This window comes from Hydractinia symbiolongicarpus, chromosome 4 (genome assembly GCF_029227915.1).
Source record: "Hydractinia symbiolongicarpus strain clone_291-10 chromosome 4, HSymV2.1, whole genome shotgun sequence".
NCBI classification, from domain to species: Eukaryota; Metazoa; Cnidaria; class Hydrozoa; order Anthoathecata; family Hydractiniidae; genus Hydractinia; species Hydractinia symbiolongicarpus.
In genome coordinates, this window is record NC_079878.1 from 24,070,800 (window position 1) to 24,177,078 (window position 106,279).

Below are 106,279 nucleotides of genomic sequence, written 5' to 3' on the forward strand. Positions count from 1 at the left end.
ACAAACGAAACTTATGTGTATTAGAAGCTTTTGTTATGACATTGAATGTTTGTTATTATTTGCGTCGAGTTATTTTACATTCAGTTTATTTACTGCTTGTCTTTCAGGTTGCTAACTATGGTATGGGTGGCCATTATGAAACTCATTTCGACTTTGCAAGGGTATGTTTTAAATCGTACAAAACATTCGTTCTCAGAGCCACTGCTAGCTTTTTATCATCTTTATCTCATGTAAACTTGACTTCTAGGTTATTCCGTGGTAATAAAGAATTATTCCTTAATATAAATATAAACATTGATATAAAAGTTGTTTAAAAGTTCAATGAAATCAGGAGCAACAAATATCTTCACATTCATTTATGTATACATGTTTTGATGCGCACGCACATACACACGATCATGACATTAGCACGCAATTCTGGAAATAGGTGCTGTTTTCTGTTTTAGACTGTGCCGTTGCACCCTCCTCCCTGGAAAAATCGGAGTGATTACACGATGGTAAATCCAAATCAAAAATAATTCTGAGGCCACTCTCCTTTGCAGAAGTAATAACACAACGTTTTATAACAAAAATATGTTTTCTAGAGTTTTTTGCGTAGGAGAGTGTAGCGCATCGTGAGACGTAAAAATTCAATCCTGCAACTCATACGACGGAATCGATAAAACACCAATATTTTTAATTACCTCTGCGTTGGAGGGTGGCACTGTTTTCACCTTTTTTAAAATATATGGCCATACATATTTTATACAGACTTTTATTTAATCAAAATTCAAAACAACGAAAAAGTGATAAAGCATGCGTTTAGTTATTTGATTGACAGTTAATGGAAATTCTCACTGGACCAATCAGATTTTAGAAAGCTATGTCGTAAAAACGATTGTATTTTACCTATGGTTTTTTCTTCTCTTATAGCGAACAAAAGCAAAAGAGCGTGAAATGTTGAAAGAAAATGGTAACCGAATAGCAACAGTATTGTTTTATGTAAGTCGCCACTACACTGTTATTTTTGTTTTTATTTTTGTTGTTCTTAGTTCTATAAATGTACTTTAATTTCACTGTTTTACTTTCCTTTGACTTCGGGCAGTATATCATTTGCAATGAAAGGAAGTTGAAGTGACTGCAGCGAGGGGAGGGGGGATGTATACATTGTCTACTGAGAATGATTTACCCCAATCGGATTAAGTTAATAGTTAATTGAGGAGTGCTATTTTGTGCATTGCTAATATACCGCTTTGTGGACAGCGTAAGATACGACCTGGTGTAGAGCGGAATATACCGCCTGTTGGAGAACGGGATTCAATTTGTTGTCCTAAAATTGCAAGCTGCAAACAAACCCGCTATATCATTTTTTTATTTTTTTTTTTTTGTTTGTCTAAAAGACTTACAAAAATGATCTATTATATAATAAGTAGTCGATAAAGCCCGTGGAGAAATCCACTTAGGCAAAAACCTCAATAAATAAAGTTGTTTTAGACGTTTTTCTGACGTCAGCAGTGCAATTACAAAAAATTTTGACGAAATTCGTTTCGTTCGTTGGTTGTGCAGAGGTTAAAACGCTGATCAAGAAAATGTATATGATCATGTGCTTTTAATGAGCGGTTAATGGGATAAAAAAAAAATTGCTGACGTCAGCAATGGCCAGTCAAACCCCCAAAAAGTTTTTTATAGAAATTTATATACCTGTTGCCTTCCGTATAGGTCTTGAAACGCTGATCAAGAAAATGTATAGGATCATGCACAAACGGTTGCAGAGATATTGGGGTGGGAAGGTTTTTTGGTGACGTCATCGACCCGTCCATTCCGAAACGGATTTGGGGACCCAGGTTTTGGAAAATTACCCAAATTGGTCCTAAGTGACCCTTAGTTACCCACGCGGTGAAAAAAGATTGACGTCACCATCTCGTTTCCAAGTTATTTTACCCCCGGGGCTTATTTGTCAAAAAACAGCAAATTCATCTTAGAATACCGTGGCAAGTAGTGCTTATGACAAATTTTCAACCAACCGCAAATATAAGTACATAGCAACGCCCATAGCAACCATTTTCGCATTTTTACACAATTTTCTTGCCCCTCCGTTGATGTATAATTCCTTGCGATAGCTGATGATACTTTAGGGCCTCCTAGGACAATATATGACAGTTCTGAATATTAAATGTGGTGTTCCACAAACATTCAGAAAGCTGTCTTACGACGCACCCTCCGAAGTGAACTCGTCAGAGTTTACTCGTCATCAATTGGCACCCACGCTTTACAATTTCTTCTGTGGATGCAGGCATTAGTTATTTTGTCGAGATATTGTCTGTTTCGCCTTGTTTTAGCTTTTTCCAAAAAATACCGCATCAGTTCTCTGGAAGACCAGTCAGCCTTGCGAAAATGCGCTTTGTTCAATCCATACACGTGACCTTTGAGGAACAAAAGCGACCGAAAAGGCGCTCGAAATAACGCATGTTATTCAGTTATTTGGCAAGACGTCGAGCAGCAAAATCTCATATTTTGCCTATACTCCTGCTAGTAACTGGTAACCATGGCAACCAGTCAATGAAATTTTCGACTTAATTTTGTAGTACCGTCACATACTATGGTATCCTCATTAAGTATCTTCAGAAAAGACAATCCTCTATGATATGCTTTTTTTCTAGGGAAGCCGCCTTAACAGTTCCATGAGTGAATGAATGTGTAAAGTTTTTTAAATCACTTCTTCATTGACTTTCGATTACGACCAGTATAATGTGTGTATCAAAAGTCGGCGTAGCATACGTGCAGTAATATGACACGCAGAAATAGCTTACATGTTCTTTCTTATAAGCATGACATAAGCATTCGTAGGCTTAAACTCGGTCATTTTTTAAGCATATGCTAAGCATTATATGAAGCCTAAGAAAAGGTTGTGGAGTTTTCATGTTTTTTGTTTCGTCCGCAGTTTTTCTTTTTATTCTTTATGTCTGAATTAACCAGTATGTAGTGAGATTTAAGTTGTAATCACCGATATTCAACATTAAAATGCAATATATTTTTTTTAAATTAGCAAATTTTTGCCCCAATCTTTTTGCTAATCTAAATATTCTAAGAATTACCTAAGCATATTTTCTTTTATAAGCTTTATTTTGGAAGTTCATTTGCTTATAAAAAAACATGCATGTTGTGTAGGTCAAGATTTTATTCCATACATACTCTCTTTTGATGTTAAGACTGATTTAAAAAATCTTAATCGTGATGCGTGTTTGTTTAGATGAGTGACGTCGAACGTGGCGGTGCTACAGTGTTCACGAATATAGGTCAAGCAGTGAAGCCTAGTAAGGTAAGAGTTGAGTGTTATTGTTACGTGTCACCATACATGAAGTAGCATCCGATAACGCAGTTAAAGCAAAGCTGTTTGTTTTTCTTGTTTTGTTTTGGGCCTATCGTACCTGTAAAAACTTCATATCTTTTTCAGAGTTCATTTGGGCTGAAATTAATTCCGTTTTGCAGTAAAAAAGGTCTTCATTGGCGTTAGAGTCATGATTCGACATTTCGGCATTTTGCCGACAACTCTTGTACAACCACATGTCATAGATATTTCAAATGCTTCAGGAAAATTTTGCTTCACACTTATTTCATTCCTCGACAGAATCTTTTAATTTAGATCTTTTTTTTCTCCAGGGTGACGCGGTGTTTTGGTTCAACTTGCATCACGATGGCACTGGCGATTATGACACTCGTCATGCGGCTTGTCCGGTATTACTTGGCGAGAAATGGGGTAGGATATGTTTGCTCGCTTTGTTATTTCTTATGTAGGTCCTTGGTACTAGTTTCTAGACATCATCACCATCTTAGCAACTGTCTTAGCTAACTGTGTTCAGTTATTTTTTTCTATCACAATTTCCACAACATCGTAAGTTTTATTTGTCATTCTAACAAAAGAAATAATTTTGTTCTTTTAAGCATTTTTCCGCAAAATTAACGCCCAGGGTGACCGCTAATAAAATGAGAACAAAAGTAAGGAGACAATTGACATTTTTAAGGATGTTTTGCTGCGAACGAGAATAAAAAAAAAGGAGAAAACCAATTTTAGTTCTCTATCTTTTTGTGTTACATACTATGTTCTTTAAATTAAGGAGAATAGCTAAAATTTCAAATTTTTAAAGTATATTTTGTTGAAATGTAAACTTTATATATTTGCAGAGTTGCTTCGACTGCTCCAATAACTTTATGACTCTATGACTCTAAAATTTACAAGACGTTCTCCTATTTATATATTAAAGATAAGATACTTTAGAATGTTCTAGTATATTCCAGATGTTCTATATTTACTATTAGTAGTTTCTAGTATAGTTATCTTATTTCTGGAATATTCTCCAATGTCTCTTATATTTCTAGATAGTACACAAGGTTCTAGAATGTTCTTGCGGCAAGAGTGCCTATTTTCAACACTCCTCCTCACTCGCAGTCCGTAAGGTTCTTCAATCCGATCATCGTTCGCAACTTATCAAACTGTACTCGTCCGATTCCTTTCGTCATTATATCTGCGATCATATCTCCACTTTGACAGCACTTCAATTGGATTTGCTTTGATTTAACTTGCTCTCTTACGTAATGATATTTCATATCGATGTGTTTGGCTCGTCCGTGAAATTGAGGATTCTTTGTCATTGCGATGGCTGATTGATTATCTTCATTGATGATTGTTGCATTTGGCTGCTTTTCTCCCTAAAAGTCGTCGTAGCCAAATCGATTCCTGTGAGGCTTTTGATAATGCAATATATTCGGCTTCTGCAGTTGACAAAGCTACACATGTTTGTTTCTTGCTGTTCCAGCTGATTGCTGCTCCGCTCATCATGAATACGTATCCAGAAGTTGATTTACGATCATTCAAATCTCCAGCCCAATCTGCGTCAGAAAATCCTTCTATTGTTGAATTCTTTTCGTACAAAAGACCATAATCAATTGTTCCATTGAGATACCTCATGATCCTCTTAACGGCAATCCAGTGTTGTTGTGACGGTTTTGATGAAAATCTGGCAACATTGCTCAAAGCATAAGCGATATCTGGTCGTGTTCTCGTAGAAAGGTAAAGTAACTGTCCAACTACTGATTGATACATCTCTGGATCAACGAGTTTATCTGTTTCATTTGATTTGATGAGTTTGCGTCCAATCTCTACAGGTGTTGCCACAGGTTTGGAATTCTCCATTGAAAACTTCTTGAGTAGATTTCTTGTGTAACTTGGTTGTCCAATCCAAATTCTTCCTGCACTAAAATATTCTATCTTGACTCCTAGAAAATGGTTCATCTTCCCCATGTCTCTGATGTCGAATCTATCTCCAATCATCTTGATAAATTCATCAATACGTTTATGATTGTTTCCGGCCAGTATGATATCATCAACATATACAGCGATTATGAATGTTTCTTCATCTGTTTCAAGCGTGTATATACAAGGATCGTTGTTTGATTGTTTGAAGCCCATACTCTTTAGATGTTTGTCAAGTGCTTCGTTCCAACATCTAGATGATTGCTTCAATCCATAGATACTTTTCTTGAGTTTACAAACCAAGTGTTCCTTTCCTAGAATTTCAAATCCCTCTGGTTGTTTCATATATATGGTTTCGTTAAGTTCACCGTTCAAAAATGCAGTTCCAACGTCGAGTTGATGCAGGAGAAGTTCTTTCTTGACTGCCAATCCAATCAACGTTCGTATTGATTCGAATCTAACTACCGGAGAAGTTGTTTCGTCATAATCTTCTCCATATCTTTGATTGTATCCTTGTGCAACCAATCTTGCTTTGTATCGTTCCACATTCCCATCAGAGTCTTGTTTCTTTTTGTATACCCATTTGCTGCCAACAACTTTTCTGTTTGGAGGTAATTCAGTCAATTCCCATACTTCGTTTTTGTGTAGAGAATCCAATTCGGCTTCCATTGCTTGCATCCACTTGTCTGCATCATGTCCTTTGATTGCTTTAGAAAATGTATTTGGATCTTCTTCTTGAGTGATGTATACCCATTCTCCGTAACGATCAGGAGGCCGTCGTTCTCTTACTTGTCGCTCTTGCTCCTCCTGTATTTGATTATCTGTGTTTTCTTCACGAGGTTGTAATTCGATCTCTACTTTTGGTTTGTCTATGTCACGGTCGTCTTTCAATTCACCACAGATTTCATTGAATGTCACATTTCGGCTGTAAAAGACTCTCTTCTTGTCGTTGTCATATAGACGATATCCCTTGATTCCATCACCGTATCCAAGAAATACACTCTTCTTGGTTTTTGAATCAAGTTTCTTTCTTTCATCTTTTGGTACGTGAGCATACGCATCACATCCGAAAATTCGTAGATTTTCGACATTTGGTTTCTTTCCAGTTAATACTTCAAAGGGTGTCTTCCCTTTAACTGCTGTCGTTGGACATCGGTTACGAAGGTACGTTGCTGTAGCCAAGGCTTCGGCCCAAAATCGTTTTGGTAACTTTGAATCTGCTAACATTGATCTTACAGATTCCATGAGTGTTCTGTTCATCCTCTCTGCAACTCCATTTTGTTGCGGTGTTTTCGGAATTGTCAACTCATGATGAATACCTTCCTTCTTCAAATAGTCTTCGAACTCTTTGGATGTATATTCTCCACCATTGTCAGTTCTAAACGTTTTTATCTGAATTCCAGTCGATTTTTCCACAGTTGCTTTCCATTCTTTAAAATTCTCAAACACTTCACTTTTGTGTTTCATGACATATACCCATACGTATCTTGATTTATCGTCAATGAATGTAACAAAATATTCTGCACCACTAAGTGATTTTGTTTCTATCTTTCCACAAACGTCGCTATGGATTATACCAAGGAGATTTTTCGATCGATCTCCTCCTGTCTTCGGAAACGGTATTTTGCTTTGTTTCCCATCAATGCACGGTTCACAAAATGTCGGTTTCTTTGTTGCATCATAATCAAACCCTTTAACAAGTTTGTCCCTTGCCAATCGTTTAAGATTCTGCACACCGAGATGACCGTATCTTCTATGCCAAATTTCTTCCTTTGTTGTAGCGTTATTATCACATTTCATAACTGTGTGATTCTTCGTATTTCTCAATCCATTACAGTTGAGATGGTAAAGGTTGCCATGCTTTGTTGCTGTACCAATGATTCCGTGTTTCGCATCCACGATATCACATTTGAAATCTTCAAACTGAAACTTCTTTCCATTTGTTGCAGCTTTTGATACACTAAGTAAATTGTACGAAAGTTGTGGTACAAATAAGACATCAGATAACTTGCATACAACGTTTCTGTTTTCTGAAATGTTCATTTCCAAGGTTACTGTTCCTTTTCCAATTGCTTGTACTGAATATCCATCACCGACAGTGATATCTTGTGGTATTTCAAGTGACGAAATTTCTTCGAACAATTCCTCTTCGTTACACATGTGACATGTTGCGCCTGAATCAACTATCCAGTTACTTTTTCCTTTGACTGCCAAAGTATTTTCAGCAACTAAACTGATGATTTCTTCGTCATCATCTTCTTCTTCTTCAGCCGTACACACATTTTGCGGCTTCATTCGATTTTTACCGTACGTCGAAGGAGTCTGTCTCTCGAACTTCTTCGTTAATTCTTTGCAATATCGTTTCACATGACCAATCTTTCCACAGTGATAACATCTGGGTCCCTTTCTTGGCTTTCCATGATTCGATGTCATTGCTTTGACATTCGTTTCCAAAGTGTCCTTATCTTTCCGCTTGCTTTCCTCGTGTAACAATCGTTCAGTTACGACTTCAAGCTTCGGTACTTCAGCACTAGCCTCCAGAGCTGTAACTAGCATATCATACGAGTCTGGTAAGCTTGCTAACAAATGAACAACTTTACTTTCATCATCCAACGGGTCTCCAATAATTGCAAGTTCATCGAAAATTTCTGTCAAAGCTTTAACGTGCTTTTGAACAGATTGCTCATCTTTCAACTTCAAGTCATACAACTTCCTGCGTAGTGTCAATTTATTACTCCATGTCTTCTTTTGGAACTGGTCTGCCAACTTCTTCCAAACCTCAGTAGGATCTTCTGGATCTGGTCCAAGCAGGTATAACAGCGTTGGTTCCACCGACAAAACAATCGTTGCTAACGCACGATCTCTACGCAAATTAAATTTCGGAATTTCTCTCTCTTCAGTTGGAGCATTTTCTCTTCCATCAACAATTCCCCAAAGTCCATCTTTGATTAACGCCATTCTACACTGTACCTTCCAGGTAGCATAGTTTGTTCCATTCAATGGTTTTATCAATACTTTGGTGCTTTCCATCGCCATTTGTTCCGTATTCAACTAATCCGGATAATCCGTTTCAGGTTTCCACAATACGATTTTTCGTGCGAACTTTACACCAATCCAAACCAAAATCAAAACAAACTCGTCGGACACACAAGATGGCTTCTTCTTCTTGAATATTATTTCTGTAAATATTCAATCTTCTTGGGCATAGACTGGGCCCATAACCTGTTGAAATGTAAACTTTATATATTTGCAGAGTTGCTTCGACTGCTCCAATAACTTTATGACTCTATGACTCTAAAATTTACAAGACGTTCTCCTATTTATATATTAAAGATAAGATACTTTAGAATGTTCTAGTATATTCCAGATGTTCTATATTTACTATTAGTAGTTTCTAGTATAGTTATCTTATTTCTGGAATATTCTCCAATGTCTCTTATATTTCTAGATAGTACACAAGGTTCTAGAATGTTCTTGCGGCAAGAGTGCCTATTTTCAACATATTTAAGTACTTTTAAGAAGATTTTCTTTTTCTAAGGTTATTTAAGTAATTTAAGGAGGAGTGGTCACCCTGACGCCGGAACTACTGCGCTAACTTATTGAAGGTGTTTCTAAAAATGTGTTTGTCACACTTTCTAAGACAAAAAAAAATTCCCGTCGTTTTTAAAAAAAATTATAGACTGGTTTAAAAATAGCCGACAATGAACTACCAACATGATTTTTTTTCTTCTTTATAGTGAGTAATCGTTGGATCCACGAACATGGTCAAGAGTTCAGAAGGCCGTGTAAATTGAACTTAGACGACAATAATTGAATTCATCAATAGACAAAACCGCAAAAATATAAACCTCTTTTTTACATATTTATTTTTGTTAATAGTAGTTATAGAACTTTTAATATTTTTAAACCTTTTTTTAAACATTTTTATCCGTAGCATGTAAATATTATAAGATATTGTCATTCATTAAGTCAGTTTATATATATTTTTAATAATTTCTTTTTCAAAATTTCTTTTTCTTTTGCATGGTGTGTGTATAGTTAGCGTGTGTAGTTGCTGATGGAAGATTTTATAGATTGCTTTGTTTACGTTTTAGCACTTGATGTTTTTCCCAAAATTTATAGTGTACTTTTCAATTTTTTAATTTACCAACACTTGATATACCTTAAAAATATTTCCAAGAACAAAAAAATGGTTGTTTTAATAAACAGTGATGATGCTTACAAACATAAAAGTACTCAGCATTGCGCATTTTTAGAAGGGTTTTTTTGCCAGCTCTGTTTGTTTCAAAATCGCAATTGCATTACCATAGTTTCAACCAATAAATTTGCTTCAATCGCTGCGATTTTTGTGTGCGCCTGTTGTCTGTTACCAAAGCACATTGTGCTGCCCGGATCTACGTTTTGCTCAATGATCGTAGTAGTGGATTTTCATCCCCTGGGGTTAGTTACATGATGTTAATGCCGCTAGCGCTTACCTCGACGGCTGCTCGATGTCAAAGGAACAAGAAACCCCCTACCACAGTAAGACTTTTGCTTTTTTGGTACGATGTTTCCGTTAGATCAAATAGAATAATTTCACGCTTCCATAAAATCATGTCTGCTTCAAAAGTCTGCGATATACAGGTTTTTCTTATGACAGTTTGACTGTGATTCGGTAGGTTGTCTACCAAGTGTCCTATATTATTTAGAGCCTGTCACGGTTGCCGGGAAATATGGTTTCGTCAGACTTCATTGTCAGTTCTTCGCTGTAAGGCAACAACTGACAATGAACTTTTACGCCTTGTTCCCACTGGTGACGTAAGCGTAAGCAACTCGAATGCGCAGTACACGAATATGTAAAGTGGCAAATATACATAACGCATTCCCACCTATAACATAAACATTACATTCAGCAAGAGATGAGAGAAGACTTTGGGGGGGGGGCTATTTTGGCATTGTTATTGCTCAAAAAAAAGTTTATTAGAAAAATTAATAATAAAAAACAACAACATTGGGACAATATTTAAATAATCGGTCAAGTAATAAGTTTGTGAGTTTCATTTAGCTAATTGCGAATCTTATTTTAAAAGACATTTTGAAGTATTTCTTCACAGGAATCACTTTCTGATAAAGTCGCATTTGTTTAATATATCCCGCCCACGACGATGTATTACTTAAAATCAATTGACGATTTGTTAACGTTTTTGAACGATCCTTGAAATGATTGTGTTTATTTTTATCTGGTTCCCACTCCAGAGAATGTCTGTGGATTTTCTTATGCTTGTGTTTATGCTTATGCTCGTGTCACCAGTGTGGGAACCAAACTTAAAAGAAGCTTCTGTTTTTTGGAAAGAAAAGTCCTGGAAACGAGATTGTCCGTTGAAAAAGTCTTTAGGTTTCCGTAAATTTTTTATTAAAAATGGTACCGGTAACGACACGTTCCTTATGTTCAAAACAAAGCTGAGTGTAGTTTAGTCAACCTATCATTTCCAAAAGCTCTCAAAATTATACGTTATATTTTTGATTATGGTACCTGCGAGTAAACAGAATCTACTAAAGTTAAAAACAAAACGGCTTGCTTTTAAAATTAAAAATGGAGATGATGCCAGTGCTAGAGAGTCTTGGCACGGCACACCACACAGTTGTTTGTCTGTTTGTCTTTAGATTGGTCCGCAGATACGACACAATTTTGTTGATTAATTTGCAGTGCTTTGATCGGAGAATTGTACTTGATATTTTTTGCTTCTTAGCAGGGCTTTTAACTAATCATTCTTCTGAATCTTCCCAAATTTCCCGTTACAGTCCCGGAAAACTGCAGTATTAGCTAAAATGGCACTCGTAAGTGGATCCATCTATTTTATATAATTAAAAAATTTGAAAGCAGGAATAACTTCAGAAAACCACCTGCTGCGATAAACTAACACAATAATGGAGCCTACGTGGCCTACAAAGATGACATTATATGCTAAGATTATTTATCCAACGAAGACATGCCTCTAATAATATTGATCTGATTTTATTTTAGATCTTTTAAAAGGATTTTCACTTACATCAACCCAAAGTAATCTATGTTTCCATATATACCTTTTTGAATATTTACATTTTCCGCAGTAAAGCCTTTCGGCTTTAACAGTTACGTGGCAAGCAAGAAGATGCGAGCGCTAAGTCATTACCACTTTATATAGATGTGCAATTTTTACATGGCTAGCCTCACAAAAATCCAGGGATACACTCTGTCTATTATTTCCAGTAGGGGACTTGGCTTAGATGGAGAGTCCTAGAGTATTTAATGCTCATTTTGAGCTATGCAGACCCAATTAGGGCCCACGCTCTACCAGACAATTCCCGGGAACATCCAACGGCCCACACAGTTTGCCATCTCCACAAATTCCCTCACATGGCTTGGGTTAACCTGGTGCTATGGTAACATTTACTTGCCTATGTTGAATCGCCGTCAAGAGGAATCAAACCCTGGTCTCCTGCACAGAGTACGAGAGCTATAACCACTAATCTACGGCGCCATCAAAATATGTCAATCAGAAGTTATCAGTCTACACTTAATAATAGTTTAAAGCCTCAAAAATGTTTCCATAGAAAGAAATGGGCTGAAAAAGACCTTTCTTCAGCAAGCTTCCGCATCTTTCTGCCTGCCACACAGTTGTTAAAGCCAGAAGGGCTTAGCACGGAAAATGTAAAAATTCAAAAATCACAAATCTTCTGTGACAGCAATGTATATATATATATATAAGATTTTTTCCCATGTTTTTTATAATTTTATTATTCATTTTTACCCTCACAATCACAATGCAGTCCTGGTCATGTTATTTGCATTTTTATTAAAGGACTGTTTCAAAATTTCAGTATGTAGGTCGTATAATTCGTATCAAAACAAACAACTGGTTGGGTCGGCAAAAAATTGTTGACGTAATTTTGTTGCGAATTTTTAAATAGCAATAATATTTTGGTTTTGTTTCAGCTTCTTTCACTTACTATAAAAAATAATTAGATGAGATTTTCAGTAATTTAGGCCATTATAGGTTGGCCTTAAAAACGGTCAGCGTTATTATGAAGAACGTTAAGATATAGAGAACATTAAAGTCGACCCCTTTCCTTCATGCTGACATTCTTATATTTGGCTGGTGCATTACACTTAGACTCGAACGAAAGACAGGAGACAATTTGGAACCATGCCACAAGTCAGTCCAACCTTCATTGTCACAGAGAATACTTTGAGAAGAGTGCACACCCATGCAACTTAAATATAACGAGAACATGGGAGAGGTTAGGTGTCCTGTACCTTAATACAGAAAAAACATGTTGAATAAAGTTTAAAAAATATTTTTAAAAGGGGAAAGAGAAATCATGTATTTTCAGTAATAATAATCAAAAAAATTGTATATTGTATTACCGTAAAGTTCAAGTCAATAATGGCACACGAATTCAAATTTGAAAAGAACAACAGGTGTTATTACGCAATGCAACGTATTGAATTTCTATGAATTCGTGTATGTTTTTCATTCAAATTCTGAACTTATATAAGTCCACTTTTTCTTTGCTTATTAGTATAGTAAATAATTACTTTATATTTTATTTTACTTTATATTTTTATTTATTACTTTATATTTTACTTTATATATTATATATATTTTATATTACTTTATATTTTGGAGCAGAAATAAGAAAGGGGAGAGATTTCTTGAGTTTGGAATGGCAACGGACATGGTGGTTTGCAACACATCATTCAGTAAAAGACAGAGTAGGCTGTTAACATATAAGTCAGGTGGTTGTAAGACACAGATAGATTACTTCCTGGTTAGAAAGTCAAACAAGAAAGTGGTGAAGGACGTGAAAGTTATATCGGGGGAAGAGTGTGTTTCCCAGCATAGGTTGCTGGTTTGTGATATTATCTTGAAGAGTGTTAAAGAAGCCAAGGGAACAGGCCTATCGATAAGAAAATAACACCAGAGCAATAAATCGCTCCCCCAAGGTTACAATAATTTAAACTGGGCGAGCAATCTGAATAAATAGAATAAGTTTAAAAACACAAAGTCTTTTTTTATCTATTTTATTTTATTTTTTTTTATCTATTTTTGTTCTTTTTTACTGTAAATAATAAGAAAAGGAAACATTGATTTCCATGTGAGACGAATTGATATTGCTCAGCCAGAAAAACTATTTTTGGAATTGGGGGAGCAATTCATGGCTCAGCTAGTTTCTCATTTCTCAGAATTGGGCGAGCCTTTGCGTGAGCAAGAGCAATTGCTCTCCCCTTATTGATAGGCCTGAGGGAAAGTACAGGCCCCGTCGAAAAGTTTGGAAACTGAAGGAAGAGATTGTAGCCAGACAATTTAGTGCAAAAGTTCAGCAGTTAGCCTACAATAGTCAATGTGATAGTGACAATGTTGAAAGTACTTGGACTACTTTAAAGAACTGTCTTCTAGAAGCTTCTGATGATACCTGTGGGTGGACGAAAGGACCATCTAGACATAGACAGACCTGGTGGTGGAATAATGAGGTTGACCAGTGTAAAAAGGAAAAGAGGAAACTTTGGAAAGAGTGGAAGTCAGGTGTTAGTAAAAATATTTACTTAGAAGCTAAGCGTCGCGCTTGTACAGCAGTGTATAAGGCAAAATCAGAAGCAGAGAGAAACAGATTTGCAGATGTGTTAAGAAGGGAAGACCAGCGCAATGAGGTATTCAAGATAGCAAAGCAAATGAAGAAGACTAATCAAGATATTGTAGGTGAGAAGTGTATACGTAATGATGAAGGTGTTTTGGCTAGCATAGAGGAGGAGAAAAGGGTAGCTTGGAAGAATCATTATCAAAGGTTGCTTAACACTGAGTTTGATTGGGACGAGGATAATTTGTCTGATGATGATGTTGTAGAAGGGCCAGCTATGCAGATCAAGACAGAATGGGTAGTGGAGGCTATTAGGAAATTGAAGATTGGCAAGGCTGCAGGAGTATCAGGTATTGTTGCAGAGATGGTAAAAGCATCTGGATATATTGGAGTTGAGCTTATTACAAGTCTTGCTAACTAGATTATAAAGGATGGTGCTATTCCGAGTGAGTGGCAGTCAAGTGTAATAGTGAATTGTTTTAAGGGCAAGGGTGAGGCATTAGAAAGGGGTAACTATAGAGGTTTGAAGTTGGTTGATCAAGTAATGAAAGTTATTGAAAGAGTGATTGATAAGTTACTTAGAGAAAGAATTGATATAGATAAGATGCAATTTGTTTTTGTTCCAGGCCGTGGCACTACAGATGCAATATTTTTACTCAGACATCTTCAGGAAAAGTATTTAGGAAAAAAAAAGAATCTCTATTTTGCCTTTGTAGATTTAGAGAAAGCTTTTGATAGAGTGCCACGTAAAGTTATTTGGTGGGCTATGAGAAAATTAGGTGTGGATGAGTGGCTAGTTACGATGGTACAGTCTATGTACAGCAATGCTAGAAGTCGTGTCAGGATTACGATTCACTTAGTGATGAATTTAGTGTAAATGTTGGTGTACATCAGGGTTCTGTACTTAGTCCTTTGTTGTTTATTCTAGTCTTAGAAGCACTGTCGATGGAGTTCAGAACAGGTTGTCCATGGGAGTTTTTGGTATGCAGATGATTTGGTGCTCATAGTCGATGGAAGAATTAGTTAAAAAGTTTGAGAAGTGGAAGAAAAGACTAGAAGAGAAAGGGCTAAAGGTAAACACAGCAAAGTCTAAAGTCATGATTAGTAGCATTGCAGCCAAGTGTGACCTTGTAGTTGGAAAGTGGCCTTGTGGAGTTTGCAGGAAAGGGGTTGGTAGTAACTCAATTTTTTGTCAGACTTGCAAGCATTGGGTACATAAAAAGTGCAGTAGTATTAGTGGAAGGTTAAGAGCTGACATACAGTTTGTATGCAAGCGTTGCAAAGGTGAGATTATAGAGAATGAAGTATTTCCAGCTTTAATGATGTACAACAGTGGCTCGTTAGAGATAGTTGGGAACTTCTGTTACTTAGGTGATATGTTGGGCAGTGAAGGGGGTGTTGGAAGAAGTGTTACTTGCAGGATAGGTTCTGCTTGGAAAAAGTTCAGAGAGTTACTTCCTTTGTTGACTAGCAGAGTCCTGTCAATTGAGGTAAAAGGTAGGTTGTATGAGGCCTGTGTAAGAAGTGTTATGTTGTACGGTAGTGAGACATGGGCAGTGAAGCAGGAAGATCTTGACCGTTTAGAAAGGAATGATATGAGAATGGTTAGGTGGATGTGTAACGCCAGTCTGAGAGACAGAAAGAGTTCAGATGAGCTAAGAAGCAGGCTAAGTCTCCGTAGAATTAAAGATGTTATCCAGATAAGAAGATTGAACTGGCTGGGGCACTTGGAAAGAATGGAGGAGGATAATTGGGTAAGAAAGTGTAGAGACTTGATAGTTCCTGGGGCAAAGCCCAGAGGCAGGCCGAGAAAGACTTGGCAGTAGGTTATAAGGACAGACTTGATACAGAGAAAGTTGAGTTTAGATCTAACACAGTGTAGATCAGATTGGAAGAGGGTCATTAATATACCCCGTCCAACCCATGCTAGCATGGAAAACGGACGTTAAGCCGAGATTGATGATGATGATGATGATGATGAGATGATGATGATGATGATGATGATGATGATGATGATGATGATGATGATGATGATGATGATGATGATGATGATGATGATGATGATGATGATGATGATGATGATGATGATGATGATGATGATGATGATGATGATGATGATGATGATGATGATGATGATGATGATGATGATGATGATGATGATGATGATGATGATGATGATGATGATGATGATGATGATGATGATGATGATGATGATGATGATGATGATGATGATGATGATGATGATGATGATGATGATGATGATGATGATGATGATGATGATGATGATGATGATGATGATGATGATGATGATGATGATGATGATGATGATGATGATGATGATGATGATGATGATGATGATGATGATGATGATGATGATGATGATGATGATGATGATGATGATGATGATGATGATGATGATGATGATGATGATGATGATGATGATGATGATGATGATGATGATGATGATGATGATGATGATGATGATGATGATGATGATGATGATGATGATGATGATGATGATGATGATGATGATGATGATGATGATGATGATGATGATGATGATGATGATGATGATGATGATGATGATGATGATGATGATGATGATGATGATGATGATGATGATGATGATGATGATGATGATGATGATGATGATGATGATGATGATGATGATGATGATGATGATGATGATGATGATGATGATGATGATGATGATGATGATGATGATGATGATGATGATGATGATGATGATGATGATGATGATGATGATGATGATGATGATGATGATGATGATGATGATGATGATGATGATGATGATGATGATGATGATGATGATGATGATGATGATGATGATGATGATGATGATGATGATGATGATGATGATGATGATGATGATGATGATGATGATGATGATGATGATGATGATGATGATGATGATGATGATGATGATGATGATGATGATGATGATGATGATGATGATGATGATGATGATGATGATGATGATGATGATGATGATGATGATGATGATGATGATGATGATGATGATGATGATGATGATGATGATGATGATGATGATATAAAAGGCATTTCAGGTGCGCATTATTGAAGTGACTAAAATGTTTTGGGTGAGTGATTGAAACCACAGCCCCATTGTTGCAGGAGTGTGCAGAGGTGCGGGGCACCATCGCATACCTCAAAAGACCAGGACTTTAATGTATATATATATATATATAATAAAACGAGTAGCAGTAATAAGGAGGATATATATAGTTGCATGTTAATTTTTAACTTTTTCAATTAAAAAGAAAAAAAAATATCATCCAATTTTTTGTTTAAGTGTTATTGGTGTCATCTATTTTCAGCATAAGTAAAAAAATAAAAACAATATAAAAAAATTATATATTAGTGATGGTATTAAGGAAATTAAAATTGTCCTGACAATTTTCTTAAAAGTCTCCTGGAGGATCCCCATTGACATTTCAGACAAGTAACTAGATCATATTTGTCACAAAAGATTTGACAGAAAACAAAAATTCAGTGCTTGATTGTAATTAGGCCACTTGCAGTTGATTCTTTGTTCATAGTAATTTTTTGCGATGAAACTAAAATGCGCAATGCGCTCATAACAAAAGTTTAAATTTTTATGTGAGTTAAAGCAAAAGTTATTTTGCTAAATTAGTTATAATACAAGTGAAAAACATGACAGATTATTGTTGTAACACCCTCCTTTGTTATGATTATTATATATATTTGAAAATATGCTAGCAGTATATAACACTGCAAGACTTTTAGTCAATACCATTGACTAATAACAAAAAAGTAGAATACACTTGTCATAACACCCTTCATCACCCCATCCATTCCGAAAACGGATTAAGGGACCCAGGTTTGGGAAACTTACCCAAATTGGCCCTAGGTGGTCCCTAGTTACACACGCAGTGAAAAATAATTGACGTCACCACCCAAGTTATTTGGCCTCAAAGTTTTAGGTGCACTATAATGGCTTCATTAATTTAATATAGGATATTGACATTAAAGTAGTGTTATTGACGTCGCGCTGTAACGTCAGAAAATTTAACATATTAGACATAAGTTTTTCGGCGACATCAAAGGAAAATGGCGATATCCACTTTGCCTGTTACAAACAGACACAGTCTCTGTATTATTATAAGAGTTTTAATTTTAATGCTGTGAAAGACTTAAAATATTGTCAACTAAAATATAGATAAATACTAAAATATTATTTTTGTTTGCAACAACAAAAATATTAACTGCATGCGTGATGCGAAAATGCATCGGCTATTATGCTTGTCATAACACTCTCTTCCGTTGTAGAAGCAGTAAATGGAGAATTAAAAATCGCACAAGTTTATTTCGAACAAAGGAACACTTTTAAATACATTTTTTCTGTATTCACAATTAATAGCAATACTTGTATCTGAATTGTATTTAACTTCTTTCACATTATTTTCATAAAATTTAGAACAAGTTTTAAAAAAATAATATCACAGTTTTTGAAAAAATGACCAGATATTTTTTAAGTTTGTTAAAAATTTTTGACCAACAATCTCAAAAATGGTTGGATATGTCCAATGTCCAACAATTTACTTGCACGCATACACTACACACTTAAATCGATCACATCTTCTTTATAAAAGTGATCAATGATAAAATGTAAGAGTTACAACTCTTACGTTTCATCATTGATCACTTTCCTTTTGCCTAAAAAGGCAAAAACGGAATGAAGAAAAAACTTCTTTAATTTTATGTTGGAAACAATTATTGTTAATTATTGTTTTGTTACTTTTAGGTATACAACTACACCATATAAAAAATAAAAAAATATATCTTTGGAATATTTATGTTCAGATTGGAATTAGAGGGTGCATTATCACGTTGTTATAGTAATTTTTAGCTCCTAACAAGTATATTTTTATATGTTAACATGCGGCTACGCGATGGGAAGCAATTAAGTGTTGAGCAAGTAGATGCAGACAGTGATAAAGTTGTCAACATAGACGTAAACAAGAAAATCCAAAACCAAGACAGTAAAGACAAATATGCTGACGTGGAAATGGAAAGTCTTGTTGCTAACTTAGATGGGGACTACAATAATGTGTTCTTGTTGCTCTTGTTGTATGTATTGCAAGGAATCCCCCTTGGTATGGCAGGTAGCATACCCATGATACTGCAAAATAAAAATATTTCATACAAACAACAAGCAGTCTTTAGCTTTGTTTACTGGCCGTTTAGTCTGAAGTTGTTATGGGCACCAGTAGTGGATGCTGTTTTTTACGAACGTTTTGGAAGAAGAAAAAGCTGGCTAGTTCCAGTTCAATATTTGATAGGGTTATTTATGATTATGCTTTCTATGGTGAGTTCTTTAAAAATGTTACCACTTATCTGTTCAGTCATTGTCATTGAATAATTTAGATATTATCATGTCATGAACAAGCAAGTTTATTCTAGACTACATTTAGACAGCTACAGCTGTCATCGACAGCAGGATCAGCATGAGTTATGTTGTTCACATGTAATCATTATTTACTAACGTTCCTTTAGACTTCACAATTGACATGTAATCATACTCTTTTGGAAAAAAGAACATAACATAAAGCGAACTTTTAGAAAAAGGATCGTTTTTAATCAATCTATTGCTTACATTTGGGTGGTTTGTAAGAAAGTTAATTACTTTAATTGCTTTAATCTGATTGGTTGATTTTGTTCCTCTAATTATCTCCTTAACTAATAAATAGCCAAAGATGATTACGATTATTGTCCATTGATGACAGTTGTAGCTGTCGAAACATAGTCTAAAACAAACACGCTTGTTCATGACATGATAATATCTTGATATTATCTTGATATCTTGATATATGTCTTGAGTTCTGTTTAAATATTTGTCAAAAATCGCTTTGACAAATTTTAAATGTTTAGATTATGGTATAAATTTTTTCATAGATTAAAAAAAATAGCATGCCTGTGTGAGTTAAAACATTCATATGAAGTTACATTTTAAGCGACTTAGGATGCCTTTATTCAGATCTTTGCATATCCCTAATAACATTTTGATGTTGGCAGGTCATTTTAAATATTTCTTGTGACAAATATTCTGTCATAGTATGTAATAAATGGTATCTAGAACTCTATAAATTTTTTCTACAAAAGGAAATATATACAATTGGGGGAAAGGCTATTAAGGTCTGCCTGAATTTGATCAGTAAATTGTTACCATCACTTTATGCTAACATGATCAGCATGGGTTAAGTTGTTTACATGAAACAATACTCCAGACCTTCTTTTATTTAGAAAGTTGATGCAATTTTAAATAGTGATGTTCCAGATGTACTTTTCTTGACTGTCATCTTCTTTGCTCTAAACTTTTTGGCTGCTACACAAGACATAGCAGTTGATGGATGGGCATTGACAATGTTGGAAAAACGCAATGTTGGATATGCTTCCACTTGTAACAGTGTTGGTCAAACTGCTGGATACTTTATTGGAAATGTTGTATTATTAGCTTTCAGCTCTGCAGATTTTTGCAATAAATATATTAGAACTGAGCCGCAAGATTTGGGCATGATAACATTACCAGGTCAACTTTTTTGTTCTGTGAAATTATTTTCGACTGAAAAACTTTATGTAATAACTTGATTTTTTTATGGTTATTGATATCATTGTCATTATCTAAGGTCTTGATTTAGATTTTTCAACTTTATTAAATGATATGCAGCAGGCTTTTAACTTTTGGCCAAGTATGAAAAGGCAAAAAATTAGGCACAAAATCAGGCTTTGATAGGCCTCAAGTTTCAAATTTAGTACTATCATCAACATAACCATGATTCTAGTTTTTAAAGTCTGAAAGTTTTGCATTTTAATACTTTGAACTTTTAAGCAAGAATAGTCAAAGTGTATATAAACCAAACTCTTTGTCTTATGTTTAGGTTTCTTGTTTTTTTGGGGAGTTGTTTTTCTTTCGACTACCACACTGGTGTGGATTTTCAAACATGAGAAAATAGACGCTGATGTTGAAGATCATGGTGTGATTGGAACTTATCTTATGTTGTTAAAAATTGTTAAGCTACCTGCAGTTCAAGAGCTAATTGTGGTTTTATTGACTGTCAAAGTATGTGTCATATTTGTCATATTTTTGTCCACACACACACAAATGTTGTATAATATGTAATTATCATCCTAGAAAGTAATGTGTTGATTTAAATTTTGGAAATCATGATGTTTAAATTTTTTTCCAAGACTTTCATGAAGTATTCCTAAAAAGTACTTCAAACCAAACTATTAGTATTTTGTTTCTGAATGGTTAGCTGTTTCTTGTTTTTTTTTTGTAAATGACCAGAAGCTTAATCATTGTGAAAATCAGAGGGATGTGAAACGATTTTCTTTAAAAACTATATATTCGTCTACACATTCCAGTAGACATCATCAGAGTGTATATTTTTTACAAATTAAAAGTTAAAATGTTACAGTAAGTAAGCGTTTCTATGGATACATATATATTATATAAAAACAGTAATAAAAAATAACGACCTAATTCAACAATTTCAATGCCACTGATTGTTCTTGAACATTCAAGGTTGGTTTAACGTGCTTAATATGTAATGCTTCTGCCAACTTTCTTTTGAATTTGTTGTTTCTATAGCCGTCAGACAGAATTTCGAATTCGTCTATGGTTACACTTTGGTGGGCAAACTTCTGTGCATGTTCAACAAAATGTGACTTTTTATTACGTCCATGGTGGTCCGTGATGCGTTCTACAAATCTTCTACCTACTTCTCCTATATACGTAGCTTCACAATTTTGATCAGGACATGTGGCTTTATATATCAAGTCATGTTTGTGTTTTTTCTTCGTTGGAACATACTTTGAATGCTCTAGACACTAAGGTTTGTAATGTACCTCTTTTCCATGTGGTTGGCGCAAACGACTGCCAATGAAGATATATATTGTTATTAGTACTTTTACGATATACTGTGGTTTGGATTCCAAATTCTTCCCTTATTACAAGTACATCCAAGAAAGCAATAGTACCATTCTGCTCTGTTTCATATGTGAATTTAATGTTGTTATGGAAATTGTTCAATTTCGACATAACAAAATCTATCGAACCTTCTTTTATGTACGCAATAGTGTTGTCAACATACCTTCTCTATGGGCTCATGTGATCTTTCAAGGATGGTAGAATTGTTCTTTCTAACTGAACCATGTATAAAAATTTCGTTAATACAGCTAAAATAAACATTTTTCGTGCAAAGTATGAGAAGTTCTTTCATTTGTTGTTTAGGTATATTCGTCTTAATCCTTGTTGGTGTAAATTGTTTAAGAATAATGTCAATTGTGAAGTCTAAAGGAACGTTAGTAAATAATGAAGTGACATCAAATGATATAAGCTTTGAGTTTCTTGGTATATACTGTTGTTTTATATGTGTGATGAACTCATTGGTGCTTTTAACAGTGTATTCAGATGTACTTAGTGGTGATAAAAGTTTTGCTAAGTATTTAGCAAGGTTGTATGAAGCTGTATTGATGTTAGAGATTATTGGGTGTATAGGTAAATCATTCACTGTTCCATTTGTTTGTTATTTATGTATTTTCGCAGTACCATAGAATCTCGCTAGTGCTGAACCTGTTGGGTATAATTGTTTGTACTCACTTTCTGATAGTTTGGATTTAATCTTCCTAAGGGCATTTTGTATCTTCCTTTATGTTGTTGCTGTAGGATCATTTGGAAGCTTTTTAAACTGATCAGTGTTTAACAATTCCATACATTTATCAGCATAATTTGTTGCATCTAAGATTACAACCTCTCTTCCCTTGTCTTGTTTCAATATGATAATATTTCTATTGTTTGATAAGTTATCAATTACTTTTTTATATTTATATGGAATGTCAATCTTACTTCTTAATTTTGTTTTCAACAAGGTTAATTCATTATCGGGTATATGTGTAAAACTACGAAGTAAACCTTGATAAAATTTTTCAAATTCTACTTCTGTGGAAACATCTCTTGACTTAATGGGAAAATGATGGTCAAACGAAAGAGCGGTAGATTCATCATCGGAAAGAACATAAGATGAGAAATTATGAACTATGTGTTTTAAGTAGTTTCGTTTACGGTTATCATTGTGTTTATTGTTTCTCTCTTTCAAATTTTTGAACAACTACAAAAGTTATTACGTAACACTTTGAAAAAGGTTGTACCTGCAAACAATACGTGCAAATTATCTACACAGGAATAAAACTAAGTTCGAAATTCAATGTTAAAGATAAGATTGAGAAAAAACACAAACATGACTTGATATATGAAGCCACATGTCCTGATCAAAGTTGTGAAGCTACGTTTATAGCAGAAGTAGGTAGAGGATTTGTAGAACGCATCACGGACCACCATGGACGTCATAAAAAGTCACATTTGGTTGAACATGCACAGAAGTTTGCCCACCAAAGTGTCACCATAAACGATTTCGAAATTCTGTCTGGTGGCTATAGAAACAACAAATTCAAAAGAAAGTTGGCAGAAGCATTACATATTAAGCACGTTAAACCAACCTTGAATGTTCAAGAACAATCAGTGTAATTGAAATTGTTGAATTAGGTCGTTATTTTTTATTACTGTTTTTATATAATATATATGTATCCATAGAAACGCTTACTTACTGTAACATTTTAACTTTTAATTTGTAAAAAATATACACTCTGATGATGTCTAGTGGAATGTGTAGACGAATATATAGTTTTTAAAGAAAATCACTTTACATCCCTCTGATTTTCACAATGATTAAGCTTCTGGTTATTTTACTTATAATTTTGTCTTGAAAAGACAAGAAAAATCTCCTACCAAGTCATGAAATGTTCTGGAATTTAAATTCAAACTATCTGTTAACCATGAGGTATGGCGTGATGCAGCTTCGTCATGCAATGTTCTTATTTAAAATAGTTTCACAGTATTACTGTTAAACTTTTGTTTTCACTACTTCTAGTTAATTGAGGATTTTTGTTTTTATGGTGTTACTTCTCGAGAAACAACATTAAATGCTCTACACTGCATAGTGCAACATGATGCCACCACATTTTTTTTACATGTTGCATCAAATCTTAGCTCCAGAATAATTCTATAGCTATAATAATACAAGTTTTTACCAAATTTTTCTCCTATAGATTGGATTTTCTGCTGCTGATGCAGTTACCGGTTTAAAACTGATTGAAGCAGGTGTCAAAAAAGAAACATTGGCATTGTTAGCTGTTCCTCTGGTTCCATTGCAAATTTTGCTACCCTTGGTTATAAGCAAATTTACTGCTGGTGCGTTTTGTACTTTCGGGTATATATTTGACTTTTCAGTACCAGTTTTAATTGAAAATTGGACTGATCTCTTTGGCCAAAGAATAGCGAAAATCAGGAATTATTTATATTTTTGAAATGATATGTTCTATTAAAATGAATGGTTAGCCTGTGAAAAAATCCTTAGAAATTCACTCTTTGAAACATCCATAAATATTTACCCATTGGAAATTCAACATGATCCAACTTCTATTATTGTAATACTAGTCGAAAAGGCCCATGGCAAAATCCAATATTACTTGAATTTTGCTTCTGGCTTTTGTTTTTCTTTTTAATTTCTAAAATTTTTCCAACTAGATCCAACAAGCTGTGTGGAAATATCACTTTTGTTTCAGTAATAAGATTAAAATAATTCATATTTCCATGAACCAAAGACCTCATTTTATCTCTATAAAAAGTTATGTATGCTATAACTTTGATTCGTGGTAAATTGTAGACTTAAAAAAGTGAAATAACGACCTTGAGATAAAAACTAATGCTAATAAAGACAGTGCTTTTCAGAAATATTGATATTTACCCTTTCATTTCAAGCCACTCGCAGGGCAGGTGCTCTTAGTTACGGTTTTGGAAAAACTATGTCTCAAAATCTAGTCAGTTTTTGGACACTCACTGGGTTTTTCTGAATGTAAACTGAATTTCCTACAAGATCATGCAGTCTTTTGCCCAGCCTACCTAAGTGTAGCGAAACTTGAAAAAAAATTTTTTTAAATGCACGACTTACTGTGACAGGGAGGGTAATGCCATTGAACTGGTACAGCTGTAGTATATTGCATTTACAGATGGCCAAGTAAAAAAACATAATAAAAACATATGACATTTTGGAAAGGAAATCTGCTCTGTATTTTTTTGGTAATAGTACCAATATATATGTTGTCTTAGCAACACTACGGTAACTAGGTGGTAATAAACATAAATTAAGTAAATATGTACATAATTAGTAGAACCTTTACCTGCAGCACTCTTAAAAATTGCTACCAGTTTTTTCATTGTAAGTTAAAAAGAAACACAGTGTCAGCACTAAGTCACATGCCCAACAAAAGTTATGTTCAGTCAAACAGGGTACCGACACTTAGGCATAATATTAAGACAATATTAAGAAATTTACAAAGAAACCTCACAACTTTGTGACAACCCTATGACATACCAATTTCATCTCTAGGTCCAAGACCACTTGATGTGTTTAAAAGAGCAGTTCCGTTTCGACTATTTATGGGTGGCATATTTGCTTTGGTTGTTTACTGGACTAATCATATTCGTCCTGAAGGAGGGCAAGAATTACCCTATTACTACTTTGCGGTGATTTTGTTTATCTATGGACTACATCAGGTATTTATAAATTTTAATGAATGTTGACAATACAAGATTAGCAGATAATAAAATGATATTTTAGCGATTTAAACAATGTTATTATATATTTTTTCTCCTTGTCAGGTTACCTTGTATAGTATGTTTGTGTCTATCATGGCGTTTTTTGCGAAAGTTAGTGACCCAAAAATTGGTGGCACATACATGACGTTGTTGAACACAATCTCCAACTTGGGTGGAAATTGGCCAGCTACGCTGGTACTTTGGCTTGTAGATCCATTATCAATGAAGGAGTGCACAGTTAATAAGTTAGCCTGTGCTGATCTAAAGCAAAAAGAGGTGGGCTTTGAAAGTTTTTGACTAGCTTTTTGATCGTGTTCTGCCTTGTCATGTATCTGCCACAAGTTTCACTTGGGTATTTAAAGAAAATTGTGAAAGAGTGTTTTTCATTCTTAAGATTTCTCTATACACGATGGGTGTTAGCCTGACAAGCTTTCACAACAAAGTGAGTGTTGCTGAGTATAGAATTGGTGGAACATACATGACAATGCTAAACACGTTTAATAATTTGGGTGGCAGATGGGTCCAATTTGTCGTACTTTACTTTGTCGAGGGGTTGACATGGACGCTTTGCCACTCTTCAAAAACAACCCAAACTTGTAATAATGCTTCACAGAAACAGGTAATTGTGTTTGCTTTGAAATGTGTAATTATTGTTGTTATATAATTAACTTTATATTATATTTTTTATGCAGGCTTGTACAGCCTCAGGTGGCACATGTGAGACTGCCATTGATGGATATTACATTGAGAGTGGTGTATGTATAGTTCTTGGATTTTTGTGGCTTTTATGGAGAAGACATTCACTGACGCGACTTCAAAATATGCGAGAAAAAGCCTGGAAAGTAACCTAAATTATTTAAAATGATAAATTATTTCATGTTGTTCTTTGTAATTTTAATATTACAGTCAGAAATATACATTCTCCATTACTTCTATGTCTTCTTTAGCACTCCTCATATTTTTATGACCTCTAATTGCAAAGACCTGCAAAATTCGTTTGGACAAACTTCCGAACTTTGAGTAGGACCTATGGAGATTGAATAAGCAAAATATGATTACCATGAAATAATTTTAGTACCTTACATTAAAAAACTTTTCTGCAGAATTATCTGCTTGTGTGTTGTCATTTTTGTTTAGACTAACAAATGCTTTGTTCGTTCTATTTACAACAGCTTTTATGTTGCATCCCTAAAGGAGCTTACATTTTACCATTAAAATTTTAGAAATAAGGGCAATAAAGCCTGGATTTGTTTGAAAAAACGATTGTTCAATTTTTTTTTTTTAGATTTAGAAAATTAATGTGTCTTATTCTACCAGGTGTTAACTTTTTTCGTCGAAATTTATCATCAATCAATGGACTAAAAGTTCTTTTTTTTGGAACTGACGACTTTGGCGTTTCAATATTAGATGCGTTAAACAAGTTAAGGTTTGTATCCACAAAGAGTTTTTTGTGTTATTTTACCCATGGCTATGAGCCATATATTGATGTGATTTCAGTAATAAATTGAGGAATAGCCTGTAAAAGAATCCACTTGATTATGGAGACCAACAGTTAGGGTAACATAATTTGATGACATCTTCAAAAAAATATTTTTATTCTGTTTCTTCTATTGTTTAGAGCTTAAAACACTGATCAAAATAATATATAGGACCACGTGCTTTCATCAAACTGTTTTTATGGCTACATAGCCTGCTGTATGCAAAAAAACATTTTAGAGCATTTCGAATTCTAAACAATAGATGCAGCAAGTAAACTAATTCGAAAATATTTTTTCGAATTGCTCATGTTATTAAAATGCAAATGAAGAACCTTTTTTATTGTTCTTTTGTCTTAATGCATTTACCACAGGCTTATCGTTCAAGATAAGAAGTGTCAATATGTTTGTTGAAATAAACTCAACTTGTCGCCGTTATAGATGTTTTTATTATTCTTTACAACGTGTAATCTGCTATATATGCTTTATAATTTTAGAAAAATGGAATCATTCCATTCTTCATAAGGCATCTTTCTTTTGCATTTTTGCTCCTAGAGAAAGGAGAAAGAATCACAGGCGCTTTATATTTTTGTAGAACTTCTTTTTTCCATTTGTCTTTCTAGGACAACATCAAGTAAAATTGTTCAATTGGATGTGGTTGCTAGCACAAGGGTACAACTTGTCAATGTAATGTTTTTTTTAATTTGAATTGATATTAGTTTTCTTTCCTTTTTTAGTAGTGTAGAAGCCTACTTTATGATCATTTATAACAGAAACTTTCGTTCCAAACGTTCTTAATTCTTGTGTACAAGAATTGTGCTATCTTACTTTCACAGAGACAAAATAAAGTAATACTTCCACCAGTACTACAGTATGCTGAAGATCATCAACTGCGTGATATATGTTGGAAAACAGCAAAAGTTGAGCGAAGGTATGAGTTCATGTCACACCATGCTTTTGGCTAATATGATAATTGGTTAAAATAACTTATACTGAGATATTGATTGAAAATAGTTTCTTATTTAAGTAATGGTTTATTATTAAGCTATATTGTGACTACATTAAACAAAAAACTAAACAGGGCCTGTACTTTTTTTTTTAAAATAGAAAGTTTTCATTTGATACTAGCTAAATTTTGTAAGGTCGACCTATAATTTATGTAGTTATTTATCTTTTATAGCTCTCCGTAGTTGCCTTAGTAGTTATTTTAGGAATATGGCTCTGAATCATTGTTTGAGTTTTAAATTATGAAAGGTGTAACTAGCCACAAGTGAAACATTAGGTACTGAAATTTCAAGGACATTTCTAGGACATTTTTTAGTGAAAAAAATTAATTTTTTACATTTTAAGACAACTTACAAGCAAATGGACTGCATGCAATGTATCGAATGAACTGATCTTTTTTTAATTTTTATTTTAACATGTCGTAAACTATAATATTTTTTATGTTTATGTAAACTTTAAAGGAAGACCGTTGCAATAAATAAAAAAGACTGATTTTAGTAGATTTTTATGATATGTGTTGAAAGCTGTGGATTTTAAAATCGCGAGTAAACATTGGGTGGGAGGGAAGAGTATGCAAAATACCAGTAGTAATGTTTCTCGCATTTTAGGTGTTCTGATTCACAATTTGCTTCTACACATTTCGATTTAAACTTGAGTACCATATGCAATATGAAAAACTGTTGGTTTTGAATATTCCGTATAGACTTTTGATGAATACATAAAACAGAAAAAACTGATGTAGTATATAGATGATTTAGATTTTGTGTAACTAACACAGTGTTGATCAGGTTGGAAGAAAGTCCCTAATGTGCAATATACAGAAATAAATAATTTCACACTTTTTGAGGCTGACATATTAGAATATGTTTGGGAATATTTTCAGCAATATAATTTCATTTTATCAGATATTTGTCTTTCAATGTCACCTACTGCAGTTGTTGAACAATTTTTATTTGTTTGACAATGTTGAGGGTTTTTTTCTGTAAAAATACCTAATTTTTTGAAGGTTTTGTTTCAGTAGTTTTAAATATGAAATCATGCAAAATATTTTGACTGTCTGAATTTAAATTGCTGTTTTGTTTGTGTTTTTGTTTCTTCAGATAATATTTTGGTCTCCCTCACAGCGCGGTGACAAATTTAAAACATGGTTAAATAATTAGGAAAAGGCCGATATTTATGAAACAGCAAGAAAAAAATTACTCTGTTCCAAATATGCATGAGTATTACACTACAATAATATTACTGGTATGAACTTCTTTAAGAGAACTGTTGTAAAAATGAAAATTTTAGTTTAAAAAATAAAGGTAATTTGGCGTCTGAAGGTCTAGCCTCGAATTATTAAGAGGATATTCATAAATTGTACAAGTTTAGCCTTGAATAAAACCGAATAAAAAATGAAAAACTTTCTCTAGAATTGCACAAATTAATAAAAAGTGCCCTTGATTAAACTTTCTCATAGTTCAATGTGTTCCTAATCATGAATTTCATTACCATTCAAATTTACCATTTGTTAAGTTAGACATGTTTTAATAAACGACAAACCAACTTGAATTTGCTCGAGAACCAAGTAGAAATATTGATGTTGAACAAAAAATTAGTATTCCCTGTTATAAGTTTCTGACAAGTTTAAGATAAATTTTAACAAGTTAGAATTTAGCTGGAAAACTTTTAGCCTTACTAAGTATTTCTAAGTTATATAAAAACATGAATCAGTTCTAAAAGCAAATTTTTGGAAACCGTTTTTTTTTTTAGTTTTGATGATTTCTATGATCTAGCAGTGGTTGCATCATTTGGTGATTTTATCCCATCGTCCTTCATCTCCATGTTTTCAAGGTTTGTGTATCACCACTGTAATGCATCAATAAGTTGCCTAAACTGAGCTGTGGCGCTTAATCGATGCATTGCAGAGTTACTAGTTTCAATAAGAATGTCACAAGTACATTAAAAATAAGATGTCGTGAATGGTATCAGTGTTGTCGGTCCACTCTTGAATGTAACATTGTGTAAACATTCTGTGAACATTGTGTAAACATTGTGTAAACATTGTGTTAACATTGTGTAAACATTGTGTTAACATTGTGTAAACATTGTGTTAACATTGTGTTAACATTGTGTTAACATTGTGTTAACATTGTGTAAACATTGTGTAAACATTGTGTAAACATTGTGTTAACATTGTGTTAACATTGTGTTAACATTGTGTTAACATTGTGTTAACATGGTGATAACATGGTGTTAACATGGTGTTAACATGGTGTAAACATTGTGTAAACATTCTTATAAAATATACTTATTTTTGTTACTTAACGTGTTAGTGGAGTGTTTTTGATAGGTATAAGGTCTTCCTTTTTTGATGCAAAGTGAAACGAAAATAAGTCAATAGTTAGAAAAACAATGAAGCATTCAGCAAAATATTTTATTTTTGCTTTAAAAGTGAAAACTTAATTGAACGTTTTTTTCCACACAGAGGAGCTATAAATATCCATCCTTCTTTGCTACCACGATGGAGAGGTCCAGCCCCACTTGTACACACCTTGTTAGCAGCAGATGAACAGACTGGCGTTTCAGTGATTGAACTTTCAAAGAAAAAGTAAAATAACCTATATTATAATACTCTCCGACTTTCTAATGTGAGCTAAAGATGGCAGCTGTGTGTAGCGATGGGCTTGCGATTATTTATTTATTATTTTTTTGTACCTGTGAATATATTCTGCTGTGAAACATTGGAAGTTTTATGGAAGGTGTTTTATCCTTTTAGGCTTTAATAGTGAGTTTCTACAAAATTTGGAGATCAAAAAGTACAAAAATGTTTATCGTGACTTTCTCGTTTGTTTCATTTTTCTTCATCTGAGTTTAAAAATATTTTTTTCAGGAAAATTCCCTTCGCCATTGATAAAATGAAAAAAACTTCTTAATGGCACTCCCTAGGCACTCCCTAAAGCCTCCTCAATTTACTTACAGAAATTTTCGATTAGAACCTGACGCTTCGTGTTTAAAAATTGCTAACATACCTGCGTTATTTCTGATCTAGGTTCGATGTTGGAAGAATTCTACATCAAGAAAAAATTCAGGTATCGTCCCCATAAAATGTAATAACATTAGTAAAAGTAAAAGAGCTTATGTAACATTTTGAGGTGCAAGGCGTAGAAGCTGATATATTAATTTGATAAATAGGTGAGTAAGAAAAGAAAAGTTGAAAGAATAATAGGAAAGAAATTTATGTAACAAATATCACTATGGTATTACCAGCTCAAAGTTTAGGATACTAGTCCATGAGATAAACGTCGACTTCAAAAATCGACCTCAACTTGGTCATCATTGGTATTATGTATCAAAATATAGGAAATTTATTGAGAAATACGAAAATGAATGTTAGTCACCATTATATACATGCATTGTGATATTTTGCAGACCAAAATATATAAAAACCGAATTCATGTACCACATATGAAAATTTTTAAGTCAGTATTAAAGAAATGCGTGTACAACTGGATATAGAAAAATGGTATAATATGTCAAATTAATTCTTGTATTACACAGCTATAGTCCGTAAAATGCTACAAACGACCTATATTGACATTTATGTCAGTATTTTTGTGTGGATTTTTTTTAAATAATTATCATCAAGGGGATAGCTATAAAGTTGTTTTTTTAATATCATGATTGTTCGCCATTAAGATGTTAAAAAGGGATGCTTGCTCCGACAATGTGTGTCTAAGCAAAATGTTGACTTTTTGCAATATTTCAACATGGATTTCTTTACATATAGCGTTGATTAATTTAAGGAAAGTATTTTTTAATTACATTATACGTACAAAATTTGGCGAACATTTAATTTTCCGATGAACCAAATTGATTTTTTTGACGAGCATTTAATTTGGCGTTGCCCAAAACATCTTAAATTGGGGGTGCATTTAATTTGGCTAATTTGACTTGAATTTGACGTGCATTTAATTCGGCGATGGAAAGATTTTCTTTTATTTTTTATGTTGATTACAAATTTTATCTTAAAAGCTTTAGAGGATAGAAAAGATAAAGCAAAATATTTAAACAAGAACATGCTTTATTTTAAAACAAAAAAATAGTCATGTAAAATTTAGCTTAGTTTTCTTTGTCGTCTTCGTCGTCAATGATTATATTGAATGCGTTTCTGTGGAATTTCTTTGTCTGTAAAATATTTCTTCATGCATTAAATTTGGCGAAAGATAAAAAAAAATTTAGCGAACACTTAATTTGGCGATAGATGAAAAAAATTAATTGTTTTTTTTTTTGGCGAGCTTTTAATTTAACGTGGATGAAAAAAAAAATTTGGCGAGCACTTAATTTGACGATTTCAAATGAATATCGCCAAATATTATGCTTGGCAAAATTAGTATTAATAAGGTACTTTGTAGGAGAAAGGCATTTTTTGCACATAAGATACCTGATCTACGAAAATGTTGCCTGCTAATGGGAAAAGATTCTCCAAAAATGTATTCTATTAAACGTTTTTTAAAAAAAAAATTAAAAAAAAGATTTCTCAACGGCACATTAAATTTTCTTGTTGCCTAAAAGAATTTTTTTCTATTTTAATATGTTTTACAATTTATTCGGTTAAAAATAAGAATTTTTAGGAATTCTTCCAGTCACAATTTCATAACTTTCAACAAATATCAGTCTTTTCTGTATTGTATAACTTGACAACTTGAAAACATGTAATCAACGCAAATACCAGAAAAAACCAGCAGCGCCCTGTACATCAGAATTTTAAATTTATTGTTGTAATTACATGGAACAGACGGGAATTTTTTTTGAAAAAAATTATTTTTGTATTTAACGAATCAAAAATTAGGGGTGATGAATCTGCGTCATATAATTACAGGCTAATTAAATTAATTAAATGACGTCACTATATTACAGGTACCTAATCAATGCACATATGAACAGCTGTTTACTTGCTTATCCAAACTGTCAGCTGACTTAGTAAGTTGGTTTCTCTAGCATGTAAAAAAAGTTGATGAAAGCACGGTTGATTAGCACCCATGTTTTCTTCTATGAAGTTAAGTTTAAGGAAGGGGACTAAATTTAGTTGGATGTGAAATGACGATTGACAGAAATTTAGTTGGATGTGAAATGACGATTGACAGAAATTTAGTTGGATGTGAAATGACGATTGACAGAAATTTAGTTGGATGTGAAATGACGATTGACAGAAATTTAGTTGGATGTGAAATGACGATTGACAGAAATTTAGTTGGATGTGAAATGACGATTGACAGAAATTTAGTTGGATGTGAAATGACGATTGACAGAAATTTAGTTGGATGTGAAATGACGATTGACAGAAATTTAGTTGGATGTGAAATGACGATTGACAGAAATTTAGTTGGATGTGAAATGACGATTGACAGAAATTTAGTTGGATGTGAAATGACGATTGACAGAAATTTAGTTGGATGTGAAATGACGATTGACAGAAATTTAGTTGGATGTGAAATGACGATTGACAGAAATTTAGTTGGATGTGAAATGACGATTGACAGAAATTGTTTTTGTGCGTGTGTGGGGAAAAAGAATGGCGCTCCACAGGTCTAAAAGGAACTTTTATTTGTAAAGCGTAAAATCAAATGTGGCATATAGACAATTTTAAATTTAACATGGCTGAAATTCATCCAACACAAAGCCTACACAGCCTAGACTGTCAATTAATTTTTTGCTTTCTAGAATATTTTAATAGTTGACAATACTTAGAATCATGTTATGATTTGGACCTTCTTAGTTTGCCTCCCTACAAATGTTTTTTCATTTGATATGCTTTTACGTTTTATGGCTTATGCAGCTAAAATAACCTAAACCTTTTTTTTACATAGATACCTTATGTTGTGGATAATCTTGATGATTTATTAAAGAATGCAACGGAACAGAACGAAGCCTTCGCTACGCACGGTATACTTCTTGAGTGAACAAAATAAAGTGAGCAGCCAGTCCACTTGGTCAGGGAAATCAAAATATTAGAAAATACGTTTAAAATTTGATCTGTAGGTTCCCTAAAAATCAGTGATTTTTCAATGTAGCTAAATATTGGACACCCTAATTTGGTGCAAAAATTTTACGGACTACGATTTTGCAAAATATGCAATGTATGTAAAATTTTAATGAGAGAATTTTAATGTGCGCATTACATGTTTCATACTTCTAGCTCCGAAAGTTGACAAAAAATCTGGTCGTATAAATTTCAAATGTCATAAATGTGCAGATACTGATAGGATGCAAAGAGCTTTGCCGAAAAAGGTAATTATATCAGCAGTGCTACTTACTCAATACACGTTTTTTTATAAGCATAATGTATATAAGGTGAAATGTCTTATAACATAAGCCTTGTAGCTCAGAATTTATTACAGAAGAACTATCAAACCATGCTCAAACACAATTATCACTAAAAAAATGCACATAGAAATTCGCATTTGAATTTTAATGAAAACATTCGATTTTTACAAAAATGTTCGAATCTATTTATTGAGAACAATGCGGCGCAGATTTCACAATACAAAGTCAAAAAAGACAAATTCTTCGACTTTCTTTGATACACCCTGAAAAATATATAAGCATGCCAATGAGCCTAATTTAAGGCTCGACTTGCAATATTCCTAGCGTATCGAAGCGAAGACAGAATTACCCCTATGCTTAAAAAAAAGAGCGTCACAGTACCCAAACAAAATGTACTTTAATCTTCATTGTTTCTACAGCTTGGTCTGAGCTCATATTGGAACGGTATGCAAATTAAAATCGGTAATATCATCAGGATGGATGCTCAAACTGACAACGGTAGGATATGAGAGTTCTCAAATTACGTTGGGTTGTCATGTCAGACACTACACAGTAAGTGCAGAGATGATGAAAAAATTTTCTTCATAAGTTTCTTGAACTTTAAAAAGTTGTTAGAAGGACATAAAAATTTATTCTTAGAAGGCTAGTATTTCCAGGTTTACGTATTGTTTCACGTTTTTTGTTATAAAAAACTTGGTGAAGTGTCTAGTTGGTTTCTTAATGTTCTATATTTAAAATATTTCTAATCCTGAAAGCTTCTTATTCGGTTTTACCTAATTTCAGATTGTGTTTAGATTCAGTTGTAACCGGTACTTGCAGATATGACAAAAAGTCAAATTCACTTGCTCTCAAGATGAAGGTGAGGGCTCCAAAATGTTTCCTATTTGAAAGGGCGACTATTATCATATTGAGGAATAAATTCTCGATTTGACTACTATTTCTACCGTTCCTAAAGGAGAACTAACGATTGATAACAAGTTGTGCTTAAAATGTTCATTACATAAATAAAAAAAATTATGTCATGTTGTTTTTCTGATATGCAAGAATGTTTTTATTACAAAAAAAACATACATGTAATTTTTGCATGTGTTGAAAACTGTTTGTAGACACTATTTGTTTTTTTTTTAGGATGGCTGGATATACTTTGAGTCAGTTAAAGTTCAAAACAGGAAAAAAATTTCAGCCAGAAGTTTTTATAATGGTTATATCGTGAACAAAAACACTCGTGATGAAAACGAAATCAAATTTGAAAATTTTCAAACTGACTAAAAGGGGGGAAAATGCAGTAATTTATATGAATTGGCTTTTTCGTATTACTTTTGGCGCGTGTGCTTATTTTTATTTATTTACGCAAAAAAGTTCGTTTGTGCGCAAAATTTGTTACAAAACTTACTTTTTGGGTGAGAATTATTACGTAGGAAAAGAAAAAAATCTTTTTGTGAAAGGACGCTATAAAACGTATATCTACAATATCTTGTGTCTAAATCCCTGAATTCTTTGCTATTCTTTTTATTATTTCAGGGAATTTAAATTTGCGAGAAAATAAATACATTCAATGATTTGTACAAATAAAGTAAACAAATTATTTATGTGTCAAGAAAGAAGAAAAAGTACAGTTTTATACATTTATCAGTTTTTCTATTCTGAGCGTATATAACTAACAACATAAATTTTCTTTTACCCAGCATATCATATATACATATAAAAACAGCTTTAAAGTTTCCCAACATAAATATACATATAGCATCTAATAAAAAATAAATATTTACATTTGTAAAAAATATGTTCAATTTTTAAATATGTGATAAAATTCACATATGTGTGACAAGCTCATTTAAAATTGCTGGATAATTTTGGTCCACTTGAATAGCAGGAAATTCTATCGTTCTTTCTCCCTTCCCGATCCTAACAATAGCGAAATTCTGCGATGCTGACTTTTCTTTTCCAGGTTTTTGATGTAAGGATAATTCTGGAAATAGTTTGTCAGCCAAAGCGTCGACTATACATGGATCATCGTTTTTATCTCTAGCTGGCGGTGGTGGTATTCGCTCCAAGTGGTTCTTTTTCGGTCTAAACGCAAATAAATTTTTCTTATTTTGACGTTTTTTAGTAAGATTTCAACGAAAACAGTAAAATAAACGATAAATTCGTCATTCTAGTCAAACTTTCTCCACACCTGTATGTATTCAAGTACTAAGGTGCTTATAAACAGGTTTCTTACAAACATACAAAAACAAATCAACAAACATGTGTTGATTAAGTGCGACGTACCTCCCTCTACGAACAATTAATCTTTCATCAACTTTATTTTCAAGACTATCAAATAAACTAAACAAAAGTTCGGTGTTTGGTGCAGATTTCATCTCCCATTTCTTCTTATGGCGTGGGGAATGTCCAGGAGATTGTTTTCTTTCATCAGGCGGCGTTACAGGGCGGATATTTAACACCTCTTGATTGCTATTGCTTTCCTCTGATGAGAAAAGCGGTGGAAGTACTGAGTAGTGATTTCCAGCCAATGAACTTGTGTGAACAGATTTTGGTTCTTTCCAAAAGGATTCGGGTAATGCTCTTAATTTCATAGGAAGTGGACCTAAAATGTGTTTAGAAATTACGATTAATTTACGTTTTTTATAAGCAACTGTATATGTCCGTTTTAGCTTTAAATTTTCTAAGCGTGTATTCAAATTTCACAAAATTTCTGACCACTTGTTCTATGTTATTACTTCTTAGAACAAACTTTTCATTTTTTTTAAGAAACTACTTTGCAGGCTTGCTCGTCAGATTACATTTTTTTATGCGCAACTAAGAAATTTAGTCAGATTTCACGTTGTTTATTTTGAAACAATATCTGACATTTGGTTACTTAATTCTATTCAAATAATTTTCCTAATTTATGTAGGAAGAAAAAGAAAAAAAGAGGTCTTATTTTTATTAAAGGAAGTTAAAAATAAAGTGTGCTGCAAAGAAGTTATCGTAGTTTTTTTTTCTTGGAGTTTTATTTTTCTTTAAAAGCCTGACTCTTTCTATTTTGTGTTACTTGTGCATATACGTACGCAAAAATGGGCAAAAGTGCGTAGCTACGAATATACACTACGTAAAAAAGAGGAATCTGTAGCGAAAATTTTATAGGTTTGAAAAGCTTCTGACTTACCTCTTGTGCTTCTGATTTTTTCTCCTCCCAGAAGTGGATCGCTTAATTTCTTTAAAAGTTTATCATTTTTTTTTAAGTTTTTCCCTTTCGAACCTAACGGTTTTAATTTTTCTGGTAAGGGAAGAAGTGGTTCTAAGTTCTGTGGTTTTCTATGTAATACAGGTTGTGTGATTGGTTGAGAGTTTAATATCCTCTTTCTTCTCCATTGTCTTGCTTGCTCTCTGCTAAAAGTTGTTACTTTCCCGCTATTTTCTTCAGAAACTTTTCCAGATTTGCTTTCATTCTTTTGTGGTACATGCTGCGAACTATCTGACAGATTTTCAATCGGTACAAACTTTTCTATATTGCTGTCGATGCAGTTATTGTCTAATTTTTCGGAAAGTTCTCCAAAGTTTTCATTGCTTAGATCAAGTTCTAACTCGTAATCAAAATCAAGCGTCTCTTCATCTGGCAACACATCTGAAGCGTCCGCCACCAGACCTGAGTCTGTATCCTCGATATCACTGCACTCAAGTAGTTCTTCACAATTATCTGTATATATGTATGTTTTTACCATTATAAAAAACTTTTGCTTTTACCTTGTTTGAAAGGAAACCCAAGCAGTGTTTATTTTTTACTCGTAAAATTTTCAGCCATCTTTCGTTTACCATGTTGTTTTCCTCGCTGTATCTATAGACGTTTATTTTTTGTCTTGTTATCATTGGTTTAAAATGATGTAATAATATTCAGAAGTTCCTATTGGCTGTATAAACAAACATTACTCATAAAATTATAATTAGAGAATGTAAAAATAGTTTACTTAAGGGTCTGTTTACACAATTAATTTTAAAGAATGAAGAATATATTTTGTGGATTTTGCTTTCCTAGAAGAATAGAGCATAAGATTTGTTTTCATTTTTTTGCGTAGCTAGTAAGTATCGAGTTACATTGTCTGGTTTTAATATATCTACATTCATAGTCGAAATAAATATTTTTAATGTAGAATAGGCTTTACGTTAATTATTTATACACTCCTCATTTAACGAGTAATCTTCCCCGTAGATGCTTTTTAGCAAAAAATACGGCAAGCAACAACAAATGTGTCAACGGTGGTTGAAAACAAGTATTCTTTAGATATTTGTTTTACAAATGCCGTAATCATAGTTCTAGTCTGGGGAATGCACATATTCTTATATTGCTAACAAAAATAACTCTCAAAGTGTGGACTCTTGAGGGAGTGGTATGAATAAGTAAAAAGAAAAAATGTTTAACAATTTAAATATTTTTTCTTTTAACAGAAGTCGAATAAAAAATAATACAAAGTCGTTGATAACTTCTATCATGCCCGAAATTCTATAAATTAAATTATAAATTTAAAAGTCTAATATCTCGGTTGATTTTTAAAATACATTTTCTGACATTTTTTACTGTTTTTTGTATATTTATTAATTTAAATGGGGTAATCATTTTCAGTGGAGAATGAATACACAGGAGGCGATTCAAGGATCTAACTATATATATACTCGTGAAAATTAATACCAGCAAACATTAGTATGCTACACCGTTTAAAAAAACGCGGAAAATAACACAACCAAACCTGTACATAAGAAAAATAACACAATCAAACCTGTACATAGGAAACATACTATGTAACAGTCTCCTGTGCGGAATAAATGATTTTCAATTCACCACAAGACACAAATATGGAAGAAAACAAAATGTAGACGAACAATAACATTGTATCAGAATCATACATATGAGCGCGAAAAAAGTTTATATTTTTTTGTCCTTAATCAAACAGAATGACCAGCGGTGTAATAACCTGGAGAATGTAGGAAAGTCAGGGAATTTCAAAACTGATTGAAATAGTCCAGGGAAAAGTCAGGAAATTTTGTGGTACAAAAATTCAACTGTCAACTTTACGTAGTAGTTGTCAGTGAAATTGTCAATTTAGTGATAAAAAAGTTGGTGAGAATAAAAATTGGCTGGCCACCATGTTACAACATACCGACCACTCACAAAAACAATACACAACCTAAATTACAAAACTAGCCATATATTATTAAAAAAAATAAAAACATACACGAGCAAAATAACAACATAATCGCATACATAAATTCGCGAAAGAGTGTGTGCGGTAAAAATTGAATAGTTTGTATGTGGAAGAAAGTTTGAGATGCAAATAAAATGTAATCCATGTAAAATCCAGCAAGGATTAAATAGCTGTGCTTGATTGCTTGATTCGTCGTATCATTTTAATTTTCATGGTACCGTGCACCAACATATTGTATCTGTCATTCATTTTTCTGTGTTTTTATTTGAAAATATTTGCAATCACCAAAAAAAACATTTTCCAGATCTTGCATCGCTAATTTGACTAGGTAATTAAAATTGTACCCAATTCGATGATTCTTTCGAGGAGCTAAAGTAAACAGACATAAGCTACATGTAAATCGAGAAACTTCAACGCTTTCATGCGTCTATTTAAATAAATATTGTTCTACTTTACATCATGTTGCAGCTTATTTTCTATATGCGTTTCTGAAATTCATGGTTTAGTGGAAAGAAGTATTTTTTTAAAGCGCCATTGAAAGACTTTGGACTTTCCCTTTGCATGAATTTGAGAGGGAGCAGCACTAAGATCCAAAAAATCAATCGGGAAAGACATAAGTCGAATCATGAGACATCCAAAATATGTTTTGAAAGTAATTCTCGTGAATGAAAGTATCAACAAAATGTTGACTTTTACAGCTTTTAACTAGCAGTTTCACAAAACCATAGTTGACACAGTTATAAAGAGGGTATTGGTAGTGGTAGTGTGACAAAAAAGTTAAAATATTGCAGATTTTAGGACCGTATCTTTTTGCATATGTTAGCTAGCTAAACCTAAAATCTAGCCACGTTGTTACGAAGATGTGAATACATTTTTAGGTCTATTGTATTTGATTGTACTTGCTGACTAATTCATATTATAAAGAAAAGTTTTTTTCCTCGTGTAAAAAAAAAACGTTCTTTTCACGATTTATCGCGGCATCAACTTTCGCGAATTGTATTTTGAATATTTCGCGGGCACTTAATTTCGCAAAAATTATTAAACTTTATTTAGCATTGATCGAAGATAAAGTAGATATTATGCATGCCAGTAAATCTTCTTTACAACAAGCAGAGACCGTAGTATATTTTAATTTGGTAGAATCAGGTTTAAACGATCCATAAAATTTCAATTTTTACGAATCACATTTCTCCCAATTTCAACTTCGAAAGGTAAAGGTAGATTTTAAGTATTATTTAAAACAAACTCATATTTTTTGACAACGATTTGTAGTGTATAACAAAAACTTACTCATTATTTGAGAACGCAGCAAAATCTCCCCAATCTGTCGTTGTCGGTTGAGAAGTCGGTTGTTGCGTCGGCGGTTGAGAAGGAGTTTGTTGTCTCGTCGTCGTTTGCGTACTACCTGGTGGCGGCGCAATTTTTGCCACACCACCGGGCGGTGGCGGAAGTATACCGATGCTCTCTGTATCTACAGAATAATAACTGCAATTCAATTTACACATGGAAATAACAAGAAATATTCATGTTGGTCCACGTGGTTGAACACTGGGTCGGGCGAAAGGCAGAGTTGGAATATTCTTTATGAGTACACTTGTGCAACATTATTTTGAAATCAATCAAAACTGCTGGAGTAGCTACATAAACAGTGCCGCGACCTTTGTGTAGCAGAGTAACAAGAATTGTTTGAAAAACCTGCTGATTTCAAAAAAAACGAGCGGGCTGATACCGTAAATTTTATCATGCCTTTTTTACTAAAAAAGAGTCCCTGCCTTGAAAGTTCTTGCCACTTGATTTCATTTTGCCTCACAGACTGAATAATAGTATTAACTACAACAGAACAGACGTAAACTGGAACAAACCAAAATATTTACGTACTTGCTTTCGGTCTTGGCTTCGTATCTTGTTCACTTTTATTCTAACGGTAAAAAAGAAATATTCGTTGAGCGTTAACACAACAACACATCGTTACAAAACGCCAGAGGTGTTTATTAATGTTATTCGTTTTTTGACGAGGAGTTAATTCGGTAGAGGCATTTCTAAATCAACGTTTCAATCATAGTATGAACGACAAATGGGTATTTGAACTTGTCGTATCCTAAATTCCTTTGTTATCTTGAATTTATATATATCTCGAATTGATTTTTTATTTTCTGAGGAATTTTTACATTTACTTTTGGCGTCTTATTGATGTCAAGAAAAATGTATATGCCTTAATGTCGAAAGAAAGTTTCAAAAGGCTGTTGTGGAGAACACATAAATAAACCTGATAATTACAACATAAGAAAGGAAAAGGCGTATAAAATCAAAATTGAATTTGGCGTTTTACAGGGCGGTTTTTATGTTAATACGATATTGCATATTTTCTTTTTGTAAGAATCTAAACCTCAACGTCACTTAAAAATTCTACAATTTCAACATAAATTGATTGAGGATTGATTTTTCGTAAGCATCTGCAGGACATTTATACTGAAAATTTACATAGATCAAAAAAACTACAAAATGCCAGAACCAGAAGAAATATCACCTTGAAACATTATCAAACAAAGAAGGCGATGGCGCGGGATACGTGGATTGTCGTTACCGAAACAATAATGTAATTGGCTACAACTGCCAAAAATAAGAATTAGCCAAATCTTTGGCGTCGATTTGATTTGAAGACTGGTCATTTAGCGCTGATTGGATTTTAATGAGAATTGATAATTTTGCAAAACGTACTGTGAGAAATATGAAAACAGATGTAGATTTAGATTTAAAAAAAAAAATTAAAAAAAGAGAATAAAACGTTGTAGATAATAACTTCTTTTAAAAAATTAAATGAAAAATTTATTTAAAGGCTTAGAGAGGAAGTTTTAACCTCGCGGCGATTCTATTCATTTCGAAATATGTTATAACGAACTAAAAAATCATGATGCATGCTAGCTTTTTGCGAAAACAATCTGTTCTTTAAGATTGTTAAAAAAAAAAAATAATAATTTTGTCATATTAAAAAATTTTTGAAACAAAAAATCATTTAAGTACAATTACGCTAAACACGAAATAACATTTGCCAGCATTATGTTCCCGAAAAAAATTACAAGCACGCTAAATATTCGCGGTTTAAATGTCACTGATTCAAGATCAAGCAGATACACCCTACTTTTAAAAAATAACTTACTCCAAAATTTATTTTAATAGTTTGACCTTCTTTGAACCTTAAATCAAGCGGAGGGTCTGCTGTTCCAGCGGATAGATTATCTTCTACTTTTTCTCGCCTAAAAAACAAGCTTAAAATTCAATATGTGTATAATATCGCAAATACTTTCAACCTACAGTTTCAGTAACTGCAGTAAGAAGAACTACTGTGTATAAAAAATAAAAAATAAAAATTACTTGAAATGATCTTGAAGAGACACGTTAAAATCAAACGAATCACCTCTGTCAGAGAAGCCCATTCCAATGAAAGCATGTCGACCTAAATAAAAGGGTACGTCATTTTAAAAAGCAAGATTGTTGCCATGGTGAAACCATTATTCCATATTTTTCATGTTGTTTCATGTTAATTTGTTTAAAAAACTTTGCAAAAAATTCTCGTTGATGTGTTTGTACAGAATACCATCAATAACATGACTGTCATCCTTGGGTTTAGCAATTTTATCAAAAACAGAGCAGTTTTTGTTTTTGGTAAAATTTTGACCCTGGTGTGAAACAATTTAAATATCTCATCTTCATCATGTTCCTTTTTTCGTCAATTTTTGTCAATAACGGACCATTCACTCTATCAATAAGTCATGGATAAATTATAAAATTTGGCATTGTAAGGAAGCCCCAATCTTTATAATTCGGTGAGATAAAAGAGAAAATATATAAGACTTTGTATATGGAACTCACAGAGGTTTTATAACATGAACTGATGTCATCCTTGGGTTTAGCAATTTTTATCAAAAACAGAGCAGTTTTTGTTTTTGGTAAAATTTTGACCCTGGTGTGAAACAATTTAAATATCTCATCTTCATCATGTTCCTTATTTTGTCAATTTTTGTCAATAACGGACTATTCACTCTATCAATAAAAGTCATGGATAAATTATAAAATTTGGCATTGCAAGGAAGCCCCAATCTTTATAATTCGGCGAGATAAAAGGGAAAATATATAAGACTTTGTATATGGAACTCACAGAGGTTTTATAACATGAACTGATGTCATCCTTGGGTTTAGCAATTTTTATCAAAAACAGAGCAGTTTTTGTTTTTGGTAAAATTTTGACCCTGGTGTGAAACAATTTAAATATCTCATCTTCATCATGTTCCTTTTTTTGTCAATTTTTGTCAATAACGGACCATTAACTGTATCAATAAAAGTCATGGATAAATTATAAAATTTGGCATTGTATGTATCAAACTCCTCAATAAAATGTGAGTTTTTTTATTATATTTCTTACTAATTGTATTCCTTAACTGAATCAAGTTTACAGTATGATATTGATGAGTTTTACTGATATTTTTTTGCTAACTTTGAAATTTTATTCAAACATAAGCCCCTGAACCATTGCATGAAAAAAAAACATCAAGTAGTAAACTAATGGATATGGATAAAATGCTTTACCAGAAACCCCTCAAACCACCCCCTTCATTCTTTTATAAGACACCATCAAGCAAAGACGCCGATGGTAAGGGAGAAGTGAAAGCAAACAGTGAAGTGTCAGTAAAAATGACAGTGGTTCATTTAAAGTTTTTTTATTCTCCTTTATAAATAATGTTTTTCAGATGGATGCTTTTGTTTTATTCTGTTGTCTTGTATTATTCCACTGTGAAAACCTTATGAATTTTTATAAGCCCAGGGCTTCCATTCGATATAAAACAGTAACAGGTTGTTTGCAATCTTACCTCCATCATCTTGTATTTTTATTACGAAGTATCTACTGCTGTCTGAAACAGATTCCACTGAAGGTCCAGGATATTCAGTAATGGGTGCCTGTGCAAACAGTTCACCTGGAATTAAATAAACTTAAATTATATATGTACAACAAAAAACCTGAAACATAATGCTTAGTATGAAGAATTTTTTTCATTTTTTCAAAGACAAATAAACAAATAAATAAAGGGTATTTTAGGTGAATAAAAATAAAAACAAAATGTATAAATTATCAAGCAAAAGCTTCTCGAAAAATAATCCATTATCAGTTTTAAAAAATCTTTAACAGCACTGATGATGGATTATTTTCCATAAAGTTTTTGGTTTAAAAAATGATATTTAACTCATGGCTAAAATTACTAACACAAAGCGTATTTCAATTACAGCATAACAAATTTTTCAAATTTACACAAAAACGTGAAGTTCATAAAGCAGTAAAAGGACAGTATAGAATAAGATAATACTGCATAAAAAAATCTATTTATAACATCATCATGAAATATGGTTTTGAATGACTGTACCTGATGTTTTATCTTCAAATTTTATTACACATTTATTATTTATTACAACAATACGAAGTCTTCCCGACCAATCTGGCTGATCAAGTTTCCAATCAGCAGCTCTATAAAAATAGTTAGATTACATAATAATCAAGATGTTAGCTAGAACTTTACAATTGCGGCGATTATTTTTCAATTGAGAATTTCCATAAGAGTCTCTAAGAGGACAGTCTCTACGAGAACAGCAAACCTTAAGTCATTATTGTGTTTTCTAACTCGCCTGATGTGACTGATGCCAAACTCGCCTGATCTGACTGATGGCAAGTAAAAGTAAATGATACAAACCATCAAACAAGGCATAGCGCAGTTGCATGTTTGGATGTTAAACAATAAAAATGAATACAAATTTTTAACCGACTTTGTCAGTTAGGTTTCAAGCAAGAAATACATCAGATAGGTAACAGGGAAAACATTTTTTGCAAAAACTAGATTCGATTTTTTGGGAATTCTCCATTTAACAGCAAAATAAAGCCTAGCTAAACATTCAAATAATTATAAAAATAAAATAAAATAATTAATAGGAACATTTTTATGCCCTTTACTTGCACTCCCCTCCCCAATGGAAAAACAAGTTAGTTTCATACGAATAGCTTTAAAAGGTGTCTACGAATCTTTTAACTTTTTGGTAAAATCTTTATTGTTTTTTCAACATCTATCTTGAAAAAACAATGAAGATTTTACCAAAAAGGCCTTTAAAGTTTATCTAACTATATAGGATAATGACATGATAAGTTAAATACTGAGAAAAGAATTGCTGGTATAAATGATAATCAGGATAATAAATAATGATACTCATGTAAAATTTTTAACTGGACAGATAAAAACATTTACATTGCCACATACCCTCATTTATATCCTTAAAACAGAGCCTGGTTTATATCAAATACAATAATGTCATGCATTACTTTCAGCGTAATTATCAAAACTTCTAAAGTCAAAAACCTTGAGAAACAATTAACATTTTTAAAGAAAATAAAAAGACTCATGGACAAATTTTTAAAATCTTTTATATAAATACAACTTCTTTTTTTGTGGGAGGTAAGCCTTATAGATTGAACACCTGAATCTGAACATTGGTTGAATAGAACAACCAAAGCAGTTGCACAAATCTTCTCAACTTAATTCTCAGTAGAACAATGGATCGTGTTTACCCTACATTGTGTAAATTTACACAGAGTCATCGTAAAAACAATAAAGAAATAGTTCAATAAAAGTTTCTAAATAAGTTTTTCCTGGATTTGTTGAAACCTGTAATAATTGCTTGAATCTATATAAATTTTCTATTGTAAACTGATAATAATGCCAGCTAAGCCAGACAGCGAAGCTCATTTGTCATTTTAGTACGCATAAATATTTCTTACCAGAGAACATTTTCAAAAAGTCAGTCAGATGTACACTTATGGCTTTTAGTCAAGTTCGGCTTATGACCTCCAGATTAAAAAGTATTTTACCTATTTGTGTATTTCAAGAAAGATATTCTTTGATAAATTGTGTCTGTTTTGGTTCTGCATACCGGGTCTGAAGTGGCTTTTCTGTGTGAATTATTCAAATCGAAATTGGAACTCTAACGAAATTCAAAATTCCTTCTCTCAAGGAACAGAAGAAGGAAAGAGAACGCAAACAGGAAAAACTGCAGAGAAAAGGTTATAAATTTTTAGCATTTTAGCACAGGGAAATAAAAAGTTTTTTTTTGCGTGTTTTATAATGGCTCTCAAATTAAGTTAATAGAAAAACCACAGTACGTGATTTAAAGAAGCTGCTATTTATTTCTTTTTACACGAAAATAAAACCATGATTTTTTCCAAAAATTGCAGAGAAATTTGGTTGCTGGTAAAGAAAATGTTTAAAACTCCCATTTCTTGTACCTTTTCTTTGTTTCGTAATTAATTCAGTTTACAGAAAAATATATTTATATACTGTAGTAAAAAACAATAAAATGTCATTTTTACTGTTATTAATTGATAACTCCCATTAAAGACAATGAACGCTGGGTAGTTTAATGATGTTGGCGTTATCAAATAAAAAATTAAAAAGAAGTAAAACTCAAAAGATCAATGGGCTACATTCTAAAACCCCAGAGAGTAACATGCTTTAGTGGAGACAGATAAGTAGAGATCGGCAGTTTTACCTAATTTCTCACAAAGTCAGTCAGATGTACACTTATGCCTTTTTGTCAAGTTCGGCTTATGACCTCCAGATTAAAAAGTATTTTACCTATTATAATACCCGTATACGTCTGTCCGTCCGTCCGTCCATCACGCAAAATGGTAGCTTAGCTGCGCAGGTAGCAAGACGCACGCAATGCGGTATAAAAAGGACGGACGAACCCGTGGATTTTTCCATGGGCTAACGACTAGTTTTACCTATTTGTGTATTTTAAGAAAGATATTCTTTGTATCCTACAAGTATCAAATGCCCTCTGAATCCACGATGGGATTCAGCATTCAGCAGACAACAAAATTTTGCCAGTGGTTTTTAGATCGCACAAAAATACTGATGTATTGCCAGCTAATTTTCTAAAAAAGCATATTGAAGCATACCAGGGGTATTAAACACGAAATAAGCACCAATGCAATAAATTGTGTACTCCCAACTTTGATCATTTTAAAAGCGCAGGCAACCTTAAAATATAGAAATTAGGAAAGAATTTAGAAAATGTTAAGTACATCGTGCAGAGGTTGCTGTTTGGGCATTATATTAATGTTCCGTTATTGTGAAAAAAATATTTATATATCGGCGTTCACCTCCGCATTAGTTAAGAACCGCATGGCTGGATTTCTTATGTAGGACCTGGTTACCAAAGACGAAGGGGGCGGGCAAAAGAAATTTATGTCTACGTAGTTTTAACTAATTCAGGAGTCGGTGAATTAGCTAAGATGGTCAGGTTGGCTATGAACAGGCTTGCTTGTGGATTAAAAGGACCAGGACTATTCAATAATTCTGAGATTTGAGTGTCCGACCAAGACGGAAATATATCGGACGTTTTAACCAACAAAAGTTCGAAACGAGCTAGGACATGTCCGACCAAACTGGGAATGTGGCGGAAGTTTTAATCACACCCCGAAACGATTTAGGTGTGTGCTAAGGCGCATGCCTCTCCTGAAAAAGATGCCTTGAGACACTAAATGTAAAGTTTTTTTAGCGAAAAATATGGCAAGCAAAATTGCTCGCATAGACACTCTGACGCGAACAATTAATTGCTCGGGAGGTTATTTGCTCATGGCAAGGCATGATATATGTGATTGAGAGGATTAGTTAAGATGGAGAACACTAGAACCAGCAGCACTGTAGCTTAGTGGTTATAACTCCACGAATCCAGGGTTCGTCCTGCTTGGCAGCGATTTAATATGGGTTAGTAAATTTTACATTAGGTCCAGGGTTAATCAATGTCATGTGAAGGAAATTGAGATGGTACAGTGTGGACCGTTGGATGTTGCAGGAATGTTGCAGGGAGTTGTCTGGTAGAGTGCAGGCCATAATTGGGTCTGCACGTATCCCAAAATTAGCATTAAATACTCCAGGACTCCCCATCTAAACCATGGTCCTTCCTGGAAATAATAGAGAGGGTATATCCCTCAATATTTGTTAGGCTAGCCATGTAAAATATCTATATATCTATATATCTATCTATCTAGCTAAATTGTAGGAAATGATAAATAAATAAAATACAAACCTGTAGCCTCGACTACTCTGTCTTGGAGGGATCTTGTATACAAATACTTCCTGCTTTACACAAATAATACGTTCGTAATCATCTCCCATTTTATTTAACTCCAAGTTCTGTCACTGCTTTTGCTTCCTTCGTCTTTTCTGTCTGTACTCTTCGCTTAGCGAAGCAGATGCAAGTTTCCGAGTGCGCGATTTTTGATGATCTTCCCCTGGGGTCCTTTGAAAAAAAGACCCCAAAAAAGAAAGTACGCTTGCTGGAGAAAACGGGGCGAAGAAAGAGCAACTCGCCGCCGCGTTTTTTCGTAAACCAGTCCGTCTTTCCACAACCAGTCTCTCCATACACACAACCAGTCGCTCCAAAAACAACCAGTGGCTTCACACACAACCAATTACTCCAGCCTTTACCGTTGCCTTCACACATATTCAGCGTCTCCTCCCTTTGACACAGCTTTTACGTCTTGACATGTGATCCACATTTAAACTGTTATTCTTGTTTGTTATAAAATTCATCGCTAGTTGTAATACCGGTTTCCGGAACGAAGCGGGTGAAGAGCGTCTGTTTAACCGTTTAACTTATGCAAAAATAAAGGCGAGGTGTAAAGCAACAAAAAAAACCCCGCGTACCGAGCCCTGATATAAAAAAAACGGCGGAGTTGAATTGGTTGAGGCTCTCCTTTTTGTGTACAAGTTCGTTTGTCAAAGAACTGACGAAAAAAGTCATACTTTTCAAAGTTTTCTATAAATTGGTGACATATATTATTTATGTAACATTTTGTTGGATTGGTTCTTCACTTCGTTGCAACTATTTCTCGCCTACCTATCACAACACGGAGGACTAATTCATAATATCGCCTTTTCAGATCGACACGTTGAAAAAATAACAACAATATATAAGCGAATTTTGAATGGAGCGCAACACAACCAAATCCAAAGAAAGAGTAACTCCACCACATGATCAGTCATGTTAGAGTGAAATCAAATTGTTTTAAACCAATGTCGAATTATCAGAGAGAGAAATACCTCTTTTTATTTTGCTACAGCTAGTCGGATTTTGTTTTAATGGTACACTGTTGGAACGATTCGAATAATTAATACGTAGTTTATGTTAGTTTATTATTCATCACAATAAACCTGGTAACCAGGGCTTTTTTTCTCTTTCTGACTGGCAATATCGTCTGAAATTGACAAAAAGAGAAAAAGAGCCCTTGCGACGAGGTTGTATCTCAGTGTGCAGGGTCGAGTCATCGCAATTTTTTTTTAAAGTTCTGATTATATAAAGATTTTTCTGTATGTTTAATTTCTGTAGTGAAAGTAGTGAGAACAAAGTTATGCGGCATAGAGCTCTTGCGTGTTATTTCATTTTCTGGAATCAGTAAAAGATGCTCCTGAATTTATATCTACGGTGATTTATAGTGACTGTTGTAGAACATGCGAAAATATTAATTCAAAAGGGTAGTCTTGTATGTCCTAATATGTACATGATGAATACCAAAACTAGTTGTTGACCAACCTCGTCCCCAGGACTATTTTCTTCTCAGCGGCGCAACGCTTTCTGATAGTTCTAGCCGCGACGGTAAAAGATGCTGGCGTCGAGCTTTCTTGCTGACATCTGTTATAAAAGACCAAGTTAACGTTTTTATTTGATCAGTTAGGCTGGTGAGCAAATCCAAATCAAACTTTAGTTTACTCACTCCAGACTTTGTTATTGCGTAGCAGTTGCTTTGATTTTAAAAGGATTTGAGACTCACGTTACTTCTAAAATGTTGCTATCAAATGTTGTTTATATCAATGGTAGCTTTGGTCTACACCTAACCTTACTAGAACTTTTTTTCGCGACATACTAACTGGTTGTCAAGGCCGGAATATCACATTATTTAGCGATTCAGATTCTTAAATTAAAAATTACATCATAATGGTCTCGGCTGTATAGTTATAATGTGAAGGCATAATCTTGTTTTATAGTTGCTTGAATAGACATGTCGATAAAGTATAAGTAACTGGGTATAGTTTATAGAAAAGAATCAAGCATCTCAATGAGGGATCGATGTTTACACACACAAAAGATATGCCATGTTGGTCAAACCCAGCTATTCTCGACACACATTGCTTACAATTCAATGTTCGGCTGTCTTTAAAAAAATAATTAAGAAGAAAATCCAGGTTTAGATTACCTGTTTCTCGGCAATAGAATAGTAGCGATGGGTTAGATAATGAGTTAGCCACTTAACTGATCCTGGTACATACAAAAACTTTTTCGTCTAGCAAAGGAATGTGACAAGGCATTCGATCCCCTACGCGACAATAGAATAAATATCTTTAACACATCCATTTTTTTAATTCTAACGTAACATTATTATTTTAACATTTTTAGCATATAACCTAATTTACAAAATTTGCAAAAGATGTCTTTCACTAAATCAAATTCATAAATAACTTGTCTCGACTTTATTTTCTTCTATTTCTAATCTTTGTATACTGTTTTCTTTTCAGTACCTTACCATGGATGCTGCCACACAAATATCGAGACTTCTTGATTTATAATTCACTTCCAAGTCATTTGTATTCGATATATTTTTATTTACATATATAAATTTTTTGTTTAAGTGTACACTTTTGACAGGTGATTCTGCAGCACCAAATAAATTGACAATTACAGTTTTTAACAACACTTCTTTCTTTTGTTCGATAACCTCTTCCACAACACATAGCGTTACAAGAACCTGATTGGCCTTTCTTTTGTCTACACCTACGTCCAGTCACCGATGAGCAATATAATGGAGAGTTTTTCAAATAAACAAGCTGAGTGTTGGTCACTGGTGGTGAGTATTTTATTGCAGGCATTAACACCTGACGTGTGCTGATATACTTTAGTTTAACTTTAATAGCGGCATCAAACTTTCTTTTCAAAACATTCCCAATAAAACGAAAATCAGGGATTTCTCTTGAGCAAATACGAGATGTGCACGCCCCTGAAACCCCATGGCACGCACATTTTAACTTCATATTTGATTCAATGGTCTAAAGGTAAAACGTATTAGTTTTTTAGTTTTGTCTTTATGCATTAAGGATTACAACAAATATTACTTCTGTTTTTATACCGACAGCCATAAAAAATAAAATATATTTCGAAAAAATATTCCTTGGAATATCTTAAAAGGATGAGCAGCTCATTTCCACTCCAATAAAATCTCCTTCGCCCGTGCATTGCCAAATCAAAAAAAATATTTCTTTTAAAACAAAATTAAAACTTAAATTCGACTTCTTACTTTTTTCCGCGCAACTAAATTTTTTGGATAATTAAATTGTTATATCAAATTGATTGGCCAAAACAGAACAGAAGAAAAAGTAAACAATTGATAACAAAATGAACGAAAATGAACCAATCAAGTTGCAAAATTTTTATTGTTTTGTTCATGTTCCAGAGTGGAAATTGATCAAAGAAAATATTTCCACAAAAAAAAACCTTGTTTGGAGTGCAAATTCAGTGTCACTCTACCCTACTGTTTCTTTTTAGACTCAAAACGCCTTAGGTTATAATTTCTACCCAAGCAATACTTTATAAAAAATAATAATTTAAAAGATAAAAAAAATTGCTGGTTAACATCTTACCTTGCGACCAACATCATTGTTATGTAAATTCATTAAACTTCTCGCATGACTGGAATACATTCTTTCCAAACTCCAATTTAACTCCACACTGTCAATAAACTGTTTGGAGAAAGTGACACCAAAGTTGACATTGTCATTACAACGATGCCATCGATAACCTCGAGAGTCATCTTTCGTATCTCGTACGTCGCAAGAGCAGGATTGCAACAGATTGCTGGAGCAGGCCTTTGTAACAGAGAACACAACTCCAGCTGAGAACAAAGCACTGATAAACGCTGCTTCCTTTGATTCTAAAGTTTATATAGAAACAAATTTCAATAAAAGGCGAATAAGTCGCAAAGAAAACGAACGTAAAACATGATTGAACCTTTTTATATTATAACTATATTTGCATATATGGTTCGTTATATTTTTTATTTATTTATTTAAGCATGCTCAAAATTTCTTACCCATGATTAGACTGTTCCCAAATAAAGATGGGTAGTTTTTGGAGTCAGTTGTCCACAAAGAATTTGGAGCATGCGCAGAACAGTTCCAACGTCGCCAGCGAAATTGATGTCTAAACAGAAACACTAATTTTGTTACATTGTATTTCTACTGTTATTATATATAGTCGTGGAAAAATCCACGGGTTCGCCCGTCCTTTTTATACCGCATGGCGTGCGTCTCGCTACCTGCGCAGCTAAGCTACCATTTTGCGTGACAGACAGACGGACGGACGGACAGACGTATACGGGTATTATAATGTAGACAGTCAAACAAATTTAAAGTTAAGAAGTCTCCGGGACTGATAATATTTTCAAATATATCTTTACCAACTGCAAAAAAATGTTGACAGAATATGCAAAAGTTACTTTTTTATACAAAAAAATAACTGTTATTTACAAGTGCTACAAGCTGTCTTTTATTTCTAAGAAATTATAAAACACACCCTCGCATTCACCAAGTTTATTTTTTTGTTATATTTTCACTTTTTTTCAAATCTTTGGTCCCATGGAGGTGCGAGATATCAGGTGTATTGTAGTTGCAATGCTGTTTCCTGCAGAAAGTTTTCGCTGCAAGTTATATATTGAACTTAAATCTTGATGTGGATTGATCTTTTTTATGATGTTGTTAAACTGGATTTAAATATAATGTGTACTTACATACACTCATCGTACGCAATTCTAGCACCAACGGACACTTTTGGAATCAGATCGCCATAATTGATACACAACTTTCTTTGTGTGTCCGTCCAAAATCGGTAATTGTTGCAGAACTTTCTGTTGTATATATCACCAGATACCAACGCTAATTTCCTGTATATAAGATGGATTAAAGTTTTTAGAACGGCATTCTGTTTTCAAATGTACAAACATCTAAATTTTTTAACTCGATCATACATCAATTTTGTTTTAGACCATACGTGGTCACACAGCTTTAAATTTGCAGCTAGTTGATACAATGGGTTTGTTCTACAGATAACGTAACTGCGACATAATTCAAAAACCTTTTTTAAACAAATTTACATTTTTTCTCTTTCCTTTTGTCTTATGCTGGTAGATGCACGACTTAGTCATATGTCTCGAAAAAAAGAACATTCAAAGTTCAATTTAATTGAATTTTATTGTATTGGTTTATGCAATGTTTATTTTATCAATATCTAATTTTGTTCCTTTAAGCGAACAGAAAGGTCTACGAACGAGTATCAAAAATATTTAATATGAACAAAATTCAGATTGTAACTAAATGTAGGATAGTGAAACACATCAAACTGATCAAATGTGTGATAGTATAGCACAAATTCTTTTTATTTTTTAGAATCTGTTTATAAACAAGTAGTCTTGGAGGTCGATTTGTAAGAGTGTTGACATTTCTCCACGAATTAAGAACATAAGCCCTAACTTGATTTCTAACCTTAGAGAATTTTACAGACAAGAATTTGTTTTTCTCTTTCTTATAACACACACGAGCGGTTATAAATCAAGACTTTAAATAGTTTTTAAAATCGTTTCTTAGTTTTAAACATATCAAGAACAAGTTCAGCCGCAATTTGTTTAAAACATAAACACATCCTGTTTTAGGCCAAATTTAGGCAAAGTATTGTATCATAAAAACGCACGTGTGACATTCCCTTAGCTTATCTCATCAATGATACGCGATTCAATTTGTCGAATCCAATTTGTCGAATGTAAGATTTTAAAAGTTGAACAATGTTCAACCTTTCCGATTGGTCGATAAAAAACGTTGACCAAGCAATGTTCTTAAAGTCGTATTGCAAAATTGCAAACAAGCACACTCTTCAATATAAAATTTAAAATCGACAAGCTAAATCAAAAAAGAGTGATACACGATCCATTTTGTTAAGTTAGATATATCGCAATCGACAAAATGGATCGTGTATCTTCCCATTATTACTTTTAAAAGGAAAGCTCGTATTCGACAAAAAAGATCATGTAGCTATCAGTTGCTTAACAAGCGGGGAAGTAGTGTGGAGCTAAGAAGCAAAAAATAAATGGAAGCGAAGAGTTTCTTTCTGTATTATCCATCCTGCAGTCTCTGACAAGTGTTAACATGGTTATACTTACATCCACTGCTGACTCAGCGAATCTGTTGGTAAGAAAAACAATATAAAACTCCCAAGAAGCAGGATTTGCATGTTTGTACACAGGCTGTGATAAAAATTTGAGTTGTATAAAATTAATAGAGAAACACAGAGTTCTTATATTTCCTTTTTCTTTCCGCTTTTGTTCCCTAATTATATTAAAGTGTATCTTATGAACTAATACTAATTTCACCAATTCGTCACCAGGAAAATAACTCAGCAAAACCTAACACCTCTTGTTAAGATTAATCAGTCTGGGAACAAAGTTGTTATTTTTTTAGAATTTTTTTTATTTATTATACTTTCAATGGTTAAAAAGGTACCGTTAATTTTAATTCTTTTAAAACGATCAAATAAAATTTTACTCAAAAATGACTACTATATATGTAAACCGCGGCTCAACTTCTTATTCTCCGATGGGTAAGAGCGCATGTGTTAGAAAGAGTCACAAGTGGATTGGTTTATGTAAACGAACTATTTTCGAGTTATTTTACTCTTGTGCGACTTTTCTTTGATCTTGTTCGCTGGCTAACGAATATTAGAAGGTTTTATGCAATAATTTCAATGTTTTTTTTAACAGAAAGATTATTGAGTCAAATGTAAAAATTGGATTTCTTTTTAAAGATTATAACTGATGGTCGTGGGAAACTGGGTCAGTGTATATAAGTAAGAACATATAAAGCTTCAGAGGTTTAAAACTTTAGAACATGTTGACAACATTTAAGGCTTTGTCAATCAAGTTCAAAATTGACAAAAAGAGAATTATTAAGAACATTTTAAGGCTTCTAATTAAAGTTAAGTTAATGACACTTCAAGTTGCGTGTAAACAAACTTAACTTTGTCTTATAAACGTTCGCTCAGAGAAAACTTAATGGCCTAAATTTTGTAACCTTTAGTGACGTTCTTTAATCCAAGTATTTCCAGGTAAATATGTGCGAGAGAGCGTTTTAACATATCTATACATTCTAAATTATACCTTGGTTCTTAACGGTCTTCATTACCTAAAACTTCGGAACGACTTAAAAACTTAAGAACGTCCTTAGGCCTTCACGGTGTAATTAAAAAATGGTTAATTATTATTTTGTCAATGTGTAACATGCCCTTATTTTGACTGTGAATTGTAAACATACCCTTATTTTAGCTGTGGTGTGTAACATACCCTTATTTTGACTGTGATGTGCAAACATATCCTTATTTTGACTACGGTGTGTAAACATACCCTTATTTTAGATTTGATGTGCAAACATACCCTTATTTTTAGCTGTGATGTCTATAACTAATCATATTATGGTATAATAGTGTCTGTTTTTGCAGACCACGAGGGACTTTCATGATAAGAACAAATTTTCCTCCGCATCTTCGCACCTCAGCATCTCCCACATACCATACATACCACGCCATATGTTGCTCACAAGTGAGGCTTCCAAAATTATCCAATTACCGTTAAATAGATTTATAGAAACATCTCTTTCGGTTTTGGTACTAATCAAAAGCCGACAAAAGCTACAATTAAGTTTGTCATCACAAAAATGTATCTATGGGGAATTCATACAGATATGATTAGCTAATAAAAAGGTGTGAATGAAGGTTTGGTCACGTGATTTAAAACAGGGATGTTATTGTTGAATGGTCAATGTTTAACATTACGTAGGATGATAACATTAGCCAGTGTGTAATGTTATTATAACGTTCTTAGTTAATATTTCATGTAACCAGATCATATGATAAGACGAAGATATAAATTCTCGTGCATTGAAAGATTGTTAATTTGTCGCTACACAATAATTATTTAAAGTCTAGACAAATACAAAATTCTCCAATTTATATATAAAAGAAAGAAATACAGATAATTTATGAACATTGCGTATCTATATTAAAATTTACCTGAAAAGTTTTGAGAACGTCCAGTCTAGAAGGACTAAATGCTAAAGGATGGATCAAAGTAAGTTTAGTGTTTAAAAACAACATCAACTCAACATTCGCTTTCATCCCCACGCTTCTGAAGGTTTCCAACAAAGAGAATGAAAAGAAGTGGAGAATATATTATTATCTATGCGAAATAAACTTAGTACACACAAACAAAGATAATACGGATAATGTAGCGCCGACTAGTGCTAAAACAATTGACCTGAGGACAAACAACTTGTAGAGTAGAGCAATATTTCAGACGGGAGCTACGCTACCATTTTGAGTCACAGACAATCAGATAGTTTTAGTAAAAACCGAATTTCTAAATGCAATGTGTCGTAATATAACATAATATTTCTGGATTCATGGTTGATTAATTTCTTTTATGTTTTAAGAAATTAGAATTTTCTTGCTGTAAAAAAGTGCTTTGTTTTTTTAAACTCGTAGCAATATTGTTTTGTTCTCAAATTTCAAATTCAAAAATAACTATTATTTTCACATTTACTTCGTTGATGCCATATAGCAGACACCTACCCATGGCGGGAAATTTTCTTAAACAATCAGTGCGAAACTCTGATACATGAAAAACATTTTGCAGAATGGAAATTGGACACAGAAATCGGTCTGTCATATTTTTTATGACAGACCGATTCTTGCGGTCCAACGCACACAGATTTAAAACACTTCTTCACGAACGTATTTTCCCCTCAACTTTAAAACTTAACTTTGTCGCTATTGTATCAAGTTTTTTTAGAATTTTCCGAAATATCAAATTATTCGCCAACGTATCCAACCTTTTTTTTACACATTCCACAGGTGTCTGCGATGATCATACTGCGACTGTAATATTGAGACGAAAAGTACATGATGTTATCACGTGTTCAGATAATTAAGGACAAACATACAGGTATTGTTTGTCAGACAAATCGGATCTCCAGTACTTAAAAAACTTTTCGATTATTCATTTGATCCTCCTGTACAAGTAACCATAGCGATGGTATACTTTGCATAACGGCTTTTTAAAGACTTTATTATTTAAGACTTTTTATAATAATTTTGATCAAAAGTTAGAACGCATCATTAATTAGCCTGTCCATTTCTTCACCCACTTCTAAATGATCTACACAGGTCTAGACAGATTTGGAATTTATCTTCCTGGTTAGAAAATTTACATCACTCATGGCAAACTAAACCGGTACAAAGAAACAAACGCGCTAATAAAGGCGGATGTAAAATGATCAACACTGCACTCATAAAGAGAATAATTGTTTTGCCTGGATGGACATTTTTTGTCTGGAATTAAAAACAAAATGTGTCTTGAAAGCTCACGTTCCTTACTCAATACAAATTTCACTACGAGTATATGTCCTTGTGAAATTTTGGCACCGTCCTTCATCGACGGCCGAAGGAGGCAGTCACGTAAAAGATTTTGAAGTACGGTCCAAATCTCACATGCAAAAAAATCTTTCATGTTTTTATTTTTTTTTAATAAATTATTGTACGCATAGGTAAATTACTTCCTTGGCGAGTTTATTATTGTTCCAGGCCGCGCATGTCCCCATGTCCCCGTTAGTTAACGGCGGTTATGAACAAAACTAAAGTTGAACTTTTCTAAATGAATGTTGTAATGCGTATTTCAACTAATATTCTCCCTTATATGTTTTTCATCACCCACTGTTCTTACAATAACATGTCCACCACGTTTTTGTAGCATTTTTACTTTACTTCATTTTCCAATTTTGTCTTATTGTTCTCTTTAAAAAATCGCAAAGGAACGAAAGTGCTACTGAAACTCCAATGAAATTAATAGCTGTTAAAAAGACGTGCAAGCTTGGTATAATACCATTACTGTACGAATAAATATTCCACTGAAGGTAGCTTATGATACATGAACTGTGAAAGGAATTAACTAAATGCAAGCTGGATAAAACATTCAAATTCCGGTAATTTGGAAGTCTTGTGAAAAAGAGCTTTACGTGACTTTACTAACAAAACACTCATTGTATGTAGTATTACGTGCGAATCCAGACGTAGGATTGTAATACACGGCTTTTGTTGGAAGAAACATATTTATAAGAGCTATAAGCACAGGTTTAACTTTTTATTCGAATAAATTTACAGATTAATAAGGCGGGAAATGGCTGGCAAAATAAGAACAAATTAAAAACAATGAAAATTTTAAAAAAAACTTCAGTTGAACTGATGGCTCTGTCTATAAGTTGTTAGCACATGATCCAAAGGGTGTCCAACCTAGATTACAGGCTTCGTATCTTTTTATATCAGGATGGCGGAAAAAAAACCACCGTCGCCTTCCTGTCCTGATAAACAAAGATTACCTAGTAAGTAGCAAATTAGTTAAAAAATCTATCATACAAAGTATATATACACATAACAAAAAAAAAATTGTAAAGTTTAGTGATGAAATGCAGGTTGACTATAAGTAAATACAAAGGGCAGGTTATTTATACAGGCAGAATGTCCAAATGGGTAATCATCCAGTTATAATCGGCTCTTCTCCGTTCACAGCACGTGCCCACTACCGCCACAACCAACACGACTAATTTGGTGTAGGCCACTAAAGTCGAAAGTAAATTTCTCATTTCGTAGCTCTTTTAATACATTGGTTTTTTAAAATTCTCCACTGCATCGATGACAACATCATCGTCCTGGTTGTCAAATGTCGTGTAGGAAGATTCACAATAATCATCCATATTAAGATAAGTTGTCTAAACAAAAACAAGACTATAATTAATTATGTCAGTCATTAACAGCTTCGTTCCCAAGCCTCATTTTCACTTTTCTCTACCCGTACAGCAAGTCATGATTAAAAGTTACATATTTTAAATCACGAACACTTATAAAGTGGAAAAATATAAATACTAACTACACTGTTGCGTAATGATTTAAGCAAAACCTACAAATAATATCATTTTCAATCTTATGGTTTTGGGGAAAAAAGGGACTAGTGGCAACACATACATCATCCGCCGTCTTCATGTGATAAAAATGTTTCTTTAAAGTGGAGAATTCTGGCCGCTGAGTCGCTTCTTCTTCCCAACATGAACACATTATATCATATCTTAACAAAAATAAAATCATATTTAAAAGGTAGTCCCGATACTAAATAAGGGCTTGCAACCTTGTTTCCAGTGCATTTTTGATTTTCTACACCGAGACGGTAAAAAAGGCTTAAAAACAGAACCTTACAGAAGGAGGAGGAGAAGGAGGGCGGTTGGGCGGGGGAAGAGGGAAAGGAGGAAGAGGAGGAGAAGAAGAAGAAGGAGGCAGGAAGGCGGGGGAAAGGAGGAGGAGGAGATAAGAAGGAGGGGGAAGGAGGGGGAAAGAATGATGAGAAGGAGACAGGGGTAGGAGGAGAAGAAGGAGGTGGTAAAACGTAGAAAGTGAAGAGTCGACGGAGAAGAAAGAAGTAGAAATATAACCGCTCAGGTTTTTGCAGCTGCGTGTTAAGCGTTGTAAAAGAGATTCGACGTTAGTTCGAAACATCTTTTGATATATACATAGATAAGATATAATATCGGAGATGAAACATATTAGTAATTATATTCAAAATCCCTTGAAGAGAATCTTATGAATTAACTTAAAAGTTCTAAGCTTACAACACATCGTTACAATGACTTGGTTTCGGCATTCTGTACATCTTTAGTAACAATTCAACAACATCTTTCGACTTATAACCAGGGTATGGTGAAGCACCTATTATTATGAAATATAAAGAATAACAAAGAATAAATATAAATAAATATTATATGTTATACAGTACAGTGTTTTTATTAGTAAGCAAGCGCTTGTGTGTAGCAATCACAAATACTCAAGATAGAAGAAACATCTGAATCAAGACTTTTGACACTAGAGAAACCAATTTGACATAAATACGAAATGCACCGAAGCCTAATTATTTTTTTGTCAATGATATTGAAAGAGAAATTGATACCCTGACTAGCACGGACGAAGCATACTCGAATCATCCATAATTAGAACAGATAACACAAGAAGATTTTGTAGTTGCCGCTAAAAATCTTTCTATGAGACTTAAACATAATTTATAATTTAATAACTAGCCACAAACTCTACTTCCAATTTTGGACAGCTTTTTTTCATATATATTTAAAAGATTTTGCGTCCATTATTTCCTTTCTTTGCTAAAAATTCAAACACAGCTTACCTTATTGCACGAAAATGATTATAAGAATTAGCGTTAATTGAAACTCGTTATTTATTCAGCGCGTAAATTTCTCCTTCGTTAATTAATGTCTGGCGCTAAAAAATCTCCCGTCTTAATTCTTAAAAATAATTTTTAAACGCCTTCGAAATAACTCGTGTTTTGATCGAAAAAAGAAAGAAAACAAACATGTTGAAATATTTAGGCACTTTTAATCTCAAACAGAAAATGAGATAATCAAAGCAGGATGGAAAGCAGCAGGTATCACGGAAAACTTGACAACTGCCCGTAAAAACAATCAAAACAGTATCAAAGATACAGAAAGATAAAATACGTGTGATGACATTTTATTATTTATTTTTTATTTTCTTAGTTTAAACCTGTAAAAAAGTATCTACCTTTTTTTATTGAGAATTCGCGATAATTAAATACCATCCGAAAAGTTGAAATTTGTCGATTCGCATTAATAACCACACACTTTGAAATTCAAATTCAAAATTTGTGCTAATTTTTGATTCCATTAACTATGGACCAGTAAATTACTTGCTTCGTTATTTTCGTGTAATTATATATAATGTGCTTGTGTTGTTTACGTTGCATTGAGATGATTTCTCGAGTATTTTTGACTTTAATATCATTTACTATAACTACAAGAACTAGCCTCTATTTTTTCTCGAGGACAATGAATCTTCTAGGTCAGTGTTTTTTTACAGTTTCTCAAAATGTAATTTTACACAAGTTAATGTTTAGAAGTTGATGAGAAAAATTTTAAAATCCACCATTAAACTGATTGAATATTTCGAAGTCTTTTTTTCCCAAAATGTAGCTAGCTATCTGTAAGTAAATTTTTCTTTAATTTCAAAGTTAGGAGCATTTGAGAAAGAAATAAGAAAACGAATAAAATATTCTGACTACAATAGCGACAACTTTAAAAATTTCATGTACGCTTAGCTCACCTCTATCTTCCCGTAAATCAGAGAAAAATATTATAGGGACACCTCGAGAAGAAAAATTCCAGGTTCAAAAAACATCGTATCAGATTTTTGTAGGTTTTATAGAAATCCTTGTACTATAATTTCGTTCACCATATGTCTATTTTTACTTCTTAAAGTGTACTACGAATGTAATAATACATTTTTTACCTATTGTTACAATTTCCCACAGCACGATACCAAATGACCAACTAAAAAAATATATATAATATCATGCAACACACCAATTTTCACTCGATATTTCTCAACTCGTCGAAAATATCGAGTATTTGAATGCAAAATACAAATATATCAAAGTCGCAATTGATTAAGAGGGAATAATATCATAATCAGCTTTTCAAATTTATTTACCCACTTAGAAAATGTCTGAGCTTTTGCCAGTAAAAGCCGATTAAAAAAATCAACTCTAATTAGATGTTTTATAATCTCTGTCAATCTGGCAACATTAAATTCACGTTATATTGACGTAACTAGCTAAATTGCCGACAGTCTCTTAACAACCAATTATACAGTACCTAAACATTCTCTTTTTTACCCTCTATGATAACCTGAGAGCTAGTAGTGAACTTTGTTTTCAATTTTTAAGCGAGTGGGTGAGGGAGGAAAGGAGCGAGCGAGGGAGAGCGGGTGCTAATTGCTCCAGTTCTTAACAAATTTGGTCCGATGAAACAGCTTCTTTAGAATAAATGGACCTAAGTCAGAGAATAATTATTTCCATTTTTATTGTACATATTATATACTTACACGTCACTTTTTGTAGAACACACACCATTCCTTAAAGATTCTGGCGACATCCACTTGATTGGTAATTTTGCCTAAAAATAAACTTAGATCTAATTAGATGTCCTTAATAATGGAGTTTTTAATTAAATACTCATACGTTTGTGAATGGGAAATAAAATACCCACATTTTTTTCTCTTAAGAAAATACCATCCTCATCTAAAATTCGCGCCAATCCCAAATCAGCCACTTTACAGACTCCCGACCCTGTAACTAACACATTCCGACAAGCAAGGTCTCGATGGACAATCTAAAAAGCAATCAAATGTTTAAGAACTTCCTTAAGGTAATGTGAAACCATAGCTGTTCAGTTGTTTACATCGCTAGACGTCTAAACGCAATAAGAACACCATCTTCTTTCCGGTTCAAAACATACAACACTTCTATTACAAAACTTACATTAGCTGCTGCAAGATGTGCCATGCCACATGCCACATCGTGTGAGAAGTTTAAAAAATCATTTTCGGATAGAAACGTACACGGAACGTCTTGCTTATTGTCTGTTTTAAGCTCTCTAGAACGTCTTAGGAGGTCAAGCAAATCGCCGCACGCAAGAAATTCCACTATCATAGCTGTAATCTCTAAAGTAGAAATACTTAATACAAACTATGAAAACGTGAAAGATTATCATCAAATAAATAACTATTCTCAATGTTCATCTCGCTAACCCAAACATATCACTCAAACATATTGCTAATCATTGAGAACATACCTTTCCCTTTACAGCAACCTAGCAACTGTACAACATTAGGATGCGCGTCCAGCTTCTTCATTAAATCAAGTTCGGCCTGGAAATCCTCTTTATCTTTAGCATCCGCACTATCTAGAAATAACAGAGACTGATCAGTTATTCTGTCGTGAAACTCCATACCAACAAAACGTCATTTGTGTAGAACTACCGCATCTCTTGTCGTTTCACTTAGCGCCAAGCCCTTGGAACACCGCTAACTACGTGAACAGAGGCTGTAATAAGGCTTTTTACAGGCCTTACCAACAAAGAATTTTATTAATATTGGCACACAGAAGACTGGTATTACAAAGGCTACAGTTCACCTTTTTAAAAAAACGACCTCAAAACCTTGCCGAATAGACCTTTCCCGAATTTCCTAATTATGTCAAACTCAATTAAAGAGGTCGATACTTAAAATGATTCTTATCCCTAAGTTCCTTAGCAAAAAGAAAAAAAATTACCTAATTTCGTAAATATTTCTGTTCGTTAAGTGCTTCAATTGCGAACCGAAAAGTACGGTCAAACCCTTCATATAGCCGAGCTTTTTAAGAAAAAGCCTCAAAACAACTATTTTCTTTAAATCTAAATAAAACTATCTGAATATCCTTATTTGAAGAGCATAGAACCATTATAAATTTTTGATGACGCAATAATTATTATAATTTATGAAATTCGGGAAAGGTGTATTGAGACCCTGGTGTTAGCATAGATCTATTTTAATTTCTTAAGAACACGAAATATACAATAGAGTCTTAAAATCCAGCAAACGTTTTTTTATAAAAAAAATGCGTAATTAATTTAATTAGTCAACTATTAGCCATAGCTTGAACACATATACCTTTTAAATATTTTACGGCAACGGCAGTTATGACGCCGTTAGAGATTATACTATCTGCTTCGGCTTTATATACACACGCGAAATTCCCTTCGCCTAATTTTTTGATGATGTTCAGTTTTTCAAGAGGATAATCGTAGTTGGGATCAATCTTTTTTTCGTATAAAGATTCTAAATAATAATAGTAAAAAAAAAATCAAAAGTTGAGATTAAAACAAACAAGATGTGCGTCATGTGTTTTTTATTAGTGCCAGGCTTCTTCTCGCTAAGAAGACATCTATTTTAAATGTCTTTACTGTAAATCTAAAATTCAGTGATTTTAGCTAGAGCTTATTCACACAGTCTAGTGGGAAAGTTCTGATAGCACAACCTTTGTCCTCAAAACCTTTTTCGTTTTATTGTTATAACATAACGTTTATTGATGCCTTTATTTTCATCGCACGACTTTCGTACACAATAATCAAAAACTGTTGCAGCAACTTACCGTCCACGTCATCGTACGCAGCAAAGGTACCATTTGCAAATGATGATGTCACTATTTCTTGCACATGCGCAGCGTCCACGTAAACATTCCTCTATGAGTGAAAAATAAAGTATCAGCGTTTCAAAATTGCATGTTTAGACAGTTCCGCCTATATTTAACTATATTTGCTGGCAGCGAAAGAATTTTAATACATATGGAGTGAAAACACAAATGTAAGGGCTGAATTGCACGAACCTTAATTGGAGATAATATATTTTTTTATTTTAACTGTTTTAGTGAGCTTACTTACCGGTTTGAAAGGCAACACAGTTCTTTGCGCAGTGAGGTCTGCCATCATTAATTGTTCTTTCCATCTCTTTTCTTTTTGCAGTTGAATTCTTCTCCAATTCCAAAATATAAGACCACCCACTAGCAAAAAGGTAGCCAGCAAACAGACCAACACTATAGCAATGACTAAAAAAATCCAGATAAACATGTCGAGATATGAGAATAGTACAAGTGAAATCGTGGTGACAAAATTTGATCACAAAACACAGATTTTACCATGTTACCACTGGCCAGGTGTTAGTAACACGCGCAGCTCGCTTTTCTTTTTTGGGTTAAATGTATCATTTTTCGTCGAAAACAAACCATTGTTTTTTTTCATTGCTAATTAAATTCAATGAAAAACATACCCAGGGCCGTCAACATTGGGGGAAGGGGTGGGGGCGGAGGACAAGACCGCCAGCACAGAAAACAGTGTCCTGTTTTCTGTGCTGACGGTCTTGTCTTCCACACTAAAAGATTCAAAATGTTGTTGTGGACAACGGACTACAGTATCGTACAATTTATTTTTATTATCACGAATGTTCTACACTTACTAACTTCAATCTTTAACGAATCATCTTCTTCAGTCTTACAATTTGCGTTTAACTGGAATATTTTCGTTGTTTTATTCCCAAAGCCAACTTCATTTGAAGCTTGTATCTAAATGTCACACAAAACACGATTGTAGAAGATCAATGCACTGGGATTTTCATTTTTCGAAAAGGTTAGCTATGGAATATAGATTCATTCATCATCATGGAGATGGTAAGAAGATGTATATATCGATTTCAAGCTCGCTAAAGATGAGTTTAGAGTAACTGAGATTTGAAAATCCCAAGTATGTTACAGAAATTGTAAAGAATGCGAAATATCTTATCTATCGATTTTGGAGGTTGAATATGGTGCTCAAATTGATGTGTGATTTACTGCTACCCCTTCCCCTTTCCGCAACAAGATACAACAACATAACAACAAAACAACAACAACAATAACAACGTCGACGACGACAATGATGTCGACGACGATGAAAACGACAACGATAACGACGACGACGACAACAACAATGATCACGACAACGACGACGACGACGACATTGATGGCGACTTCGACGACGATAACAACGACGACAGCAATGACGACGTCAGAAAATGTTCAAAAATGACATCAAGATACATACAAAGCATGGTAATAAGTTGACACACGGTTCATCCATCTGAAATGTTGATTGTGAAATGTTGCTCAAAGTGAATGTCTGATTGATCCATTCCAATTTGTCACACTTCAGATGTATCTTTATAACATCAGATCCAAAGTATGATGGCTTTCCAAAATGGATGATTATCTTCTTCGATTTTAAGTTCTTCTGAAATGTAAAATCTTGCTTTGGTAAAGCAGGAGGAGCTAAAAAGAGAAGGTCGCAATTAGAATTTTTATGTTGCAATATGAAATAAACTGGTTCAATCGCATTTTTTCGCATTTTTTAGGTTACAACCTCGTTCCCAATACATTTTTGCCTTGATGATGAAGTTGATAGCGGCCACTAGCAGTTGGCCACTCCGTAATAACGGCTTAGGGGCCACAAGACCTTGGGGACGAGGTTGCTTAGGTTAGTGAATTACATTTCATTTTTCCTGACGTTTTCGATTATAAGCAGAAGTGATAATTTTGGGAGCAAAACTACTTTAAATCTTATAAAATTTTAGTGTCTTTTAATCAGGGTAACTTGTAATGTAGGGGAAAAGTTAGAGTGAGGCGATCAATTTCCCTTTATTAGTAGTGCAAGTTATGAATTACAATGTGTCATTTTTATCTAAATTAGTCAACAAATTAACAAAAGAGCACTTGATGAAATTAAAGAAAGCAGAGCAATTGCTCAATCTAATTAAATGCTGCATCGTGTTATGGCAACAATTACCTAAAATACCGATTCTTCATCTTTTTACCGATGCAGTTTATCGTACCTTAAGCCATGGAGATTTTTTTGTTGTTAAAAGTTATAATTAATTGTCATTTATTATAGCGGGAATAATTATCTTATTCCTAACTCTAGGAATAATCACAGTCAAACTATTAAGTATCATTATAAAAGACTTGGAGAATGTTATGTCGTATTCTCATACTTCATGTACTGTAATGATTCGCCCTATAATATATACACACATCTTAAATAAATGCCCCTCTCTGAACTCCTTCCTTTTTAAAACACGTCTCTATACACAGACATATATTTATAGTATAAAAAGTTGAATATTGATTAAGGCCTGTTCCAATAAATCCCAGAAACGGCTGAGAAACTCATTAAGTTTATGCGTCTAATCGAAGCTTTAAGCCGAATCTCCACTGGACGATATTCGCGACGATTTTTGTGACGAAAAATAGAAATCAATTCAACTTTTCGTCATGACGAAAATCGCGACTAATTAAATTCGAGTATTGGTGACGCTCGTCGTAAAAATCGTCCGGTGTAGATTCGCCTTTAAAGTGTGAATAACATTGTTCTCCATCGTAGAGAGTTTTTTACCTTGTTTACCAGTGGTGAATGACACGTGATTACTGCAAGACCGCACAGGAGGTTTGCGACTCTTCGTAGCATCGTTAAACGAACATACCATCACATTATATCGTGTGAAGGGAATAAGATCTATTTTACTGTATGAAGTGATAGCGATTGGTTCGTTATCATTCCATATGCTGAGTGTGCATTTTTGTGTTCCAGCAATAATCTGACATTTAGTCAGTTCACCAACTTCATAGGATGTTTTTAAGATACTATCTGTAACATTGGGTGGCTGCCAAGTAATACTTGCGCTAGTTGCTTTGACAGAGTGGAAGCTTACGTTCACTGGTTTACCAGGAGTTTCTGAAAAAAAAACACATAAACGATGGATATATATATTCGTATATCTACAACTGAATTATAAAATGACAATTATGATATGTGTTAGGTGATAACTGGAGGGTATAGTTCATCCTGAGGGAAGTAAATTCTTTTTCTCAACGATCATCAAAGGAAAAACATATATATTGCCCGTGGAATCAGAAAATTCACTAAAATATAATGAGAAAACTGGTTTGTTTAGAGAAAACAAGTTGCTTTAAAATTCAATTGCCTTGAGTGTATTCCATCTACGCCAATATAATTTTACTTTTCATTTTTATTCACTTTTTTTTCCCTTTAACCTTAGAGAAAGAACTTATATTTGTAACTCATTTTTTCAATTACCGTCTGATAGAGGTCATGGAGTTAATTGAAGAGGGCCTTTGAAAAAAATCGAGTAACTCACTAAAACATCGCTTTTCATAATTCGTTGATTCGTCAAAATATCGAATGTATGGTAGTCCATCGGATGCTTCAATACATGGACACGTCGAATGATCTCGACTAGCATAACTGTTGGCTCCACAATTTTTACAAACACCATTTGATATGAACTGATTTCCAGTGCAATCTTAAATAATAATGTTAAAATATGTAAAGAACACGTTCAACTGATTTAACTTCTCAGAAGAGAGGTGTAGCGTCAAGACAGATTGCACCTACTTAACATCGCATTCCAATAGGTGGATACAACAAACTTTGTCTTTTCTAGTTTATGGACATTACTCTAAAGGTTACCTCCCGCGAAAAAACAATTTAATTTCAGATGAAAGAAGTTGAAAAGTTGTCTAGGAATTTGTATATATATTTTTAAATTCTGAATTGGTTCTTAAGAATTTTCACTAATTATGTATAACATCACGAACTAGCTCTGGAGGACGTGCTCTATTCAACAGTTTTGACGAGGCATTTAGGGTTAAAAATATTTTTTGGTCTTTTAGTTTGACATTTTGAACATTTTAAATTAATTTCAACATTTAGTTACTATAATTATGCTCAATAACAGTAATTGCATGTTTTAGAGATAATTTATGACGTCATAACTTCGCACAATTAACGCAACTTTTAAAACATATATCTCGGGTACCAATAACTATTTTTCAAAAAAATTAACGGATTCCTAAATAACGTTCAAAGATCTTTTATATGTGCTCAACTTGATTTTGCGCGAGAGGTAAGGTTTCAGGATTTTGCAGGCGGGATGTTTTGCGATTTTTAGAACAATTAGAGTCAGAACATCGCGAAAGTTGTTCCCCGAAGTTAGAGATATTTTGTAAAGTTTTTTTTCTGCTATTTTTTTCTAGACTTTTTTTCAATTTTGGTTTTTGTCGAAAAAGCCTCCAAAAACCTAAATTACGATGACAATAGCGATGGTTCAGTGAAAAGAAGTTATTGACGATTAACTTGCAGCTTCATGACGAATAAATGGGTATCAAATCTGTTATCTGTCTTTAGTTTTTTTGTTGTAGTAAAAAAATGTATATGTAAAAAAATAACCAACGATGGAGAAATGTTAAGAGACTTCCTGTTGGCCTGAGTTAAAAAATGCTTGATAATTTCTGTTTTAAGAAAATTGAGGTAGAATTGCGATAAGGGAATCGCCAACCAATCAAACATATTTGGTGACGGTTTGTTTTTTCCGTGGTATTGTTTTATGATGCGAAAGTGATTTGCTTCAATCTCTCCTCCTCCGTTCTCCTCCACTTTTCTCAATCTTGAATAGAGGACGAAGCGACATCGCTCAAGGGAAGAGCTCATAATTACACTTTTTAATTTAAACATTTTTTGTCGTTTGCGGATAGATTTTTATAAATTTAGAAAGGAGAGCAGATGTCATATTATAAAGTTAAAAGTAATGCATGCAATCTTATCTAAATCTAAATTTAAAATTTGGAATTATTTTATGTAAATAAAAACGAAATTTTTATGTTTTTCCCTTTTTTATTTATATTTGCACCTGTCTAACGCAGCAATCAACACAGCTAAAAGCAATCTGAAAAACAGCAAAAATCCAAATCTCAAACGCGTCAGCAAAAAGCACTTTTACAATTTAAGTGTAAAAGTTGAGTTTAGGAGGCGTGTTTTCCCAGCGTTGAAAGGAAATTGTTAGCGCGATAAACAAACAGATTTATTCAATTGATACAAGTCAACCTCGTTTCCAAAGTTCAGCATTGATATCAGGAAACAAACCCTGGGAAGGAGGATGGCTGTAGGAGACTGTTTAAAACCAAACCAAAAGTCGTAATATGAGTTCAGGCTATTCACACACAGACCGGTAAGGAAATAATTATGTGAAATATAACATGACAAATTTATTTTCTAATAAAGGAAACATAACGGCGGAAGACATCCTAAGATGTCAAGATTTCAAAAAATATGAAATACCTAAGGTATCACCAACTTACTTTGCGAACTGGTAACTTTGATACAAGTTAAAATGACGAACACAACAAAAAAATAAACATTAACTTCTTTCATTCTCGATGAGCGAAATGTTCTGTAACTTTTGTGTTATCATCAAAAAAACGTTATACATGTAATTACAGCCTCGTTAATCGTTTAATTACGATTAGGTGGGATTTCCACTCACTGTTTTTATTTTATATTTTTTTTATGTTTATTAATAGTATACCTTAAAAGATTATGCCAAGGATTATATAAGCCATGCTAAAAGTAATACCTGCTTTTGTTTTTCAAAGAAGGGTCAAACGACATACTCTAGTGCTAGTTCCAAGACTGTTTTATCCTTAACAGCTTTGGAAACTGGAAACGAAGTTTACTTTTTGCACAAATTAAGCCATACTGCGGTCTTTTTTTTTCGAAAATATTTTGAATAGTTGCCGATTAAAGATAGTCGAGAAGGAAGCATTTTTTTTAGAAATGGAAAACAAAGTTCGGAACGAATAGTGTATCAAATTTAGGTTTTTTTAAATGATTTTTAATGATTTTTAAAATATTGATGTCGTCGGAAATATTTTTCTTTGGGTACGGCAGGACTACATTAAATTCCCTTTCTTTTCGTGCCGAATTTATCGAAGTTATAATTCTACCAGGGTCAAGGTATTTTCAAGTAGTCTACTAAACCCTAACTGACTGCAAGGTGGCTCAGGAATCTGGCGTCTTCATAGCAAACATTACGAACGTGGATGGTTGTTATGAATGAGAACTATGTGAGAAAAGATTTGTAATGTACTATAGATGTATAACCTATGTCAGTGGTAAAATAGCAACCTCGTCCCAGGGCTTCTCATATTGGGGCGGTAACGTTCAAATAATAAGAAAACCTAATAAGGCCTGGGGATGAGTTTGGGAGAATAGAGCATTTAGGTTGCAATATTTTCATAGCACGATCTAAATTTAATCCTATTTATTGTAATGATGTATGGTTTTTATCCAACGAAATGTAGATGAACAAATCATTTCTATACCCACGTCTTTTTATTCTGAAGAATACCCCAGCATAAACAACTACTATCCATTTTATAGACATTTTATTATCATTTTAACTAATATTGAACAATAAAATTCTCGTCCTTAGGCTTCATCACCTGATAACACAGCCGCTATCGCCTGATAATAAAAAGACAACAATCTCTGGGAACGAGGTTGTAGGCTATGAAGTTTCAGTAGTTGGATGGATATTGTAGAATTTGTTTAATAAATAAGTAAGTACAGCTCCCACGTGAGGAGAGGAAAAGAATAGGCTTTGAAAGCTACTTTCAACACGACCTTAATTCATTATAAATCTATATTGTTATAGGTGCGTCTTTATTTTAATAAAATTCAATTTTGAGCTAAAACCTAGTAGGAGCTTATATAACAATCTTGTTCTTAGAGCTCCCTAGTTCTGAAAGAAGTGTGGCATATCAGAAAGCAGAAAATAAGTCCTGGGAACAAGATTGTTCATAGTTGACACGCTGAATTTTAATCATTTTATATATTTAAAAAAAGTTACTAAAATTGCCTCTTTGATTTGAGAGATGACAGCGAAATAAGAAAATTCGCCGTCTTCTTTCATATTTAAAAGGCAAAAAACCTAGGAGACGAGGGTGCTAAACTTCTGGCCGTCGACTCTCCAAATTTGCAGAAAATCTTATCTTAAGTTAAGAAACATCCAGGCTAAACCGCAAAAGTAGCATGAAATTTTATTCATGCGTTTAATTTGTATACAATTCTTTCGTGAAGGGAAAGGACAATATCACACAGTGTTAAAAACAATAATAAATCTCGCAACGGAGGAAATCTATCTACACAAGCAATAAATTTTGTTTTAGCTAAAATTCAAAAGCATAATCAGACAAAGTTTTGTTTGGTATTGAGTGTATTTCATCGCACAGTTCGTTGGTAAATGTTAAGGACGGTACGCTTCTTCTATAGGATTAATATTGCTAACCCTGCTGTATTTGACAAGTTCAACTCTGTTACTTACTTTTTGCTTGTTGACTGTCTACTTGAGAAGGATCAAACTAACGTATTTACTTGCTTGTTCAGGCTGGTGCAACAGTTGAAATCACGTTTATCGTTATATGAAAGTTAGAAGTTTTCAAAACCATTGTTGTTGGGTTTTTTATTTTTTTATTTAGTTATTTATTCATTTTAGGCTCACTGCAGGGCAACCTCGTTCCCATGGCATTTTGCCTCGTTGATGAACTTGATAGCGGCGAAACATGACCCTGGGGACGAGGATGACTGCAGGGATTAATTAGCAAATTCTAGAGGTACTAAAGGCGTACTTTTTTAATATCGATAATTTTTCAAATATTTGATATACCATTCGTTTGTGAACTGTCCCTTATATATATATACACCTCTCTTGTAAATAATTTCGCTGAATGGACCATATTTCTGCGATACAAATGCATTTGACACAAACTACGTTTTTACAGTCCGTTTGAGGTGCAAGAAATTTTCGGATAAAGTGGCTTTTCAACATTTCACTTGTATTTGGGGAGTACATGAAGTTTTGAACTTTTAAGTACCACTATGGTATCTTATTATCGAGTCATCCAATGCGAACATCAGCAATTTGTTTTCAACTTCATAGACAAAGCTAACAGATTTGAATTTGATAACACATATTAAAACAAGACTGTGAAGAATTAATGACAACTCTTATAAAACTGACCCGAAATTCAATCCTTGCCAATATACAAATAGGAATAGATTCCTCACACTTTGCGGAATAACTTGGCTTTGAGTTAGACATTTTTATTAATACTAAAAGGTAAAAGTACATCATCTTTTTGTAAAATTAAAGTGTTACGCAGACAAATAAGAAAAAATACAAACAGTTTAACTGACTTTACTAATAGAATATCAATCAGTCTCGTCCCCACTAACCCTTTTCACTTTTTTAAACTTGGGGGGAGGGGGTGCGCGAGGAAGACCCTGGACCTCGCCGTCCGGATTCTCGATATGATTGGTAGCCTCACTTTCATTATTAAAATTTGCAAACAATCCGAGAGGATAAAACGAGTTACATTTCATGCTTAACTCGTCAAGTAACAACTAAAATTATGGACTTTTTGCACGTGGCAAAACAACTTGGAAAAGAGAAGAAAAAGATGCGATGTTTTTTCAGTCTGGAGATATAAAATGACTGGTTTTTCTAGAGAATGATATTTAGAGATATTTATACAGCTAGTTATAAATTTTCAAATATTCGTGCCGTTCTTAATATAAAAAAGCGAAAAGGGCTCCTGGGGACAAGGTTGCACATAGATCTCTCATTTATGTATTCGCATCCATATCGATTAAATAGAAAATTCAAAATATGGAAAATAAAAATTTAGGATTTTTTCCGCGTCAGAAAGAAAAAGAGCTCTAGGGACTAGAGTTTGCTGTTAAACCTAAAATTCTTACCATTAACCTCACATATCAAAGACTTTTTCACATTTCGACAATATTTTGAAAATTTCTGACATACTTGTCCCTGGAAAAAAAAATGGGAAATGTGACCAATGAAATTTTAGAATTTGTGTTTGCAAAAAATGTGAAACTAACGAAGAACCTGACAAGCCTTACACCAAATTTATAGAAAAAAAATATTCGAGAAATACTCGCTTCTTCTGCGTGCTTTTTTCACAACAGAGAAAATTACCCAGATCATATATACGACGGAATATTGATCTTAAAAATACGCGCGAGCATGAAAATTTATTAGATATCCACTGTTTGGGGCGAAATTTTTGAATTTTACTTTAAATCCGAGATATTCCATTCTTCCGACTTGTTTTCTTAGCATGCACTCCCCTAACTTTTCCCAAGTTTTCATCAAAATCAAACAGACATTTTCCAGGTTTTCGAGATTGCGTAGGAGCCCTGTATTGCTTATCTGAAAGAAATGCCCTGCAAAAATTAGTCCCGCACATTTGAGTCCATAGTCACATTAAGTATATTCAATTTGAACATTGAAAGTACACATATATATATATATATACAATTATTTAATATGGAATTCCTAATTTTGACATTCAGTGAAAAGTAAAATTAAAACAAAAAATTCGCAGTAGTGTAAAATAGAAATAACCAAAAAAAGAAGGTACATTTATTTCCAAGAGGAATAAGAGTACGCAAATTGAAGTAATTCTTGAACAAGAGAATATAAAAGAAGACAGAAAAACTATTTGGTCGATATACACAAACATGGTGATGTGTTAACAGTACACAAAATATTTCATTGCTGATTGTTAGGTTGGAATCTACTAAAAAATTAGAATATCATAATTATAATTTCCCAGGCTAATTTTCCATAGGGGATATTATCAAAAAAAATTCACAACACTGCATCCAACCATCAACATCAAACGCCTCTTAAATTATTATGTCAAATGTATGTATCCAGATCAATGTTGCACAAGAATATGCTGAGATGCTGAATTCTGGCCTGAGAAATTGAAAAAATAAAAATATATTTCGCTCAGCTCTGATTTTTATATAAAAAAATGTTTCTCGATGTTTAATATCAAAATGTATTGTCAAGTAAAATCGTAAACCGGTGTAGGAGTGTGCAGGTAGGGAATAGAATTGTTTAAGTCAAAATTGGACCAAAACGTAGAAATCCTAGGAGCCTAAAGCGCGCTTTTAAAAATATTAACAGGAAACAATCTGCCAAAACAAATAACAAACAAACAATATGGATGCAGCAATATGTATCTAAAAAATCGCGTGATTATTCAGTATAATAAATAAAAATAATATTTACATATATAAGAATGTGTTTTCGTTTTCATTTCTAACAAAACAGTGCGATGTAACAATCGGGTAGGCAAGTAAAACCAACAACGAGTTTATATTTGGTAGGCGTACCCTGTTTATATGACCAACTACTTCAGATTGAAAACAAGGGGAATTTGTACGACATTAATGTTTCAACGCTTAACCTGCTCAGCATAAGTCTGAACATAAGCATAGATCTCCGTCCACGAAGTTAATTCCACTTAACAGCGTCTCACAGAGCCTGATAGACCTATGATTCTAAAAATACGGCAATGTGGAGGAGGTAAACATATGTTGTTGGTGTTTTAAAAGTCGATCTCCGTACGAGGTCGTATTAAAGCAAGCATTTTGCATTGGGTTAGAAGAAGGAAAGCTCAGGTTAGGAGTAACCGCAGACGGTGTGTTTTCTGTTATATGTCTCTGTTGTTGGGCGTGTTGTGGTGGCGGGTTTATTCTATGCCCTCCGGCAGAATATTGGTTCTTCTGAAATAAATTTGGTTGATTATATAAATTAGGGGCAGTGTAATGCCCATATTTATAATTATGTTCCGAAACTGTTACATTTGGCAATTCGTGGGTGGAAGCTGCCGGTTGTGAGACGCTGAAGCAATTCATTGTTACTGCTACGAAGGGATCTTCAATCATTGGTTCAGTTTTAATTCCGGGAAAGTTAGGGTTTAAATGCGTAGAGGGAGTGTGAGTATTATTAAACATAGGTGTATTATATATGTTACCATTGCCAGGTGTATTCGGATTAAGTCCACTAGAATGACTAACTGAATTTAATGACGGTGGAATAAGCTGATTAAGATCCTCCATATAAGTCCCCTTCATGCGGTTGATATGCTCCATACCACACGGCGGTATTACAGTCGTGCTTTTCATTGAAAACACACCACGGCTTGTTGGCTCATTGCTGGGCGGAGAAAACGAATTTGTGACGGGCGAAAAATCAGCGTAGCTTGACTGTGGGCTAACAGGACCATCTTCGAATGGAAATTTCATCGGGGTTTTGTCAGCCTCCATTTCAGCCATTAATAGATGCGTTGCAAGGTCGTTCGCATCGTCCATGGCTTGACTTTCTTGCCAGGATGGAATGCGATCATGTACCGGTGGTATTGATATACCTTGCGGCGTGAATAAGTCGTCTAACATATGAGCGTCGTTTGAATTCGACATCATCTGGTTGTTAAGATTAACCTGATTATCGTACTCCAGCGAGAGCAAGTACGAGTCTTTGTCGTACACTAAAAAAGATAACTAAACACATTACCCTTAGGTCGTCATCAATTGAGGTTAACATACTTTTGGTAAAATAATTTCGTTGTCTACTAATATAGATGAAATTCGCAAATATTAATGCCAGCATTTTTTCCAAAACTTTGTTTGTGAAAATGAATACAAAAGAACATTTAGCGGTTCTGGATTAGGCACTTAACGGCGATATGTAATTTGCGGATATTATATTTTATAGAATTAGAAGTTTGACACGCAACTTCTGCCATTACTGAGAAAATTAAATCTACCATTATCAAAACAGGAAGCTTGCATAAACACAAAAATTAATTTTCGCGAACTTTATTTCTAATCCGGAATTGCTGACATTGTCTGGTAATTTGACCCGGAAATTCCAGACAATAAAAAAGTAATTCAACTGCAAGCATGGAAAAGACAAGTTACCACATTCCACAAACCTGTGCTGCCAGCTTCAGTTGGCGAATAACTTGTCGTTATTTCATTGGATGAAGGAGTAGGAAATTGTGTGGCGTCGACTCCAAAGTCCTCTAGGTTATCCTTCTGTGATATACTGGGTTTATCTTTAATTTCTAACGCTGCAAAATGTTGTTGAATACTATGCATCACTTCGTCACTTTCCTCGATGTCACTGAAATGTAAAAAGAAAATACAATCAGTCACCTTCACGTAAAATAAAATATTTATTCTCGCAAAATTTCAAACTCTGATAGCGGTGTAGAAACAGAATTAATCGCCACTTTAGAAGGAACTGCATCCTGAGTCTGTCTATCCGTGAGCCAAATGGTAGCTGGAGTAGCGATAGGCGAATTCTCGTATATCTTACACAGGATAACGGCAGGTCAATTAAAGTGCAATATCGTTTTTGATTTGCTCTGTCTCCTTAGTTTTGTTCTACATTAACAACTCGAAAGTGTTAAATCATTTGCCACCAGCTCTCCACCACAGGCACTTGTAACATACCTGGATATGTAGTTTACACATAAGATTTGCGACTCTTCCCCATGGGGCGTATTTCGTTTAATAACAGTCCCGACAGTCTGCATCCAAACCCAGCCACCTGTTTTATTCATCCAACGATAAGCACGCGAAACACATTTTCCTACGTTAATACCTAGAACAAGAATTTGTGAGAAAAATAATCTAACGCACCCGTACATATTGTTAGAAGAATTTTCTTAAAAAAATACTTCAATAAATTTATTTTATCTATATTATAATGCCCGTATACGTCTGTCTGTCACGCAAAATGGTAGCTTAGCTGCGCAAGTAGCCAGACGCACGCGATGCGGTATAAAAAGGACGGGCGAACCCCTGGATTTTTCCAAGAGCTAACGACTAGTCTTTCTAATTGCAACAGTTAATTAAATTTTGGTGTTAAACAGAGTAGCTGGTAAATGTTGTATATAATGCTTTTTTATATTATGTGAGAACGCTTCTAAAGCTTCAACAGTGGCTGTATATGCTTATTTAGGCTTCAGTCACGTTAGAATAAGGTCCTAGTATATCTATATTAAAAAAACAGAAACTTTTACTGAGAGGTTTTACATGGCTTCACATGAGTTCAATAAAAGTGTTACATGCTAAAAAATATTTTTCTAGAGGACTGAACTGCATTAATGTTCTTCCAATATGGTCGGATTTATGATTAATAATAAATATCTTATGATTGGAAGGAATAGATGTTATTGAAGTTGTGTCGTTGTAAAAATATACATAAAAAAATATAACTAAAATAATTTTTTCTTGAAACTTCCAACAATTGTGTATGTTCTCAATCATTTGACAAAATCTAACCTCAGCCTTATTAAAAAATAGGTTCTGAAAAAAACGTGTAAAAACATGTCTAGTTGGACTTATGGAACAATTTGTTTCCCCTTCTCTACAGTGAATGATGACCGTACACAACAATTTGATGTGTACTGATATTGCTTTTAATCAAGAAAAAGGTAATTTAACTCACAATCGGTGTGTGCATCTTGCACAATCATCATATCATTTAGATGATAAAACTCGTAGGCGCTCATACCCACAATATCACGTGCGGTAAAATTCATATATTTCCGGATTCTAAACAAAGGACAAAGCGACGTCACAATTACACCTGACAAAGACAGTCCGTGTGTTTTAAAGTGTGGTCATTTAAATATATTGATTCTTTCTATACAATGATTGGCCACAAAATTGTATATTATAAGTCAATGAGCAATTGCAGGGACAAGAACGCCATTACAAAATCATTAATGTAACCGCTTGATGTAAACATACACCCTCGCACAACTGTTAAACACGTTTACCATTCCCCACCGTAAAAACAACAAAAGTGGAAGTTTTAAATCGTACTAGGTCAAGCTCTAAATGTAAAGAATGACGTTACGTACTTCCCTTCACAAAACGAAATACGAAGGTCCATTCCAACACGACTCACAAAACATTTCGTGTCCAGTTTCAGTTGACAAATTGTTGGCGGTGGTAGCGGCTGTCCTGTTGCAACCAGTGCGTAAGAACGCTCGCCGTTTTGGTCCACTTTTTTAAACGGGACAAGCTGGCCAGAGACGTGAATAACCTATAGTATAAACACAATATAAGCCACGCTTCCCTTTGGCTATCTGGTGAAGTAATGTTTTATAAAAATACCCTCCCCCTCCTCCCTCCATTTCCATGTTGGTCATGCTGGTATTAAATTTGTAGTCAGAAAATAAGATGGGGGGTGGGGGGCGGTCTGAGGAGCATACGCAAAATAATTAGTATAATAGTTTCATTTTTACCTTATAACCGGACGACTTGACGTAACAGCCACCGCGTTTTACTAGAGCACACTTCATGCGAATAAACATGGATATATATCCCTGATTTGCTTTGCGATTCATTTCTGTGAACGTCATTGCTAAAACAGATAGGAAATATGGACTGCAAAACAGAGCACTGAGATTAAATCAAAGCCATTTTATTTGTAACACACCTGGATGGAGATTTAGTTTAGTAATTTAGTAACTAAACACTTGAGAAAAATTGATGTGTGGAAAAACAGCACAGTTTTGTTCGAATTGCGGAGTAAAAAAAACATTTAATAGGAATTGTATTGCTTAAATCAGCTGTCCAGAAATGCAAACATAATTTCCGCGTTAAAGTCCCTTACTCTACATTAATTAACGATGGTTCTTTTTCATATTATTAGCCTAGCTAGCTATATTAAATATTACTACATAGAAGGAGAAGCGGGCATTGAAAATATTACAGTTACCATAACAACGTACCATCAAAGTCGTCGAAATTCATAAAGTCCTTATCAGTTGGTTGTACTGGTCGACATAACAGCTCGGAAAATTCTTTATGATCATCCGGATGTAGAACATTGAACACGCTTGATCCAACCAGATCCAGCTAAACAACAGTAAAAATTATTGACGTCGTTAACCATTACAGCACGCTTTAGTAGATTGGCGTGATTTGTCATATATACTGTCCTAATAAGCACAATCGGTATGATTGATCTTACGTCTCACATGTTTTACTTTCTGACTGAATGTTTAAGATAAAACTTTCTTGCTAGAGCAGTGAACCAAAACAAAAAAATACGGGCAGAGTTATCTTCTTCAGAAAAGCAACAACTCCGACAATCATTGCCGCTATAGTACCTATAGTGGTTCCAAGAAAACCTACCCAAAGACATTTAAATAGAACGAAATGATAGAGCTTTGTTGCTTGTAGTAAAGGTTGCCAGTTCGATAGATTTCAGTTACAGAAGGCACGCAACTACTCTGTTAGACAAATTGGTGGGTACTATCATACCTGTGGCAATCCAAGATGGGTGGAAACTGTTTCAGATATATAGAGAAATCTTCCTTCTTGAGAAACGCAGAACAGAAAGCCATCTAAGGCCTAAAATTAGAGTCAAATAATATTTTGATTATTTCCAAAAGACTGCCTTTAATACCTAAACTACCTCTAAATAATGTGAGTTTTCAGTAATAATTAAAATAGTTATTTCAGTTACAAAAAAAAAAGAAAAAGGAGATTAGAAGAAAAAAGTCCTGGTACGATTGTTGTATTGTCATGGTAATTTTGGCAAACTGAAATCTAGCGATTTTAAAATCACAAAAATCAATTAAAAAGCACTTTACAATTTCGCGAGGTTATTATTATTCCCTGTTCGAAAAAATTTATTTTAAAGACTTTAAATTTTGCAATTTTTAATTTCAAAAGATTGTGTGCAGTTTGAGCTTCGATCTTCTATAGGTTTTAAAAAATAATATTAAAGTAAATAAAGACAATATATATATAAAAACAAAAAACAGATTCACATTCAGAATTCCCATTGTTCTCGCAATTTTGCAAAATCCAAAATTCATCACGACATTTATTCGTGTAAATATCAACAAATAGCAAAAAGTTAATATTCCTAACCTTTCGAAATTTAAGGTATATTTTAATACTTGTAAGTGTATTGCCAAAAATTTTTATAATATTTCCCTGCATTTAATATTTTTGCATTAAAACATTTCCTTTAGCAATCGTTTCCCAGATTTGCACCAATTAAAATAATAGAAAAGAATTTTCTTCCATCCTACAACATTTGATAAATTTAAAAACCAAGCATGTTCACAGACATAAAAATATTAAACTTATTTCATATAATTAATCCTATCTAACTGTCGACCACAAACCAATCAAAGGGATAAAAATAAACCCCTCGTGATACATTGACCAGATTTAGATGTAAATCCCTAATTACCAACTATTCTATGGAACACACGCATTGGGTAGCAAAAACAACAATAAGTGCACAGTTTTTAAATTATTTTAATTTAGCACTGTGTTTTTTGTTTTCAATCTCAGAAGTTTAAAATAGAATAAACATGCTATTTTAAACTACAAAAATATGATCAACAAAGATTAGTTGCCAGGACAACAGGAACCGACGTAAGACACAGCAGTGTATCTGAAAGTCACCTGTAAATAATGCAAACCAAGATCTTTCTCAAATGTGTATGGTGAAACTTCTTTATTTCCAATCTTAACTAAAAACACATATAGTTTATTAGATGAAACAGAGCAAGGTGCTAGCCATAATACACACATTTTCTATAAAGTGACTTTGCTGCTATAGCTACATGACGTCATAATTTATGTAACAAAAAAATGACATCATAATTTATGCAGCAAAGCAAGTAAATCCTATGATTTAAAAAAACTTTAAGCTTACGTTCATGAAAACAAATCAATTTGTGTTTTTAAGATTGATATTATGAAAAATCGTGATTGGTTCATAAGATTTTGGAATTTGAGTTCCACTAATTATGCATAACATTATGAACTAGCCCTGAGGTTATATTAAAAGTTTTGCAAGGAGATTTAAAAACCTTTTGTGGCCGTTTAGTTTTGAATTTTAAACTTAAATTTCAATATTTAGTTACTATAATAATGCTTGACAACAACAATTACATGTTTTAGTTGATAATGTCATAATTTTGCATAGGTAGAAAACGTTTAAGACCTATTTAAAACAATAATTTTTTTAAAAAAATAAAATAAGAACATTTATGGAGAACTTTAAAAAGTCTTTCATATGAGCTCAGCTTGTTTGTGGTAAGCTTTGATAAAGGTTCATAAATGTTAGAAGACCTTTGGTTCTTTCGGTGTATTCAAGTGGACTTTTTTCTCTTACAACTCTGCATTTTTTCTAAAATTGATTTTTTTGCACTTTGTCTCAATGTTAAGTTACTGAATGAAAACACTCCAAAAATTGTTTAGTCATTGTTTACCTGGGTAGGTTCATATGGATGTTTATATTTAAAATATTTATTTCATTTTAATCTGTTAGGGAAGATTATTTAAATTTATCATTATCAATAAAAAAGTCAATTTTAATAATTGTTGTGTTGTATCAGACTCCTTAAACCTCATAAATTAGTCTCTCGTTATAACTCTGACGTCATATCTCTCATTATGGAAGTCATAGAGCTGTTAAAAACTAAAACTAAAGGAAATATGTGGTTAAATGAACGATTTCTTTTTAATATGCACAAATTGAGTTTATTGCTGAATGGGCAATAACTAAAACATCTTCTTCAATTTTTTTTCAACAAAATTGCAGGGTATCAGAACACATGCTATGGCTGAAGCTTGTTGGCATATTTCCACAGAAAAGCTTTGCACTGGCCACAAGCAATCAGTAATTTACAACATACACACAAAATATGTGTACAACTATAACATAATTAATAAAAACATGTGATTACAAGTCTAATTGAAAACAATGCAAAACGAGTTTTTTAATCTGCAAAAATACACAGCAACGAAGAAAGTGCAATATTTAATAAGAGAAAAGAAAGAAATTTTCTAAAGTAACAAAATATTTCTAAAACCACTATTTTCTATTCCTTTTTGTTAAATTATTTAAACTTTATATGGAACTTTAAAAAATGTACAAAAAAATGCAAAATAAATATCTTTTACCTGGCTTGATCACAAGCTTGTTCTTTTTCTTTCGTACTTCTAAATAGTCACGTTAAAAAATATAAGTAAAAGAATATTTCTTCAAAATCAATATAAATATGCATACGTGTCATCTTGAGAATGACTTCAGTGTAGAATCTCACCTTTGCCAGTCAACTCTCGGTACTTTAAGAAACTGATTGTCAATCTTATAACTGAAGCTTTATCTAGCTGTGAAGTGACAGCTTCTGGAAGAGGCAGCAACTTCGCAAGCTCTATATATTGTAGATTCTCCTTGCTTCTTCTATTGCGAGCCGCGTCACGAGATTTTTCCTTGCGTACATTGGAAAGTCTGCAAGAGAAGTTAAATGACAACACTACTTATAAACTACAACATTATGTGATCTTAACCATTTACTAAAAGCTTATGAGTTTGTAGACAATATCATTAATCATTACAAATGCCTAGGCTAAATTTGTGTAGAAATTCAGGATTATCTAAGAAATTCCAGAAATTTTAAGTGAAATTTGAAGCGAATTTGAGGATATTTTACTTTGTAATTTTTACCTTAAAAACAGAAAATAGATAATTTGAAAGAAATTTGACTTATGAGTTTCTTTTAAAGTTCTCCATCCATTTTAAAGTTCTCTTTGCTCAGGCTAGACCCCTGCCATTGCAGACCAGGGACCTGAGATATACACTGAAACACGTCATCACAATATGTAATAGATAAATATAATACTTACTTCTGCTGTCTGTTACCTCTAACCTCCATGTCATCTATCTCCATATTCATTACGTCCCTTTTTAATGTTATATCTTTTGTGGACTTTTTCTTCGATGTTTTTGGAATTGAGTATATTTATTTGTAACTAAACAATAATACTGAGTTATTACTTTTGTTGTCGTTTTCTTGTTGTTATCCCCAAAGCCAGTTTATTATTTAATAGGAAAAAATGTGACACACTTATATCGGTCATATTCTAAACCTAGTTTAAAATCTGTGATTTCTCATTGCAGATTCTGCAATTCTTTTTAAAACAAGAAAAGAGAAGAATTTAGAGTACGTACACTGGAAATTGACCTTTGTATATAAGTTCATAAATTCACAGATTAAATTAGATTTTGTCTTTGTCTGAAACAGTACAGAGAAATCACTTCAGTAACTTTTTCTATCTTTATCATTAAAAAAATAAGAAGAAAAAATACATATATACACAGGTATATAAAAAGTAAACAAACATAGCCACAAAAATCTTCTAAAGTCTTCACACAAAAAAAATTCAATAGTAAAAAAAAATCCACATCTGAAATTTACATACTACAACATTAGTTTTTACAAGAAAAAATAAGTTATTGAAACATAAAATACTGATCAAGTGTATTTTAAAAGACAAATAGAACATTAAAATCCAGCTCTCAACTAATTGGAAAAAAAACACTAGCTTGGCATCACATAATACTTGTAGCAATTATAATTTGAACAAATAGCTTACTAATTAACTCAAATTGCTATATTGTTGTTTTTCACAAAATCATGCTGGATGCAATTGAAAATTATCTATACAGCTAATAATTTTTTTGAAAAAAAATTAACAAAAAATAAACACAATAGTCTTTCTTTATCTTACACTCCTGCCTAAGATAATATTTTCAACTTTTAGATATGGTAGTCTGAACTTTGAAGCAATACGGTGGAGAGTAGTAATATTTTGTATCCTTAACAATAGAGGCAAAAATTAGACACAGTGTACGGCAGATCCTTATCTTTCATAAATTTAATACCACACAGGTCCAATTGATTGAATTATAGGTAAACCAGGGGGGATATAACATAATAACAAAATAAAATATCATACCATTAAGATAACAAAATAGCTTTTTTACGTCAAACTTGTTACACAAAGATTTAAACACTAAACATCCTAACCGGTTACCATGGTTTTAACTTAATGCGGAATAAATGTTCACCAGGAAATTAAGACTAAGATTACAGCTAGTAAAGTAGAAACAAAACAAAAATGGAGGACCATATTATAGCAGTGTATAAAAACAACAAGCGTAACTTTCTTCCTGTTTAAAAACTCTGTGGGTTTTTCTGTAGGTTTGTGCAGTCATTACTAAAAACAACATTGCTTTATTTTTTCTCCTACTGCACACCGACGTATACACATAACGCTATTTTTAATTGTTTACATGTCAAATCTTTTATAAAAATCTTCACATAATTATACAATTTTTTAAATAAAATTTACTTTCCCAAAATTGTAACTGAACACATTATAACGTACATTACAAAAAGGTAATCATACATTACTAATACCATTAAAAAGATTTTAATGTACGCCCACACGACATACACATCTGTATACATCTGACATGAATTAACCTGTGCTTGAAGCTTTCATGTGGCTCCATGTGCAATAAAAACTAGATACTTTAACACATTTCATAAAAGCTATATATATTTGATTTTTTAAACCAATAACAATTATATACTATTTCTGTTTTCTATATATTCACACTCATTATTTTTTTAACATTTTAAGAGAGTTTTAAGGAATAGGACACCTATTACAGTGGAAAAAGTCTCAAACTTACATATGATAAGGTAATAAACTAAACAAAAGCGTTACAGCATGATTAAAAGAACAACACATTAAAAATGTTAATAAAAATATATTACATTGTAATCATTGTTTTTTTAGTCCAAAAAAACATACACAAAGCTGTAAACCTGAGTTACAACCTTTCTGTAATAACTCATCCTCCTCAATCAATAGCTCAGAGTCTAATTGTAAAAATAAATTGATGTTGGTTTTGGCATGTATAGAGAAACAGTATATATCTAAATAATTGATCCCCTCTCTAACTTGAATGAAAATTGTTTTTACACTTTAAGATGTTACAATTTTTGTTATTTTATTTGACGTAGTTAGAAAATAAATGGTAACACTAACAATAATTGTACTAATAGAAATATATGCTCTAATCAGTTTTGGCACCTATAGAATAAAAATGATCAGATATTTTCATCTATAAATAATTCATGATTTAGTAAGAGTCATTAATTTACAAAATATAACATGTCTATGATGTCACAAGGTTATAACTTCAAATTGACTGGGGCACTGCTATGTGCCATTAAGTGATCAAAACAATGGCCAATTTAATGAAAGGAGAACTAAAAAAAACTACATATATAAGTTTGTTATACTAAAAACATTTTTACATATACCGAATAAAACATGACATTAAAATTTTTCATTTTTTTTATATATTTAAATTTTATCAAAAGCCAACTTGGTTCGTACATATTTTGTTTGCTCATGATGACACATGGCGTACATAGCTCAACAGGACTTACTCACTTCTTCGTCTTTCCTACGGTCATTAAATTTTTTCGCGTGGTTTGGGGATGAAGAAGACAAGCTAAATTTCAGTAGAACAACATTACTGTAGAAAACTAATTTTCAAGAATTTAACAACAGTAAACATAGAAAAATTTTAAAGCTGGTTTTGTTTTGTTTTACTATCACAAAATCACTTTCAGTACACTTGCTGACAAAATCAGTTGAAGTTTTGTTTTCAAATCTAGCAAATTAAAAGAAGCACCTGTTGTCTGTTAAGATGTTTCAATACAAAAATAACACAAGAAAAAATTATATATAATATTTATTTTTTAAAGTGACTATGTCTAAAATAATAAAATTTATAACAGTGAAACATCATCTTATTCTGCAGAAGATATTTATTTCAAAACATGGTAAAAAAATACTATTAGACAATCGCAAGAAGCACAGTTTATTCTTCTTTCCCTTTGCTCCTTTGCTTCGTTTATTCAGATGAGTTTGTTTAAATTTCTGCGAACTTACGTCACACAAGTTATCAAGACACTAGTTATCAAGACACTATCATGGCATGCCGTATTGGAAATTTATTTCAATTAATTTTAAATGTAACTTTGAAAAGAGGCTTTACCCTGTCAAGAGTTTCATTGCATCACAGAGAAACCTTTGTAGATTGTAGTATACATGTGTTAACTATATATATATAACAGAATGAAGTGTAAAGTGTAATGGTGAATGAAGTGTAAACCTGTGCCTAAGTGGTCAACTTCACACAGTTGATCAGTTTGCAAAGGTATCTGGTTTGCAAATCATTATGTAAATTTTAAGTATGGCGGAGCTATGTAAACGTTGTAAATGGAGGTAAAAGTGAACTTCTTTTTAACAAATTAACAGTAAATTTGGCATGTTAAGTCAGGCAAGAGTTGTCGTATTGAATATATAATATATAATGCATATTTAAAAAAAGATAAATTCGATTGTTTATATTTTTAACAGGAGCTCTTTCAGCTTTGGCATTTGTGTGGCAGGAAAAAAGATGGGGGCGCTAGGTAAAGCAAAGCTATTATCAGTCCATTTCTTCACTTGAAGACATTCTTAGGACTTTAAATGAATTTAAATAATCCAGTATCATTTTTCCCTTTTTGATATTTTAAGTAAGACTGACCAGACAAGTTGTAAAACATTCGAAACTTTGTTGGTAGCTATTAAAAATTGAAAATTACCGTTCGCAATGCCTTTGTAGCTCATCTCATCAGCCTACTAGTTGGAGTAAGCTAGCTAGCTTACTGATTTATTTGTCAATAACTCATAAAAAACATCCTGTCTTCTTTAAGAACTTTGCATTTCAAAATCACAGCTAAATCGATTTTCTCCCTCCCCAAATACATTGGCTGTTATTATCACATTTTCTCACGGACACCTTCCTTCATCTGCCATTTCCTGGTTGCCCTGCAGTGAACTGAGAGAACGGGTCCTCAGGTCGCACAGGACGGCCGCCTGGCTTTTGTATTATTTTTTGCAATGGACCAGAGATAAACGCGAAAATCGGTTGAGTTGTTCGCGTGTCCATTTAATTTGCTTCGTGAAAACTCCTTTGTCACTGTTAGTGATTTCTTTCACTTAATTTCATAGTATTTTTCTAAACATTTATGCTTGAAAGTGTTCTTATTCTGTGCTTTATAATTCGAGTATTTTTTAGTTATTTAATTTACACATTACAAATACTTCTGATCCAATTGTATTAATATTAATCTTATTATTCCTGAAATTGTGTACCCAGAAAAGCCTCTTCAGTTTCTATCGGTATTGCTGTCAACGAAGGCCTGCGAAGGAGGTCTAGTGCATTTAAAGCTCCCGTTTGAGCTACAAAAGCCGTGCAAGCGCAGCAATCGCTTAACCAGACAACCACCTACGATATCAATCCTATTTTCATGCTAAACGCTAAGCAGAAATGACAGATTCACACTTTCTTAGTCTCTGGCATGACTCCGCGGGTTTGAACCGAAGACCTTCTGCACTGGAAGCGAACACTCTACCTCAAGGCTACCGGTCAGTGAATAATAATTTGACATCCGACAAGTTTTGGGCAATCTTACCCACACTAAAATTTATCTTAATCTTACTTACCAATTTTTTTCTTGAGAAAAAAAAAAGAGAAAATCAGTCAAATTGGAGTCTTGCCATCGCATTTTTTTCTTCTTATTTTTTTAAAATTGTTCTAATAAAAGAAGTGTAGCTGAAGAAAAATTTGATTTACTAAGCCAAAAACATGTCAAGAATCATGAAGGGAAGTCTGTTATAATAAAATATAAAACTGTTCTTAATCATTAGAACAGTTTTATAGAAACAATATGATATGAAATGTGGGATATGATGATGTCTCCTTGTTCCCTGAACAAAAACAGTGCTTTTTACGTTTATCACTTGTACTCTGATGAAGTTTCTATCCCCACGCTTTAGGTTCAGATTTAAAGTCTTATCAACAATAACACTAACAATAAATGATAATGATTTCTTTCAGAGTTTGATTTCCTAAAAACAGATCATACTGGTAGGTTAATAAGTGTATTTGGAATATATGATTACCCCAAATTGTTTTATATTCCCTTAATTTTATGTCCCAAAGACGAACAGAAGCAGGTATCTCTTGCGATGATTAGAGTCATTGTCAGCTCAGTATCTTAAATAAAAAAAGCCTATCCTATTCTAAACTTTTTTATGGTCTACAAAATTAAGATTAAATAATTCCACATGAAGATCGTTTCAATATATGGAATCACAGTCCCGATATTTACTTGCACACGCATCTAAGTGATTACGTAATGCCCGATGCGCGCGGAGAAATGGAGGTAAAAATGTAAACAAACTAAGTGGAAAAGTTACTTCCATTTATGCGCGCGCAGGAAGAACACGGCACTATGATTGAGTGCATATGAGCCTATTGAGAAAATGCAAGAAAATGGGTTTAACAAGAGTTGACCACTTGTGAAATAGATACAAAAGAAGATTTCGATTTTTCGTTGACTTTATTACTTGAAAGTAGATAACTTGGAAATTTCAGCCTTTCTTAACCGAAAGCAACACTACCAGAGCAATGCCCTTTCCACTAGAAAATATTTCAATTGCTAAAAATCTGTTTGTAGTTATAAACATACAAAGAGTAAGTATATTGTTGAAGGCGATATGTTAATTCTGTAAGATGTTTGTCATGTAACATCTATCTTTCGTTTAGAAAATCCCAATTATTTCATTGAAGAATGAATTTAAACTATTACAATTTACACTCAGCTACATTTTACCTGTTAATATATACTTTTTCGACCATTAGAGTTTGCTGAAAAGAAAGTTTTTACATCAAAAATTACATTCTTTTTATAAGCTCGATTTACTGCGTACTTGAATCAACCCTAAATATCAAAATTTCAAATAAGCACCCAGGGCGCTTAATCGAGCATTTACGGTTAATGTTAAGCATGTAAGTCCTGTTTAAAAGAATCGCAACAGTTATAAATCTACTAATAACATTTCTACACACTAGTTAACAAAGTTTCTGTGATAATAAGTTGTACCCTGTATGATTTTTATGTTTAGTTTAAAGTATAATTTCTCCGATTGCTTTCTGCCTCGCAATAAATTAAAAAGTTGTGGTTGTCAGTATCATTATTTTCTTTTAAACTAGTTACTAGTATAATCATTTTTTTTAGATCTTTTTAAATAAAACATCATAAAAACAACAACTACCACAACAACAACAGCTACAACGACGACAATAATAACAAACAACAACAAAAAACAATAACATCAAATTCAAAGCTTTCCAATTGAAAATAATGCTGCTCTCAAGATATTTTACTTAAAATCGTTGCTTACAATATATTTCTTTATATTTTATCTTTAATTTTTAATGGATACCTTTACCCAGTGGGCACACGACGTCTTTTCAACGTTGATTAGACGTTGAATTCTGGTCGCGACGTCGCAACCAACATTCAACGTCTAATCAACGTTGGGTCTGCAACGTCGATGCAACCGACGTAAATTCAACGTCTTTTCAACGTTGCCCTCCGACATGAATACAACGTCGCATCATCGACGTCTTTTCAACGTCGTTTCCACAACGTTGTTTCAACCGACGTGATATCAACGTTGATACAACGTCGAAAAAAGACGTTGTTTCAACGATCGTAAAACCGACGTTTATTCAACGTCGTACTGCAACGTTGATTCAACCGACGTCTTATCGACGTTTATTCAACGTCACTCCCGCAACGTTGATTCAACCGACGTCTATTCAACGTCGCACCCGCAACGTTGATTCAACCGACGTCTTATCGACGTTTATTCAACGTTGCACTGCAACGTTGATTCAACCGACGTCTTATCGACGTTTATTCAACGTTGCACCAAATTAACTTTTTACCGAGAATCTGTTCCGTTCAAATCTTATTTGTTTTAGTTCGTCTCACACTGGCCTGCAAAGTTATATCTCAAACAGACGTTCATAGAAGTGTTCCAAACTGTCCAACAAAATAACGAAGCGTACTCGGTGTTTGTTAAAGATCGTCATAAACTAGAAATAAAGAACGCACGTTTTACTTAATTTTTTTGTAATTTGTCAGCGATTGGATATATTAATGCCGACGTTATGTTGTTTTTCATATATATCGCTAATTTTACTGCAGTTTTACTACTTCAAAATATTACCATTTGTTTGCAACTTTACAGCCGCATCTATGTACTTTTTTACATAAGAGCCGAATGTGCATTCATTCTCTTATGCTATGTTAAAACTTTTGTGACATAACATCAGAGAATGAATGAACACAAACATGAAATGTACACAAAACATTCAATGGATTTTTTTTCAACAGAGCGTACCAAACGTTCGATTTATTTTTTGTAATATTTATCAGGGGGTTTTTGTCCTCGTATTTTGAGAGAAACAAATATTTCAACTTGTATTATGGATGTGAGACATTTAAAATACAATCCATTTTGTCAAATTATAATTTATAATACAATAATAACTGTTTATTTACTTCGCTTTCACATATTTAAACCTTTACTTTGTCGCATGTAATATCCCTCCTAGTCATTGGCGGGAAACTTTCGATGAGGAAATTCGCGCCTAAGCCCCTAAGAAGTTCGTATCAACTCACAAGGCGAAAAGGGCGAAGAACCACAGACGTGAGTAAAGTATTTCTGTACAGCATATGCTAATTCGTAAACTTTGCTTCGGTAGCATTCGTAGCAGAATCTAAAGAAAGAAAAAGTTAGCTAAAATTTTCACGCATATTTATTTGACACATTCTAGAAATAAATCGTTTGACCCTAAATTATTTTAAATCAAATTTTTCCATGTCGGCAAAAAATTGCCGAAGTGATGTTATTTGTCTGCATGTCAACAAGTCGACATTTCAGTACAAGAGAGATGGGGATTCTTCAGAATGTAAGAAAAATTTATTTCCAGAGACTTATCTCTAAAAAAACAATGCTAGCTAGATTTCTCAAAAAATATTTAATGGATATAATGCCCAGGCTGAGGTGGTCTTACTTTTTTAATGTTCCAGCCTGGTATTGTTATTTTGTATTTCCAGCTTTTTTTATTATTTTACAGTACATTACACATACTTGCAATCCAAAAATTTTGGCGGGAAGAAAATTTGGCAGATAACAAAAAAAATTAAATTTGGCGGAGAACAAAATTTATTAATTTTGGCGGGAATTTAATTTGACGGATAACGTAAAACTCATTAAAAATATGAAAGATTGTTTGTTTCTTTGTAAATCATGTGACAACATTAGTTTTTACTATCTCGCCTGCGAGGATAGTATTGGTTTCCAACTCGTAACTGGCTAACTATGTCCCAAATGGTCAATTGCAACGTCACAGATTTAAACTTCGTACCTAAACTCTCTAAGTACTTAGAAGTCATCTAAATGACGTTTCAGACCAAAATTGGTATTTGTTTTCGACAAAATTTGGCACAGTTAACAAAAAAAGTATGCTGAACATAATGGTGACATCAAAATTTTGATTTTTTGTCACCTAAATGTCATTTTAGGCCAAAATTGGTCTGAAAATTAAAACTACTTCATTTTCGACCAAATTTGGCACAGTTAACAAATAAAGTATGCTGAACATAATGGTGACATCAAAATTTTGATTTTTTGTCACCTAAATGTCATTTTAGGCCAAAATTGGTCCGAAAATTAAAACTACTTTACTTTCGACAAAATTTGGCTCAGTTAATAAGAAAAGTATGCTGAACATGATGGTGACATCAAAATTTGGATTTTTTGTCACCTAAATGTCATTTTAGGCCAAAATTGGTCCGAAAATTAAAACTACTTTATTTTCGACAAAATTTGGCTCAATTAACAAGAAAAGTATGCTGAACATGATGGTAACTTCAAAATTTGGATTTTTTGTCACCTAAATGTCATTTTAGGCCAAAATTAGCCCAAAAATTAAAACTACTTTATTTTCGACAACATTTGGCACAGTTAACAAAAAAGGTATACTGAACATGATAGTGACATCAAAGTGTTAATTTTTTGTCACCTAAATGCCGTTTAAGACCATAAACGTTTCAATCGCGCCACTGTAACCATGAATGATAGGCTGTATTTTTTGTTAGCAGAAATTGTAGAATTGGGTCGCATTGTCGATGTTTCATAGTTGTGCATTTTTAATAGCGAGATAGTTTATGCAGCGCCTAAGATAATTGATTTTGGAAAAGCAACCTTGGTGGAAGACCCAGTCCGTTACTCTATAAAACCCGGGACTCCAAAGCATCAAAGATACAACACCATTCACAGACACCTGGCATTCGAATTGCGCAATGTACCTGGCTCATATGTCTCCTGTGAAACAGATGTATATACATTGGGATACAACTTTGAAAGTATTGCTAAACATGTTGCATCAGAAAAGCTTTTGATGATTGCAACAAACATGTTAAAAAACAAACCACATGAGAGACCTTTGTTGTCTCAATTGCTTATTCAACTCAGTAGATTATAATAATTTATATATTATTCAGCTCGATTTTTATTGAGCACTCTATGTAAAAACAAAACAATAAAATATTTATATTTTATTCTACATATATATTTATTGTCAGAATTTTTTGCGAATTTGCATTGCATTCGAGAAATTAAGTCTCCCAAAAATTTTCATTGACTGATTTGCGAAATTAATGCATGCCTGGCATATGCAAGCATACGTTTACTAATTTATTTGAAGATATAACTTTTGATTCAATAACCATTTAAATTTTTTGCTATTTTGCTTTCATGTGCACCAGTTATGCTTGACACATACAGGTGGTTGGAGCATGCTGACAGGCTGCCTTATAAGAGGGCGTGCCTGGCACATGCAAGCATACTTATAGCAATCTATTTGAAGATATAACTTTTGATTCAATAACCATTTAAAATTTTTGCTATTTTGCTTTCATGTGCACCAGTTATGCTTGACACATACAGGTGGTTGGAGCATGCTGACAGGCTGCCTTATAAGAGGGCGTGCCTGGCACATGCAAGCATACTTATAGCAATCTATTTGAAGATATAACTTTTGATTCAATAACCATTTAAAATTTTTGCTATTTTGCTTTCATGTGCACCAGTTATGCTTGACACATACAGGTGGTTGGAGCATGCTAACAGGCTGCCTTATAAGAGGGCGTGCCTGGCATATGCAAGCATTTATAGCAATCTATTCGAAAACATTGTGACAAAAAAATATATAGCTGAAGCTAAATATCAAGTATTTAGTAATTCTTAGTTATAAATCATCATATTTAAAAAGCTGCATGTTTTGTTCCAAAGCCCATGTAAATTCTTTTAATTTGTTTTGACTTAAAAAATCCAACTTTTCATGAAAAAGGCATATTGACTAAAATTTAATCCCGCGAAATATCTGAACTCGATCGATTCGCAAAAAATTGTGACATTTAAGTACTTGAAAGACATTCATAACTATGCAGAAGTGAAAATGCTGATAAATAAACGTAGAGGATTGAAAACTTATGATTGTATTGTCTGCTTGAAGGTTCCTTCAATTAAAGTGCTAATCCAAACCGACAAGTTTGTATTAAGTTTTTCCCGCCATTTCGAGGGGTCGACGTTCAGGGGGAAAAATACACATTAATCTGAGGAAATCTATTTGTCCAGCTGTTGTACTGTAAACTACCTCCATCAATATGTGATAAGAATTTTGTTACGTTGTAGAAACTGTTATCAAACATCAAAAGAATGCGACAGAAGGAGAAGTTCGTGCGTGTACGGCATCAATCCTTAAATATGCACCTGATAGATGTGGAGGAGCGGGAAGAACTAATGCCGAAGAAAATTAAATCGATTAATTTTTAAATAATTTACAACTTTTATATCAGAGAGGATTATAAATTTTTCAAGCGCCGTAATAAATTCTTCTAGCTTATATTAATTTTGATTGGGTGGCAGAAAATTAGAATGGCAAAATGTTAAAGTGATTTTAGCTCAACAATTTTTAGTGTTTCTACTAGAGATCGGACTTGTGACTAGTAAAAGTATGGAATATGCATGAGTGGGTGCTTTTTTTAAGGAAATACAGTGCTAATATAATATTCATTATATTTTTATTGTAATTTTCAACCTCGATTCCTGGACTTCTTGCACCTGGTGAGGACGGTGGCTTTTCACACTTTTTATAAAGTATAGCATCATGATCGTATTTATTCGCATCTGGTATCCTTAACAAACACCCTTGTATTCAACTCTGACTTCATTAAGAAAACATACTTTTTCTCTAACCAATGCTTGATTAAAGACTTCGGTGCAACAGTTTTGCTTGACACTTTAGGTGATTTGAGCATACTAACAGGCTGCCTTATCAGGAGGCGTGCCTGGCACATGAAATCGCAGCTATAAATTTGCAAATACTGCACGTTTAACAACCTCGTCATTGCTGCGTTACATTTTTTGCATTGGGTTGGAACGCTGGAGATTCTCACATAGTACCAGTTGTGAATACTTGAAATATCGTTTTTATATTTTGTATTATAAAACTCCGTTAAGTTTCATTTAGGAAGTTTTCAGCGGAGAAGTTGTATATACTGCCTATGTTTATAATAAAAAAATGACATATCGTAGAAATGATTTTATTTCTTTTTCGCAATAACCATGTACAAATAACGTAACACAAATATAAGCGTCGGAATCATGCTAGGGAATAGATACATGGACATGTAAACTATGGACATATAAAACTGAAGCCACAATGGCGATTATGATTTGATTCGGTCAAGTTTGTCTGTTTCTTAAGGTTGAAAAGACGCTGAATAACGGTTGCGAGAGCATTTCCAAACGACGTTGATTAGACGTTGTTAGACGTTTTTTCAACGTTGAAAAGACGTTGCGAGAAGTTATTTCAATGTTTAAAAGACGTAGCGAGACGTTGTTTCAACGTTGAAGAGACGTTGCAGGACGTTGTTTCAACGTAGCTTGCGACGTTGAAAAGACGTTGATTTTACGTTGCAAATGAAAGTTTTTTTGACGTCTTTTTCCGACGTCTATTCAACGTCGGACATCAACGTCTTTTCAACGTTGAAACAACGTCCTGCAACGTTGTTTCAACGTTGAAAAGACGTTGCGAGACGTTGTTTCAACGTTGAAAAGACGTTGCGAGACGTTGTTTCAACGTTGAAAAGACGTTGATGTCCGACGTTGAATAGACGTCGGAAAAAGACGTCAAAAAAACTTTCATTTGCAACGTAAAATCAACGTCTTTTCAACGTCGCAAGCAACGTCTTTTCAACGTTGATTCAACGTTGAAGTGCCCACTGGGTATTTAAAAAAAAACAGGCTGTTGATAAAACTACTTACATTTCACCATATAAAGTATTGTAACATCCGCCAAATCCTTTTCTTAAGATTTCGTGTAACATGTATAAATATTTTTTATTTTTTATTTCACGGTTCAAGTATTCCAGGTTATATTTATTTTAACCCACCTTCCCATGTTTGTAAACCTTTATGGTTGTGTTACACAACAATTGTAAATAAAACCCACATAGCTATTACGTCCAAAATTCATAAAATGAGGTATAGATACAATTTCCTTCAGATCACTTCAATAAAGAGATCTAGAAATAAATAGCGCACGGTAGCTGGAAATTAAATGCAATGTTTTCGTTAGTAACTTGAATTCATGTTTGGCTCGATCATGGAAAAATAAAGTTAATTGCAGATAAAAGAGCTTGAAAGGTTGTCTAGGAATTTGAATAATTTTTTAAAAATTCTTGATTGGTTCTTTAGAATTTGGACTAAGAAGATTCACTAATTATGCATGATGTCACAAGTATCCTCTGCGAGGGTGTTATATTTAACATTTTTGACAAGCCATATACAGTTAAAAATGTTTTCTGGCTGTTAAGTTGGACGCGTTTTGAACATTGTACATAAATTTCAATATTTTTTTACCATAATTATGCTTAATGCTAACTCATGACGCCATAATTTCGCATAATTAGCGCAACTTTTAAGACAAATCCTTGATTTTTCGCACGAGGTAACCTTTAACATGTCTTGACCAGCTACAGCTCATATAATCGCAAAGAGTCGTTAAGCATACTATTTATTTATAATAACCTCCATACTTTTTTTTTGACTTCAAACAAAAAACGCTATAAAATAACTAAAAGTCGCATTCTAGATTTTTGACTAAAAATATTTAAAGAAATAGTGGAAAGTTGTGCAAATGATTATTTTCATGTTGTTTCTTTTATTAATAAGTGCTTTTTATTTAAAAAAGTTGTTTTATCAGCTTCCATTTAGTGTTCCATTAAGTTGTTGTTTTAAAAACAAACAATAAAATTACTTACGGTTCACGTAAAGTATTCTTCCATTTGCTAAATCTTCTACTCAAAATTTCATGTAAAACTCATAAATATTTTTCATTAGTATTTCACGGTTCAAGTATTTATTGTTTTGCACAACATGTAAATCACTACAAAAAAATTCAGATAGTGAGAACAGAACTGACGTCAAAACTTCATAAAATATAGCAACTTCTTCTACTTACCAGTGTTATGCTCACTTATAAAATAGCTAGGAAGCAGAAGATGTAAAGAAATCGCGTGAGTTTAGTGACCACGGACCCTTATAAGAAAATAGAAGGAGTTATTATGTCTTTTTTGGTTAGTCATTCAAAGACACTATAAATGTTTCAGTTAATTTATATAGCAACCCTCAATACTGCTATCTTAACTGATATATTTAAAAATTGTTTGAGCGGTTATTTCTGAATTTTTTAAAATTGCTTACGATAATCGAACACGTCCCACTTCTAATGCTTAATAAGAGGAGTTGCAAACTGTGATAATGTTTGGAAAATTTGTCAAACATTTCCATCGTAGCTAGAAAGCGTGAAAGTAAACACGTTGTGATAAAATTATTTTTAAAAAAAAAGATGGAGTGAGGTCAAGAGTAAGAAAAAAAGATGTAAAGGCTGCGCCTGAGAAATCGTAATAGCTGTACCTTTGGTAAAAAAGGACAGCAAAAATTGACCAATTTTTTGCTAAGTGACTAATAATTTTTTTTTTTATTTACTCAACCAAACATTTTTGCCTTCCGAACCAACATCTTTTTTCGACTTTTTTTACTAATAAAATATCGCAAAATGTTTTCGCGAAATAACAAACATATATTATATGCCCATTCTTGCTGGACATCAAAAGTTATCTACTCGGGATAATGTAATATTTCATGACGCGCAGTTGACGAAATATTATCTTACCAGGGAGTGGATAAATCTGATATTTAACAAGAATGAACATACAATACCTGGTTTACTATACACCTACACAATTCTTGTTTTTTTCTTCGCGTTTATGATTAATTTTCTGTGTTTTCAGAAATAAAAATGCGTTTGTAGATGTTCAAAACGTTCCCGCCTCAATTCTTATAGAATACGTTTAAACCAATCAGCTATTAAACTGAAAACAAAAAAAATTAAAATCAATCAATCAAATCGGTTAATGCTTGACTGACTTAAATGATTGAAAACAAAATGAAATTGATTACGTCCGTTGAATAATAAGGTTGAAATATCATGAATTATTGGATGAGCGAGCTTGCTTTCAGGTATAAAATAATAATTAAATGTGAAAAACGTAATACAGAAGGGAGAGTAGTAGTAAAGAATTCTACCCCTTTTATCCTAAAATGATGTCACAACGAAGGGAATAAACAAAAACATAAATCCTAGGATCAGTTAGGTTTAAATGATAATGTGGAAGTAAAAACCTTTATATACCTCCATTAAACAGAAGTGAATCCAAACTGCTTGTTGCACATGGAATGGTACAATATATATTTTTTTCATTTTAATGTATTGGTGTCATTATTTTCTGAGCTTTAAAAGAATTACCATTGTACTGAGTGGGAAACTCAGCACAATGGTCACATCATGCAAGTTTTAGAGGTACTTTCGCTAGACAATTACCACACGTAACAGGAAGATTAAACATACTTTTTGTTGTTCCTAGTTCCTGTCAAAAGCTTTTTCCATATTTAAAATGCATAACTTCCATTTCTAAAGCAAGCTTTACTTAAAAGTGTGCCGTTAAAGGTAAAGCAGATATAAATTTGGACCAGACGCCTTCGTGGATCAGTTAAGTCAACATATACCCCTTCCCTTTATGCAGCAAAGTGTAAACTAACAAAGATCAGATCGTGAATACTAAAAGTTAGAATATATACGGTTGCTGTTTAGGGGAAATTGATGGGGGCAGTTATTACCAGAGTGTGGGTGGATTTTTTTATGCAGCGAGTATGTGTCCTTTTTAGAGAATTTGTTTCTTTCCTCCTTGTGTAAACATATAAAAGGAGGCGGCAAACAAACTTTATTTTTTACTCATAGCAAAAACATACGAGCTCTCGACGACTAAAAATTAATACAAGCTTGTTACACATCATAAATTTGTGTCTCTCCTTGATGAAATATATTGTGACTACTTTTCTTACTTTTTGAACGTCTCTTGGGTTACATAGTAAAAAAAGATATCCCAAGATTTTTCTAAAATTCGTTGTTCTTTTAAAAAAGGCCAATCGGAACATTTGTTTTTCATCTGCGAACACGAGTTTACATTTGTTTGAAATGCATATCTTCCTTCTTTTTTTACAACTTTCATAGTTTAATACATGGTTATGCTCTTGACACTAAGCACAACAGTAGCTTTATCGGTTATTTTTTAGGTAAAATGGTCATGTGACAGATTTCTCAACGAGTAAATCAACAGACGTGATTTTTAATAATTTTATTATCAAGGCGTGCAACATTCTTTAACCATCTTGAAGACACAAAAGACTATTTTTTTCGGGCTTAAATTAACGAACACTGAATTTTTTGCACGAGGTCTCCCTTGTTAAAATGACTAATTGATAACAATAATTGAAGTTTAATAGCTTTTTTTGTACAAATAAGTTGAGTTCTTACGATTTTCGAGGGAATAAACTTTCACAAATGACACATTAGGACCATAAACTTGAAAAAATCGTGTAGGAAAAAGTAGTTTCAGCTTTAGGATGTATACGGTACGCTACACTGTAGACTTCATCTGGATCCATTTTGTTCTCATTTTGTCTGGAAGTTGAGGATTTCAAATATGTTAAATATGATGAGAAATATTCTACTTGCTAAACTAAGCTCAGACGAAGGAGTATTAATACTATGAGTTGATTATGGTTAACGAAGGCCGTATTATTGTCACATACTGTCGTCATATATTGCGTACGTGAGATCATATCAGATAGATCTATCAATTCTGTAGGGTATGAAAACGTGGAAAAGCTTAGAATAAAGACATTGGATGTTTCATGTTGTCAGAGTTGTTTAAATGAATCGTATGCTTTAAAAAAAGAGATTGGGAAAAAAAGATTAAAGCGGGAAAAAGATTTTTGGGATGATGTCTAAGACGAATGTCTTGTTTTCTCTTGCTATCCGAACACCTAAAGATTTTATGGTGTCATAATTTATATTTAAAAAATACGACATGTGACTTAAATATATACACACATTTATAAAATATATGCATTCATAGTTTCTAAACACACCGGAAATAAATAGTAGGAAATTAATTTTTTCCTAAAAACTTGACCTTAAAATATACAGAGTTAAATATGTGTTGTTCAATATAGCTGCTCTTCCACGGAGAATAGCAAGTTCTACGGCTTATGATATGGTATAGTATATGTATCCTATAGAGGAGAGGGTGGAGTAAGATTCCAAGTATATAACTTACAAAATTGTCGTATGTGGAACCAAACTCTCTTCAGGTACTCGTCCATCTGCAGCCATTCTCCTTTTTAAAATGCTTCTCTTCTTTTATATAAACAAGAAAAAAAACATGGAGAAACCAAACTTGTCTTTTTTGTTTACATTGATTTGGTTAAACATACACGTAACACTATTTTTAAGTTTTTGTGTACATCTTGAATAATTTGTAGGAATTAGTTATGTTTATTGTTTGTTTTGTTTTTGTGTTATGTTATATTGATTTTATGATAGAGTTTTGTCAATTTGAACGGAAGTAGCGTGGGAGCCGACCAATGCCGTGTTTTTGTTAAACGGTAATCTTAACACATAAGATTTTGAAAAGTGGTGAGAAAAACAAAAACATCAACAACAACAAAACCAAAAAACAACAAAAATATATAGTTATAGAGAACAGCAACTCGAATTCTCCAATAAATTAACTTGTGCTAGCTTTGTTTTAACTGGAGACCATGTGGTTACGCAAGAGTGTGTTTTAATATTTCAAAACGAAAGATAAACAAAAAAGAAAAGAATTTTCCTGCGAAATATAAATAATTTACAAGTGGTTTTGTTTTGAAGTTAGCGGGAGGGATGTTGTCGGAGCGAAGTACGTGACGAGTACCACTTTTCAGCTGTTAGTTTGAACCCTAGTTTTACGTGCTCACAGAACACAAATACCGAAAGAGATCCCTTTTACTCTGTTCCGTTTTCACAGCTAGCAACTGCGTATTTCATATTAATTTTCTGTCATAATACTTAAAATAGATTTTTTTTTGCTAAGTGCGTTACAGAAATACTTTGTTTCCTTACTTACTTACTCTTGAGAGAATTACAAGATTTACATAAAAAAGTAGAAACAGAATTTTGACGCACTAGTCGAACCCACCCATCGCAGCTGGGAGTTACTATCTTTGTCTCCTAATCTCTAACCTTATTCTGTCCGGGGGGTGAGGGGCGGATTCCGCTGTTTTTTTTATTGACTCTATTTTTTTAAAAAATATCTTTTTAAGATAATTTCCGCGTCTCGTATTTATCTATCCATGCCTTTTTAGTTGCTATACCTTTAAGAGTGTTAGATATTGACCATTACTCGAAACTACCCCTACATTTCTAAACCCTGAAAATCAAATGACTTTTATTAACAATATTCCTGAAAACTTGAAAGTCATAACAGTCATCTTTATTTTATCAAGAGAAATTATTTTGTAAGGGTTGGATTAAGTGCTTGTTTGGATAAATTTCATGCCTGTGATGATGTCACAGCGAAAGTGCCAATTTAAGCGGAAAATTATCGCTGCCATTTTCATGTTCCTTTTATGACAAACTACAAGTGTGCCAATGATTCTAAATAAAATACAAAAGGTATGGAGAAAGGGCGGAATTAATAAGTGTGCTTGCTTGTGACTGAGTGACCTCAAAGTCGTCTCAAGGGTTCTTTACGCCTAATTGACGACCCTGTCCCACCAGAATATGATAGGCGTAAATAACCCCTGGAGACGAGGTTGCAAGTGACCTATAAGCGAATAAAAATGTGTATGCAGTGTTATCCGTCGCAAAGTAACAGTGGCTTGTTCAAACTCCTCCCTCCTTAAGATACTTTATAAATAATAAAAAATATTTCTATAATTTAATATTATACATTGTGAAATTAATAATAATAGTTTTCATTTTGAATTATTTACTTACTTTCTTTACTTCTTTATTTAAAGAACAGAAGAATCGAAACAAAACATGGCATCGCCTCAACATTTTTTCGTCTTCAGGCATTTAGGCTGACCGATACACGTAAAGTCGTATGAAACTTAGTAAACTTGAAATTTAGTAATATATTTTCAAATCCACTGGCGGAGAGTGAAGCTTCTTATAAAGGCTTTGCGTCATCAAATGCTTTTCTGTTACATGACGTCGCAATTAATCTTTCATTGACCATCTTCGGAATGACTTTCAATACAGTATTCGGGTGGTTTGAATTAATGTTAATATACAGCGGATCGTTGTTGGGTTTCCTGTAGGGTTTGTAGGTTTTACTATTCACGTTAAATGATACATCCAAAAAGTCTGTTTCAATCAGGTTCGTTTTGATAGTTACTGACAATTTGTCTTCCTTAAACAAGGTTATGATGTCCTTTCGAATTTTGTTCATTCGTGGTCCATTGGCGTTTTGGATAATTGCAAGTCCATCGTCTCTGTATAGACCGACATGTTTGATATCGATAATATTGCTGATCTTTTTTAATATATATAGTCCAACTAACTCACAGATCTCCGCTCCATCGAATGAACCCATTGTTACATCGAAAAGAACGTTTCCTTTTTTAACCCAAGTCGATGATTTATCAAATAACAAGGACTTCCGACTGTGCCTTATTATATCGAGGACTTTGTTGTCGATTGGTACAGCAGATCTTGCGAAATTAATTGCTTTGTCGAGTAGTTCTTCAGAGATAGAAGGGTAAAACTCGACAATGTCGAATTTGATGAATTTTGACTTTGCATAAGTTGGTGTTTTTTTGAACCATTCAATTACAGTAGATGTATTTCGCCATTGGTTGACCTGCGTTGCTTTCTGAACTTTTTCTATAATGGTCTCCAAGTACTTTTTACTGACGATTCCCATGTCTGTTTTGGCTGGATTAATTAATCTGCACTTGACATTTTGGGGGAAGTTTGGTTTGTGGTCTTTGATTGTAATGTAGGCCTGTTTCTCTGAGTAGCATTGCATTTTGGCGTCCAAATCTAGCGATTTTGCGATTTTTTTTGGCCTCTTTATTGATGTTGGTTTTCAAAGAAGTACTACATTTTTCATACGATTTTGAGATATTTTCTGTAATGAGTTTGGTGTAATCATTTTTCGGCAGTTCGTATAGGTTATTAGTTTTATCGGCGAAAGCAAATACATTTTCGGAATTTTGGATGTTCTTAACGTCTGTTTTCAATTTGTTTAAGAACGAATTGTCAACATTGCGGAATTCGATTTTTCGGATGAGGTCGTAAAGGTCGCTTTCGAAGCTTGCAAGGTTCGGGTTAACAGGTGGGGTTGCAGTTGATTTAAAACCGAAAGATACGTGTTCGTGCTCGTCTTCTTTTTTGTTATTTTTATCGAAGAAATATGCCTTCCATCGTATTCGTTTGATAAGGCTTTCTACTTTGTCCATTAAACATTTTAAGTACGTATTTTTCGGTGGTATCGGGATATTCTTTAGCGAGTAACCAAGATTTAATGTAAAATCTTGTAAACAGTGGTGTGTAGAGTGTTCAGAGTGCTCAACAAAAACAGGAGCTTTTATAAACACGAAGTAATTTTTAACACAAATTACAACAGAGTGCTCAATGTGTAACAGAGCAGTTATATTATTTTTATGTTTTGTTTTCAAGAAAAACTACATTAATTTTGCTATATAAAGTTTCATGGTTCTTAGCAATCTTCAGGCAAATGATACAAATTATACAAGTTGGTACTAACTAAAGTATAAACCTTTTAATTACGTGATAAAACGTAATAAATACAAATAAATACAAAATAAATACAAGGTCGCAGTTGTGTCAGCAGCTTATGTCTTAACACTGGTATAGGTGGATTTTCCTGAGGCTGTTGTAAAGTGGTAGCAGGAGTTTATTGCCTGTGACTATCGTGAATTTGGGTACCCCATATATATATATGTGATTTTGCAGTGTCCCAAACTCTATGGTTGCGCTTTCAATCTCAATCTGTGAGTTTCTTTGCTCGGCAAATATGGTGGGTCGACTGCCATATCTTACAACTTGGCACTGTTTTGTAGTGGAATCTCCTTGTGTAAAAATGCTTGATCACCCAGTTTTCTTGTATCCATCGACGATGAGCTTGGTGTTCTTGTTAGGGTCGAAATGTGCCATAACTGGCTATTCGATGAGTACCGTACACAGCTTGATAAGCGCTTTTGGCATTGTGAATCCCAGAGAAAATGTACATTCTTAGTCGTCAGAGCCCGCAGTGGTGCATTTGTTACGGAGTACCCCCGGATAAAAAGTTCGTTATTTCCAAAAAGAAACGCACTTCCGCAGCATTCGTTGGTCAACTGAGCTGTTGCAACGTTTCATTTTTTTCTGATGAAGGTGATATTCCTGTATTCTTTACAGAATACAACGTAAAAAAATTGTATGCGTGTTTTGTTTAAGAGTATGACCCCAAATTTAATGTCGTTGATTCGAGGTTATTCCTCTGGACGCGGGATCGAGCTCAAACACCATATGCCCATACCGCATAACTAGCTTAGTGCAGTACTGTGCTCCATTAAACTTGTGGTTCAACTCTTCTAGTGTTGGTATGATTTGCCTGGTTCGTCAAATTGCTCTTTTCGGAGTGGGCATGTTTATGTTCGTCCTGATTTCTTCATCTACAACTATATGATTCCTGCGCCTTCCAGATCGCATTTAGTTTTTCTGGATTCGCAAACGGTATTTAGCGCTGTGGGTATTCCGGTGTCATAACAGGTGTTGCGGTGTCATCAATCAGGAGCTTGACTTGTCGATTTTGTGCTTCTCAATGCCTTTGAAAACAGTACTTTCGCTGATAGCAAATTGAGACCTTTGATGCACGGCAAGAAAGAATGTGTTACTGGATTGCAGTGAGATTAACAAGCTTTGCGATGTCGTCATATCCAATGTGATGAGTGTCGTCAGGAGCTTTGTCTGTGTGATGTTGTCTCTCTAGAGTTTTAGTCTGCTCTGTGTCGATATGATGCACATTTATAGGAATAGTTTTATCATCAATGGTGATTTGGAGGATTCCCAAATTGAATGCCACCGTGTACTTGCTAAAGAGAAGGTGTTGGCTAGTCCCTTGTATAACATATAAGATGGCATTTACTGTTTGTGAGTTGGCGGTAATAGTGGCGTTAAATTGACCAAGGGTGGGCAGTGGAAACGACCAATATGGCTGAAGTTGTGATTTGCTCTTTTGTGGCTTTTCGTTGTGAATTTTGTTTTGTTGTAGGTCGCTTCGCTGGTAATGTTGACTTCAGCTGCAGGATCCACCTTGATCTGCCACGGCCGATTGTTCCAGGTGACCTCCACTTCCGTACTAGGGTACTGCTTTTCAAGTTTATTGGGTGTTGTCATGACTTTCTCTAGTACAATGTATTGGTCCGGAGTTGATAGATTGAGTTATTTTGACGATGTTGATGTTTTTTTGCTTCGCTTCGCTTCGCAAACCTTCTCAAAGTTTCCCCTTTTTTTGCAGTTATTACACGTGCTACAAATTTTCCACTATACATGCAAAGTTTGATCGTATGGTTCCTAAAGCTGTGTCTCGATCTGTTCCTGTGTGATTGCCGTTTGTCGAATGACGTTTTTTTGTCGTGAGGTTTTGTGAAAAGAATTTGGACCGCTCGTTGGTTAGATTCTCACTCACTTTGAAGTGGGTTTTGAGGGCTTGTTTGGCCTAGTCTTAGGTGTTGTCTGCCGGTGCTAATTTTAAAAAAGGTTTCCTCAGATTTGGTCTTTGGCGTTGTCTTTTTGTTCGATAGGCAACTAGTGGGATCTGTCCAACCTCTGTTTCCATCTTCGCTCGGTGTTGTCCTCCTCAGTTTGGAGGGCTTGGGGTTGTAATCTGGCACGCAAGCCTTTTAAATTTGTGAACTTGTTCGTCTTGCTTTTGTGGAAGATTTGCGAGAACTTTCGTTAGACGATGATGTTCTGAAAATGGCTGGTGATGTGCAGTTGTTGTTATACATAGATTACCATATGGGATGTAGTAAAGGATACGTGAAGTTATGGCGATGTATGTTGTGTCTGGTGCGATCGAGGCAGA

General features: G+C 33.5%; 8 protein-coding genes and 1 long non-coding RNA gene across 17 annotated transcripts in view; 3 read left to right on the top strand and 6 right to left on the bottom strand.

The window, feature by feature from the left end:
* Positions 1 to 9,081, top strand: part of LOC130641954 (prolyl 4-hydroxylase subunit alpha-1-like) — a 21,199-nt gene extending 12,118 nt beyond the window's left edge. For 5 of the 6 annotated variants that reach the window (XM_057448994.1, XM_057448995.1, XM_057448997.1 and 2 more), the window contains 6 exons: positions 108 to 161; positions 447 to 497; positions 913 to 981; positions 3,230 to 3,298; positions 3,640 to 3,736; positions 8,968 to 9,081. In XM_057448994.1, coding sequence (XP_057304977.1) covers positions 108 to 161; positions 447 to 497; positions 913 to 981; positions 3,230 to 3,298; positions 3,640 to 3,736; positions 8,968 to 9,044 — 417 coding nt within the window. In that variant the 3' untranslated portion in view covers positions 9,045 to 9,081. The remainder of the gene's footprint in view (positions 1 to 107; positions 162 to 446; positions 498 to 912; positions 982 to 3,229; positions 3,299 to 3,639; positions 3,737 to 8,967) is intronic. The other variant, XM_057448999.1, reaches the window with a different exon arrangement.
* A 9,531-nt stretch (positions 9,082 to 18,612) lies between these two features.
* LOC130641958 (acetyl-coenzyme A transporter 1-like) lies at positions 18,613 to 26,476 on the top strand. 2 transcript variants are annotated; one of them, XM_057449004.1, is made up of 7 exons: positions 18,613 to 19,199; positions 20,135 to 20,420; positions 20,770 to 20,951; positions 23,999 to 24,140; positions 25,339 to 25,505; positions 25,942 to 26,166; positions 26,240 to 26,476. In XM_057449004.1, the coding sequence occupies exons 1-7, from the start codon at positions 18,771 to 18,773 to the stop codon at positions 26,396 to 26,398; spliced, it is 1,590 nt and encodes a 529-aa protein (XP_057304987.1). In that variant the 5' UTR covers positions 18,613 to 18,770; the 3' UTR covers positions 26,399 to 26,476. The 2 variants fall into 2 exon arrangements, with proteins under 2 accessions (XP_057304987.1, XP_057304988.1); XM_057449005.1 differs by lacking the exon at positions 25,942 to 26,166 and adding an exon at positions 25,611 to 25,823 and having other exon boundaries at positions 18,615 to 19,199.
* Positions 26,477 to 26,622: 146 nt separating this feature from the next.
* Positions 26,623 to 37,963, top strand: LOC130641963 (methionyl-tRNA formyltransferase, mitochondrial-like). 2 transcript variants are annotated; one of them, XR_008982524.1, is made up of 12 exons: positions 26,623 to 26,973; positions 27,646 to 27,709; positions 27,859 to 27,953; positions 29,780 to 29,860; positions 30,495 to 30,617; positions 31,059 to 31,098; positions 32,927 to 32,989; positions 33,877 to 33,952; positions 34,206 to 34,297; positions 34,753 to 34,831; positions 35,117 to 35,192; positions 35,462 to 35,504. XR_008982524.1 is itself a non-coding variant. In XM_057449011.1 (12 exons), the coding sequence occupies exons 1-12, from the start codon at positions 26,846 to 26,848 to the stop codon at positions 35,600 to 35,602; spliced, it is 1,047 nt and encodes a 348-aa protein (XP_057304994.1). In that variant the 5' UTR covers positions 26,623 to 26,845; the 3' UTR covers positions 35,603 to 37,963. The 2 variants fall into 2 exon arrangements, 1 of the variants encoding a protein (XP_057304994.1); XM_057449011.1 differs by having other exon boundaries at positions 35,128 to 35,192; positions 35,462 to 37,963.
* LOC130641961 (uncharacterized) lies at positions 35,950 to 38,040 on the bottom strand. Its single transcript, XM_057449008.1, has 3 exons — positions 37,485 to 38,040; positions 36,605 to 36,923; positions 35,950 to 36,403 (listed from the first exon to the last, which is right to left on the bottom strand). The coding sequence occupies exons 1-3, from the start codon at positions 38,038 to 38,040 to the stop codon at positions 36,145 to 36,147; spliced, it is 1,134 nt and encodes a 377-aa protein (XP_057304991.1). The 3' UTR covers positions 35,950 to 36,144.
* A 921-nt stretch (positions 38,041 to 38,961) lies between these two features.
* LOC130641964 (adaptin ear-binding coat-associated protein 1-like) lies at positions 38,962 to 48,813 on the bottom strand. 2 transcript variants are annotated; one of them, XR_008982525.1, is made up of 9 exons: positions 48,643 to 48,813; positions 44,931 to 45,031; positions 44,382 to 44,486; positions 42,889 to 42,970; positions 42,674 to 42,770; positions 41,395 to 41,434; positions 40,807 to 40,987; positions 39,091 to 39,885; positions 38,962 to 39,060 (listed from the first exon to the last, which is right to left on the bottom strand). XR_008982525.1 is itself a non-coding variant. In XM_057449012.1 (8 exons), the coding sequence occupies exons 1-8, from the start codon at positions 48,729 to 48,731 to the stop codon at positions 39,849 to 39,851; spliced, it is 732 nt and encodes a 243-aa protein (XP_057304995.1). In that variant the 5' UTR covers positions 48,732 to 48,813; the 3' UTR covers positions 38,962 to 39,848. The 2 variants fall into 2 exon arrangements, 1 of the variants encoding a protein (XP_057304995.1); XM_057449012.1 differs by having other exon boundaries at positions 38,962 to 39,885.
* A 2,118-nt stretch (positions 48,814 to 50,931) lies between these two features.
* LOC130641962 (protein Wnt-4-like) lies at positions 50,932 to 55,021 on the bottom strand. The gene is made up of 5 exons (XM_057449010.1): positions 54,815 to 55,021; positions 53,393 to 53,545; positions 52,697 to 52,806; positions 52,248 to 52,537; positions 50,932 to 51,656 (listed from the first exon to the last, which is right to left on the bottom strand). The coding sequence occupies exons 1-5, from the start codon at positions 54,883 to 54,885 to the stop codon at positions 51,213 to 51,215; spliced, it is 1,068 nt and encodes a 355-aa protein (XP_057304993.1). The 5' UTR covers positions 54,886 to 55,021; the 3' UTR covers positions 50,932 to 51,212.
* A 3,800-nt stretch (positions 55,022 to 58,821) lies between these two features.
* Positions 58,822 to 70,760, bottom strand: LOC130641957 (fibroblast growth factor receptor 3-like). Its single transcript, XM_057449003.1, has 16 exons — positions 70,331 to 70,760; positions 68,332 to 68,496; positions 67,569 to 67,907; positions 66,225 to 66,448; positions 65,602 to 65,707; positions 65,031 to 65,194; positions 64,742 to 64,832; positions 64,261 to 64,428; positions 63,405 to 63,515; positions 63,092 to 63,273; positions 62,820 to 62,942; positions 62,656 to 62,726; positions 62,062 to 62,102; positions 60,357 to 60,453; positions 59,719 to 59,818; positions 58,822 to 59,465 (listed from the first exon to the last, which is right to left on the bottom strand). The coding sequence occupies exons 1-16, from the start codon at positions 70,401 to 70,403 to the stop codon at positions 59,352 to 59,354; spliced, it is 2,169 nt and encodes a 722-aa protein (XP_057304986.1). The 5' UTR covers positions 70,404 to 70,760; the 3' UTR covers positions 58,822 to 59,351.
* A 4,301-nt stretch (positions 70,761 to 75,061) lies between these two features.
* On the bottom strand, positions 75,062 to 87,663 carry LOC130641956 (neuronal PAS domain-containing protein 3-like). The gene is made up of 13 exons (XM_057449002.1): positions 87,410 to 87,663; positions 83,583 to 83,708; positions 83,000 to 83,187; positions 82,857 to 82,895; positions 81,351 to 81,418; positions 80,190 to 80,279; positions 79,655 to 79,781; positions 79,166 to 79,284; positions 78,779 to 78,963; positions 78,361 to 78,467; positions 77,361 to 77,511; positions 76,838 to 77,028; positions 75,062 to 76,390 (listed from the first exon to the last, which is right to left on the bottom strand). The coding sequence occupies exons 2-13, from the start codon at positions 83,630 to 83,632 to the stop codon at positions 75,402 to 75,404; spliced, it is 2,304 nt and encodes a 767-aa protein (XP_057304985.1). The 5' UTR covers positions 83,633 to 83,708; positions 87,410 to 87,663; the 3' UTR covers positions 75,062 to 75,401.
* Positions 87,664 to 91,131: 3,468 nt separating this feature from the next.
* On the bottom strand, positions 91,132 to 100,996 carry LOC130641966 (uncharacterized). Its single transcript, XR_008982526.1, has 2 exons — positions 100,478 to 100,996; positions 91,132 to 91,443 (listed from the first exon to the last, which is right to left on the bottom strand). It is a non-coding gene; the product is annotated as an uncharacterized LOC130641966 (long non-coding RNA).
* Between the last annotated feature and the right edge of the window lie 5,283 nt (positions 100,997 to 106,279).

Excerpts from the sequence above, each read along its gene's own strand:
- LOC130641956 (XM_057449002.1), bottom strand. The coding sequence starts at position 83,632 with ATGAATATGGAGATAGATGACATGGAGGTTAGAGGTAACAGACAGCAG. Across the intron at positions 81,419-82,856 it reads CAAGCTTGTGATCAAGCCAG|TTAAGATTGGAAATAAAGAA; the intron begins GTAAAAGATATT and ends ATGTGTTTTTAG. Across the intron at positions 80,280-81,350 it reads TTGGTTTGCATTATTTACAG|GCCTTAGATGGCTTTCTGTT; the intron begins GTGACTTTCAGA and ends CTCTAATTTTAG.
- LOC130641957 (XM_057449003.1), bottom strand. The coding sequence starts at position 70,403 with ATGAAAGAAGTTAATGTTTATTTTTTTGTTGTGTTCGTCATTTTAACT. Across the intron at positions 64,833-65,030 it reads CTGTGTTGCCTTTCAAACCG|AGGAATGTTTACGTGGACGC; the intron begins GTAAGTAAGCTC and ends TTTCACTCATAG. Across the intron at positions 59,819-60,356 it reads AGTCATTGTAACGATGTGTT|ATATGATATAATGTGTTCAT; the intron begins GTAAGCTTAGAA and ends ATTTTTGTTAAG.
- LOC130641963 (XM_057449011.1), top strand. The coding sequence starts at position 26,846 with ATGTGTCTTATTCTACCAGGTGTTAACTTTTTTCGTCGAAATTTATCA. Across the intron at positions 26,974-27,645 it reads GATGCGTTAAACAAGTTAAG|GACAACATCAAGTAAAATTG; the intron begins GTTTGTATCCAC and ends TTGTCTTTCTAG. Across the intron at positions 27,954-29,779 it reads ACAGCAAAAGTTGAGCGAAG|TTTTGATGATTTCTATGATC; the intron begins GTATGAGTTCAT and ends TTTTTTTTTTAG.
- LOC130641958 (XM_057449004.1), top strand. The coding sequence starts at position 18,771 with ATGCGGCTACGCGATGGGAAGCAATTAAGTGTTGAGCAAGTAGATGCA. Across the intron at positions 20,952-23,998 it reads TGGTTTTATTGACTGTCAAA|ATTGGATTTTCTGCTGCTGA; the intron begins GTATGTGTCATA and ends TTTCTCCTATAG. Across the intron at positions 24,141-25,338 it reads TATAAGCAAATTTACTGCTG|GTCCAAGACCACTTGATGTG; the intron begins GTGCGTTTTGTA and ends TTTCATCTCTAG.
- LOC130641961 (XM_057449008.1), bottom strand. The coding sequence starts at position 38,040 with ATGGTAAAAACATACATATATACAGATAATTGTGAAGAACTACTTGAG. Across the intron at positions 36,924-37,484 it reads AAAAATCAGAAGCACAAGAG|GTCCACTTCCTATGAAATTA; the intron begins GTAAGTCAGAAG and ends AACACATTTTAG. Across the intron at positions 36,404-36,604 it reads TTAATTGTTCGTAGAGGGAG|ACCGAAAAAGAACCACTTGG; the intron begins GTACGTCGCACT and ends ATTTGCGTTTAG.
- LOC130641962 (XM_057449010.1), bottom strand. The coding sequence starts at position 54,885 with ATGCAAATCCTGCTTCTTGGGAGTTTTATATTGTTTTTCTTACCAACA. Across the intron at positions 53,546-54,814 it reads TCGCTGAGTCAGCAGTGGAT|GAAATTAGCGTTGGTATCTG; the intron begins GTAAGTATAACC and ends TCTTATATACAG. Across the intron at positions 51,657-52,247 it reads ACAATGATGTTGGTCGCAAG|ACCATTGAATCAAATATGAA; the intron begins GTAAGATGTTAA and ends TTTTACCTTTAG.
- LOC130641964 (XM_057449012.1), bottom strand. The coding sequence starts at position 48,731 with ATGGGAGATGATTACGAACGTATTATTTGTGTAAAGCAGGAAGTATTT. Across the intron at positions 44,487-44,930 it reads ATTTGAAGATAAAACATCAG|GTGAACTGTTTGCACAGGCA; the intron begins GTACAGTCATTC and ends ATTTAATTCCAG. Across the intron at positions 39,886-40,806 it reads GCTGCGTTCTCAAATAATGA|CTCCTCGAAAGAATCATCGA; the intron begins GTAAGTTTTTGT and ends TGTTTACTTTAG.